This window comes from Barbus barbus (genome assembly GCF_936440315.1).
Source record: "Barbus barbus genome assembly, chromosome: 28".
In the NCBI taxonomy this organism is placed as follows: Eukaryota; Metazoa; Chordata; class Actinopteri; order Cypriniformes; family Cyprinidae; genus Barbus; species Barbus barbus.
This window is the reverse complement of record NC_136756.1, coordinates 12,935,776-13,079,954: the sequence shown is the minus strand read 5'-3', so window position 1 is coordinate 13,079,954 and position 144,179 is coordinate 12,935,776. Positions and strand designations below refer to the sequence as shown.

At 36.8% G+C, this 144,179-nt stretch overlaps 2 protein-coding genes across 3 annotated transcripts; both read left to right on the top strand.

Moving 5' to 3' along the window:
* Positions 1–40,277: 40,277 nt before the first annotated feature.
* Positions 40,278–78,568, top strand: LOC306847922 (RIMS-binding protein 2-like; the record flags this gene model as incomplete). Its single annotated transcript, XM_079382167.1, has 25 exons — positions 40,278–40,382; positions 41,711–41,761; positions 42,260–42,280; positions 44,006–44,047; positions 44,310–44,520; positions 46,000–46,169; positions 48,592–48,671; positions 50,431–50,540; positions 50,828–51,733; positions 51,859–51,915; positions 56,697–56,848; positions 58,080–58,679; positions 58,759–58,908; positions 62,283–62,438; positions 64,612–65,373; positions 67,071–67,185; positions 67,660–67,785; positions 71,567–71,733; positions 73,207–73,375; positions 73,715–73,777; positions 74,330–74,433; positions 75,626–75,658; positions 77,235–77,306; positions 77,492–77,626; positions 78,542–78,568. The coding sequence occupies exons 1-25, from the start codon at positions 40,281–40,283 to the stop codon at positions 78,566–78,568; spliced, it is 4,581 nt and encodes a 1,526-aa protein (XP_079238293.1). The 5' UTR covers positions 40,278–40,280.
* Positions 78,569–84,248: 5,680 nt separating this feature from the next.
* On the top strand, positions 84,249–139,360 carry LOC306848150 (adhesion G-protein coupled receptor D1-like). Of its 2 annotated transcripts, none has more exons than XM_079382521.1 (25): positions 84,249–84,594; positions 84,688–84,721; positions 85,911–86,003; positions 89,031–89,153; positions 89,911–90,087; positions 91,395–91,652; positions 98,427–98,500; positions 100,749–100,910; positions 101,674–101,733; positions 102,013–102,139; positions 103,621–103,728; positions 107,204–107,279; positions 110,240–110,381; positions 125,529–125,602; positions 127,004–127,127; positions 130,234–130,337; positions 130,462–130,573; positions 132,334–132,487; positions 134,189–134,255; positions 134,353–134,419; positions 134,509–134,600; positions 134,681–134,807; positions 135,052–135,093; positions 135,297–135,389; positions 135,662–139,360. In XM_079382521.1, exons 1-25 carry the CDS (start codon positions 84,538–84,540, stop codon positions 135,755–135,757), a joined length of 2,643 nt encoding a protein of 880 aa, XP_079238647.1. In that variant the 5' UTR covers positions 84,249–84,537; the 3' UTR covers positions 135,758–139,360. The 2 variants fall into 2 exon arrangements, with proteins under 2 accessions (XP_079238647.1, XP_079238646.1); XM_079382520.1 differs by having other exon boundaries at positions 85,911–86,027.
* The last annotated feature ends 4,819 nt before the right edge of the window (positions 139,361–144,179 follow it).

The following is a 144,179-nucleotide window of genomic DNA, read 5'->3' as shown; positions in this document are numbered from 1 at the left end:
CAGTGAGCTCTTGTTTTGTCAGTCTCGCCGTGATTTTGAAATCTTGTGATCGCAAGAATTAATGCTAATTTTATATACTGTATACACACATAGATATTTATGTAAATTAATCCTATAGGCCTCCTAATGCCTGAATGCCTAATTTCTACAGATTTAAATAAGCAGCCTATTATTTTACAGGATGTAAATAATTGCAAAAACAATATTACAACAAAAGAGAATAAAAATTGATTTCAGTAATTAAGCACAACACATTTAAATGTTACTACTCAAATAATGCTGCAAACATCACCGAAGCGTTTGAGAAAAGCCATAGAAAATTCACTCATTTTGAACCACAAAAATAAAAAATAAAAAAATCCAGCTAAACTCTTATTTTATGGTAAAAGCTGTGTTTTTAAGAAATTATCATTCTGTGTTCCACTAAAAAACTAACATCCATACAGGTCTGGAACAAGAAGAGGAAAAAATGAGTAAATAATGACAATTTTACATTAATAAATTAGCTTGATAGCTGAATGCTAATGCTTACAGTACATTAGTAGAGCTTGCAAAATTAGCCTTTTTACAAATTCATAAGTTTGGACTTTCTCACCACCAGTCAAGTATGGTTGGAGAAGAATGCAAATTGAGATTCCCATGATTGTTGTTTTATATTTATTATAACCAACCACAGATTAATGGTGAAGTTTTATTTTAAGTAGAAATGATCCGATATTAGCAGTGAAGAAGGAGGATGTGTGTGTGTGTGTGTGTGTGGAATGAAGGAGAGGCTGTTTTGAACTGTGCAGCGCCTGCAGTCCAATCTGTGTGCATACCAGAAAATAAAACAATTTGTTATCCACCAAGTCTCTGCAGGGGTGCCTCCTCAGCACTTTTCTTACTCACTGTGTGCGTTAGAGAGAAAGAGAGAGAGAGAGAGAGAGACCGAGACCGACCGTGTTTGTAATTTCAGTTGTGATGTGCTGTGTGTATGTTCCACTACATTACCTTAATTGTGCGGGTTTGTCTTTGTGTTCCTCAGTTAAACTCAAAGCAAAGCTCAAGCCCCTCTGAGTCACTAACATGCTCAAATCTCAGCCCGCGCTCCTTTAATCTATATAATCCCAGAGGTAAGACTGGTTGTTTGTTAGAGATACAAAATTGAGTTTCAAATTGTCACATAGATGCCACTCATTTTTGCTGTTAATGTGCTGTTTGGGTAGCAGTGCTTTGTGAAGGTACCTGCTAATGCTGCAAAGTTTTACTCCCACACTCAAATTGTTCAAATAGATCAAAATCCAGACATTTTCCAAGGTGGCATTATTTCATAAATTAGTCTGCTTGATATTTTAACCCATTAAGGCCAAAAACAAACATTTAGTTTGGCTTTTCGATGAAAAAGATCAAGTGGATGTTAGACAGAGCTCGTTAAGTGTGTGTGTGTGAATATGTTAGGCCTGTTCAGATGAGATCAAGAGCTTTTTAGATCCCTGGGAGAAGCACCTGTCTTCATTTAGAATCAGGACTTGAGATCAGAGAGGTTGTGTCTGAAACCAAAGACTGCTAGCATGCTGCTCATTGCTGAGTCAGTCAGCAGCAGGAAGTGAGGTATCCCCTAAATTGGCTTCTAAAGTGACAAAGTAACAAATTCAAGTGAACTTTAGAGAATATTTAATAACTCCAGTGCTTATTTCTTTGTAGAGATATAAATGCAAAATAGCTCATTCAACTGTACTATCAAATGACATTTTTGTTTCAACCAACTCCTAAAGTCATTTGTGCCAAAATAAAAAAATAAAAAAAACTGACCAAGTGTACAAATCTTAGTATGCAAGATGTGATGTGAACATTGGATACTAATGAGCACCGAAGGTATGCTTGCACCTTTGCAGATTGTAAGTTAAATTATACATTTTGAGTGTGTCTTTTTGTCATTAAAGCATTTTAAAAAGCTGACATTTGACAGTTTTTGTTATATTGATAAGTGCATTGAAGCTGGACAGATTTTATTTATGTTTTTGAACTCATCATCGTTTAATTAGATAATATTAGGCATTTTTTTTAAAAACGCCTTTTTCCCCAAGATCATAATTATATGATCTGGTATTATATTTTTGAACCAGAAGACAGATAATAAAAAGGCTTTTTTTAAATAACATACTGGCTCTAATGAAGATAAACCAAATTAATTGCAGTTTCTGTCTTTGCTGTGTGTGTGTATGCATGACATCATTTCTTTATAAAGAACCGCTGATTTAAATGAGGACATGTTTTTAATATAAAGCTAATTATTATCACATTAACATTTACATTTAATCATTTAGCAGACACTTTTATCCAAAGCAAAAGAGCAATAATAGGGGGCTGTTGTGGCCTAATGGTTAGAGAGTCGGACTTGTAACCCAAAGGTTGGCAAGGCTTGGCGGGGGGTGAAAGTGCTCTCTTTCACCCACAATACCATGACTAATGTGAGACCCTTGAGCAAGGCACCGAACCCCCAACTGCTCCCTGGGCGCTGCAGCAATATGGCTGCTCCAGGTGTGTATTCACGGTGTATGTATGTGTGTTCACTACTGTGTGTGTGCACTTAGATGGGTTAAACGCAGAGCACAAATTCCGAATGTGGGTCACCATACTAGGCCACATGTCACTTCACTTTTTTTTTAATATGTAAGTGTTGTGAAAAGTCTCAGTTAGCCTAACGCAGTATGCAAGTTTTTTTTAATATAATAAATAAAAAGAAAACAAGTAGATATAATAGAAAGAAGAGGAATAGGGGAATGCTAGTGTTAGAGGATATTTTTTCAAATAAAAATAAAACAGTCAGAAGAATACAAAAAGAATAGAGAATGAAATGACCCTCTCACCTTAGTTAGAGGGTCATTTTTATAATAAATAAAAAGAAAACAAGTAGTTAGGATAGAAATAGAATAGAGAGTGCAAGTGTTAGGGGCAAGTGTTGTTGTTTTTTGCTGTTTTGTTTAGTTTTTTTAATAAAAAGAAAACAGTTAGATAAGACAGTGTTAGAATAGAGAGTGTTGAAGTTGGAGGGTCGAATGAAGATGGAAGAGATGTGTTTTTTGCCCTTTCTTGAAGATGGACTTAGCTGCTTGGATTGAGTTAGGCAAGTTCCACCAGGAGGGAACAGTCAATGTAAAAGTCTGGGAAAATGATTTTGAGTCTCTTCGGGATGGCACTACAATGCACCGTTCACTTGCAGAACGCAAGCTTCTAGAGGGCACATAAGTCTGAAGTAGTGAATTTAACTAAAGGGGTCCAGAACCAGTGGCAGTTTTGTAGGCAAACATCAATGCCTTGAATTCTATGCAAGCAGCTATTGGTAGCCAGTGCAAATTGATGAACAGAGGTGTGACAAGCATTTCTTGTGACAGCCGCATTCTGGATTAATTGTAGAGATTTGATTGAACTGGCTGGAAGACCTGCCAAGAGAGCATTGCAATAGTCCAGCTTGGACAAAACAAGAGCTTGAACAAGGAGTTGTGAAGCATGTTCCAAAAGAAAGGGCCTGATCTTCCTAATGTTGTATAAAGCAAATCTGCAGGACCGGGCTGTTTTAGCAATGTGGTCTGAGAAATTCAGCTGATCATCAATCACAACTCCAAGGTTTCTGGCTGTCTTTGAAGAAGTTAGGATTGATGTGCCTAGTTGGATGGTGAAATTGTAATAAAGTGAGGGGTTTTGTTGAAATCACAAGCAGTTCTGTCTTGGCAAGGTTGAGTTGAAGGTGATGGTCCTTCATACAGCAAGAACTGTCTGTTAGACACATGGAGATGCGAGCAGCTATCGTCGGATCATCAGGATGGAATGAGAAGTAGAGTTGAGTGTCATCAGCATAGCAGTGGTATGAAAAGCCATGCTTCTGAATGACAGAACCTAGTGATGCCATGTAGACAGAGAAGAGAAGTTGTCCAAGAACTGAGCCCTGAGGCACTCCAGTAGCTAGATGTTGCGACTTGGACACCTCACCCTTCCAGGATACCTTGAAGAACCTATCTGAGACTCAAACCACAGGAGTGCGGTTCCTGAGAGGTCCTTTGCCAATAGAGTTGACAGTAGGATTTGGTGGTTAACTGTGTCAAAAGCAGTGGACAGATCCAGTGAGAGAAGTAATGAAGATTTGGAAGCCGCTTCTGCCAGTCTTAGGGCTTCAACAACCGAGAACAAGGCAGTCTAGGTTAGATGTTCACTTCTGAAGCTAGACTGATTGCTGTCCAGGAGATTTTTCTGTGTGAGAAAGGCAGAGACTTGATTAAACACAACTAGTTCAAGTGTTTTTTCAGTGAAAGGAAAAATGAAGGGATACTGGTTTATAGTTTTCTAAAAGAGTTGGGTTTAGAGTGGGTTTCTTAAGTAGTGGGGTTTCACAAGCCTGTTTAAATGTTGAGGGAAAAACACCATTGTGGATGTGTCAGTGATGTGAGTGATGTAGATTAATAAAATCATTTAACTCCATGACAATTTTTTTTAATTAATATACATTTTTCTAGTTATGCCTGGCTTGTTTTATCATGTACAAATTGTTAAAAAGTTTTTAAGAAAAATAGTTAATAGTTAGTAACGCATAACCCAGTAGTAACCCAAAAATGAAAAATTGCTATTTGTTTCATAATGAGAACACATTTAAAGCACTGTAGCATTACATCACTTGCTCACCAATTGATTATTTTAGGTGAACAATGGACAATGGGGGGCCTTGGGGTCAAACAGTTTGAGAACCACTGTTATGACTAACACTCATTCTGCCCTAAAAAGGAAGCTTTTGTGTTTTATAAAAAAAAAAAAAAAAAAAAAAAATTGCATTTGCCTTATGAATTGATTTTTTATTTGAGGATGTGTCCGATTGTCCCCAAAGGGAAGTGTTGCCAGATTTAGCACTCTTTGATGCACAATTTTGTCCACAGCATACCCTTCTTACTGGCTCTTTTGTGTGATCTTATAAATGGTCTTTGTGAATGCATCTATAAGACAAACATGCTTTTATTTCATCAGTATAGTACATGTTTGCCCTCCCTGTAATGAGTCAGACTGTGTCTAGCATTGAGTGAAGCACTGACGTTATGTAATTCAGTCAGCCTTTTCCAATGATCTGTGATCGGTAGCAGCTGAGAGGAGGATTAGAGTGTGTCTGGACAAAGAGCTTCATGACAAAACTTTGCATTTAATTTGTGGAATGACTAAAAAAATTTTTTTGCAGCATAAAAATATCTAAACATTTTAAAACACCAAATCTTACCAAATTTGACTGAGTTTTATGCTTAAAACACTAGAAAAAAGCCTTCAGAAGGATAAGACACAATTTTGCTTTTAAATTTCTTTGTTTCAATATGAAGGTGAACAACTGTGCAAATTTGGATCTAAGTGGTAAATTTTCTTTCTCCATCCATATGTTCATAAATACCAAATGCACTGGATGTGTCATGGAAATTTAGCTGTGAGTCAGTTCACTTCACTCTAAATGATCAAATCAAGGCTCTCCTGTCGATTTACAACAATATGAAGATGTTTAAACAGCTAATATCTAATAACGAGACACAGAGAATTAGATTGTATTGATTACTGGGGGGAAAAATCAATGCATCACTATAAGATTAGCATTTTCTAGTAACAGTTGCTGCACTATGTTATTTGGGCAGAACTGTTGTGATTCATATTTTATAATCATTTAAGTGAGTGAAGCAGTCTGTTTTCAGAGCTTTTCACCCTTGAGATTGTTAACCAAAAGTCATTGTTAACCGTGGACTGTTTTGTTGTATCTTTGTTGTTTCACACTGCACTGTACCTTATCAAGGTTTAGTACATAATTATGGGTAGTCAGTCTAGAGAAAAAATACTATATATTGTTTTTTATAAATAACTGTATTGAATGTGCACTTGTAATGTACTTCAAATCTTTAAAGAATAAAAATATATATATTTAAAAAACAATTAACACAAGTATACTGTTAAAAATTGCACTTTATAATAATGGTGAATTAAAAGTTTTACTCTAAATCATGTAATAATAATGTAATAATTATTCATAATTAATTATTCATAATTAATAATTTGTAATTACAAATTTAAACGCATATAGAAATGACATTAAGGTATATTTTATATTTTTTGGTTATAAGTGCTGTCAGTGTGTTCAGCAGTACACTTTAAACATATTTTAATATAAAATTTTATATGAAAGGAGAGCATATTTTACATGAAATTAAAAGTTTAAAAACATTACATTTAGTTCACAGTTAAGTATATTATTTTAAAGTATGTTATTTTCATTACAGAATTTCATGCTGTATATTTGCAAACCTGGGTTAATCTTCTTATTTACATATTTATGAGGGTATGATTGGACAAGAACTGTATGCAGCAACCTTTCAACTGTTTGTCCATCAGTGGAAATTCCATCATGTAGATCTGCTCTAGTTGTCTTATGTGCTTTTTCATAAGGGGTCAAAAATGGAGTTGTACCTGGGGTACCAATTAACGCTAGTTTCCAGATGGTTGCACAGCTTTGAACAGTGTTACACAGCATGAGAAGATGATACGGATAAAGCATCAGAGTAAAGGCATTATATAAAAGGCTGATTAGGCCTGATAGATCGCTGTACTGCATGGGTTTCTCCCTCCATCCATTTAATCTCAGCGTGTGCTGTATCGATGTATCGTGTCGGCCGAGCCGGGCTGAACGCGAGGCTGCAGGGTTTTAAATGAATATCAGTCCTGTGCTTTAAGACAAATGACTGCTGATGAAATGTTAAATATTCATACTAACACTTACCGCCATGTCGGAGACAAGTTACCCACTGCTCTACAACAGCCATTAAACACCGGCACGCCCCAGATCTATGCTGCCAATCTATATTACCTAACTCGGTGCTCCGCTAAACAAGAGCTTGCAGTGGCAAACTGCAGAATGATACAGCCATTACTCTCTGGCATATCATAGACCCACAGTGCCAAGTCATGTTATGTAACTGCACAAACACACACTAAACACACTGACACTACAACATACTCCAGAAGCACAGGCTATGAAATCTGTAACTCATTAATATATTGCGCTGGACAGTGGGAATGTTACTTCCCTGTGATTGTGTTTTAGGTTGAGGTGAATAAGGGCATGGGTTCAAATTCATTCATGTTTTTTCACACACACACACACACACATACTGTATATTCAATGATAAAATATAATACATACGTCATATGACATGGCACAATAATAGCCAATCAGAACATATTTGATGTTAGATGCACACTGCTTTGAGAATGTTTGTGGTCAGTGAGATATATATTTTGAATTTTATTCCACAAGGATGCATTAAATTGATCAAATGTGACAGAAAAGACATTTAATAATTTATTTTTATTTTCTTAACTATAATGTTACTACTTTAACTTTTAAGACTCTTGAAAAAAAAAATTTAGGGTTTACACAAAAATGCAACTGTTTTCAACACTGATAATACCATAGTAAGAAATGTTTCTTGAGCACCAAATCAGCATATTAGAATGGTTTCTGAAGGATCAAGTGACACTGATGGGGAAAAAAAGTGTTTCTTTCCAACAAAAAAAGGACCAGTTATGAGTTACGGAGGCCATCTGCAAATTGCTTTTTGCTAGGGCTGCAGTGATGTGTAATCTGAATGTAAGGAGATGACCTGAACCTCTGGCCAATAGAAAATAATGATGTACACGTCCCATGAATCATTTTAGTCTGTTTCTAACAGAAGCGATTATATTTGGAAAGATGGATGTCTTCAGCCCACATTGTCCGTTTGCAGTTTCTGCAATGAATGAGGATTCAGAAAATATCATTCATAATGCTGCTCTGCATTATGATATAAGCGGCTAGAAATGAACAGGTGCTCCTAAATACTGCTTGGCAATATTTTATTAAAGTTACAGTCTGTAAAAATGAACATAGAACATTAATGGCAATCAAATAATGAGGCTTTTTTAAGTTTTATGCCAAATATTTTGATAGCCTTTACAGATTAATGGAGTAAAATTCTAACCTTTTCATGGTAAGCTGATTTGCAATGAATACAGATAAGTTCATTTTATTATGTATATTGTTTATAAATGTTTTTTCATCTATGTGTGGGTTGAATAGCTAGTATCTTTCTAACACAGGCTTTTCCATCCATTAATCCATGCATCCATCCTCATGGATGTTCGTTTATTATTAAAATTGGGTCTTCTATCTCCCCATCCAAGGTGTCACTCAGAAGGATGGATGTTGCCATTCACTAATACCTGGTGCGCACAGACACTCACTCACGCACAGCTTATGTCAGCCTCTCTTGAGACTGATATACCCATTATGAGGATGACCATCTGTAGCCTACACACGTATACCTACACAATCCCACATACAGCCTGGCCCACAGCACACCTGCTTCCCTACAGACCAATAAAGTCATTTAGCCATTGGCAGATACAGTGTGTTATGAGACAATGTGCTGGAAATTTACTTGTACTTTACCTATGATCCCATAATGCGTGTTTGTGTATGTGTGTGCATCACAGTGGGATTTAATTAGGGAATGCCATCGCAAGTGGATCCTCATCAGTCATGTAAATATGTAACACTGAGGTCTGAACAACTCCACTGACATGACAACAAAACATTGTCTTCTTCAGCTGTACTTACAGTGAAGAGAGAGAGAGAAATGCTGTGTTTTACTCATCATCATTTACTCATTATCTCATCAGCACACTTAAACCTACTATTTAAAGGTAAAGTAGTGTAATTTCTGATGCAGTAGGGTGCTATTACGCCAGATTGTTACTGAATGTATCTTAATTGGTATATATGGAATATGAATATAATAAACAAATTACCAGACCAAATGTTTTCAACACCGAATTGTTACAAAAATATTTAAATGGTAAATATTTATACATTACTTTAAATATTTACCATTTAGATCATTTTGATTTGGTCTGGTTATACTTTTAATAATTATTAGAAAGAAAATTATTAGAAAGTTATTTATTTTGGTTATTCATGTTATAATAATTTGAAAGAATATTATTAAAGGTATAACCAGATATTATTTATAAATCAGACCAAATTCTATTTTGAAATTATAAATATTTAATCTTATATTTAAATATAAAATAATAAATGAATAATCACCAGACCAAATCGTATGTATGTGGCAACAAATTGTGTTACACAAATATTTATTCAATATAATATATCCTTTTAATAAATAAAAGAATAACCAGACTTAATTATATTATTTGTTTGTAATATCAAATTGTTACAAAAATATTTATTTAAAAAAGTACATTTTGTTTGTACAGAAAGAAAATCAGAAACGGACAAAATTGTTTTATACATACATTTATATATATATATATGTGTGTGTGTGTGTGTGTGTGTGTGTGTATATATATATCAGGACTCGCAAAATACCTTAAATACAGGGCTCCCACGCAGTGTTCCCTCTAAGCTGCGGCCGCGCAGAAGAAATAATGTGCCTCGCGCACACAAAAATGATTTGGGAAGCCATTTGATTGAATGCCGCAGTAAAAGGGAAAGAATAGCAATGCTCGGGCAAACCGCTATTGAGCTGATGTCACGACAGAGTTAGAGCCGGTTTCATAGAAAGAGAATGATATGCACCAAATGAGTCGCTGTAGAAACTGAATACTTCAATGGTTGCGGTGCGCTCAACACGAGAGACAACGCAAACGCAATGACATGCAGTGTTGGGGAAAGTTACTTTTAAAAGTAATACATTACAATATTGCGTTACTCCCTAAAAAGTAACTAATTACGTTACTTAGCTACTTTTTATGGAAAGTAATGCGTTACGTTACTTTTGCGTTACTTTTGCGTTAATTTTTAAATATGAGCAGGGCTTGATTGCTTTTAATACAAGAAATTACATTAATACAAATGTAAAAGCCCTGTATCTTGTGAAGGAAAAGTAAATTCACGTCTGTAAAGTAAAACTCAGGATAAGAAGGTTTAACACTCTTCGGCAATAAAAAAACAATGAAGTACAATTGTTAGTTTATCTAAAGTCATTTTTGCTTATTAGTATGGTTGAACTGGATCATCAAAGGTCAGCAGCAAAGACATTGGTTAATAAAATGGGATTAGATACATTTGTGTTGTTTAACATATTTAATTATTGCAGGTTTGCGTCATATTCTGAGTTTGCATTTCACTGTTTTAATTCATTTTGATGAATACTAAATCTGTTTTTTGCGAGTGGGATGAATTCATGCACATTCACATTTAGATCTATAGTAACAGCATGCTCACAGAGCGCACTGCAGTCAATAAATGGGCAAAAAGTAACGGAGTGTCTATTTACACTAAGTGCAAATAGCCCATCTTGTTGGCAAAGGCTATTTACACTAACTCTGCCCACTAACGTGTGATTGGGTTAGTCAACAATAAAAAAAGAAGTTAGTTCAACATCAGTTTCAGTGGCGTAGATGGTAAGGCGTATGCTTTTTGACGCGATCAACCCGAGTTCGAGCCACCTTTTGCCAAACATTTTTTTCTCCCTTTTCAAATCTCATATCGCATCAGAAAGGCATTTATTTTCAATAAAAATTAAGGAAATAATCAAAAAGTTGAAAATAAAGTATTGGGTAGGGTTAGGGTAGGTGTAGGGAGGGCTTTATTGTCCCAATAAGGTGGCATCCATTTAATAAATTTGAATTAAAATTATAATTTACACTCAGTACGTTATTAATGTACTACAATACTGAGGTGCAGATAATTGCCACTATTTGCAATAAGTAGTATAAATAGCAGAAAATCTTGCTATTTTAACATAGTGTAAATAGAATCCATCGCTATTTGCACTTAGTGTAAATAGCATCTGTCACTAAAAAAATATGCTGTTTGCACTTGGTGTAAATAGCGTCTATCGGTTTAAATAGTTTGTTTTGAAAATATATTATGTTAGGGCTATATTATAAACCTGATAAATAATTGACCTTGTTTTTGAGTCTTTGACTTTGAGTTTCTTGCTCATCAAGGCAGTATTAATTTCAAAAATACAGAAAAACAGTGATATAGTGAAATATTATTGCAATTTCTAATATCGGTTTCCTATTTTAATACCTATACTATAAAATAGCATTTATTCCTGTGATCAAAGCTGTATTTTCAGCATCATTACTCCAGTCTTCAGTGTCCCATGATCCTTCAGAAATCATTCTATTATGCTGATTTATTATCAGCGTTGAAACTGTTGTGCTGCTTAATATTTTTCTGGAACCTGTGTTACTTTTTTCTTTGATTCTTTGATTAATAAAAAGTTTAAAAGAACAGCATTTATTCAAAATAGAAATATTTTCTAACAATAGAAGTCTTTACTATCAATTTTATCCATTTAACACATCCTTGCTGAATAAATTTAATTTAACTTTCTTTAAACTTTTTTAAAGAAAAAAAATTCTGACCCCAAACTTTTGAATAGTTTATATTGTAACAAAATCTCTATTTTGACTAAACACTGTTCTTTTTAACTTTTTAAAAAAATATCACAGGTCCCAAAAAATACAGTATAAAAAAATAAAGCAGTACAACTGTTTCCAACATTGATTAAAAATCAATTAGAATGATTTCTAAAGGATCATGTGACTCTGAAAATACTGCTTTGCTTCACAGGAATTAATTACATTTTAAAGTATATTAAAATAGAAAAATTTTATTTTAAATTGTAATAATATTTCACAATATTATTTTGTGAAATAATATTCAGTATTTTTTATCAAATAGATACAGCCTTGATGAGCATAAGAAACTTCTTTAAAAAACTTTATTGATCCAAACTTTTGAACTGCAGTGTATTGTACAGTAAAAATGTTTTCTCAGGTAACCTAAAATGTACATCATTTAGTTAAATCATAGGTCAAATCAAATAGAAATAGCACATTAAAGTTAAACGTTACACACTTTTTTGTGTGCGTGCTGTACAGGTCTGGTATAAGGAATGCTTTTGCTCAGGTGCCCGAAATGTCTGACTGATAGAGAAAAGTTTTATTCAGCAAGAAGAAAAATTCGAGGGAACATTGCTCCCACGGGTCCTTAAATTTGATACAACTAAACTGAAGAGTTTTTAAGCCCTTAGACAGTTTTAAATGTTAAATGGTATAAGAAATAATTTTTCAAATTGCCTTCAATAGATTTTTAAGAATTTTGCAGATACCTTGTAAATAGTCAAATAAAACTCTTTCCTTGATGTTCATTGATATTTGTGTATTGAAAATGTTTTTGATTGACATTTATGGTCTTTATTTTATTTGGGCTAGTTAAATTATTTTCGGGCTACCAAAATCTGAAGAGTACCTGCCCGAAGGGCTACCAGGGATTTAGAAATTTTGCAAGCCCTGTGTATATATATATATATATATATATATATAATGTGCTTCCATTTGGCTGTTTGACTTTTTGCCAGTTGCTTACTTATTTCTAGTGCTGTCAAACGATTAAATAAAAGTTTTTGTTTGCATAATATATGTGTGTGTTCTGTGTATATTTATTATGTATATATAAATAAACACACATGCATGTATATATTTTGAAAATATTTACATGTTTATATTTATATTCATAAAATTTATATTATAAATAAATATATTTAATATATAAACATAACATATTTTTCTGAACTATATACTTGCATGTGTGTGTATGTAATAATAAAAATGGCATACATACATATGTTATGTAAACAAAAACTTTTTTTCGCAATTAATCGTTTGACAGCACTACTTATTTCATTTTTTTTCTCTCCATATTTCTTGTTTTTGAATTAATTAATGTTTTATAATGTAAATGGTTTTGGAGCTTTTATATACACATATGAACCTGATTTTTACTTGGAATGTGTGCATTATTCATGACTATATATGTGTGTCCATTAGAACTGTGTGTGCATTTGTTTTTCTTTTAGTGGATTTGTATTTATAGTGACTTTTAGACATGAATTTCGCTGGTGGCATTGCAACATTGAATGTTGCAATGCCACCATTGTGCTATAGAGAACATTGCTATTTATAGGTAGATGATGTATACGGGTGCCCACTGGCTCTGAAATGTGCTACTATTTCCTACACGGGCACGAGCTCATGTACACATGCATACATACACAGATTCTGTATTATGCCGCATCAGCCTCCCTGAAGAGAGGCGGTTGCATTAGGCCACATCTACTCTAACAGCAAATTGAATCCATCTATCCATCTAACAGTATTTATTTTATTTTCTCCCTCAGGAGACTGAGATCAGTAGGAAGAGAAAGGAGTGTGAAGTCCTTGAGGAGGAGGTGAAGAAAAAGAGCCAGTCATGTCAAACTCTGGTGAGAGCCTTTACAAGTTCACATCTTATGAGAGACATTTAGTGGTTAGTCTTTCACCATATGGCGCTTTTGTAGTTGTGATTCATACAAGGCTTTAGCTAATAGGCTCAAATGATTTTAGGGGCCTACAGGTACCCACATTAATGGTTACAGTAAAACTTTGCATTTGGTATACTGTGGCCACACAAGCACATTTATGTATGAAAGGTAAAATTAAGAAACTGTTATAAGTAATTATATGCAAGCTAGACTACGTGCTTTATGCTTGTATTTTTTTTTTATTTTTTTTTTATATCAAAGCATGGTGCAAAAATATTTAAAATATAAATATTTAATATAATATATAAATATAATAAAAATAAAAATAACAAGACAAATAGATTTATTTATGTATTTACCTAATACCAATTTGTGTTACCAAAATATTTAAATGTTAAATATTTAATGTAATATATAAATATAATAATAAATAAAAGTTGAACCAGACCATATAGATTGATGTGTATGTATATGTGTGTGTGTGTGTGTGTATGCTTTTTATGGCTCCTTTAACTGTGACCAGAGCACATGTATGATACATTGCTCAAATTCACAATATTTGGTACTGTAGGTGGTGCAGGATTGTACAAGGGATCAAACAGCCTTGTGGGAAGTGGCCCACTTCTGCCAACCCACCCTTGAGAACTGTGTGCTTTAGTATCATAATTAGACTGGATTTTGATTGGCACGATACATTTTGATCCAGTGCGACAGTTTTGGGGACAAAACAGCTGCTGATCAAGGTGTTTGCCTGACCGAAGCACATGAACGTTGGAAATGCTTTAGTTTCACACACATACATACGCAATACTCTCAAGGGCGTTTGCTCTCTTTCCCACTCTCTCTCGGTCTTTCTCGCTGTTCCCACATAGCAGACATGGAGAGCTGACTCCAAGGTCCACTGTCAGGGGAAACAAAGTGAGCAGAAGGACAAAAAAGCAAGCACAAGAGAGGGGGAAAGAGAGTACTAGGAAGATGAGGGAGAGTGAGAGAGATAAAGAGTGCGGGTTTATGTACAGAGACTAATCGGCCCTGACTGCCAGGGAAGCTCTTTTAAACAGCCTCTCTCTTCTTCTGTATTCCTCTCACCTCAGCATTCGGGAAAGACTTTTCATCCATTAGACATGAGAGAGGCTTTGCTGGGGCTTTTTAGAGCTGAGGAAGACCTTTTAAGTGGGTTTTTGGTCTTTCAAGGAATTAATTGAATATGAGTTCTTGTATCATATGCTGTGAATTCAAGGGTACAAGCTGTTTAAGTAGTAATACTCTCAATTCTGGTGTATAGATACTCTGATAAAAATATTGATTCTAACTGTTTTAGATAATACTGTAATTATATTTATATTTTAAATAATAAATGTATGTTTTTATTTAATGTAGATCTAGGCAGTTGTTATCATTGAAGAAACACTACAGGGTAATTAGGAACTCTTGTATCATTATCTTGGGACACATTATCACTGGAATAAAATATAAATATATTTTAGAGCAGTGTAATATTATAGTTTATTTATTTGGCATTATTTAGTATTATAAGCTTTGAGGTAGAAAAAAAGTGATAATTTACACTTTTGTTTATTGTAATATATTGTTGTTAAATTTTCATAATTACCTGTTTAATCCTCATTACAAAAAAAAAAAAACTCTAACCATCACAATAGAGCAATATACATAGTCACTTAATTGTTTTAAAAGTCTCTTGTCTTATGCTTACCAAGGCTTCATGTATTTATACATGATTTAAAATGGTTTTAAATGCTGTTCTCTTTTTGAATATATTTTAAAATGTCATGTATTTCTGCCATGCAAAGCTGAATTTTCAACAATGAGAACTAGTCTTCAGTGTCATGATCCTTCAGAAATCATTCTAATATTTGCTGCTAGAAACATTTTTTTATAATTATCATTAATGTTGAAAAAAGGTGCACTGTTTAATATTTTTGTGTAAAATTGTGATACTTTTTACAGGACTCTTTGATTAATAGAAAGTTCAAAAGGACAGCATGTATTAGTCAACATTTATATGAAGTAGAAATCTTTTGTAACAAAATGAAAGTGTTTACTGGCACTTTTGATCAATTTTGTGCATCCTTGTTGAATAGAAGTGTTCATTTGGAAAATTTGAAAATGCTAAATATTTTCTTTTTTGGGTGGTTTGTAATGATTTTAATTTATTTTTTGAAAACAAAATAAGTCATCTACATTTAAATAGCTAGGTAAATATGCATGTGTGTCTCAGGATGCGCATCTCTCAGTGTTTGAGAATCCGCAGTATAAATGTTTCTCTCCACAGGGGCTCTCTCTATACCACAGGAGGCTCCATTTTCACAGTAACGACTGCAAAAATACACAGAGCTTAGTCTCCTGACAGGTCTATACACATAAACATTGGCAAAGCCTGATAGAAGTCTTTTTCTTTCTTTATTAAACATTGTTTGTTGTGGATTGGCAGAACATTCATTCAAACCCCTATATCTGCCAACCCACGTCCTCTAATGAGTGAACTGTACCTGAAACCCGTTCCAGATGGAAGATCCTGAGATGTTATGGAACACAAACAGTTCAGTGTTTTCCTCTTTCTCCGAGCACTAAAGTGTAATGGAGTCAGTTTTTGTGTGACACCACTGTGTTTTACAGTGGTGTGAAAAAGTTTTTGCCCCCTTTTTATTTTTTGCATATTGACACTTGAATGATTCAGATCATCAAACAAATTTTAATATTACACAAAGATAACCCAAGTAAATAGAAAATGCAGTTTTGAAATAATTATTTAATTTATTAAGGGGAAAAAGCTGTTCAAACCTGCTTGGCACTTCTGGTTGTGCCACCCTTTGCAGCAACAACTGCAATCAAGCATTTGCGATAACTGGCAATGAGTCTTTAAGACTGTTTATTACACGGCTCTCTGGAATGCTTGATTCTGATTGGTCAGTTGAGACATTTGCAGGTTCGTTCTTTTCAAATAATAACCGCTCCAAAGTAATAACGCATAGCCGGTACTACTTGTATGTTTAAAATCCCTCCGCGCCAACAAAGATTACCGTTTGGCGCCATCTTGTGACAAACAGAATGTTAGTCACGTGGTACTATATCGTTTCGCGGAAGGATAAAAATGTTAATTTAAAACAAATATGCCAATAAAATGTTTCAAATTCATATTCATGTCCAGTTTTTTTTTCCTTATGTGGCAAGTAGCCGTGTAATAAGCGGGATAATGTACAGGCAGCCTGTAGTTATCGCGAAATAAGCCCCTTCAGTGTGATACAAGACCCTCCGCTTCGCATCGGGTCCTGATCACACTGTCGGGGCTTATTTCGCGATAACTACCGGCTGCCTGTACATTATCCCTTACTTAAGGTCATGCCACAGCATCTCAATCGGATTTAAATCCGGACTTTGATTTGGCCACTCCAAAACCTTAATTCTGTTTTTCTTGAGCCATTCAGAGGTGTACTTGCTGGTGTGTCTGAGATTATTGTCCTGCTGCATAACCCAAGTGCGCTTGACCTTGAGGTCACAAACTGATGGCTGGATATTCTCCTTCAGGATTTTTTGATAGAGTGCAGAATTCATGGTTCCATCAATTATGGCAAGTCGTCCATGTCCTGAAGCTGCAAAGCAGCCCCAGACCATCACACTACCACCACCTTGGTTGACTGTTGGTATGATGTTCTTTTTTTGAAATGCTGTGTTGGTTTTACGCCAGATGTAACGGGACACACACCTTCCAAAATGTTCAACTTTTGTAGCATCAGTCCACAGAATATTTGCCCAAAAGTCTTGGTGAGACGAGCCTTTGTGTTCTTTTTGGTCAGCGATGGCCTTAGCCTTGGAAATCTCCCATAGATGCTATTTTTGCCCAGTCTCTTTCTTATTGTTGAATCATGAACACTGACCTTAAGTGAGGCAAGTGAGGCCTGCAGTTCTTTAGATGTTGTTCTGGGTTCTTTTATGGCGTCCTGGATGAGTCATCGTTGTGCTCTTGGAGTAATTTTGGTCGGCCGGCAACTCCTGGGAAGGTTCACCACTGTTCCAATTTTTCTCCATTTGTGGATAATGTCTCTGACCGTGGTTCACTGGAGTCCCAAAGCCTTAGAAATGGCTTTACAACCCTTTCCAGACTGATACATGTCAACTATTTTGTTTCTCATCTTTTCTTGAATTTCTTTAGATCGCAGCATGATGTGTTGCTCTTTAAGACAGGACAGGTTCTATTTAAGTGATTTCTTGATTCAACAGGTCTGGCAGTAATCATGCTTGGGTGTGGCTAGTGAAATTTAACTCAGGTTTCTAAAATAATATGGTTAATCACAGTTCTTTCAAAATTTAACAGGAGGGGGGCAATCAGTTTTTCACATAGGGCCAGGCTTTTTTCCCTTAATAAATGAAATCATCATTTAAAAAGTGCATTTTGTATTTACTTGCATTATCTCTGTGTAATATTAAAATGTATTTGTTTGATCTGAATCGTTTAAATGTGACAACTATGCAAAAAATAAAAAAAACCTTTTCACGGCACTCTAAATATAGGACAATAAAAAAGGCATTAAATTCACGTCAAATAAGGTTAGCACAAAATTACTAAAATTATTTTTTTACCTTTATAATATAGGGCCAGATTTACTAAACAGGGCAAATTAGCATGAGAGGGCTATTTTAAAGACAGTTTGGGCTGGTGCAAGCTGTTAGTAAATCTGACCCTTAGTGACCTAAAAACACTCATGGTTAAAAATGTGTGATGTAACATATGTGTGATTTAACATAAACCCTAATGTATGTACCTTAAGAGGGGAAAGAAAAATCAGTTGTTTCAATCAAAAAAGGAGAGCTGTTGCACTGTTGTTGTAGGAAGTAGAGTGTTCTTTTCACTTACTTACCAATATCTGTAAATTGAACAGTATTTTACTGTAAAATTACATGAAATGCCCCATTATTACAGTGCTTCACTACATAGAGTAAGGTAACTTACTGGAACAACTTTTTAGAGTGTTTTACAGATATAAATCCAATTATTTGGATAAACGGTGTAATGGTGTTGTTTTGAGTAAACCTGATATCAAGAGAACTTTTCTAAGCCTATAACGAAGACTGAGTTGCTGGAAAATTCCATCAGTCTCCGCGAGAGGATCCGTCTGAAAGCAGGCTAAAGGTCTCCACAGTGCATTACGCTGAAAGGATGCTATTACGGGATGTTTAAATAAAGTTTTTACTAGTGAAAGTCTCTAAAATGCTATCCGAGTGCGTATTTTTATCTCCCGTGACCTCTTTGCGTAAATGCAATCAGTCTCGGAATGTTCCCAGCGTACAACTTCACTAGCACACTATGTTAAAAGATGGAGTGCAGAGCTGCAAGGGCCAAACTCAATTACCTAAAAGCTGTGTCTGCCGGCCTTTGGACTGTCTATGAGGTGCCCTGGGTTGTTTGTGTAGTGTGTATGCTGGGTTTTTTTTTGTTTTGTTTTTTTTGAGTATACATATACTTGCATGTTTTTGTGTGTCCTATAGTGGCAGAGCGAGCTGTTGGCCCCCTCGGCTCCAGCGGTTGCTTTTGTGCTTATTTTTTGCCCTACTGAAAGGCTAATAGGAATTAATGGAAAAAATGCAAAAAGAGACATGCTGTCCTTACATGACGTGAAAAGCAATTCTAGGAAAGAAGCACTTCCGAATTCAATTTCACACTTTCGTCATGTACCTCGACCACCATTGTGCACTCCTGTTATCCTGAGCTGCTGTTGTTTTGTATGAGAACAGCAGCCTGAAATGTAAAGCTGTGGCTGGGGGTGTTGTATTGTGTCTTGGAAGGTGGGATTTGGGATGGTTTCTCTGAGGGGACCATCTACCTCGCTTCTTAATCTCTCATCGCATTTACATCTGATAGTTCCAGCCAGCCAAGTGGAACATAACAGTCCACATGCACACATATGCTGCTACATGCACATCCAAGAATGATTCCCAAACTGTTGATTTTAGATGTGTCTGTGACACATTTCAAATAGAGCTGGGTGATATTTGCATTACTGACATTTTAATGCACTTTTTATTGGGCCATTAAGTTTCTTAAAGACCTTGTCATACTACTTTTGCAATCCTTGTCTTGTGAGTCAGATCTATGACAGCTTTAAGAGCGATGTTTAAGAGTGTCTCTGATTTATCAAAATCAGCGTAAGAGTTGAGTTTGATTCACCGTTGGACTTTTATTCATTTCTGTGTATTCTTTCAACTGCTCTTTCGGTCATTATGTTGTATCATTTAAAAATATTCCCTGCTTGGAAAGTTTCATATATTTTTTTAGTAAAAATAAATATGATAATATTGCCATATATGTATTTTGGTTCATAAAATGTGTAATTTACTCATGTAATATAATAATTTTCTTCCTTGTGTTCATTTTGTAAAGAACAGTAGGAAAAAACATTCCCTGATTATTTTTATTATTTATTTATTACATTTTTATTGTATTTTATAGCTGTATACACTAATGTTTAAAAGTTTGGGGATGGTAAGATTTTTTTAATGATTTTTAAAGAAGTTGTTTATGATCAACAAAGTTGCATTCATTCGATCACAGGATACAGTAAAAACAGCAAGATGACAGCTGAATTTTCAGCTACTATTACTCCAGTCTTCAGTGTCACATGATCCTTTAGAAATCATTCTCTTATGCTGATTTAATGACTTTTCAAGATTTGACAAATAGAAAGCTCAAAAGAACAACATTTGTTTGAAATAGACATTTTAAAACATTCTAAATGTCTTTACTGTCACTTTTTAATCAATGCATCCTTGCTGAATAAAAATGTTAATTTATTTTTAAAAAGTGTCTAAATGAGTATGATTTAAAAACAAAAATACAAAGAGATACAGTATTCCTAGCTTGTCCCTATTTGTCACATTGTGTCTGAGTGGAAAGCACAGGCTTTCTTGGAGCCAGAAATGCCAGTGGTTAATTTGGAGTAGGACCATCACCTAAAGCGTTAGATCAGAGATTATTCATGTGAGAATCAAACAAGCTGATTTTCCTATGGCAAATATTCAATAAAGCATATGCAAATTGTATGTGTTTAGTATTTGCCTCTTAATTGGGTCAAAGATTATTAGTGCTGTGGCTATACCATTGTTAATTCATGTCACTGTTCTGTTTTTGTGTAAACATACAGACGGGGCAGTGCCTCTGGTATAACTTTTAGCATGTAGATGTGCGTTACTGAAGTGGCTGGCTTGACTTTGCCACCGGGGACTTGTTCGATTTTAAGGTCATGCTTCTGTTGAGTGGTCATCACAGAGAAGAAGGGAAACAGATTTAAAACTCAAACAGATTTAGCAACGTTCTAAAAAAACAAATCAGCAGTCGCATAGCAACGGCCCGGCAACCACTTTAATGATATGTGATGAATTTTGCATTGGAACCCACCACTCACATTTTCTTTATAAAATTAAAAACCCCTTTATGACCTTAGTCATAAACTCGTAATCTCAGTATTACCATATTTCAGGTTCATTGTAGCATGTGTCAATGGGAATATGCTAGCTATGTCTTGAACGGAGCGCTTGCAAAGAGAGAGGGGTGTTTGGTGAGCAAGCAGAACAGATTGTGTCGTCTCAAAGGTCGGTGCCGCTTATTTCCTGGAAGGGCCTGACATCCATTACCCTCTCTTTGACTGGACATCTTCCACAAAGCAGGATGTCTGGCTACAACACCATCCAAAAATAAAATAAAAGCTTTAGTAAGTACTGAATACTAGCACTTGATTAGTCCATATACACTGTGTGCCTATCTGTCTGTCATTCCATGTGTGCATATATATATAGAGAGAGAGTATTTAATAGATAATATGAGATATTTGAAATTAAAATATATTTAAATCTGGGTACAGATGTGTGTGTGAGAGAAGTACAATAAATAAATACATATATATATATATATACAGTACATTTTATATAACTATACATATGTACATTTATACTGTATACACTACCTATACCTATGTAATAATATTAGATTTTTAATGTACATATATTTTAAACTAAAACTATGTTTCTGATTCTGTGCCCTTTTTTGAAATCATAACACACTCTGTCTTAAACCTATGAACAATTCTAATTGTAGCAGGTTATTGTTCATAATTATTCTTCTTTTATTTTCTTTGGAGATATGCCCAACTGCATAGTTTTCCTTTGTATTTTTTAGGCAGTTCTTATTGTTCTTTATGCAATACAAAGTTCAATACAGCAGAAATGTAAATATTACATTATTACCAGTAGCATGTTGTTCTGAACATAATCAAAACATGTTCTGATGCAGAGAGCAGAGGGTTCCAGATACAAAATGTGTGTGTGTGTGTGTGTGTAATTAGTGTATGCTTCACTTCTAATACATTATTAGCAGGCTCTTCCAGCAGAATGAATAGAATGTTTTTGTAACGACCTCCCTCATGGCATCCCTCCCTTTTTTTTACCATTTGTTTTTTTTCATCATTTGCTTGTGCAAATGATGGTGCTGCAGAAACAGCGCTGAGTCTCCTGGGCTGCTTCATGCAATTTGTTAGTGTTACACATTCGATGTGAATCAAGTTTATATGTGTCTAATCTGTAATCATTAGCTCTCTCGCTCTCTCTCCTCTACACCGGGTCAATCGAGGCTTAGTCTATCATCTGTTCAGAGTTTTTTGGATCGATGTTCAGAGAGTGGGCTGCCAATGCAATCATGTGCAGCTCAGGAGAGATTGGAAGTGACTGCAGCGAATTGACGCTAGTTGAAATGACAATGGCCTTTCGATGAGAGTGAATGGAGAGAAATGGAGGTGATCTTACCTAGGCCAGAGTATATGTGTGCTTGTATGAAGGAAAGTTGGTAACGTTTGAACCTATTTATTTATTTATTTTGCTCTACCTTACATTTACAATTACATTACTTTTTATTGAGCTTTATTGGAGTAAAATGACAATTTTTTGTTTTGTTTTATAGATTTAACAAAGCAAAATACGTATACTTTCTCTTCTGGGCTATGTGGTTGGGACTCTCCACCAAGAGCGATACATTTTTCTTCTATAGAGAATAAACCAGGAAGTCAATATTTTTATGCTCCGACATATCTGAGGCCACACACACACAGAGATGCACACGTGAACACAGAATACTCACATTTGTGGCGCTTGCCTGAAGATAACTTGAGTAAGTGATGCTAACGTCAGACCACGTGGATGTTGGTGGAGTGTAATTAAGATTTTCTCTTGCAGTGAGGGGAGAAAGCTGTGTAGGATGGGGGTTTGGTTAGGGGGCGTATGCAAATTTTCTGCAGCATTCAAGATTAACCAATAATTTGAGAAGTTAACCTAATTATACAAAGCTATTTAAAGGTGTACAGATTATTCAATCGTAAAAGCAGCATGCTGTCTGATGTGCTGTGTGCTTCTCTCCTCTCTTGGGTAGTGCCTCATCAGCATTACTTTCTTGTACTTCTCAATCTTGCTTCCTCTCTCTGTCTGTCTCTCTCAATTATGTTTTGATTTCAGTTTAGTGTGCTTCATTGGTATGACAATACAATGCAAAATCTGTGAAATAATAGTAAAAAAATTATAATGGGAAGAATATAAAAAACAAATCTAAATTAAATTAATTTGCAGTAATATAAATTAAATTAAATTCCAAATGTCTGTATTTTATTTATTTTTTATTCAGTATTTTTATTGATCAATAAAACATTAACAAAAGTAGTTTTTGAGGAGGGGCCCAAACTACACTCAGTGTCCAAGTGATGTTGACATAGTTATGGCCCATGATATTGGTACAGATTCTGTGTAATGAACAATTCTTTGTGACTGTATATTTCAAGTTGGAAAAAAACATTTTGTTCTCACTTTAAGTGGACCTTAGTTCCTAGGTCATCTACAAGATGGATTAAAATGATGATAGTCAAGAAAAGATGAGACATAACAGTATGATTGAAATGTAAAAAAAAACAAAAAAAAAGATAATAAAATAAATAAAACACATTTATTCTGTTAGTAAGTTTTTTTCTTACAGGAGCCAATGGCTCCTTACTCTATTTTTTTTGTCTGGAGCCCTGCTATGTAGACTGTTCTAGACGTGTTGTGTGGAGACGGCATGATTTCAGTTGGCTACTGATGTCTGTAGTTCAAACCCTCAGTGTCAGTCTTTCTAAGACAGATGGGCTGCAGCTCTCTCTCTTGCTGTCTTCACTCACTCTCTCCCTGTCTCGCTCTCCTCAAAATGAATAATGCATTGACTAACACTAGCTGTGTTGGAAACTCTCTGTTCTTACCAGGAATACACCCTGCCGTCTAAACGTGTGTTTATCAATGTGTGCCTGTGAGTATTTCTTCTAGACACAAGCGCGTTTGAAAATGTGTACCACAAAACTGAGAATCTGACCTTTCTGTGTGTATGTGTGTGTCCGTGTGTGTGTTGTCAGGAGAGTGAGCTTCAGCATGTTCTGCAGGAGAAAGCACGTCTGAATCTCCGCTTGTTCAACGATACCCAGAAGGCAGCAAAGTATGAGCAGGTAAGCAGTCCATCTCATTGTGGCTTACGGCTAGATAGTAAACCCTCGCCATCTACTCACTCACACATGCACAATGGCATTGTAATCCACTCGCGCTATCATTTGTTCCCTGGTGGAGAGCACTAATGGTGTTTTTGCCACTTGAGTGGAAGTGGAGGATTGTTCCTCATAAAGCTGGAGGCCTTGAGCCGCCCGGCACACATTTCAGCATCCTCTAACTCAATCCGCCGAGTCCCTCTGCCCTGCTGGAGCACGACAGTGACCACCCACTCACTCGTGAGATTGATGAGTTAATCTCTGAATGGCTGTATAAATGCACACTGTATGAATATGGAAGATTTGTGCCGAGATATAAATGTCATGCTGATTTTGGTTTATGCTAAAGAGGAAGGAAGGATAAGGTTTGACTTGAGTGTAAATAAATCACTGTTACACATACATCTGTAAAGTTGATTTTAGAAATATGCACAGAAAACATTTATTAATTTCTTTTAGCACTGTCAAAATTAGCATGGTAACGTTTTTTTTTTTAGTTTAACGTGTTTAAAATATTTAACGCAGTTAATGCAGGGGCGGGGCTAGGGTTGGCCACCCTATTTACAACTGCTGCTTCTGTCTCTTTTTGCGTTTTATTTAGTCGCAGAATGTCTTTATGACCACATCAAACGGAAGACATTTCAGATGCGCACTCCAACTTCACCTCAGCGCCAGGCGCGAGTCAAACGAGCGCAGAAACGGTACTGTACGGTACAGGCACCGTCAGGCACTATAGCTTTTATCATATCAAAGTGCAAAATAAACTACGTGCATGCAATGTCGTGATCAGTCATGAAGTTAACAAAAAGGCAATTAAAGCTGCCTTAAATCTGTGCATACATGTAATATGTTTTATATGAGTCATATATAAGAACATAATTATTTCTTTAATTAAGAAAAACAAAAAGAGGAAATCAATAACTTTTATAGCTTTAAGGATTCAACTATATTCAATACACAGTTTAGTGTTTGATAACTTTATTCAATTTCTGTATATTTCTGCTGAAGGGTACAGGTAAATATGAAATTTTTGCAATATTAAAGTATATCTAAAAACTTTGTTAGGTGGGATTAATCGTGATTAATTTAAGAAAAAAATGTGATTAGTTAATTTTTTTAACCGATTGACGGTACTAATTTATTTGTTTGTTTATTTATTTATTGCCATCCAAAAAATATATTTATGCTCTACCATTCAAATGTTTGTGGTCAGTAAGATTTTTTGTTGTTGTGAAAGAAATTAATACCTTTCTAAATTAATAATGATTAATTAAAAATCATCAAGGATATTGCTCAAAAGTGACAATAAAGACATTTAGAATGTTACAAAAGATTTCTGTTTCAGATAATGATGTTCTTTTGAACTTTCTTTTCATCAAATGATCCTGAAAAAATGTGTTATATTTCTGCAAAAATATTATGCAACACAACCGCTTTCAGCTGATTATAATAGTAAATGTTTCTTGAGCAACAAATCAGCTTATTAGAATGATTTCTGAAGGATTATGTGACACTGAAGAAATGGCTTCTGAAAATTCAGCTTTGACATCACAGGAATAAAAAATATTTTTAAATATTTTCTGTTTTAAAATATAATAATATTTCACATTGTTACTGTTTTTACTGTATTTTTGATTAAATAAATGTAGCCTTGGTGAGCGTTATATTCTTTCAAAAAAAATGAAAAGGTCTTACGTATTCCAAACTTTGAATGGTAATGACAGGGGAAATGTTGTTGTTGTTTTTTTCCTATCAAAAAGAAAAAAAGAAAAATGCAAAGTACACTTTCTTGACCGGCAATAATAATTGGTAGCCAGTACATTTTCTGAATTGACTCTCCATTGGCCATAAGCTCACTGTGGATACTAAATATCTGTCAGCAGTAAGAAGGTTGTGCAGATAGTACTTTAATATATGACATTTCTTAAATTATTTTATTTTTATTACCGTTTATTTTGCTGCTACAGTAGTAATAATATTTGAGTTTTTGGTAACGATAATGACCCTGTTTCAAGTCTTTCAGCGTTTTTTTTTTTTCATCTAAAATAGTGCAGTTTTCAGATACACAGTATTTAAGCTTTGGTTTATAATAGCGTGCCAGAAAGCACTGGAGCTTTCCTGAATCAAAGGGCACATTTCGACTTTCTTTTATCTCTTGGTATTATTATATTTTTGGGGTTTTCTAATCCACCATTTGTATGTATCTGCTCTGTATAGTCTATGTGTCTGTGTGTTGGTCCTTAAGGGATAAAAATGTAATTTCCTGGATAGTGAAGTTGATGTCGCTTGTGATGTTGATCTTGAGGTGAGGGTCTTTTGTGTGTAGTCATGGAAAAACAATTTCTTGAAGGACCGGTTTCTGACAGCGTCAAGAAACATTGTTGAACAAGACATTGTAAGTCAGTTTGTGGTGTGTATGTTTGTGTGTAGCACAGCATATGTATTGAAGACTTTTCTTTGAGGGTCTGTCGCATCTGAAGAGTGGATATGAAGAAGTGCTGCTCTCTGGAACTGGCAGATATTATATTCTTGCAATAGCTGAATTTTATAAAAACATGATTGGATTCATGCTTGAGCAGCAGCGTGTTTACAAGTGCTGATTTGTCACGGCACTGATGGACCATAGCTACCATCAAACAGACATATATTACTCACATAAACAGCACAACATATCACTTATGTTCTTGTTACCAAACACTGCAGTCTTTCAACCAAAAGCATAAATGTCATTCCTCATTAATATACTTTAGTGCAAGATAACATCTGACCTGTAAATATAAAATGTTTTGCTCATAGTTTTTGAGTGGGGGTGGGGGGGTGTTCAGTTATTGTCAGTTATTATTGATATTCAATCAACAATGGTTCTTATTATTGAGAACACAGCTTAATTTTTTTTTTTTTGTGGAAATGGTGATACTTTTTTCATTATTCTTTGATGAATAGAAAATTTAAAATATCAGCATTTATTTGCAATAGAAACATTTTATAACATGCTCTTATTGTCACTTTTGATTAATTTCATATACCCTGTTTTTTTGTTTTTTTTTTGTGGTAGTGTATCATGGTTTCCATAAAAATATTAAGCAGCAAAACTATTTTGAACATTGATAATAATAAGAAAATAAATGTTTTATGAACAGCAAATCAGCATATGAGAATAATTTCATATATATATATATATATATATATATATATATATATATATATTATACACATATATATGTGTGTGTGTGTGTGTGTGTGTGTGTGTGTGTGTGTGTGTGTGTGTGTATGTGTATATATATATATATATATATATATATATATATATGTCACTGATCTGCTAGGCTCTGTCACTAGCCAATCACAACGCACGCCCTTACCCGAATACTGATCACACGCACCTGCACATCATCATGCCACTCATCACCACTACCATAAAGACACACACCGCCAAGCACTCAGTGTCCGGTCTCGTTTTTCAAAGAGGACTGCTATTGCTGTCTCAGCTATAGTCTTTTTACTTACCTCCGTGTTACTTACCTGCAGAGCTACCTTCCCGAGTGTGTACTCCTACGATCTCCAGTCTGTCAGCTCCTGTGTTCCTCCCGAGTCAGCTCCCAGTGTGCGGTGTGTGTCTCCTCCAGTTCACCTCTCTGCTGAAAGAAGAAACGCAAGTTAACCTTCCAGCTTATCCGTGAAGACCTCCAAGTTTGCTACTTACCTGATACCTCTCTCTATCGCTCACCTGTTGACAATAAATATCCATTCATTAACCCATCTCTCTGTCTACTTCCTACTTCTGTAACAGAAGACCGGACCACCACAGACTGTCAACAGCATGAGCACTCCCGATCCCTTCCAGGAGCTCTTTGATATCCTCAGACGAGCTCTCACTCCGGCACCATCGCCTGCTCCCACCATCCCTTCCGTCATCAGCTCCACCAGTGCTTCTACCACCATGATTTCCAGTCCCATGGCCAGGCCAGCGCCCTACTCTGGCGCGGCGGAGGAGTGCAACGGCTTTCTGCTGCAGTGCTCGCTAGCTCTCGAGATGCAACCTCAACAGTATCCCAATGAAAGGGTGAAGATCGCCTTTATCATCTACCTTCTCCAAGGCAAGGCTTTGCAATGGGCAGAGACTATTTGGGCACAAGAAGGTACCGTAACTCAATCACTACAAAACTTCATTCTTCACTTTCGTGAAGTATTTGGTAAACCAGCCCATGACACTTCTGTTAGTGATCAACTATATCATTTACGACAAAAATCTCTGCCCATTAAAGAATATGCTCTTCAGTTCCGCACCCTTGCCGCAGCCAGCGGTTGGAATGAGCGTGCCCTCCTCACTGCCTATCGTCAAGGGTTGGAACCTCGACTCCGTTTGCAGCTGGCAGCCTTCGAAGATTCTCTTGGACTGGAAAGCCTCATATAGCATTCCATTCGATGTTCTACACGAATGAGCTCTTGTCTAGCCGAACTCACTTCGGATTCCAGTTGCTATTCACTCCTCCGCCGCCAAACCGATCAGCACCCTCCAGAACCAGTGAATGAGCCCATGCAGGTCGACAACTCACGTCTGTCGAATCAGGAACGACAAAGAAGATTTTCGCTTGGTCTGTGTCTGTACTGTGGAGAGAAGGGGCATCTGCGAGCGACATGCCCCGTGAGACCCCCTCGCCTCTTGGTGAGTACCATTCATCCAGTCGTTCATAACCTGAAACCGCTGGCGATAGAGGTTCAGCTTACTGCCCCCGAATTCTCTCTTCCAGTCTTTGCCCTCCTTGACTCTGGGTCAGCCGGGAACTTAATCTCGGGAAGCCTCTGTCGTCAGCTCAACCTCCCTACCACAGCCACTCAAAAGAATTACCAGATCCAATCGGTAACCGGTACATCCATCAGTCGTAGATGTGTTAATCAATGTGCTGGGCCGGTGCATCTTAAGATTGGATTGCTGCACGAAGAGGAAATCCAGTTACTGGTTCTGGAGGGTTCAACGGCCGATATCATCCTGGGACGGCCCTGGTTAGTACAACACGAACCCATAATCTCCTGGCATACTGGGGAGGTCCTGAAATGGGGTAACCAATGCTTCACCGATTGCTTTCCCAATGCTCCCAAGCCTGTTTCTCCTTCCATCAATTCCGTTGCCCTGAATGCCACATCCATCGAAAGCCCTCCAGAGAAGTTATCCGTAGGCATTCCCTCATGTTACTCCCATTTCAGTGATGTGTTCTGTCCCCAGAAAGCCTCCCAGCTGCCTCCACACCGGTCATGGGACTGCGCAATCGACCTTTTACCAGGTGTGCCAGTGCCCCGTGGTAAGATCTATCCACTCTCCATACCTGAGCAGAAGGACATGGAGGAGTATATTGAGGAGACCCTCAAACAAGGTTATATCCGCCCCTCAACGTCCCCTGCTTCGTCAAGCTTCTTCTTCGTGGCCAAGAAGGACAGTGGATTAAGACCTTGTATCGATTATCGAGCTCTCAACAAGATAACGGTCAAGTTCCGTTATCCTCTTCCCCTCGTCCCAGCGTCTTTGGAACATCTTCGCGGAGCCACCGTCTTCACCAAGTTGGACCTCCGCAGCGCCTACAACCTCATCAGAATATGTGAGGGGGACGAGTGGAAGACAGCCTTTGTGACCCCTACCGGCCACTACGAATATTTGGTTATGCCCTGTGGCCTTGTCAACGCCCCCTCCGTATTCCAAGACTTCATGCATGAGGTGCTCCGGGAGTATCTCCACAAGTTTGTATTGGTCTATATTGATGACATCCTCATCTACTCGCGGAGTATGGCCGAACATCGCTGCCACGTTGCGGAGGTCCTGCAACGCCTGAGAGACTTCCATCTGTTCCTCAAGGCTGAGAAGTGCTCTTTCCATCGTCCCTCAGATGGTAACACATGCATCCTAGTTGTGGTCGATCGATTCTCCAAGTTTTGTCGTCTGCTCCCTCGCAAGGGTTTACCCATGGCTATTATACCCATTACGCCCAGAATTCACTGCGCCAACCAGCTACCGGTATGACTCCGTTCCAGTGCGTACTCTGTTACCAGCCACCCATGTTCCCCTGGTCAGGGGAACCGGCGGATGTACCATCGGTGGATTACTGGTTCCGAGAGAGCGAGAGGGTCTGGGACGCTGCTCACCACCATCTTCAGCGAGCAGTGCGTAAGCGCAAGATGACAGCAGACCTTCGAAGATCCGAAGCTCCCATATACCAACCTGGACAGAAGGTCTGACTGTCAACCAGAGACATCCGGATGCGCCTACCCTGCAGGAAGTTGAGTCCCAGATTTGTTGGCCCCTTCACTATAGTAAGACAAGTCAACCCGGTTACGTACCAGCTTCAGCTTCCCCCACAGTACAGGATCCATCCCACGTTTCACTGTTAAAACCTCATCACTCTCCTGTTTCTCCCCCCACAGAGCCTGGCCCCACAGAGGATCCCCCTCTCCCATTGATCCTGGAAGACGGCGCCATCTACCAAGTCAAGGAGATACTGGACTCCCGGCGCCATGGCGGTCAGCTAGAATACCTTGTAGACTGGGAAGGCTACGGCCCAGAAGAGAGATCATGGGTACCCTGGGATGATGTTCTTGATCCAACCCTGCTCAAGGAATTCCATGCCAGCCATCCGGAGCGACTAGCACCCAGAGGAAGGGGTAGACCGCCATGACGTCTGGGTCCTCGGCCCTCGGGAGCGGGCCGTGGAGAGGGGGGTAATGTCACAGATCTGCCAGGCTCTGTCACTAGACAATCACAACGCACGCCCTCACCCGAATACTGATCACACGTACCTGCACATCATCATGCCACTCATCACCACTACCATAAAGACACACACCGCCAAGCATTCAGTGTCTGGTCTCGTTTTTCGAAGAGGACTGCTATTGCTGTCTCAGCTATAGTCTTGTTACTTACCTCCGTGTTACTTACCTGCAGAGCTACCTTCCCGAGTGTGTACTCCTACGATCTCCAGTCTGTCAGCTCCTGTGTTCCACCCGAGTCAGCTCCCAGTGTGCGGTGTGTGTCTCCTCCAGTTCACCTCTCTGCTGAAAAGAAGAAACTCAAGTTAACCTTCCAGCTTATCCGTGAAGACCTCCAAGTTTGCTACTTACCTGATACCTCTCTCTATCGGTCACCTGTTGACAATAAATATCCATTCATTAACCCATCTCTCTGTCTACGTCCTACTTCTGTAACAATATATATACAATATATATATTCATATATATTCAAATACAGTATAAAACAGTTATTATGAATTGTCAGATATAAGGGACTTCTTTCAACAACAGTAAGTAATGTTTAATTATTCCAGACTTTTTTATTCTGATCTATATTTATTTATAACTTTTCTGTTAAATAATCTGCTATAATCATATAATACAGCAGCATGTATTCATTGGGCTCCATTGCTTATGTCTTCCGATGATGCGCCTGTGAAATATAATCATCTAGTTTGGTCTTGGATGTGCATTTTTCTGATCTCCCCTAGTTCTGTCTCACACCTGCAAGTGTGATCTGTTATCTCAGATTTATGCCTGCTAGCATCAGCACCCCTATAGCCTGCTTATAGTTAATCTTTTAGTCATGTCTGTGTCAGTGTTTAGTTGGAGGCACATCTTGGCATCCCATCCTGGCAGAGCAGTGTCCTCCTGCTGAGCTGTTCGAAGGTAGGCCGTGTCCGAAACGTCCGAGTAGGTGTGCTGTCAAATGCTGTTGCAAATCAGGATCCCTATTCCCTCATTAGTCATTTATGAATGCAGTACCTTTGAGGCCGATAGCAATACAGAGGAAGGAAAAAGGCAGAGAAAGAAAAGACAGCATAAGTAAAGGTACCCCAGTAATTCAAAATCATCAGGAGTTCTATTTCATTAGTTTCATTTCAGGAGTGATATTCATAAGTAATAAAGTATAACACTTTCCATAGTTTATGGTTTGAGTTCCAGTAACATACTTTATGCATTTGTCTTGCTTAAAGTGATATTTCACCCAAAATGGAAAATTCTGTCACTAATTACTCGCCTTCATGTCATTCCAAACCCGTAAGACCTTATATCTTCGGAACACAAATTAAGATATTTTGGATGAAATCCGAGAGCTTTCTGACCCTGCATAGACAGCAACACAACTGGCATGTTCAAGGCCCAGAAAGGTAGTAAGGGTATCGTTAAAATAGTCCATCTGACATCAGTGGTTCAACCTTAATTTTATGAAGCTATGATAACACCTTTTTGTGCCCAAAGAAAACAAAAGTAATGACTTCATTCAACGATTTCTTCTCTTTCGTCTCAGTCTTCGACGCACGTTCACAAGTGTACCACAATGCATAACATTACGGTTGAACCACTGATGTCACATGGACAATGACGGTAGCCACTGACTTAATAGAATATAATAGAAAACAATACTATGGAAGCCATTGGCTACCGTCTACTGTTTGGTTACCATCATTCTTCAAAATATCTTCCTTGGTGCTTAACAGAAGTAAGAAACTCATACAGGAGTATAACTCATTATAGGAGAACTTGGGAGGAAATGACAGTAAATCCCCACAGCTGTGTTTCAACGTCTAGCGGAAAACCTTCCCAGAAGAGTGGAAGCAGGGAGGCCAAATTTTTCTTTCCTGTCTATTAATTTAAAACACATTAAAAATGCAGTTCATACATAGTGACTTTAATATACATCTTCTAATCAAATTCAACTTCTGCATTAAACTTCATTTTGATATTGTTTGGGAGGTGTAAAATAAAAAAATCCAGGCTGATACTGAAAATAAATAAATGAAAAGAAAATTCTTAGTAGTTTGGCATATTTTAATTATTATTTTGTAGCTTATCCGCTCTGCTGCAATATAATATACTTAGCTGAAAAATATTCACAATCAAATGACATGACCAGCAAAAATTAAGATTACGATTGTCAGAATTTATTTTAATGTAGATTTTCAAAAGATTTTAACAGATACTGTAGTGTATCTACAGCCTGCAGAGTTTCAGTAAGGCTTTATATATTGGCCTACATTGGGACTATAGCACAAACAGCTCCTTATGTTACGATGCTAAACTGAGAGCTGTAATGGTGTGACGTCTCTGAGTCATGTGAGCCTGCTCTTGCTTGAAAAGAATGGTCCTTCATGCATCACTTATTTTGTGAGTTTACCCCCCACTCCTCCCGCCCCTCCATCTCAAATAGCTGTTTCATAGTGAGACATCATTGAATCTACAGATCTGTCCCAGCACTCAGCATGGCAGTCATCAAGATGGCAGCTGCTCCATCTACACAACATGTGTCTATCCAGTCTGTTTGTGTCTCAGCATTACTGGATAGCGGAGGAGGACCATTATAGATGAGTGTTAAATGTTTTTTAGAGCAAAGACCCTTTGGCAGGCGGAGAGTTTGCCAGAGAATTAACCGTTGTATTTCACGCCAGGCATATAATAACATGCATACTTGTATTATTAACATTTTTTGGTATAAAGCTTACACTGCAAAGCCATTAAAAGTTGGAATGAGTTGGAATGAGCTTCCTAACCTTGTCCAGACAGCCGAGTCCCTGACAGTATTCCAGAAACAGCTGAAAACTCATCTCTTCCATGAGCACTTAACTGCATACCGACTCTTTTATAAAATCAAATCAATTCAAATAATAAAATAAAATAAATTAAAGTGGGAAAAGAGTACTCTCCCTATTTCTCAATACCTACCTATTCTATCCTGTAATATTTATTGCAAAAATAATGGTGATCAAATAGTAATGGTTCCCTGATAAAGACCACTGATTTAGTTATAAGTTATAGTTATATAGTTATAGTTTTTTTTTAAGAAAAAATATTTCTTAAATAAGAAAGATCACTGATTTAAAACATTTGCATTTAAAATGTATTTTATTTCTTTTAAAATAATAAAAAAAACAGACAAATAAAAACAACTAATGAAATTGACAAAACACCATTATGAAATTATTAAAACTATTTATTAATATTCTTAAAAATTTAAATTAAAACAAAACATAAAAAACTACTTCAAAATATTAATAAAAACTATAATAGTATCTCAGTGATTCTAAAATAACACCGTTCCTAAGTGCACATACTGTACAGTAAGACCTTGCCGTCGACTGAATTACTGAGTAAATTGGTTTTCTCCATTAAAATATTTTTCATTTAGGACTAGGCTTAATGTGTCTCCGTAGTTTTCCCTTACACTTTAAAATGAATGTTCCCCTTAAAGTATACACATTTTGGCGATGTGAATTAGACTGCCTTTTAAACAGGGTGCATATTGCCTTAAACACATGAAGCAGCATTCACTGCATGTTATGTAAAGCTGAAAATAATAAAGCAGGACTAGATATAGTTCAATCATGAAATGATGAAATTCTTTTTTTTTACCTGCCAACATGGCCTTGGTAATGGCAGAAGTTGTCTCAAAGGTGGAAAAATGTATTGAAATTTCAAATACAATTATAAAAACAGTTTTTATTCCAACATCATATGATGTCACATAAAAATATATATATATATATATATATATATGTGTGTATATATATGTATATATGTGTATATATTAAAAGGAAGTATGGTCAATTTTGATGAAACGTTCTCTTTAATTTGTACATGAAGGTCGTTTTCTCAACACCACCATCACTATCCAACAACATGCTGCTGAATGTCATAAGAATCAACAATACAAGTGTAATAGGTCAAACATATTTCCTCTAGAACAAGCGTATTCAGCTGTAATTGCTGTTGCAGTGGGTGTTCACTTCAGGTCAGGTTGCAGATAAGAGATGAGTGTCAGATTGGATAGGCGTGGAGTGTGAGTACCGCCTCTGTCTCTGACAGCTCAGCTTTTTATCATGACTGACGCTGCGATCGATACAGGACGTCAACCCCTCTGCTCTCGCTCTTTAAAAACACGACTCTCACCCCCAGAGCTCAGTGCTGACTACACATACTCCGTATATCACATATCAGTGGATAAAGACAAACAGAATATGTCATTTTCAATTGATCAGAGTATTTAATAGCATAATTGAATCATTTGGGGAAACCCAAAGGATAGGTAACAGTAGAGCAGATGTGCCTGGAGGTTTCCTGGTCGGGACATGAGCATCTAGAACTGCCCTCTCAGACCCTACTGTTTATGAAAGCATGCTTATAGTTTCACTTGTTAGGCTTGTGGCCACGTGGTTCCAGATGGTCTGATTTCATACAGATCCAAAGACAACCAACACAGACAGTTTGACACTCATAACTACTGGTTTAAACTCATCTCAATAGTTGGTATGAAGTAAATAAAGAAAACGTGTTCTGTTTTATCCTTGTGACATTAATGAAATAAAATCACACTTCATTTAAAAAAAAAAAAAAAAAAGTGACCTAAAGAGACAGAGAACAGGAAATGATGGGGGAGCGGGACTTTGAAATGTGTCATTTGCATGAGTACCAGCGTGTCAAACGTGGGCAAACCTTTAGGCCACGGTTCTGATGTGTGTTTTTTGGGAGGATAGAATGACCTTTCACCTTTCTAACAGAGGTCAGACAGCAAACTGTGTAAGCCTGAAGACATTCTCGATTAATCTCTGCCTCTCTCTCTCTATCAGGTGAAAAGTGAGTATGAACAGCTGCAGGAGGCTCTGTACACTGTGACAGTGGAGAGAGATTGCGCTCTGTTGGAGAGGACTGAGCTCCAAGGCAAACTGGAGAACCTAGAGCAGGTGCTGAAGGTGAGAACCCACCAGACGCGTCAGTGTAAAACACATAATCAAAAGAAAAATGATAAGTAATGGAAAAAGAAAATGAAGCCTATGTTTGGACATTTTCTTCTATTGTTCTTCAGTTTGCATTGTAAGATTATTTTCATTACAGTTACATAAAGTATTACAGTAACATCTATCTATCTACAGTGCCCTCCACTAATATTGGCACCCTTGGCAAAATCAAATGGCTGTAAATCTAAATCTATCTATAAAAATAAATCTATATTGTTTATCCTTTTGATCTTTCATTCAAAAAAAAAAAAATAATTCTAACCTATCATTGAAGTAAAACAATTGAAAGTGGGGAGAAAAGCTTGTTGTGAAATAAATGCCTTCTCTAGTTCGCATTGACTACATTTATTGGCACCCAATTATTGGAACATCCTTTTCACCAAGATAACAGCTCTGAGTTTTCTCCTATAATGCCTGAAGAGTTTGGAGAACTCCCGATAAGAGATAAGAGACCATTCCTTCATCCAGAATCTCTCTAGATCCTTCAGATTCACAGCTCCGTGTTGGTGCTTCTTCTATTTGGTTCACCCCACTCATTTTCTATAGGGTTCAGGTCAGAGGATTGGGATGGCATGTGGTACTTTTTATCCCTGTTTGTTCTAAACCCATCTGGTGGGTTTGCTGCCAAAAAGCTTTTTTTTTTTTTCATCTGACCACATAAGCCAGTGCCATTTGAAGCTCCAGTCATGTCTTACAACTGAAAATGCTGGAGTCTGGACAACATGTGGTGATGTAGGGGCTGTTTGATTTTTTTTTTTTAGGCCCAAGACTCAACTAATCTCTACAGTTCTCCAGCTGTGATCCTTGGAGAGTCTTTGGCCACTCAAACTCTCCTTCTCATCATGCATTAGGATGATATAGGCATACATTTGTAACATCTTTAGTTGATCGGAGGCTCTTAATTATTGCCCTGATGGTGGAAATGCTTTAGCTATTTTCTTACAGCCTGTTTTGTGAAGCTCAACACAATCTTGTTCTACACAACAGAACTATATTATTTGGTTTTACTCCTTGTGATGGACGATTAAAGGAATGTGGCCTTTGTGTTCCTCATATTTATAATCCCGTGGAACAGGAAGTCATGGCTGGACAATTTCATGCTCCTAGTCACCCTGGTGTGCTAAATATGTAAATATGAATGGGAATATACTTCAGAGATATTTTACTCATAACAATTTCTATGGATGCCAATAATTGTGGCCAACATGCAGAAAAACATTTATTTCATCATGAGATTTTCTCCCCACTTTCAATTGTTTTACTTCAGTGAAAGGTTAGAATTTTTGTGAATGTTTTGAATGAAAGATCAAATTTTTGCTCATATTTACCAAGGGTGCCAATATTAGTGGAGGGACTCTATGAATATAACTTGCAGCTTTACAACAAATACTTTTATACCGTGATGTGTAAATATTTCCTTAATAATACAACAAAATTAATTACTGTAATAAGAATTTAATCTGTGCAATAGTCATAATAATGTCACAACTCTTTATGTAAAATGTATTTTATGGCCATAAAATAGGCTTCATTTTCATTATGGAAAATAAAATAATATTTTTTTTTTCTTTATACTCTTGGGTGATATGTTATATTTCGTGAGATTCATCATATCAAATCATTCCAACCTAAAATCAAAAGTTTTTTGTTCAATTTGGAGTAAAAAATAAAGTAGAAATTACGATCTGGACCTTTTCTAGACTTTCTTGGTTGCCTGATTAGGTTTCAAGTATGTTGACCGAGTCAAGATGTGTGGTGGCAAAGTGAAAATGTTATAGTCCTTTATCTTAGTGTGAACTGTGTCAGTATCCAGGCTCATGACAGATGTTTCAGGAAATCCGGCTGGCAATGTATAACGGTTTATATCATGACCTCCACTTTCATCTGTGTTTTCACCTCTTTTACTCCCCTTGTACTCTTTTATGGTTTTAGAGCTGTCGTACATCCTCAAAGTGTGGATCTGTGATCGACTAGGAGTCCTGGAGCGCCCTACCCCTCCCCTAACGTCTAACCCTCTCCTGCCCCTCCCCTCTCCCTGCCTCCCTCCATATTTTTCATTCATCAGGTATCTCTAAAGACTTTACAGAAGCCAGCACTAACTGAATGTGAACCTTTTGACTGAGTACTAACAGCTGATCTGGATGCTGTATGTGATCTGAATGGTCGGCCGGCTGAGGCACTGCTGAATGCGTTTGTGCATGACACAACAGTTATGCACAATTACACCCTCCCCTCACAAAATAAATAAACTAACTCAGCTCCTCTTTTGAATGTGAGATATACATGCTGTTAATATTCTTAAAAATATGCAGATTTTTTTTTCAGTTATGAGGTGCCAGTTTTGCTGAATGTACAAAATGTGAAATATGTTTAAACTCAGTCTTGATTTTTTTTAAATTAAGTAAACTGATGGTATCACATTATTTTAGTGGTTTTAGATGATTCATTTTTATTCTGTGGTCATATTGTCTAGTTTGTATGCAGATGCCTTATTATTGCAAAATAAACTGCAGCAGCTTGATCATTATATGATCTTGAAGGGGTTTATTTTGCAGTTATGACTGGACGACCAAACATTTTCCATTAAATATTTAACTTAAAACAATATTAAGGCATCTTTGTTAAAAAAAAAAAAAAGGTTTAGAACAGCTGTTCAGTAAAAATAAAAAATTTAAATAAATAAAAAATACATAAATGGTCATGAATGAATGAGTAAATAAATAAATTTACAAAATATTTATGTTAAAATGATTAAGCTCTTTAATAAATAAGTACTTGAGTAAACAAGTACTAAGTAGATCAGATAACCATAACATATTTCACACACAGTACAGTTTATTTGTCCTCTGAAGGTTAGATTCTAACCTTCCTTTTCCCTGCACTCGTCTTTCATAGCAGCATGGAAAATCCCTCCTTTCCCTTCATCCCCTGTAACCTCACCTGTCACAAATGGAAAGAAAATTGCTAGGTTTTTGTCACTGTGTACTTTTAACAGGTCAGAAGCGCTTCTGGGGATGTTGTTGGGCAGCAATCTGCGCTGATTGAACATGCTGTGTTGTTTGCACACACCCTTTCATGTACAGAACTGTGACCCTTAAGCCCTTTATTGATCATGCGAAGCTCTGTGGCTGTGCTTAGTCTGGCTGATTGACATGATGCTTCACTTCTGTTTTTGCTTTATCTGAAGGGCTAAATGACACAAACTTGATTTACAACATTTTGCTGTTGTTTTCAGTGCTTAAATGGATAGTTCACCCACAAATTAAGATTCTGTCATTATTTACTCACCTTTATGTCATTTCAAAACCATATGCTGAAGTGCAGCTTAGAACCATGCAACAACACTCTGTAGTGACTACGTTTATATTACAAGTCTCCTAAAGTCATGCGATAACTTTGTTTGATAAACAGGGATAGACTTGCAGTCTTTACAATGGCCGTATAAATACTGTATAAAGGTAAAAATGTTCAAATCTCACAACTTTAAAAACTATTCTATAGAGTTTTTGTCTACTTCATGTTTTTTTTGTCTGCTGCACAGTCGATATTTTGTTAAACAATCCATTGAACGCATTGTACCATCCCTTACAGCCTAAATTTGATTCCTTTTAAAATTGAAAAATACTGCTACCCTGACTCAGTTCAGTTCACTGAAAATCAATTAAAGAATCAGCATGTGGGTTTCAAATGAGTTTATAGAATCATTTTTGGATGTACTGTCCCTTAACAAAAACATTTTAGCTCATTAGAGGACAAATAAGTGTCCGTATTCTGAAGGTGTTAGTTAACACAGTAAGGAGCCGTTCACACAGAATGCGATTTTACTTATAAAAATGTGAGACGGGGGCAGGGGAATTAAAAAAAAAGAGACACGTTTTAAACAGTTCTTTAAAAACTTATTTTAGGTTTTAAACGGCTGTGTCATCACACATAAACACAGTGGTCAATGCATGTTTACATAGAAAAACAATGAAAAAGCAGTGCAGTGCAATTCGTTCCATGTGAACGGACCCTAATTCTGAGTCAATTTGGTCAGGTAAGAAAGAAATCTTAGCGTTTACATCAGATATTCCAGGATTAGAAGGGATTTTTGTCTCTGGTGCTGCTGGAGCTGATAAGCTGTCTATAGATCACTGCAGGGACTTCAACCGCAGCTAAAAGTGTTTCAGTGTGACCTAAAAAGATTTTAAAGGAATTCTTTCACCTAAAAACAAATCTTTTGTTATAATTTACTCGCCCTGTTCCAAACACATATTTTCACATTCTTGCGTGCAACACAGAAGTAGTTATCTAATATCATGTTCAAGCTGCTGTTTTACAATGAAAGTCAGTGGTTACCGCAGCTGTTCCTGATCCCCATACGCTTTAATTGTATGTAAAAAAAGCAGCTTGGACATTCTTCTAAATATCTCCTTTTGTGTTCCTCTCAAGAAAGTAAGTCATCATGAGGGTGAGTAAATGACAACTGAGTTTTCTATTTTGGATGAACTATCCCTGATTGATGGTTGCTCTCATTCTGTCTGTGTTAATCCTTTGCTGAGTTTCCTCTCACCTCCTGCTCTCTCTTCTCTCTTTCCCAGCATATGCGAGAGGCTGCAGAGAGGAGGCAGCAGCTAGAATTAGAGCATGAACAAGCCTTGGCCGTCCTCAGTGCCAAGCAGCAGGAGATTGACCTTCTGCAGAAGGTGAGAGATCAGGGTTTCCAACCACACCAAACCTTAGGATGGAGCTCATGCACAGGTCAGAGTGTAGAAGACCTTGTTTCATACTTAAGGCTTTTGGTCTATTTAAACAAACCAGATTCTGATTAAGACCAGATTCTGGTGATAGATGGTTTTACAAGGTTTCAGGTTGGTACAAGCTGGTCTAGATGATTATTCAGCTGGTGGGTGTTTTGTCAGGTGATTTTGGACTGGTCATATGTATTTATTTAACTAGGGGCTATGTGGGCTTTAATCTGTTTATTTATTTTTTATCATTTTAAACATTTGCATTAGCATGACTGTTAAAATGATTCCTCTATTTTGCTAAGGCTGATTTCATAGCATCATATGTATGCTAAATAAATACAATTAAAGAATATTTTCCAACTTTATGCATCATTTGACAAAACCTTATTAGGGCCAAAATTGTTGTTTGTGTGGAACAGTTGAATAAAAAAAATCACATAAAAATTGAAATTACACTCTTAGTTTAAATTATATATTAAAAATGTAATTATTATGTTTTCATAATTTAAGATAGAAAGTCTAGCTTTAGGACAATAAAAAAATTTAAGTAGAAGTTTTTATAAAAAAAAAAAAAAAAACCTCTTACATAAAAATGCTTGAAATTGAACACCCAATAATAAAATCCAGCTGTCAAAGTGCTCCTAATGAAGAGAGATGTTTAATGAAAAACTGTTTCAGCAATTATAGGTAACTCTCTGAAATGTTCCTCTCATTTCTCGTTTGAGTGAAGAGAAAAGTGTCGCTGTCTCACCACTCAGAGTAAATTACTCTCTAATGAAACAGCAGAGCAGGTGATCAAATCTGATATTTTCTCCAGAACGCATGAACATTGTCACCTGCTGAAACGTTTGAGTTATTGTCTGTCTTTATTGAATGGAGCACTGTTATTACAGAGGAGAATAAACAGAAGAAATGACACACACACGCTCATCAGAAGAAGTCAAGACATTAAGAACCCAGTTTTGTTGTTCTGAAGGTGAATCTCCATGCATATTTCTGAAATGTTCCCTCATGTTGCGATGCTGCAGAGGCTGACACTCAAACAGATGTTCCTCTATTCATGTGGAACTGAATGCTGTTTTCCACAGCTGCTGAGAGTTACAATGAATGACCCTACAATGCACTGCAGTCCTTGTTGCCTAAAACTTATTCAACCAAACTTGGGTATAGAACACTTATACACAAGGAATGTGTAAGAATATTTTTTGCTGTGGCTTTTATTAAGTATGCCATGACTGACTTGGTATTAATGGTGTTATGTATTATTTTTGTGTTGTTTATAGGCTCAGGTTGAGGCTAAGAAGGAACATGAAGGTGCCGTCCATCTGTTAGAGGTGAGTAACAATGTCTACTCATGAATATCAGTGCATGTGTATGTGAGTGTGTATATAAGCATGCATTTTCAATCGTATCTTGGCTGACTGTGATAGTACAGCACATTCCACATTTGTCATCGTATATTTTCTCATATTAGCCAAAAATCTGGCTACCATATGAGTCACATCTTAGCTTACACCATTTTGACATTTTGAGTTATTCAGTCAAATTTAATAAATAAACAAATACAAGTTATTGTGTACATATCCTTGCTGACCATTATTGAGCGTTTTAAACTAATGTACATATATTTTATGATTTATTTACCATATTTTACTTTTCATTCTATTTTCATTCATTGCTGGCATTAATGGGCAATTAAGGGAAAATGGGGGGGGACTGTACTCATGTTGGGTCACAATGCTGATGTGTGCAACTGTGATTTGTTTGGTTCCTTACATCTCTTGTCACTATGTTACTGGTCTTTTTTTTTTTTTTTTTTTTTGCATATACAGAATCACTTGGACAGCATGCAGGTATTTTCGAGTTACTTCTCCTCAAAGTTCTGCCTCTCCTCCCCGTGTGATTCATTGGGGGTAGTTCCTGTCTCCTCGTTTAGCTGTCCTGTCAATTATTGTACCGCTCATCCATGATTGATCTGTAAACATTTGATCAATAGCTTTGATCTATATCGCCATAGATCAAATTATTGAACCTTTTTAGTACAAACCATCAGTCTTCATAGTCATGTTATACGTGCCTGACAAAAGGTATTTGTGTTTTATAAATGTTCACGGTAAAACAGGTCACGTTTTGCTTGTCTTTAAATCCAAACAACTGCTTTTTATTGTGTTTCTATTTTATTATTATTATTTTTTGATAATGTTACAACATCATGAACATTATCAAAAAACATTTCATTGTAAATAAATGATTGATAATGCATAAATTGTATTAAATTAAAAGTAAATGGAAAATTATTTATATTAGTCTATAAATTAAATTACAAGTAAATTGCTTTTAACAGTAGATGCATAAAATAATGCATATCAATATCTATCTATGAATGAATGAACATTATCAAAAATCATTTTGTTTTAATTTAATTATTAATAACAAGTTATACATTTTATTAAATTAAAACAAAATTGATAATTAGTATTTGGAAGGATAATTTAATTTTTATTTAATTTATAGACTAATATAAATAATGATATTAATCTATAAATTAAATTAAAACTAAATAAATGCATTAAAATGCATACAACTAGTAAATATAAAATTATTATTATATTTAAATATTACAATTAATTGTTTGTTACTATCATTTCAACTGTATTAGAATCAGAATCAGAATCAGAATGAGCTTTATTGGCCAAGTATGTTTACACATACGAGGAATTTGTTTTAGGGACAGATTTTAGCATGTTGCCATCCCAGTAGATATTTATCTAATGAAAAACAAAGACAAAAGTTGTCAGTGAAAAGTTGACCTCTACCTTCAGTAAACAAAGAGTAAAATGTCTTCAACTGTTATTTTATTTTATTACTTTAGTTTATTTTAATTTGTTTGAAAGCGTTCTGTTGTCTCCTTATTCCTCTTGGGAGGCATTTTTTTGATAGTAAAGGACCTAATCACAGGAGATAAAGATGAGGGCAGCCTCTGTAGTTGAGGGCATGTTTATACAAAGTACAAATGAAAGTGCTGTCTCTTAACTCAGTGGTAAAATTTTCTCATTCACTGCCTGATCTTTTCTGCTCCTCCTGTGTTGCGATGCATGGGTGCTGCCTTGTGCTAAATCCTGTTAGAGCCTTATGGATATGTGCGTTTGCAGATCAGATCAGCAACAACAAACATGACTGATGGATTGCAGAACGTGACATGTCTCCCTTGCACCACCCTCCTTTCATTTCCTTGCCCAAAAAGCCATATTCAGCAATTTATGTGAACTTGTAACCGTGCCTAAACATGTTACACAAGACATCAGTATAACAGGTCAAGTTACAGTTTTGTGTTGACTTGTTAAAATGCAAACTCGCATGATCCTCTAATGTGGTTTATAGTATTGCTGTACTAATATACATGTGAGTTTCGTCAAATGATCATCAGCTTTTACTGTTATTTTGGCATGCCTGGTAACCTCCTCCATTTAATAGTACTTCCCATCGCTAACATCATGATCAAAACAGAGATTTGATGTACAATAACAGCTGAATATAGATTGACTCCTGTCTTTGTTTGATTCTGTTGGTGTCTGAAGCTGAGAAGTTTCCTTCGCACTAAGAACACAATGCGATTTTTGGTAGGAAAAACCTCCTTTTAGATGTAGGCATTTTTTGTAGTATTGTAGGTTGTTTACAACATTCACAGTTGGTAGAGTTGGCAGGCTCTATTCATTAGCATTCATCGGTTAGTTAATGTGAAGTGTAGATGTTAAAAAAGCTGTTACCAGATTTAAATGTCAATGCATTTATCACAGACCAACCACATTGGTCTGTATTTGTTTTTAATGCTAGCCTTTCTCCTTTCTTTTTCTTTCTCTCCTTCCCTATTTTTCTTTCTAGGCTAAAGTGAGAGAACTGGAGGAAAAATGCCGGACGCAGAGTGAGCAGTTTAACCTGCTGTCAAAAGAGTTGGAGAAGTTCAGATTGCAGGCTGGGAAGTTAGACATCCTGAGCAGCAGTCAGCTGACAGGGGGCGACTCGCCCGGCTCACCCACCAAACCCCTCACCCTCTCCCAGCTCCTCAACGGCCTCACTGCCCCCTCTGGGAAAGGTATAGCATGCATATTGAAGAAGGTCATGTGTTGACACTTCCTTAAATATTTAACTGAGTTACATTTCAACATGGTATGGTTTCTTTTCATTAGGTGGTGGTGAAAATCCATATTTGACATTTTACCATTTTATTCATTCTAATTAAGTTACTAGGTTACCCCTAGCTAGGTAACTAGTTATGATAAAGCTGAGGACTACTTTCAGGCGCTGTGTAATATCATTGCGGCTGCTGCACCCATGGTACGGCAGCAAAGTTCCTTGATTATTACGCCAGAATGAGAGTACAGTTCCAAGCCATATCGGTCTAGAAAATCGCAACTTTTCATTTTCCATTGGTCTTAGTACACGATGTAACTACAGGAGAGTCAAGCTTTAAATAGGAAAAATATTGAAACTCTTTGGCCATTTTTGAGCGTGATACTAATGGTCTAATCCGATTTAATTATCTATGCTAAGTTAAGCTAAAAGTGCTACTGCCAGACCCGGAGATCGGCTGAATGCATTCAAAAACAGTAAAACTCAACTGTTTAACTCTTTGGGAGTTGTAAAATGAGCCTATTTCCAAAAAAAGTGGAGTGGTCCTTTAACTAGGGTATATTTTATAAATATAAAAACTAAGTTACATTTTTACCGCAGTATGTCTGTAGGCTATATAAAATTCAACCCACCAAAGTAGCTAGTGAGAGTGACCAAATTTCCCACCACTGCATAAATCTACCCAGGTGTTAATGTCAAGCCCTGTATTTATTGCTTTATTTTGTTTTGTCATTTTGTTAATGCAAATACATAAATTACAGTTTAAACTTTTTTTTAAAGAAATTAATACTTTTTATTTAGCAAGGATGCATTAAATTGATCAGTACAGAACATTGACAAAAAATAGCTAAAAAGTGTTTTTTTCTGAACTCTCTATTTATGAAAAAAATTATTTCCACCAAAAATTGATAATAAGAAATATTTATTGAGCAGCAAATCAGCATATTAGAATTATCTCTGAAGGATCATGTGACACTGAAGATGGGAGTAATGACAATTCAGCTGTCATCACAGGAATAAATTAGATTTTACAATATATTAAAATAGAAAACTATTATTTTAAATCACAATATTTCACAATTGCTGTTTTTATTTTTGATTAAATAAATACAGCCTCTGTGAGACTTTTTTCAAAAACAAGAAAATCTTACTGACCCCAAACTTTTGAACAGTAGTGTATATTTCCTGTCCAAATCCCTTTGTAAGGTCTTGATTGAGTATAGTTCACTCATAACTCATTAGTATATTCGCTCACCTTTAGTTTACCATCCTTCATCCTTTACCCTTCTCATAAAGCAATATGAAACAATGTCTAATGCTGAAAAATCTGAAGACTGATAAGATCAACAGCAGTGCTGAGATGGTGGGAGGAGTATGGGACCGTACACAGTAATGAAGTAATCAGTCACCTTTGTGTGTGTGTGTGTGTGTGTGTGTAAAGGTAATGAGGATTCCATGAGTAAGATCTCAGAGCTCATTCGGCCTCTGCAGATGACTGAGGGGGAGAAGGTAGAGCTCCTGTCTGTCAAACCCACCTTCCTGTCACGCAGCACAACCTCCAGCCCACGGCGGGCCTTCCTCTCAGAGGTGCGGCCCGTCATTGCCACTGCTGTAAGTATGACAAACAAACCAGTCAATCAGTGTTAGTTCGTTTTACCTTTAAAGGGGTCATGAACTGCCCTTTTTTATTATTTCGTACTGTTCTCTGAGGTCCACTTATAATTTAATTAAGATTTGTACATCAAAAAACATCATAATTTAGAAGTAATAGGCTCTGTTTGAATAGTCGTGGCAGATTGTAGACGCGGAAGTAAACACCTATGGTACTGCTATGATTGGCTAATAGTTGTGTATGTTTGACAGCCTTCACAGATGGATGCTGATGTGATTTTGGTTAAAAACGCATAAATACTTAGTACATATCAAACGATCTTTAGTAACAAATAATCAATAGTGACCATGTAATAAAAACAGTTATTCAAACTTGTGTGGTGTGACATTACTGTCGGATCTAAAATAGTCGGCAAAGCATCATCTTTTAGTTTAAATCTTTTTGAAAATCTGTGTCAAATTGTGCCTTGTTTGTAAACGAATCCTAGGTAAAATTAAGTGAACAAAGCCCCAATACTTACTGACACAGTTTGTAACCCTAACCCTAAGCCATATTTATCGTTTGGCTTCTGCGTAGACCTGTGTTTGCTTCTCTCGTTGTTTACACTACATGTGCGAATTGGAGGGCGGGGTTAAACAGGCAGTGATGTAGAAGCAGGCGTTGATCTTCTTCTGCAGAGGCGGTGTTTAGCCACACGATTACATCATAGAGTACAACATCCCACAAAGTCGTTTTGGCAGATTGGCTTCAATATAAGATGTTTTTTGGACTAACAAGAAGGTTTTGAGTTCTGAAACTTAAAAAAAATATGTTTTTATAGTAAAATGTCCTCTTATATGTCAAGAAATTAGGGGAGTTTTGATTTCTCAGTTCATGACCCCTTTAATGTTAAATATTTACAGTTTCATTTTAGTCTTTTGGTTTAATATTTTGAACCAAAAGTTAAATACATAAAAAGAATTGAGATTCTACAGAATAAAACTGATTATATTTGCATTATCTGAAGGAAATGCCAGGGCTTGCAAGCCAGCACAAGAATGTTAATGTGTTAATGGACTTTGGTTTTGGTTTTATGTGCATTTAACAAACTTTAATGTACCAATACATACATTTTTGGTTTTAAAATTTTTATTGTGTGGTAACCATTTCAAAGACTGTGATACATTTCCAGAGTTATTAACACCGTAAATCTAGTACAGTTTTTAATATTTTCTCTTTTTTATCTAAATGTAATGTATGCAAGCAAAAAGGTACTAGAGGCGTGCTGTATTGTGAATAAGTCACAGCTGAAGAGTTTACAGGCACTCCGCTTTGCGTCATGCCTAACAACGCCCTTCAGGCATGACTTAAGAAAAAATGTAAATATTAAAAACTGTACTAGATTTACAATGTTAATAATAACTCTGGAAATGTATCACAGTGTGTGAAAAGAGTCCATTGAAAAATGTTAACTTAAATTTATTTTTAAGTATTTAATTAATTTTTGAACTTAAATGTAGTATAAAGTTTAAAGATTATTTAAAAAAAAACGGTGAGACTAAACTATCAAACTAAAAGGTTTGTAAATAGTCGAATAGAATAGATTATTTTTCTAACCAATATATTCTAGATTCTAAGAGAGCGAAGTATGTTCTAATAGTGTGTCATGTACCACAGTGATTTGGCCATTATGAGAATAATTACAGTATACATTGACAGGCTGTGTGTGTGTGTGTGTGTGTGTGTGTGAGAGCGAGAGAGTGTGTGTGGGTGTGAATAGTCCAATCTGTCTGCTCAGACTGTGCTCTGCTGGTGTTATTGGCTTAATCGCCCACATTATCAGATTGCACACTGGACTTTGCTTTCAGTTATTTCAGACTTTTTTGCCCAAACATTTATCAAAAACCAAAATTTGAAAAACATTCATTGTTTTATAACCCACTGATTTGTAATTGATTCTCTTAGGCATTGTTCATACTGCACATAAATCCAATTTGGTTTTCAAATCCAATCTTTAGTTCTGAGTGTGCACAGTGTCACTTTGCCGTTTGATTAAAAATTATCCACTTCAGGAAGTGTCACCGATATCTAGTTTATCTACATCAGCACAATGTCAAAAGACACATCCTGAATTATGAAAAATGGCTATTTTGAAATCCGATCTGACCAATTAGACTAGAAAATCAGATGTAATTGGTTTTCAAACTACATATGAATGTGGTTTGGATCAGGTTTGTAAACATTGGATTTCATGTGGTTTGTTTGCGGTTCATACAACAAAAAACTAAACAGATTTGAGTCAGCTATGCCAAAAAATCTGTCTGCACAAAGCATTAAACTCTCTGCGCTGGTGAGGCTTAGCATGCTGCTTCACAACAACAATACTGGAAGCTAGTAAAGCTGACCATTAACTCATTTATCCGATTTTCCTCTCTCCTTTAGATGGACAAAGAGCTCGGCTCGTCCCCCAGGTCTAAATCCAGATACACAGGCAAAGTGCGACTGTGTGTTGCCCGCTACAAGTGAGTGGATCCACTACAGCTGTTGTAACACGTTACAATATGTTACAATAGGATGTTTGCTGTAATAATAGGTTATAGCATGTTATTAGCTATAAAGATTTGTTATATCATGCCATTAGCTGTAATGATTAGGTATAGAATAGCATTAGTCACAGTATCAGGTCTGCCTTTAAGAAATACTCTGGGTTAAGTACAAGTTTAGTATATCAACAACATCTGTGCACAGTCTGCACACTGTCAATTACCACAGACAAGAATTTTCATTCATCTACCAAGCACAGCAGATAAACATTTAAAATGTGCTTTCACACTGTTCTGATAGAATCATAGCACTTAGGATAACATCGAACAGTAGGCCTATGTGTTCGCATGAGATGGTTTGATGCAAAATTACAAAATGATATCCAGTCTATTCAAATTATTGTAAAATCATGTAAACTTGATAAAACGGGTGCAGTATCCATTTAAAAATACTATAAAGGGTTGTGATGTAAGCATCTGCAAAATATGGTTTCAGGACACATACATACAGTAATTTTAACAGTTTAAATATCAAACTGAAGCATTCCCATAAAATGTTCACCAAAAATCTGAGCTTCACATTCTGCTTTTAGACCCTGCAGTCAACTTTCCCTATCCTTCCAAGATTGTATCCCAAAAATAATGAAAAACGATGTATCAAATGGGTTTCACCCCATTATATCAGGCTGGTTGGGATGTTCGAACAAACCAAGTACAGAGCTACAGTGTTTAACTTTTCATTTAAAAAAAAAATCACCCTGCAAATGGCCTAGCAATGTCAGCATTTTGTGCTAAAACTATTTTGACATTTAAGAAATTTAAACTTCTCCTTTAGTTTTTTTATTTAAAGGGGTCATCGGATGCAAAATTCACTTTTCAAGTTGTTCGAACATAAATGTGTTTTGGAAGTGTGTGTACACATCCATCCTATAATGATAAAAATCCACCCTATGTTTTTTTTTTCTAAATCCCTATTTTAAAATCCCCTTTCTCAAATCAGGCTGTTCTGAGGTTCCTGTCAGAATGACATAGTTCTGTACAGGCCCCTCCCACGATAGTTGATTGACAAGGCCGCCTTACCTTAGACCCGCCCTGAGTGAGCTGAGAGCTGTCCGCCTCCGGTGCAGGGGAAGACAAGATGTCTCCAATTAAGCGATTGAGGCGTTTTGTTGTTGGATGTAATAATGAATATAGCAGTCATCGTTTACTCCTGACATCTAAGCCGCTGAAGACGCAGAGGATTAATGTTACTTTCGCTTTGAAGTGAATGCTATGATCCCCAATCTGCCTAAATGTGTGAATCATTCGTGATCCAGCTTCATCTACAGAAGAAGTGAGTATAACGTTTTTTTATGAATCTTTGCATATCGCCTTTCCTAATATGTGCTAGTTAGCCAGTTTCGTGGCTAAAGTAAACAGTACTGCTCGTCACCCCATGGAAGAGAGGGGCGGGGCGAGCAGAGCTCAAGAGCATTTAAAGGGACATGGACTAAAAAAAACGGCTTCATGAAAACAGAGCTGACTTTGACAGGGTAATGAAAGTGTTTTTTACACTACCATTGAGGAATTTTAACCAAAGTATGTTATAGACTTTTCATTAAGACTCTAAAGTATCATATCAGTTTGTGGAAAATGGGCATCCGATGACCCCTTTAATCCAGAATATACCTTTTAATGTATGGTTTAATAGTAATAATATTGAAGTTCATGAATTGAATTCAGCATGTCCTCCCTGCAGTTATAACCCGTACGATGGCCCCAATGAGCATCCTGAAGCAGAGCTCCCCCTGGTGGCTGGGAAGTACCTGTATGTTTATGGGACTATGGATGAGGACGGCTTCTATGAGGGTATGTCACATTATAGGACTACTTTACAGCTTCAAAAGTTTGGCATTAGTCAGATTTTTTTTTTTTTATTACAATTTTTGACAGTAGTCTCTTGTGCTCAACAAGGCAAAATTTATATAATTAAAAATACAGTAAAACTGTAATATTGTGAAATATATTTAATAATAATAAATATATTATAAATAATATATTTTAAAATGTAGTTTTCTTTTGATGGCAAAGCTGAACTTTCAGCAGCCATTGTTCATGCTCTTGTTCATCACTCGGTACCCTTTTCTGTTCTCCAGGTGAGTTGTTGGACGGACAGCAGGGTCTCGTTCCCTCCAACTTTGTGGACTTTGTTCAGGATGAGGAGCTCCCGTCGGTTCCTGTCTTGGACCGCATCAAGGAACCGTCCTACCTCAACCACAGCCCAGCCTCCATGCCCAGCAGTGCCGTAAGTACACTCAGCACACTGCTCTCAGAGAAACTGGATGCCCTGGGCTCGGGCACCGGAACGGGCACCAGCAGCAGCAGTGGGGTGAGCAGCTTGGGCATGAGCATGGGGCTAGGCATGGACTTTCTGGGACCCTGCAGCAATGGCACAGGCACGCTGGACGTGAACATCGACGAGATCGGAGAAGACATCGTGCCTTACCCCCGCCGCATTACCTTGATCAAGCAGCTGGCCAAGAGTGTTATCATAAGCTGGGACCCTCCAGTGGTGCTGCCCGGGTGGACGTCCATCAGCGGCTACAACGTGCTGGTGGATCAGGAGGTACGCATGAGTGTGCCCTTCGGCGGCCGCACCAAGTCTTTGATCGAGAAGCTGAATCTGGCCTCCTGTACGCACCGCATCTCCATCCAGAGCATGACGGAGCGGGGGCTCTCCGATCCGCTGCGCTGCACACTGCTGGTGGGGAAAGATGTGGTGGTGGCACCCTATTACCTTCGTGTGGAGAACATCACGCAAGTATCGGCTGAGCTCACCTGGATGCCGAGCAACAGTAATTACAACCACATGATCTTCCTGAATGACGTGGAGTATGATGTTGTGAAGCCTGGAGGGTACAAATACCACTTCTACAACCTGAAGCCCATGACAGTGTATAAGATACGGGTGGTGGCCCGGCCCCATCAGATGCCCTGGCAGCTTCCCCTTGAGCAGAGAGAGAAGAAGGAGGTCTCAGTGGAGTTCTGCACACAGCCAGCCGGTGGGTCAACACTGAACGCAATCTCATCTCAATTTCTTATTGATTTGAGATCTGGTTATCTGTAGGGCTGTCAGTCAATTCAAAATTCAATCTGATTAATTGTATAATATTTTGTTGTGTCATAGCTCATCATGCGTTCTTGCAAAAACAAGATGGTACTTCAAGACTGAATTGCTCCAGTGGTAGGAATATTTCTTATTACAGAATTTACAAATCAAGGGTCATGATACTAATTATCATATATATATATATATATATATATAATTAAATATAATAATTATTTCTTAAGACATTTATTTAATTAAATTAATTAAAATGATCAAAAGTGACAATAAAAACGTTTGTAATGTTGTAATGTATTTGTTTCAGATCAGTGCTGTTCTTTTGAGCATTCATCAGGAATCCAGAAAAAAATGTAGCACAGTTTACAGAAAAATATTAAGCAGCACAATTGTTTTCAATATTTATAATAATAATAAGAAGTAGAAGAAATGTTTATTGATCACCAAGCATATTAGAATTATTTAGATATATATAACCCTAACACATACATATAGCCTTGTAGAGCATATGATTTTAACAACCTATAACTTTTCATTTTAAATTATCCCACTAAATTGTTCAATTGTCAGCACTAGTTATCACTCCTTGACTACTATTACTAAGCCATTTTAAGAACTGTGCAAAACATGTCACCACCATGCCAGGATGTTGTGTGTGGTTGGTAGGCCGTTGCTATGTGGTTGCAAAAATGTTCTGCTTCTAAATGGTTGGTAGCATAATGTATTGTGGTTGCTAGGGTTTTCTGAATATTTTTTGCTAGGAGTTTTCTGGCTGCTCTGTATTTAATCTATGGGCTAGTTTCTTGCAGATTTTAAAATATTTTTTAGCCCCATAATTATTTCCAAGCCAAAAAAATGTTGTACCACACAACTAAAATATTAATCTCACATTTTGATCATGATGGACTAAAACTGACAGAAAGTCTAATAAGGCTTATGATTTAAGATTAAAACACATGTATTGGTATTCTTTTTATAAGCCCCCAATACCACCCACATCAAGAAATGTTTCACTTTTTTAACTTTTAAGGGCCAATTATGAATATATCTCTACCCAGAGGAGAATCTGAAAAAAGTATACTTCAAGGGAACAAGTCTGCCTTTGTATATACCAACTCCTAAGAGACCAGCAATCATAATTCTTGTCCAATTATAATTCTCATCCAAATATTTTGAAGACGTGCTTCCTCAGAGAAAACGTCCTTGCTACTGTATATCATACAAGTTGTCGGTTTTTTGTGGGAGTTCCTAGTGCCAGATAAAAGTTAATATTAAGCATGTAGCCTTGATGTTTGCTATACAGTTCCAATTAATCAATTCGCCCTGCTAAAGGAGGAGACTGGAAGTTTAGTATTCCATAATGAGCTTCCTACCCTAGAGAGACTGTAGACAAGCACAAGCTGCCTTCATTAAAAGAAGCCTATGGCATGTTAGCGTATAAACGAAGAGCTGCCAGCTCTGGTTTTCACATAACACCTATTACGCAGACGTCTACCTGAGATGTTGATCAACCGAGTTGCGTTTTGCTTTTCTTCATCTCTCAACGCTGTTCCCAGCGGACCCTGAAGATGCCTTGCTTTGGAGTACAGACGAATGAGAGCGGAGGAAATGAATGAATGCGTGATGAATGGAAATGGGACGTTTGCCGCAGTAGGGAAGTGGAGTGCCTGAAGATGAAAAGAGGAAAAATCAGAGGATGTGAGAAAGGGAGGGCGGAGGGGGATGCCCGGTATTCTGCTTCTGAGGGAGTCCTCGCTTGATTGTTTTTTACTGTCTCCCACATTATTTCACACCGGCACACATACACTCATAGACGTATAGGCTCTCATTGTAATGCCAAGAAGCAGAGCAGACGTGCGTATGACAATTCTTTCAGTGCCAGCTCATTCTTCCCTCCTGTCCTGAGTGAGAGCTATTGTCCAGGGAGGAAATGAAAGGCCGTCAGCATTCGTACGGCTGTCTCCTGCCGTGCCGTGGCTCTCAGCAGAGCCTGTGATCATTAAGAGTTGCAGTTTTTATTGCTACAGAATGCTAATTAACCCTAATCTTCTGTTTGGTGTGTGGAGAGACCCGAAGATGCTTTTAATATCTCAAAAATCAAACTTCATACATCATTAGTTTGATACTTAATGAAGTGTTCATACTTCAAAAGTTTATAAATGTCTGTCACTTTTGATCAATTTAATGCATCCTCGATGACTAAAAATATTAATTTACTACTAATAACAATAGTACTGACCCCAAACTTTTAAATGGTACTGTATCTTCATTAAATAAGCATGACAGCAATACGTAAGATGCTTTCCATCATTCTTATGGTGAATACCAAAAGAGTCTTCAGCAGTATTTGTGCAAAAGCACTACATCTACCTTGTAAAGCTAATCAATTTTATAATTGCGCAGTTTAATAAAAAACAGTGTGACCAGAGTAATCGGCAGTCATGAGCAAATAAATCTTGTGAAACAGTTCTTTTTAGCAAATTAAAAACATACAATACAGAGTAACTGGAGTAGCCAAATTCATAAGCAAGTTATTCGCATGAGTCAGTTATTTTTAACGAATCAAAAATGTACCGCACAAACAAAGAAGCCAGAGTCGCAAGAAAATTATTCTTATGAGTCATCTGACTCATTCTTTTTGTTGAATCAAATCAACAGTCAGTCAATAGTCTGATTTACCTTATAAAGTTAATACATGTTATAATTGTATCATTTAATTTTATAAATTGTCATTTTACAACAACTTAAAGTAATATGTGAAAAACAATTCAACCCAGTTTAGCTGGAAAGCGATATATCAGATGCCACATCCTTGGCTTTGTGCACCCAACTTGCTTTTTAAAAAAATGAAAGTCATGCTTTTAAAGTGTTAACAGGAATGTTTTTTTCTCCCACAATGCCTTTGGCTGATCTATTTTTTTTTATTGATACTTTTAATTGATATAGGACGTTAATTAAGGAAAGGCCACTCCTGATGGAACGGTCCTGCTCGCAAATTATCGAATTTCCAGCACAGTGGAGTGCATGCCTCAGGACATCTTGACATCTTGAGATAAATGAACCCTCGGTCTAGTCTAGCTCACATTGTGTTCCCCTCCTACAGACTGTGTTATATGTACAGAGCAATGTAAACCCATCAGCGGGCTTCCCTGCGGACTAACAGTGCAGGCTTTTATTACGTGACACCCATCTGCAGGCGTTTAGCCATGCAGTGCCGGCCTCAAATGAAGGCCTGATCAGATAAAGACAGCTTTTGAGCTGTTTTCAATTACAGAGCATTGATCCGGTTCCTCTGGATCAACTTCACAAATTACATGATCCACTTTTAGCTCCACTGTCTTTCCACAGGCACTCAGTCATGCCCCTGACATCTCTGGACCGATCAGCACCCACGAGTGGCCCTTGGGCTCTGATCAGTGAGGGGTGGCCATTGATTAAGCGCTCCCCCCGATGATCTGTCATGTGGTGAGCAGAGAAGTGATCAGTGTGGATTAGTGTGATCCATCGAAGAGTTCAAACCTGTGACAGGACTACCTGCCTTCTGACATCAGGATGGCTTGTCTTAATTGATTGTTGGACTGAGCGCTTGTCACTCAGAAACATTTTAATTTTAATTAGTGCTTTAGTATATAAGACATATGATGGCATCTCTCAAACACAATTAAATGCTGTTAAAAAGTTGCTAAAATATATTTTTTTTAAATAAATGCTTTGCGAAGAGAGTCAAAGCTGGCCATAGGGTCTCTGCTCAGGACATGTCTGGTTCTCATGGTCTTCGCAAAGACCTGTCCCAGGCTGCATGCACAAACAAGATACAAATGATTTTTATGAACCAGTACTGTTTAGCAAATCAAAAACTTAATGTATATTGCAACCAGAGTACCTGAAATAAATGACTCTTATGATCCAATACATTTTAGTGAATCAAAAACTTACAGTACGACCAGAGTAGCCAGATTCATGAGCAAATGACTTTGATTCTTTTTAGTGAATCAAAAACAAGCATTGACCACTGTAGCTAAATTCACACGTAAGTGTTTCTTATAAGCCAGTTCTTTTTAGCAAATCAGAAAGTACGGCCAGAGTAGTCAGACTGACAAGCAATTGACTCTGATGATCTAATTCTTTTTAGTGAATCAGAAACATGCAGTGTTTACCCTGATTCCCAAAATGAATGACTCTTATGAGTCGTTTTGTTTTGACAAGTTACTGATTTGAATAAGTCTGAAACACTGCTCTGTGTAATTTATTGCATTAGCAAAGAGAACATTTCTTTCTGTATGGAAGAATATGTAAACAAAATGGACATTGTAACTGAAATCTCTGCAAATTAATTGGAATTGAATCAAAATTAGAATCAGATCGAAACAAATTGAGAGTGAATCAGAATCAAATCAAAATTTGTATCGATACCCAGTCCTAACAAACGCCATCTGGTAACTGGTTACAACACATTTAAAGGTTTTGAATTAAAACCAAGCGAGAGATGAGGTGAATGATGCCTCGGTACTATTATGCTAAACAGCCGAAATGATAACAGAGCATTGTGTGTTTTAGGTTCTGAGGTGGTGCGGTCCATTGCTGGCAGCCACATAACACTCAGTATGATTAAGACGAATCAGCCCACATAAATTCAGAGTGCTGACATAAGCAAATACACTGTGATAGTCTATGACCAGCTGGCGTCCCTTGCGGCTGTAAAGCGCACACACGCTCACCCACACGCACATTTACATGCCCATTACACATGCATCATATTTTCATGCACAAGCATGCACGTGTTTCTGAAAACAGAATACATGTCACAGCCCTCCTACAAACACAACAACAGACCTACACGGATTTGCTTGAATCATGATACAGTTTAACAAAGTCACAAAGCAACTCTTTTTTTGTTTCAGGCCCTCCTTTACCTCCTCAGGATGTGCAGGTTCAGATGGGACAGACACCCGGAGTCTTGCAGATCCGGTGGAAGCCTCCTCCCCTCACTTCTACTGGCACTTCCAATGGAGCCAATGTAATTGGATACATAGTCTGCACTAAAGGTCAAAAGGTGAAGTGATGTTGCCGATTCTTACTATCATCATGCCGTTTGTGCATAACAGCTACTGATTTACAATAAGCAGTGGTCCCTGCTAATGAAGCCAATGAAAGGTCTAAGATCACCTTGGAGGTTGAACATGTTATGCTAGTTCACATTTTGAAGTGCAGGTTTCATTCTGCTCACTGGCGCCATCAGGTGATTGCTTTGGTCATTGCATGGCCAATGCTTTCCCTGTGTTATATAATGCAGGGGTTTATGCAAGTCATTTTGGATAATCTGACAAAAAATATATTTGGAAATAATATTGACCTCCTTTCGTGAGACAAAAGAAAAACAGTACAGTTATTTATGTATCATATATACAAATGTATTTCATTTCTGAGATGTTTTTCATGTACCAGGAGGTTTAAAAGAGGCACATCTTAACAATAAGGATGTCTAGATGATCCAGGACCAGTGTGAGGAATTTTTGGGCTTGTTGACAGAAATGTCGCTATGCAATTTTGTCACCTTGTTTTACATTCATAAAATGTTATGTTTTTGTGCCTGGCAAGCTTAAACATTTGGTGTTCAATGATGCATTAAGCGTCTAACATTTGTCAAAAATATGAGAATTACTTGTTATATTCTTACAAATATCATCTGTAATAGTAGCTTAAAATGATAAACAAATCACCATATGCTGCTGTTTTCTAACAAAAGTGTGTTTATGAATTTATTTCTGTCAGAGAATTAAACTATAGCTGTGTAATTTCCAGCTGTTATTGCAAATAAAATTCTATTAATTATTACATGTGTGTATTTGGAAATTATTTTAAAATAAATTTTAAATAAAAAATAAAACATTGAACAAACAAAATTAAATATGTACTAAAACATGTTATTTCATTAAGTAGATTATTTTATATTTATTTTACATTTATGTATGTATTATATATTATAATTATTTTTAAAGTTAAAAGTATATAATGTATTTATTTGTAACATTTAAAATGATCAATTAAGTACTTGATATTTTTATTTTAATTAAACATTTATTGAATGTATTTAGTTTTAACACAAAATATATTGCTAAATCATTTTTATGATGGGGCTAGTGAAAATATCAAATAAAATAAAAATAACAGGTCAAGTTCAAATCTGAATACCTGCCTGACTATATCAGCAGAAAACACTCATTGTTTATCCTTGCTAAGGCACATTTGTTTATCCCGTATTTCTTTTGTTTGTTTGTTTTCAGATAGCAGAGATAATGTACCCCACAGCAGATTTCGTTACGGTGGAACTGAACCGTATCCAGTGTCTGGAAGCGCGGGAGGTCGTCGTGAGGACAATATCAGCACAAGGAGAGTCGCAGGACTCTCCCGTGGCCGCCATTCCGCACAACCTCTTGGCGCCTCATCCCCACGGACACCTCCAATCTCACCCCCAGACTCACCCGCCTCCCTACCCACAAGCCTACCCCCCAAGCCATCCACAACCGCACGTCCAGTCCCACTCCGTGCCTCATCCAGGACCCTCGCACCCCCACGTCCACCCCTCGTCCTCCTCGTACCCCATGTCTAAACCCAAACTCCTACCAAGTGCCAGAGACCCCCATGCCAAAGAGCCAGAGATGGGCAGGCGAATGGGGCAGCCCTGGGAGCCGCATCCCCGGGCTCCGTCACCCCTACCGCCCCCTTCGCACCCGGGACACACACTGGAGCCCCCTCACGTAGAGGGCCGGCGCTCACCCTCCCCTCAGAGGATCTTGCCTCAACCTCAGGGAGTGCCCATTCCCAACACAGTGGCTCGTGCTATGGCCCGCCAGGCGGCGCAGAGGAGCGCCCCGAACAGCAGGGTGAGTCCACTGGTTTGTTGAGTTAAATGAGGAAGTTGATGATCAAGATAGTTGCTGGAATGCACTTGCTCTGTTCCAGGTGGAGAGGAGGAACATCTTTAGCGAGAGAGGTAATGCTCAGAATTCATTAAACTCAGACGAGGAGGAGGACGGGTATGATTCCCCTCACACCAGGCGAAGAGGAGCTTCTGTGGACGAGTTTCTCAGAGGTTCTGAGCTGGGCAGACACGTGAGTCTAAGGAAAAGCAATCGTTTTGTACTGCACAAGAAACCGTTTTAGGGAGTTTTGGGTCAGCTGTCAGAACACAAAAGAACACATGTGTTGTGTAACTTTTCCAACACAAGTAATGGACATTTCTGTTTATTTATGCTTTACAAATCATTACAAAATGTGCATTCAAAGCGTGACATTATATTATATAGAATTAATTCATTAACACTGGTGAAATGCCAGGCCAATAACTCTGTCCTAAAAAGTGGAAAAAAATACATACTTAATGGGGTGTGCTAATTTTTTTAATTTTCTTATATACAGGTGCGTCAAAAAAATAGAATATTGTGAAAAAGTTTTTTTTTTTTTTACTTATTTCAACAAGTGGAACTTTCATATATTCTTGATTCATTACATGTAAAGTAAAACATTTCAAACTTTTGTTTTAATTTTGATGATTAGAGCTTACAGCTCATGAAAGTAAAAAATCCAGTATATCAAAATATTAGAATATTTACATTTGAGTTTCATGAAATGACCATCCCTACCGTATAAATTGTGGGTATCTATTTTTCTTTGAAACCACATTAATGAGGAAGACTGCTGATTTGGCAATGATCCTGAAGACGAACATTGCCTCCACGTAGAGGGTAAAGGTCATTGCATACTGAGTCCAACATTTTTGCTTGCGTTTTTTTGTATTCCCCATCCTTTCCTATCAAAATGCATGCTACGGATGCGAAAACGCAAAAAATTTAACCTGATCCGAATTTTCTTTGACGGACGAAAGTTTCGGAGGCAGTGTACAAACGTGATTGACACAACGTGAGGTCATATTTATTTTTTAACGTGCGAAAATTTCGAACTCAGTGTGCCGAGACCTTAAGTCACAGGAGGTCATTACTGAAAGGGGTGCTGTATCAAAGCATATCAATTGCAAAGTTGACTGGAAGGAATAAATTGAGTAGGAAAAGGTGCACAAGCAACAGGGATGACCGCAAGCTTGAGAATACTGTCAAGCAAAGCCGATTCAAACGCTTGGGAGAGCTTCACAAGGAGTGGACTGAAGCTGAAGTCAGTGCATCAAGAGTCACCACGCTCAGACGTCTTCAGGAAAAGGGCCACCAAGCCACTTTTGAAACAGAAACAACGTCAGAAGCTATTAACTGGGCAAAGAAGAAAAAGAACTGGACTGTTGCTCAGTGGTCCAAAGTCGTTTTTTCAGATAAAAGTAAATTTTGCATTTCATTTGGAAATCAAGGTCTGGAATCTGGAGGAAGAAAGTTGGGCTCCTCGCAGGAAGACTGGAGAGGCACAGAATCCAAGCTGCTTGAAGTCAGAGATGATTTGGGGTGCCGTGACGTAGGGGTGGGCGATATATACAGTATAGTCTGCGATAATATCGTAATTGTTGTTTTAACGATGTGCAATTTGACAATATGGAGTATTTTGCAAAAACCAAACAAAACACCTACTGAGTGCACGCATACATTAGCCTACGAACAGTGCACGTGTGCATTTAGAGTGTGTTCTTTCACTGCATGATTCAATCTATTAAAATGCGTTAAGAATGATCGCAAAATTCAAGATATGGGAACAGAAAATGTGTATATTTACGTTTCATGTAGTTAAAATCACACGAAGAAGTGCCGTTGTTTCTTCAAAAATAAGCATGATTACAAATGTGATACTAATTTTATAAACCAGTTCATTAAACATTAATATTAAGAGACTTACGTTTTAGACACCATATTTCCTGTTTTTGCTCCATTTCGCCGACAAAAATTAATTCACTTATAGTGACTTTCTGCCACCTACTGGCGGTTTTAATTTCACAGTTAAAGTCTATTTTCATTTTAAATATCAGTATTCAATGTTTTATGTTTAAAATGTCAAAACATTATGCATTTGTAACTGGTTAAAGCACTCCATGGCCCTCTGAGCAGCATTAAATAGTGTGTAAATACATCTAAATGCCACTTCAGATGCAACTTCTGCAAAGATTCATTTTGATTTTTTTATTTTGATTTGGTAACAGCCTAAATGTGTATTATCTTAATTAAATATAACAATTTGACTCAAAAGATGTACACTTTTAGGAAAAAAAAATGCTTTATTAAAGGTAAAAATCAATTTAAACTTAAATGAAAATATTAATTTCTATCACTGATGTGAACTGACCACACAGAATATGAAGAATATCAAAAATTGCAGCTGTCTACGGTAGTCAGATATCAGCACAATAACACGTTCTGCAAAATATAGTCTAATTATCGTTATCAAAAAAATATCAAGATATAATTTTTTTTCAATATCGCACACCCCTACCATGACGTCCATTGTGTGTTATCAAGTCCAAAGTCAATGCAGCCGTCTACCAGGAGCTTTTGGAGCACTTTATGCTTCCATCTGCTGACAAGCTTTATAGAGATGCTGAAGGCTCAATAGTTCCTCAGCAGAGCCACAGGCTGATCGCTTCCATGCCACACCTCACTGATGCTAGAGTTTGCTAAAGGAGTCCCGACCAAGTATTGAGTGCAGAAATGAACATACTTTTAAGCATAACTTTACATAACTTGAACTTTTCTCTTTTGCACATCCTTTTTTGATTGATCTTAGGAAATATTCTAATATTTTGAGATACTGGATTTTTGACTTTCATGAGATGTAACCTCTAATCATCAAAATTAAAACAAAAAAACTTTTGAAATGTTTTACTTTACACGTAATGAATTTAGAATATATAAAAGTTGCACTTTTTGAAATAAGTTACAAAAAAAAGAACTTTTTCACGATATTCAAATTTTTTTTAGATGCACCTGTATATCAAATTGTTGGTTATAACTATGCTTTGTAACTTTGAAATAATGCTTTATGTGTGTGTGTGTGTGTGTGTGTGTGTGAGAGAGAGAGAGAGAGAGAGAGAGAGAGAGAGAGAGTATTTATATATAATTACTAATCTAGCAAATAAAAATATTGGCAGGGCAAGTATAAAATATGAGCTAAAATGTAGCATTCATTAATTTTTACATGTGGGCCAAATAGACCTCCAAATATGGGCCTAAATTATTCTTGGGGCCTCCTTATGATTATTATTATTATTTTACTTTTATCATCCAGTGTTTTTTTAATAATAATAAAGCAAGAATATGCAAATTAATATATATATAAATTCAAAATCCATAGAAAACAAGCAATGCATCCAAACTATACAAATAACAAAACAAAGACAGATTTGCAAAAACCAATTAAGAGTGAAGTACTGATGAGCAAAATTAGGAACCAGAAACATTAGAAAACCAGAGTGTAACTAGAAGTAAAATTTCAGTTGAATTTCGAAGATTTCTTTCTGGAGTGTTAAATCATGAAGATTTCCGTTTCTGTTCCTCCAGCATCCTCACTATAGCCACAGTGAGGAGTACTACACCGAGAGCAGTCGGGGCTCCGATCTGTCTGACATCATGGAAGAGGATGAGGAGGAGCTGTATTCGGAGATGCAGCTGGAAGAAGGGCGCCGCCGCAGCATCAACTCACACAACACATTAAAGGTATGGAACAGACACCCTTCCGGCCGCCGTCTGTCTTGGGCGTGGGCCACAGGGCCGCAGGCTAGAGGCTGGGACAGACGAAGGGGGATGGAGTATGCCGTGTTCTCTAGGGCTCCTCCCAAGGGGTGGTACTAGATGATTGGCACTTCAACCTTATAGAATAGGCTTGAAAGGCCAACTGCAGTTCAGTTAAGGTGGTCTTTAGAGGTAAGGAGTATTTTTTGTTATAAAGTAACTCAGTGGATTTGTCCTGAATGTGACTAGCGCTGGGTATTTTGTGTTTTTGTGATGGTGAACTTAAAACGGGGGGTGTTAGACCTCTGATGTTGTACACAAAGCTTGAGCGGCAGGATCTTAACAGGTCACCCCATCCTCAGTCTCTCCTGGGTCCTAAAAGCGGGTTTCTTTGCATTTCCGAACTTCGACATCATCCAGTCATTTAGCCAGCTTTGTATAAGCCTGTCCAGTCATACAAAGCTCGATACATCTGAATGGCTTAATCTGAGGCTGCACACGCAATGCATGAGAAAACGATCTGAATATGCTTTACGCTCTCCAGATGTTGCAAACTCTGTTGTTCAGTTTTAAGTATTTCATCACTGTGCATCTGTATCTGGTAGAAATCGATCTGGATTACTCTATATAGTAGAAGAGGCTCTTGTTACTTGAAATTGACAGAATTATTTAGCAGATTCTTAGATTTATTACATATGACAAATATATACAGTGTGTATTTGTTTGCTATGCCTGAAGTGTTTACCTCATGGAATATAACGCCATGGTTTTATGTGTTTGTGATTATTATTAAATAAAGACAGGGTTTTTTGTGTGCTCTGTGTATAAGTATTACATAAATTGAATCTGTTTAAAGTGTCAAATTAGCTCCTACTTGATCTGGTGAAAATGCGCATATCATTCCAAGGGCATTTTGGGAATCTCATTTAAGTAAAGTCTGCTTAAATGAAACCGTTATTCACTTTTGATTATGTTTGTCTCATGGTTACACTTCTGTTAAGTTTTACTTTTCTCAGTGTAATTTTACAATTTTGTGGATATCTGTCTCTTCATGAAAAATGTTTAATACTGTTAAGATTTCTTTCAAAATATATTTATGAACGAGTATTATACAGAAAGGGTTACAAAAAATACATGATGTATTGAATATATGAAGCAATAAATGGTATATTATATTTCAGTTTTTGTCATTTTTGTTTTGAGTTATCTTTTTGGAGACCTGAGCAGCCATTGGGATTGTGGTATGAAAACTAACACCTTATATAGGCTACCGTATATTCTACTGGTTTTTTTTTTTTTATATATGATTTGCCTCCAACTCCTGACATCTGTGCTACAATTTGGTATGATACAGAAAACTATGTTTGTAGTAGTGTCGAGCTTAAATATAAAAACAAAATGACAGTATTTTTAAAAAATATGCTGTTATAGCTATCACCTCTTAATCTAAAAATATCTGCTACGTGTATCACGATGTAGAAATTTAAAACCAACAATTAAAGTTTTCATACATAATTTGAAATAATTAGAAAAGATTTGTCTTTTTATTAATATTTTTGAAATTTCCATTCCAGGTTACTGGTCTACTTTTGAACACAATTCACTTGTTGCTTGGCAGATGAATCTCCATTTTTTTTTGTTTTTTGTTTGTTTGTTTTTTTCATGTATAGTCCTTAGATTCTTTAGTCTTGATCCTTTGATTGCCTGTTAATAATTTCTCACTGTTCTGTGTTCTGAATTCTCATCTGTAGTTTTTGTTGTTGTTGTTGTTGTTGCCGTTGAACTGTGCTTTGTTAGTGAATTGTCTCAATGAGCCCTGCATATGTGATACTTTCCAGTTCTCATTTTCTCTACGGTTTGCATTTCCTGATGTTTTCCTTCTACAGATTCCCTCCCGTCGCATGTCATGTCCATCATGGAATGAGACTGCATGCCCTACATTCGACCATGACCTCCGATAACTAATTCTGTCTTTATTTTGTCTTTCTTTTCCCATTTTGTTCTCTATTTGCACACTGTTTTATCTTCTCTGCCTGTTCTAACACCATCAAACAAAACCTGACAAAAACAATCCCGATTTTAACCAATTGAAAAACACCCAAATCTAACTGAAACTTTGGCTCCTTCTTCGTCCATCACCCTCTCCGGCTTCTAAAAGGCATATTACAGGAGACAAGACCTAGCGGTGGACCGAGACAGTTGGGACCTGCAGCGGGAGGTGGTACGACAGCGCTCCTTGCGCTCCCACAAGCGGCTCCACAGCATCCCAGAAGTTGCCGAGGAGGAACCGGACACCGGGGTAGAGGTCATGGGCCAGCGGCTGCGTTTCGAGGAGGCTCGTCCGGGCACTCCTTGCAGGAGCCCGCGGCCCTACCACCAGGACTCACGGCAGCCAAACCACCTCTCCCCGAGCAAGAGCATCCGCAGGTTGCAGAGGCAGCGCTCCTCTCCACGCTACAGCTCCATAGAGGAGCGGCCACCATGCTGGAGCAGCAGCAGTAGCAGGCAGACCACTAAGAGCCCGGACAGTGGACTAGACTGCGGGAGCGAGGAGGAGGGCTCGCTTGGCTACTGTGGAAGCTACCACTCGTACATGGGGGGCAGCCCGCTCCGGGTGGGTTCTGGCCCCAACACGCGGGTGATCCACAGCGAGGGACCTGTGGAGAGACGTGCTCTGGCTGCCGGCAGGAAAAGGACACTGACCCGGCAGTGCAGCATGGAGGAGGACTTCCTGGATGCCATTCCGGAGACGAGGAGCATGCGGGAGTCGTACCACCATTACCACTATCATCCGCACCATCACCATCCCCAACGCAGGTTCCGGAGCGAGGGCAGGCTGAGCGAGGTTGGCAGGACCTATCACAGGGACATTAGGGCCTACTCTGTGGCCAGACTCAACAGAGCAATGGATGAACCCCTGGTGTGTGTCTCCTACCCCTCCTCTCACCCTTCCGCTCTCTCCTCATCTACCAACTGCTTTGTGTTCTCATCGACAAGCGATTAAACCATTCTTCTGTTCATGGTGTTCCACCCAGTCTGTCATCGGTTTATTTGGTTTTGTTGTTCTTGTTTTGCTTATTTGTTTGGTCTATTTTGCTAGACGTTGCTTAACTTTTTTATGTTTTGTTTAATTTCACCTTTTGATATTATTCTTGTTTTGGGGGGATTTTAGCTTGTATGATCTTTCTTGACTTTCTTGATTTGGTTTAGATCTCATGTGACTTTGTTTGATTCCTAGAGTGTCGAGTGAAATTTTTTGGATGTGTAGATTTGTTTTGATTACCTAAAGGCCATTTCTGAGTGTTTCTTGTTTCTGTTGTAAGAAGAGTCACAAATCAAATGACAATGTTTCCACAGTCCTCCAACCTATAAGTTCCTAGCAGGTGTTCAACCCTGCTCCTGGAGAACCACTATTTTTCAAAGTTTAACTCCAACCCTAATCATCTGAACCAGTTAGTCTGGGTTCTCAAGATCACTTGAAAACTTACAGGCAGGTGTGGAAATAAACTTTGCAGGATAGTGGGTCTCCAATAGCAAGGTTGAAGACCTCTGGTTTAGAGCAGTGTTTCCAAACCCTGTTCCTGGAGGCACACCGTAAGTACACATTTTGGATGTCTCCCTTATCTAACCCATCCAGTTCAGGACTTGGAGATCTCTACTAGGTCTCTTTTTAAGTCTCTACTAATGAATTGATGAGTTGATTTAGATGTGTTTGATTGGGAAGAGTTCAAAAATATGAAGTGTTGGGGTGTCTCCAGGAACAGGGTTGGGAAACTGATTTAGAGTTGTTTATGGGAAGCCGGAAACACCAAAGGAATGACGAATCTGCACATTTAACAGTGCAGTATGGACTGAAGTTATTCAAGCCAATGAACAATGTGGTGCCACTGATTGGAACGGTCAAAGCTTGTTTATTTGGGCTTGAACAGATAACTCACCTCACTTATCTGGATTGAGCAGCACAGATGTATACTTTTTTGGTGTGTTTTGCTTCCCATTGTTGTTTTCTTCTAATACCTGCTCATACATCAACAAGGTTTTTGCACTACTGACCTAATAGTACTAAATATTCAAGGGGGACCAAATAAAAATGTCAAGAATCAGAGATTGGAAAACTATCCATTATTCTGAAAATTCCAGGGAAATCTCCCAGGATTTCTGTGGTGGTTAAGGTCCAGATATACAGATTTTCAGCATGCTATATACCTGTACTGAAAGTTTTATAAACTCAACACATTACATTAAATGTAGGCAGACCATGATCTAGAATGATATGAATCAGAAAGCTCATATCACAAACTACATTCAAAACTTTCCCATACGAACTGAAGAGGAGCAGAACAAAAACCAAAATGGTCTTTAGCTAAGCATCTGATTTCTGCCAAAACCCTGCTCATGTTGTTGTCAGAGTTTGTTTCAATTGTTTATGTTAAATGTTTTGGCGGGTTCATCCTCCCTGTTTTGATTTCACTTGGGACTAGAATCTTGTTCTCTAAAGAAATCACTTGATTTATTTTTTTTCATTTTGGGGTTGATGGGAATCTTTTTTTTTTAATAGGATATCTATTTTTAAGGCACCGCAGGTTTTGATTAACATATTGATGTTTGCTTTTGAAGATTTTAGGGAACTCTCCCTCAACGGGACGCTCAGATCGACTGGACCATTCCGGCCGTAGGACGAGTCAATGCTGTCCACCCGCTCAGAGAAGGCCAATGACAGTCCCTTCCATTGGTTAGTGTGGTCACATGATGTTTGGACTTTCCCTCCCTTCCTTTAGTGTCTTTCGTAGAGAAACCTATTGTGTGTTCCTCTGTATTCCTTACATGTCATGATGACAGTTCTGGTGTTCTGTAAGCCCTGGGAGTCACTTTTGGTTGACCTTTGCCATTTATTCTCTTTCAGATTCACTAATAATTTTTGAACTGCTTTATTCTAGTGTACAATTGGTACTCCTAACAGGCCACACATTGTCGCTTAGAAAACCATCATCATGTTGAACATTGCTGTTTTACTACGGAGCAACTCATGTCAGCTGGCTGTCAATACTGTTTTAAGATCAGAATGCCATTTCTGATGCTTTAATGCTATAGAATTTCATTTTCGATCCTAAAACACACCTTGAGAGCCTTAAAAATGTCATAATCCACAACTCACTGGCTGAGTAGAGGGGCTGTGGCTGTAATTCTCTGATTGGTGTTTCCGTAGAGATCACCGTGGAGAATAACAGTGAGGGGAGTGAGGGGGACCTCTCACCTATCAAGGACGATGTTTACTATACCAATGTAGCCCACCGCAGGAAATGGCCCCCACAGCGAACAGAGCACCGATATGGTATGTGGCGTAAAAAAGAAAACGAAAATCTAACAAAAATTATCGGAACAAATTTGAACTAATATATCACATTATTACCAACAGTATCTTGTTTAAAAACCCTTATGAAATCAAAGTAAGAGTTTTGTGGCTTTGAGTCCATGTCTGTTAGCTTTGAGTGGCCTGTAAAAAGCTTACTAAGGTTACCCAGGTACGTTTGAGCTTAGTTTGAGCAAATGCTTATTTTTCAGGTTTAAGAATATAGATTGTTTTTTAGTGGTGTACACTGTCACAGCAAAAGCGATTTAGACACTAAATTTGCCTGGCTTTTTCTGTTAATTATATTTATTTTATATGAATTATATATAATATCCTTATTGTTTTACCATTACGCATGAGCAATTATTTAGCAATTCTAAAAAATAATAATAATAATAATTTTTGTATATATATGTAAACTTACCTTTCTTTAAAGCTCTTTGTTATATTTTTTTTAACTCTAAACCTACTCTGAAACTCAAACTAGCTTTGTGTAACAGGCCAGAGGTCATCTGTCTTCTAGTCTACTCCTAAATGCTGACAAAATAAACTGTTAGCATACTTTTATCCCACCTAAACTCCCTTTTTCAGTAGGAAAAACATCAATTCAGAAAAGCAGAGTACATTTTTCAGGTGATTTCATGGGGTCTTTAAATTATTATTTCTTAACGTAATGCAAGTTAAGTTCTACTGACTGCTTCTGTGACATGCTGATCATCACAGATGAAAATTTAGGGTCTTCAGTTTCTAAAAAAAATAACAGTGTCTCACAGCAGTTCTACCTGAATAAATAGAAAAAAAAAAAAAAAAACTTTTCAAAATAAAGTCATGCCCAATCTTTCAGTTCCTGTCATGTCCATGCTAAACCATTAGACCTTAAAGTTTCACAGATAGGCTAATTATAGGGACACAAACATGTACTGTACAGTGAGGGAAAAAATAATTTGATCCCTGCTGATTTTGTACGTTTGCCCACTGACAAAGAAATGATCAGTGTATAATTTTAATGGTAGGTTTATTTGAACAGTGAGAGACAGAATAACACCAAAAAAATCCAGAAAAACACATTTCAAAAAAGTTATAAATTGATTTGCATTTTAATGAATGAAATAAGTATTTGACCCCTTCGCAAAACATGACTTAGTACTTGGTGGCAAAACCCTTGTTGGCAATCACAGAGGTCAGACGTTTCTTGTAGTTGGCCACCAGGTTTGCACACATCTCAGGAGGGATTTTGTCCCACACCCCTTTGCAAATCCTCTCCAAGTCATTAAGGTTTCAAGGCTGACGTTTGGCAACTCGAACCTTCAGATCCCTCCACAGATTTTCTATGGGATTAAGGTCTGGAGACTGGCTAGGACCTTAATGTGCTTCTTTTTGAGCCACTCCTTTGTTGCCTTGGCCTGTGTTTTGGGTCATTGTCATGCTGGAATACCCATCCACGACCCATTTTCAATGCCCTGGCCCTAACGGTCCATTGTCCCTTTGATGCGGTGCAGTTGTCCTGTCCCCTTAGCAGGAAAAACACCCCCAAAGCATAATGTTTCCACTTCCATGTTTGATGGTGGGGATGGTGTTCTTGGGGTCATAGGCAGCATTCCTCCTCCTCCAAACACGGCGAGTTGAGTTGATGCCAAAGAGCTCAATTTTGGTCTCATCTGTCCACAACACTTTCACCCAGTTCTCCTCTTAATCATTCAGATGTTCATTGGCAAACTTCAGACAGACCTGTACATGTGCTTTCTTGAGCAGGGGGACCTTGCGGGCGCTGCAGGATTTCAGTCCTTCATGGCGTAGTGTCTTACCAGTTGTTTTCTTGGTGACTATGGTCCCATCTGCCTTGAGATCATTGACAAGATCTTCCCGTGTAGTTCTGGGCTGATTCCTCACCGTTCTCATGATCATTGAAACTCTATGAGGTGAGATCTTGCATGGAGCCCCAGTCCGAGGGAGATTGACAGTTATTTTGTGTTTCTTCCATTTGTGAATAATCGCACCAACTGTTGTCACCTTCTCACCAAGCTGCTTGGCGATGGTCTTGTAGCCCATTCCAGCCTTTTGTAGGTCTACAATCTTGTCCTTGACATCCTTGGACAGCTCTTTGGTCTTGGCCATGGTGGAGAGTTTGGAATCTGATTGATTGCTTCTGTGGACTGGTGTCTTTTATACAGGTAACAAACTGAAATTATGAGCACCTCCTTTAAGAGAGTACTCATAATCTCAGCTCCTTACCTGTATAAAAGACACCTGGGAGCCAGAAATCTTGATTGATAGGGGATCAAATACTTATTTCACTCATCAGTTTATAACTTTCTTTGAAATGTGTTTTTCTGGATTTTTTGTTATTATTCTGTCTCTCACTGTTCAAATAAACCTACCATTAAAATTACAGAATGATAATTTCTTTGTCAGTGGGCAAACGTACAAAATCAGCAGGGGATCAAATTATTTTTCCCTCACTGTAACTAGACAGAAGTTCAGCGGTAGTCTTAGCATTAAAATATGGGACAGTTGTACAGCTAAAACAGCACATATATTTAGACAAAATTACAAGCTTCACGTGTCTTTTAACCTACAGATTTAAATTGTATATGTAGTACTGTAAACAAACATAAATCGTAAGCATATCTCAGATACAGTTAATAGAGCTTTATTTGGATTGCTAACCTTAAACAGAACAGAAGCTGCCTTTACCTTAGAAGAATAGACATGCAGGAGCCTCTCATTAACCTAAGAAAGACAAAGATGGATGGGGTACATTTATTGAGCTATTTTTTCGATTCATTTACCTTTTATATGTATATTTAGGTTTTAATCAAGAGGTAATTTTATTTATGTACATTTTACCTTTATCTTCCCCCCATGTTAATTTGTCTTTATTTTAGTTACAGATAACTAGGATTAGGTTAGGGTTTCAGTCTGTAAGGGTGATTTGCTCCTTTCTTTGTGCTCATTGTGCACACCAGACAGTGTTTGTGAACCCCTCTTCTCCTCCTCTTTGCTCCCCTTGTTGCATTTTTCCTCATCATCCATCTTTTACTGAGCTTCCTGTGAGATCATTGATTGTTTAATTTGCATGAATATCTTTCTTCTGTTGGGTGTTGTAAGACTGCACACCATAAGAGCATAGATGCCAGCTTCCATGGAGAACTATGAAAATTACTGTGATTTTAAATGCCGCTTGTGAATGTTCTACATATCCTTAATAGTAACAGGGTGCATGATTCACTTCTATCAGCTCCATATACACTTTTAATTAACTGGCATGGTCTACTATTTACTCCTCTCTAAAACTTTGGTATAAGATAAGAGAAAAAAGTTTTAGATTGGTAGTGGATCATTTCAGTAAAGCATTGGTAATTAGTTGTTGCATGTCTGTCCAAGAATGTTCTGCAGATTTTTACAGTAAAACAGCAATGTTTTTATCCTTTCCTTGTTCTTTTAATATGCATGGCAGTAACATGTTCTTCCTGCATTCTTCTGTTTTCAGCATGCTTGTGTATTATCCCACTGATAATTTTACTGTATAGAGAACATGCATATGTATCAAGTGTGGTTAGCATTTTTATCAGTTTATGATTTTAATATGAAGGAATGGTACATAATATAGTCATATAGCAGCATACTGTATATCATTTTCTTAATATTGTTTAATATGTCTCTGAGGATATAGATTAGGTTAAGTGTGCTACGGTCTCTTTTGGGCTTTAGATGTCCTTTGGTTTCTGTGAGTAGCAGAAGCTTGCCCTCTCCTATGTTTCAGATGGTTATGGAGGACGGGACCGGCGGTTACCAGACTACTATGAGTCAGAGCCAGAGGACTTGTCCCGAATCTTTGTGGCCATGTTTGACTATGACCCCCTGTCAATGTCTCCTAACCCTGATGCTGCTGTAGAGGAGCTTCCCTTCAAGGAGGGCCAGATCATAAAGGTTTGATCTAAACTGACTGATGTCAAGCAATTCTCAACTGACATTTAATTCCATAGCTTGTTTTTCATTTTCACCTTTTAAAACTTAATTATAGATAATTGATAATTATGTTTATACAATAATGTACAAATTTAATTGCCAGTAGTAAAAGTACTGATTATTAAATTATATAGTATAATGTTAAATTATGAATACACATATTTAATATAAATGTTATATTACACTGTTTTTATTAATTATGTATGTAAGTGTGTGTGACACACTTACATACACATAACCACACATAAATTTAGCAATATATTATAGGTATATAATCAATATAGTTTTTTTTTTACAATGATTGTATGTATATACATATTTATATGGAATTATAATTAATTTTTTTTTTTTTTTAATACATTGATTAATTAATTCATAATTTTATACATAACTAATTGTATTAAATTATTTTATTAAATTATATTGCTCTGTTCTTTGCACTAATAGCGAATTTCGACTGATAAATATAGTTGATAATTATATATTTATGTACCAGTATAGTTGCCAATGCCAAAATGACATAATACCTATTATTAAATTACTTTTATTGTTTCTTTACTGTATTTTATATGCATGCATGCATATGTATATGGCTTTATAATTATTTATTTTATATAAATAATACTTTGTGCATTGCTAATTATATAAGTTCTGTTCTCTCCCCTTTTATTTTAGTCAGTCCATTTCCATATATATTTATATATGTATATACACACACACACACACACACACACATATATATACACTGCCCTCCAAAAGTTTGGAAACACCCAACCTTCCTAAACCTTCCAACAAGACAATGACCCCAAGCACACTTCCAAGCTGTGCAAATCCTATTTGGAGAGGAAACAGTCAGCTGGCATCATGTCTGTCACGGAATGGCCTCCCCATAAACCCCACCTCAACCCAATTGAGCTACTATGGGAGGAACTGGACTGTGATGTACATATACAGTATCAAGTCAATGTTTGAATAAACTGACAGCTCGGATGCCCAGGTTATGCAGAGCTGTAATAGCTGCTAATGGTGGATATTTTGATGAATCGAAAATTTAAGTTTTTTCTATGTATAAACTGTTTATGTAATAAAATATGTTTTTGTAGTTTGTTGTCCCTTATCAGTGTAAAATTATCACAAATGAAAAAGGATTCATGCCAATATTGTCCAAAACCCCACTTTTCTAGGGCGTTTCCAAACTTTTGAAGGACAGTGTATATATATATATATATATATATATATATATATATATATATATATATACTGTATAGTATATATAATAATAATACAATATAATAATAAATAATACAAGATAGAAAACATTAGAAGTAGTGCTGCCGTACAAAATTGAGTAGAGCAGTAGTGCAGGACATTAGAGAGAGTGTAATTAAAAATGCAATGAAACGAGTTCAGTTATGGCCCTGCTGTGTTGTCCAGGTGCTTGGAGAGAAGGACACAGATGGATTCTATAGGGCAGAGATCTGTGGCCGCAGGGGGCTCATCCCCTGTAACATGGTCTCAGAGATCCAGACAGATGATGATGAAATGATGGACCAGCTGCTCAAACAGGGGTTTCTTCCTCTCAATACGCCCATTGAGAAAATAGGTATGAAATAACAGGTAGTTTGTACTGAGCCCCTGCCCATCTTACCCCTCTGTGCTTAATTTTCTGACTATTCTCTTTCTTTCTGAATTATGTTAGACTAACATGGTGCTAGTCTGACAGTCCTCTACCTTTTCCATACTATTCTTTATATAACTCTTAAATTCTATCATCACTCATGCCGTTCCAAACCTATATGACTTTCTTTCATCTGAGGAAAACAAAAGGAATCATAGCAAAATGTCACAGACGGATTATTCCTTTAAATCCTGTGCCTTCCTTACCTTCATTCTTTCATCTCTCACTTCCATTTCTTTCTTGCTTTCCTCTTTTCTCTTCAAGTAAACTGTAATAGGTTCAAAGATGGCCGTTCAGTTAATCGCAGGTCCAGGAAATCCAAGAGAGGTTTGTGCCCACACAATTTCTTCACCAGTTTTCTCATTCAAACCTTTCTTTACTTTTTCACTTAAGTGCCTTTTCACAGCTCACCTCCAAGTTTCCTTTTAACACTTGAATGTCACACAAGCATGACTTCTTTCTGTTCCCACTGACACCTCATACAGGAAATAAATTGTTTAAATGGTTCTATTTTGTATTTTTGGACATTTGGATTCGATATTAATAACTTGTCTACTGAATGTGCCTTTTATTGTTGTTAAAAAATGATGATAATATTAAATGCTGTTGGTTGTGTCAGTGTTGCTGTTTTGGCTTAGACAGTAGAAAGTAATGTGCTATTCTAAATTTATCCATTAGAGGGCAAAAAATGAGATGAATAACATCTAAAGGAGTTTGTTTTGATGTCATTATTACAACTAGGCCTGCTGTCATTCATAAATCATGCTCTTTTTTCACATATTTGTTTAATTTTAATTGTCAACATTCTAATTATCAGAGCGTACCTTGGATTACTTATTTATTTGTTTTGCTCATTTATTCTTAACCTCTTTTTTTCAGAGAGGAACAAAAGGAGTGGAAGGCAGCACCCGGTTTCGACGCGGAGGATGGTGGCCCTGTATGACTATGACCCCAGAGAGAGCTCTCCTAACGTGGATGTGGAGGTACTAATGGAGTTCATTTTGTCTGGGCTTTTTCTTGCACTTACGGTCTCATCCCATAAGCTTTTGATTTTACACTGGCTTGCCTGGATGTCTGCCTCTGTAATAGCCACCAAATTCATTTTCACCTTATTTTCCTTGCTTTTGCGGCTACAGTGTGGTTTGTATTTTTTATGTTACTGTTCATTCAGATGGCACATGGCAGTTCTGGTTAAAAAGAAGTTTAAAGTTCTGTCATTAATTACACACTGTTATGTCATTCTAGTCCTTTATGACTTTCTTCTATGAACTTATTATTGTAAAGCTGAAGTGTGTAATTTCTGTGCCAAATAACAGGTTTCCCAAAATCTCCCCCTTTCTGCCAGTGTTATTTTAATATGTTATCTATACATTATTCTAGTATTCATGATATTTTAAATGATTTTTTAATATTTTCAGATTTTTTTATTTTATTATAATTTGGGTTTCAGTCATTTTTTCATGTGCTTCTGTCATTTTGTTTAGTTTTTTATATATATTTGTATTTAGCTTTATTTTTCTAGCTATATTTTTGTAATTTCAGTACTGATATTGAAGTATAATATTTCTAATTTTAATGTATATTTTCAAAGTTTAGGTTTTTCATGTAATATAAATATATGCAGTATTTTAGATTCATTTCAGTTGCTGAAAACTATTTTAATAATTTTAGTTCTAGATAACAGTAACAACACTGGTCCATCAATGTTTGGAAAACAAATAGTCCCACCCAACAAACTTCACTTTTAAAGTTGGTAATAAGCACTTCTGAATGTATCCATCAGAGGGCATCAAAATAGAATAACATCAAACTGAATGATTCATATTTCCATCCTGACAACCAAGCCTGCTGTCATTCATAAATCATGTTGTGCTTCTTTTTTTTTACATATTTACTTGTGTTTTAAGTGTAATCGTACTTCATATAACATTCTAATAAAAACATCAACAAAACGATTTAGCAATGTTAAAAAAAATAATCCATTTAAAATATTTAATTGTTTGAAATGTGTCTTTAGTTGTAACACCCATCAAATTTGTCCAATTCAATTCCAAAAAAACTCACAGAACAATCAAGTTTAGATCAGCTAATAACTATATATTATAATTAGTATTTCCAAGTCTTTTACACCCCGTTGTCACTTACTGTCACCTTTGCATTGCCGCTGGCGCACAGGCCCGCTATGGGGGCAGCTTGCAGAGTGAGGAGGTGAGTGTGGAAGAAAGTAGTGAGCCTACACTCACTGAGCCTGTGCCAAATGACACTCTATTTCCTGCTGAGGGAGCTCACTGCACTGCATCAGCACCTGTACTGTGTGTGAACATCGCACTTATGGGTCCCAAACATCATAATGCATGTGTAATACATTTGCATTTCATACTGAATGTGTTTTAAAGCCTTCATAATTTGCTTGATAAATGATTCTCAAAGGAAATAAGCGTAACAGGACGCTTTATATTCCATGATGGTCGTGTTAGTGTCATGCTTTAGTGAACCAGATAAGTATTTAAATGAATTCCAATGTGTATGCATGCATTTATCGGATATTATGAATCATTATAATGCATTTATGAAGGCTTTGTGACAGGCTGTTGAGAAATCTGCTCTGCTGTAAGTGAGTGAGTTCCTATGAAAGGAAAAGGGAATGGTTATTTGTGACACTGAGATCTCTGTGTGTGGTTTTTGCTGTCGTTGGACTGGAGATAAAGGGTTACATAATCACTGTGGTTTGTGAACACAGCTCCCAGTCTGACAGTGAGGACCTGCCTTGCCCAGTGTTGGTTGATCTGTGTTTGTATTTCACAAGTTTGGTGGATGTTGTTTTGGACCTGAAGAATGTTGCTATAAATTATTGCTATAGAGATTATTTTAGATATCTGACATTACGTAGGTTTGGTTTTATGAATATACAGTTAGGCCTAAACCTTGTGTAGGTTGAATATGTAGGTTTTAATTCTGTCAAAAGTTATAGTGTACAAGGGTCCAAAAGTGAAAAAAGTGGCCATAGACAGACAGACAGGACGGATAGATAGATAGATAGATAGATAGATAGATAGATAGATAGATAGATAGATAGATAGATAGATAGATAGATAGATAGATAGATAGATAGATAGATAGATAGATAGATAGATAGATAGATAGATAGATAGATAGATAGATATTCAGACATAGATAGACGGATATTCAGACATAGACAGACGGATATTCAGACATAGACAGACGGATATTCAGACATATAGACAGATAGATATACAGACATATAAATAGATGGATGGATGGATGGATGGATGGATGGATGGATGGATGGATGGATGGATGGATGGATGGATGGATGGATGGATGGATGGATGGATAGATAGATAGATAGATAGATAGATAGATAGATAGATAGATAGATAGATAGATAGATAGATAGATAGATAGATAGATAGATAGATAGACGGATATACAGACATATAGATAGACGGACATGGATGGATGGACAGATAGATAGATGGACGATAGATAGATGGATGGATGGATATACAGACAGACAGAGATATATGAACGTATAGACGGATGGATGCATATACAGATGGATGGATGGATGGAAGCACAGATGGAGAGATAGATTGATATAAAGATAGAGACAGACAGGCTCAGACAGATTTATGATTGATTGATCCTTTAAAGTGATTAATACATCTACATTGTGGTTGTAACTGTTGCATATTTAATTAGCTCTGTGACAGTTATGAACGATGACTGAAATCTAACATGTTTTACTTTTTCTGTCCTTCAGGCTGAGCTGACGTTTTGTGCTGGCGATGTGATCACAGTGTTTGGAGAGATCGATGAGGATGGCTTTTATTACGTGAGTAGATTATTTTCATTCATCTACTACACCACGTTTGTGGTTCAGACACCATACTATTCTGCAAAACACCTAATGCTGTTCTTTCATGTTTGAGGTTATTCCTGCTTTCAGCCCTGAACACAGGAGAGCCGCCACACTGGCATTTAGCCTTAGATGCATGATGTCCTCTGTTTTTCATTCAGGGGGAGCTCAATGGACACAAGGGTCTGGTCCCCTCCAACTTTCTTGAAGAAGTGCCTGATGATGTGGAGGTTTACCTCACCAACACCCCGGGCCGTCACCCCCAAGACCACCCGTCCCGGACAAAGAACAAAAGGGTACATCCTGTTTCACACTAGCCCTCTGTCATCCATTCGCTCTTTTTTTAATCTCCTTCCTGCTCCGCTGTTTTTTCCTCTTCTCCGTCTATGTTTGTGTTGTGTGACAGCCGGTTGCTTTTTTGATGGATCATTGAAGGAAAACAGAAAACAAAAGAGAGACAGCTTACTAAACAAAGAGACATACCGTAAAATACAAGACTGAGGAACCTTATTTTTATGTCAGATGTTCTGCGGAGGAGAAATGTGAACTGTTAATGAAATTGCATATTCATAAAGCATTGTTTGGAAAAGAAGAATTCACACAAAGAGACGTGCCAGATTATTAGTTGTTTATTGTTATTATTTCTGGTAAAAGAAGCACTAAAAGACTATTATTTTTTACCTAATTCACAAGTGAGGCATTGTAATAGATGCTTAATGAATGTAACTGTGTTTAAAAGTGAAATCAATTTCTAATAGAGAAGATAGTTTTGATGTACAGAGAACTGATTCCATGTAGAACTGCATGCTTTTTCTTTCAGAATGCTTCGACACCACCGTGAATTTTTTTTTAGGTGCTTTAACAGATTGACCAGTTAAAAAAAGAAAACAACCTTAAACCCTTTTGTATATGTTTTTTGTATATTGCTGATATACAAGACTATCAACTTAAAGAAAGACACAAAACAAATGTTGCAAGTAGAGAGAGTTATCAAGAATGATTTTATCTGTAGATGTAGATATTGTACAATGGTCTGTATAAAAAAAAAAGAAAATATAATTGCTGATGGATGTTCTGCTCAATCATCAGGACCCATCAAGGTTTTTCTGTACTGAAAGTTTTGTGATTCTTTTCTCATATTCATTGTGCAGACAATTGAGATGCATTACATCATGGCATTGTTTTTTTTCCTCACTTGCTTGGCAAAACAGAAGAAGAGTGTTCATTTCACTCCGTAATGGCTCAGTATCTGTCACGTAAGTGAGCAACAGAGGATACCACAAATAACGCTGTCCTCGTCTAATGCACACGACGCGGGTCCTTATTATTATTGCTCCTGGTATGCACAAAACACACACGGATGTCACATTCACACCAACCATATACATGAACGATCCATTAAAATTGGTCACAGACTCACAAAAACATTACGTTGATGCTTAAAGTTTGATTTTCTGAAATTCCCATTTCATAATTTACATGAACTAAAAGACTAATTGCATTTTTATTTTAATAAATATTGTATTAATGTTAAATGTTTCATTAATATGTACTGATTAATATGTTTATTATTTACTAATGTTTATATTTTTGTTCATATTTATAATTTATATCATATATTAATATATAATTATGTAACTTTTAATGTTTGTAATTTAAATTAAATTTTATTAAAGATCTAAATTGATTACAAATATTTTTATTAAAACTATGTTTATTTAAAAAAAAAAACATTGGTAACACTTTATTTCGATAGTCCACGTTAGACATTCTACTAACAGTAAGTAACTTTGCAACTACATGTCAACTAGCAGTCATTAGAGTATTAGTAGACTGTCTGCTTAATATCTTCTAACAATTTATTTTGATGGGTCCACAACATACTGACTATTAGAAACTTTGCAAGTATATGTCAACTTATTCTACTAACCCTAAACCTACCCTACTGAGAGTTAGTAGACATGTAGTTGCAAATGAATGAGAATTAGTTGACATATACCAACCCTTAAATGATCTGAGATGACCGAACACCTGAGAAAAGATGATGCCAACACCTCAGAGGACCTCAGAGGATGCCAACGCTCAGACAACATACAGAATTAACTAATTTTAAATTAGTTAAATATATTAAGGTTCTGCAATATATAAATATATTGTGGAAACTTAATTTCCTGTAGAGCTGCTTTGCAACAATTTGTATCGTAAAAAGCGCTATACAAATAAACTTGAACTTGAAACTTGAACATGTAGTTGACATGTAGTTATAAAGTTACTTATAGTTAGTAGAATGTCTAAAGTGGACTATCGAAATAAAGTGTAACCAAAACATTAAAACTGACAGTATGCCCACAAATTCCATACAGATACATGCACTGACCAAGTTACTCATCAAAACACCCTTATAATTCTTATGACCTAATGGAATTCACATTTTTGTGCATCAGTTAACAGTTCTAGAAGTACGGCTGCTCAGAGAGCTGTGATTGGTCCACTGCTGTCAGTGCATTAGACAGGTACAGCTGGTATCTTCAGTTGTTTCTCTGGGTGTTGTCCATTATAATGTTCGTCTTTCATTGACTCCTACTGTAAGTCATAAGAAGCTATAAGGCCATTGTTGCACGGTCAGAATTGGACCCCTGACCCCCTTACCCCCACCCCTTCTCTTCTCTAATGTGTGCAGTTTAGTAGATTCCTAATGTACGCCCTGGGACAAACCCTCTCCTCTCCTGTAGCCGTGCACCCTATCATACCACACTGAGCACGAATTCACACGAAACGCTTTTGAAATGGATATTGGACACTGGCAAGGTCAGCCAGATCATAAAGGTGTATGTGTGATTAGGGTGCACTCTTTCCATTAACTCTAGGAATGATCAAACATGTCCAGCAAGCATAAGTATCATTACCTATATCTATCTAAAGAGTAGATTTTAGTTATATACTGTTTCCTAAACTTGATTGAATTGATTTATAAGTTTATGCATTCTTGCAGCCACTTTTGTAAATGAAGCTTTTTTAAAGCAGGTTTGATTTGGCTCCAACACCCTTGGTGAAGTTACCATGCTGAAAGGTGATAGATTACTTCAAAAGACTGGTAAATTAAATACTTATCTTCTCTTTTCATTACCATTATAGAGTATGTTGCTGTTAGCATAAATATTCATTTAAATTTTGTTATGCAACTATACAACTGATATTAAGGGCAAATTGTGGCATGTAAAAGATGTTTTTGCTGTTAAAGGAATAGTTCACTCAAAATGGAATTTGCTGATAATGTACTCACCCTTTGGTCATCCAATATGTAGATGAGTTTGTTTCTCATCAGAGCAGATCTGGTTAAATTTAGCATTACAACACTTGCTCAGTGAATGGGTGCCGTCAGAATGAGAGTCCAAATATTGTTTTCTCCAGTGAAAATGTTTTCTAGTCAGATTGTGATGTTTGTATCAGCTATTTGGACTCTCATTCTGATGGCACCCATTCACGCCATTGGTGAGCAAGTGATGTAATGCTAAATTTCGTTCTTTTTGATCAAGAAGCAAGCTCATCTACATCTTAGAAGGCCTGAGGATGAGTACATTTTCATCAAATGCTCATCTCTGGTTATCTCTGGTTGAGCTTTACCTTTAAGGAATTCCTAATTAGTTGATTGTCACTAAAAATTAGATTACTGTCATGTCACTGTGTATAAATAGTACATTTCTTATATTTTGTTGCACTTGCAGTCTGAACAGGTTTATTAATGTTTTAATGAGAGTTTAGCTAGAATCTTAAGTGAAGTGCACTCGATTTTCCGGGTTTCACCACATATCATTCACAGATTACTGTTTAGAACACCGCCCCTTACTGTCTGGGTGTATTATTCATGATGCAAAATGTACTATTGATTGATAATTGACTGTATTGTGGCCCTGCTGGGACAGAAAGGACTGTGAGAGGAGATGGAGTGTCTGTTGTACAGTAATGACATTGAAATGCTTTAAAAGGCAAAGAAACACCTTCTTTTCTTATTTAAACATCCGGCCCTGAACTATCCCTTGCGGGTCTTCCATTAGGTTCCCGTGGAAAAAGCGGGTCCTCCCAGAAGAAGTGCCACCCCCACAGTGCGCCCACACATCCTGGGGTCCGGCCCCGCAGCCCAGGGGCCCGGCAGTCCCATCCGGCGCCCCCGAGCTGACTCTAAGAAAACAGGACTACTCTCCAAAGGAAAGAATCTATTGAAAAGGCTTGGTGCTGTCAAATAGTTTCACATAACTCTCTTCACAGCAGGGGGGTTAAGGAGGTTGGAATTGCAGAGAATTTACCTTAGAAGGTGGGAAAAAGAACATTTCTCCCGTCTTCTGTTTCTGTAATCACATGGATTGGCCATGGAAAAGAGAAAGGGAAATGGTGGAAACTAGGGCTTTCATGACCACAACTTCAGCTTTATGCCTTTGAAACTGTAATAAGTTCTGTTTGCCCATGTTTGATTCTCAAAAGCACAGAAATGCTCACTAATGTGAGTTACTAAGATGTCTTGTTATAAATATACAACAGAAGGGATGTTCTTGGATAATAAAATAAAATCTATATTTATTACATTTAATTGTTTCATTTTAGTGGATATTCAATTTATTATTAGTAGTATTATTTAATAAAGTTGTTCAATATTTAATAATAAATGTTATAATAAATTGAATAGCTCTTAATTCAAGAAAATGCAATGTTTTAATTTAACAGATATACTATTATTATTATTAAACTATATTTTTGGCACATTTTTCATCTAGATCTGCTGTTCTCAGAGAATAACCTAATAACCTAGCACAAAGTTTTAGGAGTTTAGCACAAATATGAAATGTAGGTTTTGCAGTGACTAGACACGGCTTGTATTTTTACAAATACCATGAGGGAAAACAGTGTGTTCTGCCACTTTTGAGTGGACTTTTCCTTTTTTCTTTTTTTAAGCACTGACAGGTCATGAAACTCCTAGTGGAAGTGAGCCTCCTCGTATTTGCCTTATTCAGTGCACAATGGTTTGTGTTGTGTCCAGTTCGTTGGGTGAGATTTGTCTGTGTCGTGTGCAGTCATGTCGATGCTTTCCTTCTCATCGCAGTGTATTTCGAATCTGTGTGACCAAGTGTTGTTGTTTTCTTGCAATGGGTGTCAAAAGTAGGGAAGGAGGGATTCTAACCTTGTTTCAACACTTTGGAAGGAACAAATGGTTCAAAAACCCATTAATATTAGCCCATTAAACCCATAAATTGTGCAGCTGAATGCAACAATTTGCATAAGAATGTTTTTATTTACGATTATCACACAGACGTTTTGTATGTTTTTGCAAAGAAGGCCCTTGATTTCCAGTTATTTAGCACAACTTATTCAGAGTTTTACATAAATCAGTTTGGTTATTGCCTCACTGATGCCTCTCCCAGCATTCAAATCATTCCAATAACATGATGCACATATTCCGTACTTGATAAGGATGAAGGAAATGAGCAATTGTGAATGTATGGCCAAGGAAAACCTTCCAATCTCCGTGATCTGTTTCATCCAGTCTGTACTGTATTTCTTTTCCATACATTGTTCATTTTATTTGTTTGTCATTTCACCCCTTCATTTTGTCCTGAACCAAGATACTAAAAGTAGGTTTGCAAGTATGGACCGAGACTGCCAAAAAAACATTCTGTATATCTTGTACAATTTTCAGCCAAAATTCCAGGTGTTTTAATTCATCAGAATAACTGTATTTTTTTTTCTTCTTTTTTTTTTGCTGAATCATAAATCATAAGATGTTACAGAGCATCGCTTCTATATGTTTGAGTGACTGCTGCTCTTTTTGTACTTTTTGCCCATTTGTACATTCTTTTTAAATGTTTATACTTGCTTTTCAGACTGCCTTTTTTGTACATTAAACTTTATAATCTGACTGTGCAAGCTTTCCTCATGGTGTCTACAAACCATAATGTTTTAAAGTCTGCAACTGTGTGCTAGCTTTATGAAAAAGAATTATAAGCCTATATTGATGGTTATAAAATATTGTGTGAGTGTGCATGTGCAGTTTTATATCATAATAAATTTGATATTTTATACACACCGTTGTATGTGTTTATTTTATTAACTCAAGTCAAGTTTGTGCAGTTTTACAGGTGAGTGAATGAGCTATTTTGATGTTATAGGGTTGATAAAATACTGTATAATCACATACTTCCAAAAGATGGCGCCCAAAGTCCATAATTGCCTGGCGATGTAGCGATGTAGCTGTTCTTTAATATCACCTACCACATTGTAAAGTCGTAAAATCAAAGATCAGCTCTTTTCCGTTCCGTCCTGCACAAACTTTTTTGCAGAATAACTAACCACATTTTCATGCACTCTGTTTGTTTTTAGCTCTGCAGCTCCACCTTATCGGTTTTTTTTTATCTAAAAAATGACATCATTAGGCCTACAGAATTCCCACGTGCAGATGCTCAATCATCACTGGAGCAGAAAAAGTGGAATGGCACTGAGGATCTCGAATTGGCCCTTTTTTTTAAATAGTTTGCTGTGTAGTTGAATTGTAATACACTGATGCGATTGTGTAAATTCAGAAGCACCATAAAGGTGGCGTTGTCACTGGATACCTGTTACTAATCTCAACGCTACTCTGGATAAGCCAATAACTGTTGCTTGAGATTACTGTGTAAGGTTATAGAGACTGACGAAACGGAATTCCTTTCAGATGTCAGGTATAATATTTTTTTGTACTGGACAGATTTCGTTACACCATAACTCTAATCTACACTAAGTCAAAGATGCGAATCAATGGGGGATTCGGCTTTCTTGAGCCTCCATACGCCCCCTGCAGGAAAACAACTTCGTGTCCCATAAAACAGTGTAGTAACGTTTACCGCCCAAAGGGCTCAACCCACTGATGAGAGCGCGCGCGCGCGTGCGCGTGTTCTTCATCTTCATCAGAGCGCGAGCGCAGCGCGCGACACTCACAGACTCTAAAGACGATGGATTATAACTGAATTTAGCTGCCAACTACAAGTGATCTTCATACCTGCTGCTGGTCATTTTGAACATCATATTCTGACGCACTCATATTTTTTTTCCTTACAAATATACCTTAACAATATCTTTACATTGTAAGCGCAATGATTTTGTTCGTTTACCATTAACGGCGCAATATAGGTTTTAAGTTTGTACGTTAACTTTTTTATTGCTAAAAACTCCTTTGAAAACAATGGACTTAATAAACTTTAAAGTACTAACGTTACTTATGACTCTCCTGACTGTTCAGGTAAGATCATTTGTTTTATGGACAGAAGAAACATTTTTAATGTGAGTTTTAATGCAAAGTCGCTTGATAAGTTGAATGTTTTATTTCTTTCAGGTTCGTAGTGACATATCACCGTCAAAACATCCAGGTAATCAGTTCAAATTACCAAATGCATGTTTTACTTCAAAACTCGAAGAAATGTGTCATAAAAACCTAATTTCGTTGTTTTATTTAGACAATAAAATTTTATACACTAATAAAACCGTAAGAGATTAATCTAAAATTAAACCAAGGATGACTTTTTTTCCTCACTTATGTTCAATGAAAAAGGTTAATTTAATTTAGCACAATCTTTTTATTATGTAGGCCTACTTGGTAGGCTATAATAAATATAAATGATTGTTTGTAGGCCTAACGTACTGGCGATTTAAAGACACGATTGAAACTGAATTTTAAATGTCCATTTTTTTTTAAAGTTCCCTTATTTGTCGTAAAACTCTCAATACGTCATCGTAATCACAGTAATAATATCACGGATGGACATTTAACACTGATATTTCCGTTAACTATACATAGAAACCAACATCCTCATTCACAATAACACTTTCTGCTCAACTTTTGCTCTAAATTTGATCGAGTTTAATAAAAATTATACGTTTGACTAAGGAAAATTGATTCAGCACTGAGATCATCTTTTGGCAGTTGTGAAATGTTATGACATATGTTATGAAACTCAGAAAATGAGGCAGTGCATATAGAAAATGAATTAGGAAAGAAACTAAGTATATATAGAGAGAGCGATAAAGTATGTAGCTTTTCTGAAAATAATTAAAAACTAATGAAACTTATCATTTTGTCTCTTTGGAAGTTAAAGGAATTTTGAATTTTATTATTGGAATATGTAAATTATTTACAACTAAATAGCTGTCTTTGAATATGGATAGAAAATTCCAGATTTGGTTGATTCTCAAAAGGCAGGAGTAGTTATTAGTCTTAAGAGATCTTACCTTACAGTCCAGGTTAAGCACGATTAATAGGCTCTTGTGGATGTTTGGTTCTCTACACACAGAATATTGCAGCCAAATTAAATATTTAATCCAAATTGACCAGCAGAGACAAGTCTGAAACAATGACAACCAACATGCAATAAAACTGTCTCAAGATCATTTCCGTGAACCCCTCTGTCAGTGTCAACAATAATAAGAATAAACAGAAAACAGTCAAGCTCAAGAATATTTAAATGATGCTGGATTGACTACAAACTGTCACTGTAATGTTTTTACATGTGTGTGTATATTTGTGTGTATACTGTATGGACGTGTGTGTGTTTTGATCAGGCCTGCAGGTGCTGGCCACAGCTTCACACTACTGGCCTCTGGATTCAGTGGAAGGGATCCACAGCCTCTCAGACCAGATTGGGAACAGAACAGGTCATGTTAATGGGACTAATATAAGTATGTCACACCTGCTTTGTCTGTCTGTCTTTCTTTCTTTCTTTCTTTCTTTCTTTCTTTCTGTCACAGCTGTTTAACATTCCTCCATGGTCACGTCTTAGTTGCAGAAATCTCTGTGGCTTTGCAGCTGTCTTCAGTTCTTAAAACAAAATGATTTCCTCATTTGATTCGAAACGTTGAGGACTTACATGATTACCTCAGTTGTGATGAAGACAAACGACTATGACATTTAAGGGTGTCAGAAGTATGTACAGTTTTTCTCAGTGACTTACTGGTCCACTTGGATTTTTAGCTGTCCAAACTCACCAACATACATCACTATAGTCAGATAGCTCTGCAATGCCCTCAACAGATCTGCTGAAAAATTGTGCATGTTAGACAAACAACCGCACGTCATTCCATAGCTGCAGTATATTCCCAGTATAAGTACAGTATGGCAGTTGTTCTGTGCTGGCTAATTCAGAACAAATGGAGGGCTGAGAGGAATTCTCTAGGCCTCTCAGACTTGTCAATACAATGTATCACATGTGCAGATCTAAAAGATATCTTAAAATCTGACTGCTGCTTTGAATGTTACACTGAGACACTAGTCATCTTATCTATCCACCATGTCTGCCTGAGTGTCTCACAATGTCCCTTTTTTCTGTTTCATGTCTCTGTGCTCATTTGTACATGTGTCTGTTGCTGAATCACTTGTTTTTTTTTTCATCTCACTTTCTTTGTTGTTTCCACGTTCTCTCCATCACAGCTGTCAGAATCCACAACCACACTGTCCTGACTACCCATAATTCTTCCTCTGTGTATACCAATGACTCTGCCTACACTAACATTTCCGCCACTGTAGGTGAGGCTCTTACACATGTTCACTTACTAGTTCAAAGCTATGAGTCTTGGGGAATAGTGTTAGGGCCTATACATTCATGTAACCTTGTATATCAGCAGGACGTCATTAGGAGAGGGTAAACTAAAAAACTCTGATATATGACCATTTACATTAGGGTAATTGAAGCATGCATTGTTTAGTGCTGTTTAATCTGGCATTCTTCACTGAAATCAAACCTTTCATACGCTTTACGACTGATTTTATTGGATCCAGTGTGTTTGTGAAACTGCGTTTGAAAACCTTGTCCCATTTCGGAAATCTGCTGTATGTGGTGTGATTTCTTATGTCAGTTCATTTAAAACAAATGTCCCAGTCAAAATTGTCCAGTCGTTTGTATCTAATTGATAAAGTAGCATTGCAAGAGTGCTGATATTTAGTATAACAGTGTTCCACTGTTTGAATCCTTTCACTTGTCTTTGTTTGCTACATTAATTCTGATTTCATTGGCAAAGAAAAAAAAAAAAAAGTCAAGACTGACACTTTATATGGTCAGTAATGTAAATGTATATTGCTGACCATAAGTGTATATTACTTAATGTAAGCGTATATTACTTATGGTCAATAAGATTTTTTTTAAACGTGTATGCATTTATCTGATCAAAAATATAGTTAATAAACAGTAACATTTTTACAATAAAATAACTGTTTTCTATTTTAATATATTTTAAAATGTAATTTATTCCTGTGATGGCAAAGCTGAATTTTCAGCAGCTGTTACTGCAGTCTTCAGAACTCCTGTATCCTTTAGAAATCATTCTAATATGCTGATTTTGTGCTCAAAAACATTTCTTATTAAGTTGAAAATAGTTGTGCTGCTTAATATTTCTGTGGAAAACATGATACTTCTTTGTTTTTTTTTGGATAAAAATTCAAAAGCACTTTGTGACACTGTTTTTACTATAAATTTGTATCAATTTAATGCATCCTTGCTGAATAAAAATATAATTTTTTGAATTTCCTTTCACAAAAGAAAAAATCCTACTGACCCCAAACTTTATATATAGTGTAGTATGTCTGAAATTGCAACAGCTAAACAAGCTTTTTATTTAAAAATGTAAAAAAGTAATAAAAAAATTAAAATGATAATAATAATAAAAACCCTGAGCAGTTTAAAAAATAAACAATCCTAAAAATAGTGTTCCTTTCAAACAGTCCACCATTTTGAAATGTTACTGAAGTATTCAAGTAAAAACTTCCAGTGCAACTTATACAGTATTTATTATAATTCTGATAGCATATAAAGACAGCATTAATTTCAGCATGGCTTGCTTACAGTATGTGATTTTGTAATTCAGATCTCTTTTGTGTACATTATTTTTCCTGTAGGAAACCTTTTATTGATATTTCAGTTGCCTCAAAATTTCATTCAAAAAAGCCACATATAAGGTACTTCTGCACAATACTTCCCAAAGGCATGCCGATACCCTGGATCTCACTGCATAGATGGATGTTCGGTCCTCTGTCCTCTTTATCTCTCTGCCCTCACAGTACAACTGTTGTTCACTCACTCCATACTTTAGTCTGTCTCCTCTATGTCTTCTGCCATCCACTGTGTCTTTACTGAGCACTCTTTTCCATGATCATCTCTTCTCTCAACTCATCCATTCATGAGGTGCGATGGTGCTGCGGCTCCCACTGTGATCCACAGATCCTGGCTTTATCGGTCTAATAAAGGAGGATTTATTGAACAAAGTCACTGCATTCAAAGAACAACTTACCATTGACAAAAAAACAGACAACCGTGGATCATCTGCAGTTCAGTTGTTCAGATGGGGGCTTTTTAATTCCCCCGATCCTCATAATTCAGTACATCTGTTCTTGTTTTAGAGTACTCTATTTATTTACTATTTTTACTATATGGGTGAAAGGTTAGGATTTCCTCATAAAGTCTCTAGTCAATACATCACATGAACAAATGACTTTGTTGAACATAAAACAGCTCTCTTTCCTGTTAGACTATCAATCATTATTCACCTAAAACGTTCAGGTTTTAATCTGTGTTAGATAAAAAAGGAAAGAATGATGAAGTAGGTTTGTGCAAGAGATGATTATGAACTGTCATGTCTTCTGAAATTAATTGCAAGTGTTATAATCTTGTTGGTTGCTCTCTCATCATGTAGACATTGTAGAAGGAATGGTGAATAAGGGTATCTATCTGAACGGTGATAATGGAGCCACTTTCCTTCACTTTGGCAACTATAAAGACTCCTGCATAAGTGATCCTGATCTGTGTGGACCTGCCGGTGAGTTTTTATTGTCCTTCTTCACTCTTTTCTATTGTTATAGAAGTGCATGAACATCTTTATATGGTCATAGATGTATGACAGTTGAGTAATGTGTTGTTCAGGTTATACATGACGTAATAAAGGCTAATGGTTCAAAATTAAGATTATATTTCTCAAGAGCAAATATATCAGCTTACATCAAGCGCTTTGTGCGTGAAAGCTGATATCATCTGTTATTCATCTTCTCACATCAGCGCACATTCCTTTGCTTTCAAAAACAGAGAATATATTGTATTTATATTTATTTTCCAAGGCTTGACCAAAGTAAGCCTTTGCGATATTGTTTGTGAAGAAGCGGCCTGGATCTAATAAAGAAGCTTTTGTTTAAAGTTAGATATCCGAACGTATTGGAAAAAGAGCTTGGTTTTTGGTTGTAGCCAGAGGATTATGAAAATCAGACTTAAAAGCTTAAATGTATTAATACGTCACTCTTTGTTATTCATTTATTATTTTAAAAATTTACTAATTTACATCAAATTACAATATATTTGTAATATATTGTATGTTAAATATGAATATTAAAACATTGTTCAAATAAAGGGATTTTGAATGAATAAATGCAATTATTTGGGCAACAAATCACAGCCTAAATACTGTAACGTACTGTAAGCTGTATTATGTAGTAGTATTCTTCTCAAAGTTTCTTTGTGTCAATGTGCCCAAGACTACCTTGTGCTCAACACTAATACTTTGTTTAACTCTTACTCCTGGACAGGGATAACCTTCTCCTTCTTCTGGAAAAATAATGAAGTAGATTCACGTTTTGCGATTGCATCCGGAGGTAAAAGCACCTCAAGTGGTTTCTCTGTCTACTCCAACCCTTATGGCGGATACGTGGAGTTCTACACGAGAGGAGATTCCAAGACATGGAAAGCACATATTCAATTTCCAGGTAGTTATTATTTGAGAGTGTGGGGGGAATTTTAGTTCAGGATGTGGAAAGTGCTTAAATCGTTTTGGGGAACCATAGTATTTAGCCTTATCTTTAAAGCCAAAAAATATTTCCCATGATCTCAAATACATTCTGGTTTGGAATTACATTTGCAGTCTAACCATAAATATTTTGAATATGTAGTTTTGTGCATAATTATATTGATTACATCCAGATGTCCAAAAGTACTCGAGTCGATAGGCTGCAGAAGAAATTTTCTCTGTTAGACTTGACAGAGTGATTTAAATTTGTGTGAAAAGAAATGGAAGTGTGAGTGAAAAAGTAGCTCAAGTCAAATCATTCAGCTCCCCCAGAAAATAATTTATTTTCTTTCATCTAAAATTTTCCAGTCATTTGGGGATTTGTGTCATTTCCAGAATATATATTTAGTATCTGGCGGTGATTGTACACTACAGTTTAAAAGTTTGGGGTCAATAATATATATTTTTAAATACATCTGTGACATTTATAATGTAATTAACATTTCTATTTTGAATAATTGACGTTTTTTTAACTTTCTGCTCATCAGAGAATCCTGAAAATATGTATCAGAATTTCCACAAAAATATTGGTGCACCACAACTGTTTAAAACATTGATAATAATAAGAAATATTTCTTGAGCACCAAGTCATTTTAGAATGATTTCTGAAGGATCATGTGACACTGAAGACTTGGAGTAATGGCTGCTGGAAATGCAGCTTTGCAATCACAGGAATACATTTTAAAATGTATTCAAATAGAAAACAGTTATTTTAAATTGTAATAGTATTTCACAGTATTACTGTTTTTACTGTATTTTGATCAAATAAATGCACCCTCTAGGATAAAGTCAGAAAATTAACAAGATCCCCAAGAATCGTCTCTAAGACTAAAAATGGGTATTACCAAAGCATAAACCAATTCTTCGAAAAGAGAGACATTAAAACATTACGTACCGAGTGGGATGATGTGATGATACATGCTCCATGTGCTATTTTATCCCTGGACAGATGAAATGAGCCATTGACAGTTCAGCTCAGAGTTTATGTATACCATGTCTTATTGGCTTCATTATAAGCTGATGAAGTCCATTCTACATGCTGTCTTCAGCTCTAAGTTTCCGTTCATTTTAAACTTGTGTTTTATGGACCCAGACACTATGAGTAGATCTGGAAATAATATTACTATTATCTTTATTTCCAAACAGTCAAAACATGAAATCTGTGTATTCTTGTTTGAAATTTAATTTGCTGGCTTCCTCTCTCCTGTCATCTCTGTCTTTATCTAGGGCCCTACTGGACACATGTGCTCTTTACATGGACCCAAATGGAGGGGTTAAAGGTCTACATTAATGGGACATTCAGTGTCGGAGACCCCACAGGAAATGTTTCTCTTAACTACGGCGATCCCTATGCTGACTTGGTCATTGGCACAGGAAACACTGGGAATTACAACCACTATGCCACAGGGTCCTTCGATGAGTTTGTGATTTGGGAGAGGGCCTTGTCCCCTCAGGATATCTGGATGTACTACAAAGCAGCCATTGGTAAGTTATTATGGAGCTCATTGTGATTCAAATCTGCTGTCATTAACATTTTATTTATCTATCGGTTTATTTTCTCTGTGGCAGCCTTCACTTGTCCCAACCATGTGCTTCTCTGCAGTTGTCAGCCATTGCCGTTGTTGTCAGGACTTCCCAAATTAGCTGCACTTGATCTTTGGTGTCTCTGGCTTGTCCCAACTTGCCTTTTAGCAGATGGTAGCACCCCATGCTTTTCAATATATTAAATACTCCTGGTTAATTCTGTCTGTCTTTTGAAGTACAATATCAATTTAAGCCAGGCTCACACTGTGCGATTTTTAATAATCTTTTGCGATTGCTGCTTGTCACACTGTACGAACATGATCCCCATGTCAGACTGTAGGATCTCAGTTGTCTTAATGTCAGACTGTAGGACAGTCAAGACGCGATAAAAACGGACGTACTCAAGAAGACTTGTCCGGAGTTTTACGTCATCAATACGTGACCCGCGTTCTCTCGCTATAATGGTAGCTAGCAAACAACAGCAACGTGTAGCGTTAGTTTTATTAATTACATGCCTTTATGTTAAAAAAAAAAACAAAAAACGAAAAAGACGACGTGTGTGGAGCAAGTCATGGGCAAAAGAGGACTTTATGGACTTCCAGTTCTACAGAGCGAACTTGAGGTAATTTTGTTATTCGAGTTTAAACATCCTGCCCCTTAATAAATACACTTTAAGTAAACTTTACGTTGTACATATATTGTTTTTTACAAATAATGAATGGTTTGAAGTTGTCGCGCTAATTGCGTCATCAAGTTCAGTGCTCCTATTGGTTCTTGGTTTGACGGTCGTCGTAGGAGATGTCACACTGCAGGAAACTTGAGGAAAGTGTCTGAAATCTTCTGACACTGCCAGAATTTAATCGGAGGAAAAAATTGATCGCAACGGCCATTAATCGGCTGTCTGTGAACATGTCAAACCAGCGATCTAGACAACCGATTTTAGCCTAGGATTATAGGAATCTTTTAGGATGTTAGGATTTTCAAAATTTGTCTCAGACGAACAAATCGTGGCCAAAATCGCACAGTGTGAGCCGGGCTTAAGACACTGAACAATTGATCATTTAAGCAATGCTTAAATGTATGATTGCATTGAATATAGAAATGATTAAACGTAGCATTAAAAGTAGCATCTGCACACAAAACTGGTTTTTGAAGTATAAATCTTTAAAATAAAATAAATGCCACTTGAGTTGATATTTTGTAATCTAATAACATTTTCAAGTGTGGCTTAGGTCTGCTAATATTTTTTTGGAGCAACAAATAATTTTGAATATTTTTGTGTTCATAGGTTCGGGGTCAGTAAGATTTTTTTAATCAGCAAGGATGCATTAAATTAATCAAAAGTAACAGTGAACATACATTACTTATAATCTTACAAAAGATTTTTATTTCAGATATATGCTTTCCATTCATTAAAGAATCTTTAAAAAAAAAAAAAAACGACCCAGGTTACGTATGTAACCCAGGTTCCCTGAAGGGAACGAGAGCTGCATCGGAAGACGCTATGGGAACGCCATCAGCGTAACCGACGCTCTGAATATCGTCTACACCTAGTCCGATAGAAGGGCGAGGCGTCACGGGCGGGGTGACGTCACGACCAGGAGGCATATAAGCACGTGAGGCAGAGCCCGCGTCAGCTTCATGTCATGAAGCAAGCGCTGGCAGGGATGCCGGAAGTATGGCTGCGAGACGCAGCTCTCGTTCCCTTCAGGGAACCTGGGTTACATACGTAACCTGGGTCGTTCCCTTCCAGGAACGTCGAGCTGCGTCGGAAGACGCTATGGGAACGCTATACCAACGCCGCCAGACTGACAAGTCCCTGCCTGATGTCAGGCCAAGAGGACAGAAGAGCCTGTAGTGGCTCGGATGTCGAGGTCGTAACCTGGCGAAGTCAGGGGCGTGGACTACCCAGCAGCGTCGCAGATGCCCTGATCGGTACATCTGTCCAAAAAAAAGGCCATACCTCTGGTTGAGTGCTCTCTGACTCCCAACGGATGGGCAAGCCCAGAGGCCTCGTAGGCAAGATTGACAGCATCCATCATCCACCTACCACAGGGCAGCTCTGTGGATGTACGTGCCCAGTGCTCACACTGGACACATACAGTTGTGCCTCTCCTGGCCGGGCTCCCCGAAGGGAGGAGGACAGAGGCCTGGAGTACGACTGGCTGTGGTATGACCGTTGGAACCTTCGGTACGTACCCCGCACAGGGGTAGAGAAAGACTTTCGCCGAACCGGGCACACAGTCAACATCGAAGGGGCCGCAGACAGGGCCTGAAGGCCACACACCCTCCTCAGAGAAGTGATGGCCAGAAAGAAGACGATCTTGATGGTGAGGAGTCCATCGGTTATCTCCTCGATAGGCTCAAGGTGCTCTGCACCGAACCTCAGAACCGCAGCCAGGTCCCACGTGGGGACGTGATCGTACAGGAGGCCTCAGCCTCAACGCACCGGAGGAAACGTGTAACTAGGGGGTGTCTGCCCACTGGCTGGCCACCGATAAGGGCGTGGTACGAAGAGATAGCTGCCACGTAGACCTTAACAGTGGAGTGGGTTAACCCTGCGGAGAAACGGGCCTGCAGGAACTCCAGAACTGCGCGAATCGGGCAGTTGACTGGGTCGAGCTGGCGGTCCCCGCACCAGGAAGTGAAAGAGTTTCCACTTCAAGGCGTACAGTTTCCTCGTAGAGGGAGCTCTGGATTGAAGGAGGGTCTCGACAACCTCGGTTGACAGACCGGAAGCTATGAGTTGCGCCCCTTCAGAGGCCATACCCACAGCTTCCATAGCTCCAGGCGGGGGTGCACGATAGTGCCCCCGGCCTGTGAGAGGAGATCTCTCCTGATCGGTACCTGCCACGGGGTGCCGTCGAGGAGAGAAATCAGGTCCGAGAACCATACTCGGCCCGGCCAGAACGGCGCTACCAACGGTAGACTGACCTCATCCCGGCGCACTCTCGCCAGAACTCCCGGGAGCAGAGCGATCGGGGGGAAGGCGTACAGACGGAGCCTCGGCCATGTCTGTACCATAGCGTCCAGTCCCGGAGGAGCTGGAGGAACCAGAGGGGACATTGCGCTGACTCTCGAGTGGCGAAGAGGTCCACCTGTGCCTGGCCAAAACCTTCCACGTCTGCTTCACCCCTCGGGGTGAAGCATCCATACCCGGGCCTCGGCCCCTGTCTCGACAGGACGCCTGCTCCCACATAAAGATGCCCAGGAATGTGCACAGCTCTCAGTGATAGGAGCTTGCCCTGGGACTACACAAGGATCTGGTGTGCCAGCTTATACAAGGGGCGCGACCGCAGACCTCCTTGGTGGTTGATGTAAGAGACCACTGCCGTGCTGTCGGTGCTCGCACAGCATGTGGGGATCTCTTAGGTCTGGGAGGAAGTGCTTGAGCGCACGGAACACAGCTAGGATCTCTAGCTGGTTGATATGCCACGTCAGGTGGCGACCATTCCACAGACCGCCCTGGGACCAAGGATTCCTCCACATGTCTAAGGCACGGACAGCGGCGTGACACTTTGACAGTGCGGAGCGAGTTTCCCCTCAGGGAGACCCCCTTGGTCTTGAGCCACCACTGTAGGGGCCTCATGTACAGCAGGCCAGAGGGAATCACACTGGACGCAGCTGCCATGAACCCAAGCAGTCTATTAATATTTAATATTAAGAGAAGAAAAGTAGAAAAAATAAAATAAAAGAATAAAATAAAAAGATAAGATAAAAAATATAAATATAAATGTGCAGGTCAGTATGTTGTTGACTTAAATAGTACTAAGAGGAATGTGCAAAATAATGTGCAAAAAAGTTGTACAGGGTATATAATAGCAGCAATATGAGGTAGAGAAAAATTATGAATAGCTTATTGATATGGTGATATTTACATGGAGTCAAGTGATGTTATGACACAGAGTTAGAGTTTAGGAGCCTGATTTGAGAGGCAGCGAAACCTCGTCAACGCTCGTCACGTCAACCTCCTCGGAGGAAGAAAGACGAAGCGTTGAGCCCTCGTCTCGGGGGGGAAGAGACCGCTTCCGAACCGCGAGACGGGCCGCCAGATCTGACGGATACGGGAGGAGATAGGGACCTGCCCATCTAACTCTCGCCGGCCAGATCAGCCTGTGAGTCCCACGAGTGTAGCCGCCGCTCTACCTAGGCAAAAGCGGGGCCGGCACCACGCGGGGAGCTCACAAAGGCTCCCTTCTCGAAGAGAGCCCTCCGAGTGCGGAGTGTGCGCAGCGAGAGCCGCTCACAATGCGGGCAGTCAGCTCCCTCGAGAGCCGCTGCCTCGCGCTCCACACTCAGGTAGACCACGCACAGATCATGTGTGTCCCCACTCGTAATGTAACGCAGACAGTGGACTAACACATAATCTGAAACGCGATCTAGGATCGCCCCCTGCTTTGGTCTTAGCTTTAGGGATGTCTACTTTCTTTTCTCAGGACATACAACACTAAATAAGACTCACAAAACAGATATGGACTGACAACACACAGAGCGCTTGCTGAATGACAAAAAGCTGACGCGGGCTCTGCCTCACGTGCTTATATGCCTCCTGGTCGTGACGTCTCGCCCTTCTATCGGACTAGGTGTAGACGATATTCAGAGCGTCGGTTACGCTGATGGCGTTCCCATAGCGTCTTCCGACACAGCTCGACGTTCCTGGAAGGGAACTTGTTTACATCATGTTTTCCAGTTGCAGCACAACTGTTTTCAATACTGATAAAAATAAGACGTTTTGTAAGCTCCAAATCAGCAATATTAGAATGATTTCTGAAGGATAGTGTAACACTGAAGACTGAAGTAATGCATTGCCATTATGGGATTAAATTACATTTTAAAATATGTTCAAATGGAAAGCATTTTTTTATTGTAATAATGATATTCCCCAATATTATTGTTTTACTCTATTTTTGATCAAATAAATTCAAATGCAAGTAAAGTCTTGGTCAACATAAAAAAAAAAAAAAAAAAAAACTTTCCAATCCCAAACTTTTGAATGGTAAATCATCTAGATTAATACAAAGAGAAAAGTGTACTTTGAAGTGCCATTGGTGGAGATCATGGCATTTGGATTTCAGAATGTTTTTTTGACTATGGATAAAAAACATCTGCAATGCTGCTGCTTTGCTTTTTTTGCCATTATTGGAGTTATTGCCCTGCATCCAGGTTATTATAGAAAGGAAGAAACATTTGAAGACAATTTCCTTCAGAGACACTAGTCCACATTCCACCAGTCCTCAAACAAACCACATTGAAACGCACTGTTGAAATAACATTATATGTTTGTATGTGTCCTTGAAGGCAGTTTTGTTGGCTTTGGTCATAACTGCGCATATCTTTACCTTATATGTAGGTGGCGGCGGGACGAGTTTTATATCAGGGTTTTGTTTTCTTTTAAACTGCAAGTGTTTGGAGCCTCATTTGGGCAGCTGGTTGAAGTTTCTTGCAGGCAAGATGTTCAGTGTGGCAGAGACTAATTTAAGCTCCAATAAGTGTACAAATGGTTTCCATCTTCATCGGTATCAGAGAGCAGACCAATGAGGTCTTCAACACCTGGAGAAAACTATCCGTTAGCATTCCCATTCATCTCAATGCCATTTGGCAAATGCCTACCATAATGGTGTAGTTACAGAATCTGCCAGCAAGGGCTAACAGGGCCATGCTAATTAGACAAACCTTGACCTTTTAGACAGACAGCACAAAAAGCTTGAAGTCATGCCTTTTCCATTACCATATGAAGAACTAAAGAAAATTACATTAAGTACAATAGTGGACTGGTCACCTGGAAGGCCAAACCTGGCGTGATGCATTTTCAGTATTTTTGTCTGTTTTCCAGTAAATACATATTTAAACATCCTTAAAACAAGACACGTTTACTGGAAAAGTAATTGGCTAATCGTTTTATTGTTATCAACAGTATTATCCATAAAATAAATACTTTGGATCTGCATGAATGTGAAATGTAAAATCTTGCTAAAATTCAATACCCTGTCTCCAATACCTTAATTTTAAAATACATTTATATCTCAACTATTTTGTTTCTCAAGTAAATTATTAAAACTTTTATGGTGCAGCTTTACAATTTACTTCCATAAAACATCCATACTGGCACTTTAAAAAATATGGATCCATGGCTCTTTTAAAGAGGGATAATAGTGATTATGTAGGTCGATGTTGGCACTCTGGAGGAGGTGTTGGCCACCACTTTAGAAACTGTGAAATATATCCTCTCACGGCGCTGATTGTTAACCCCTGTTAGGGATAAAGACCTTTTGTTAATGATAAAAAAACATGTTGTTGAAGAAGAGAAAATCTACTGTTGTTTTGCACATGTCCAGCTGAAATAGGCTCTAATGAGGGGCATAGTACAGAGTCATTAGCGAGCTGCTTTGCCAGGGGCCCTATAAACCAGCTTCACTGCAACCGACATGTGCTTTCGGGGAAAGGTATCACATGTGCCTTTCCAGCAGGTGTGAACTGTTTGTTCCGTGAGATGAAGAGGACTTGTTCAGAGCTCTTTAGGTCTTGGCTTCTGTGCATAGCTTTGATGTCATATTATTACAGCATTCAATTTTTCAATTATCCTATTATTCATTTTTTTTTTATCCTATACCTATTTAATTATTCTTATTAAAAATATATTAGAAATATAAAAAATATATATACATACATTTAATTGTATTTATTATTTGTGTCTGTTTTCTTTGTACAGTATTTCATTTATTTTTGTCACCGCAGGTGAGCATGTGATGTCCACCTTACCAACCGAAGCATCTATCAATGTCACTGCTGCAACAGATACTCAGTTAAAGGTAAATTCTTCTGACCTGAGGTCACTCGTTGCTCTTTCTGAATCTGTTTCTGTGAGTCAGGACTGTAGTCTCCCAGACCAGAGGAGTGTAGAAAGATAACCACAGAAATACAACTTCATCACATATTACTCCAAATTCCAGGATTATCTAAGAGATTTCACATGGCTGGAGCACTCATTGGAATATTCCCAAAAAACACTGAATCTTTGAAGGGCAGTCATTTTGTTTGACTAATGTACCTAAATGCAAACACATCTGTAATGACAGTAGGCACTAACCTGTCTAGCTTCTCTCTCAGCGAAAGTAAGAAATAAGTACTTGCAGTGAATTCACCAGTATCTAATTACGAAACATGTTTGCCTTTGGTTTCTGTTAGTTTGATTAATTGAGTTCACTGAAACGACCACAAGTACAAGGTGGGATTTCTCACTCATCAGCCTTAATCAAAACCGTCCCAGCCTGGCTAGATTAACTGCAATGAAGTCTGTTTTTGGAATTTAAGATTCATGGGTTTATTTAAGCAAAATAACAACTAAAAATCCCCCATAACCCTTGAAGGTTACATATGTGATTTATTTATGTCACCACTTTCTGCTAATTGCAAAAAAAAGTCCTGTTATTTTAGTATCATTTATATGCTTTTATAGTTTTTGCTAATATTTTGAATTAGATTATATTTGTATTATTTATTTTTCATTTTAATTTGAAAGTTTTGGTAATTTTGTGTTTTATCCTGTTTACAATTGTTTTTCTAATATGTCTGTATAGTTTTGTCTGTGTTAAATTTTAGTTTTTAATTTAGTTAGTTTTACTTTAATTTAAACTACACAAAAATTTGAAATGTTTTCTTGGCAACTAGCTGAAATAAATTTCATTTGTTTATATTGTATTTTATTTCAGTTATGATAACCTTCTCTCAAACCATCGCCCAGTCTGCCATTGGTCAACCAAACAGAGTTAGTCCCGCTTCAAACTCACACCATTGCTTGACCCAGTGTTGTTAGCTGAGCTGTTCAAACAAACACTTTTCAAGACAATCAACAATTTTCTTAGATGCCATTCATACAGAATGTTTTTTTACATTTAAAAACTTGTAAGTCAGTGGATAAAAAAAAAACATATTCTAAGTCTATGTTTTCTAAAAGTTGAACTTAAACTTGAACTTAAAGTTGAATAGTGTGTCGTGAGACGTCGGAAAAGATGTGAAGCGCAGAAAATAAAAACAGTGGAGTAAAGTATAAATACGCGTTCTGTGTATACAGCCCCTTACAGTTGTTTCTGCATATTGAGCTGGGATATGGGAAAATATTTAACTTACATTTCTTGAAATAATTACACACCTTTAAGATCTGCGGTTTAAATGTGAGCATATGGAGAACAGCAGTCACCGAGAGCAGTACACTCATTCTGTTGACTTCATTTGAATGCTTGTAATTTAAGTTGGCCATTCAAGACACTGACATATTCTCTAAAGGCTCTCAGCAGTGTTTGACACACCTCCTTTTACAGGCCCTCAATCTGTCTGCTCAGATTCTTCTCTGCGCAGTAATTAAATGGAGTGGACAAATGCAGACAAACACACACACACACACACACAACAGGGCCTCCCAGACTACAACTCACACACCCTTGGATGATTAGGTGTTGTGAAGCCGATGCAGACGTAGCTCTGGGACCGGCCGTGTGCGTATAGGCGCACACACCCTTGGCAGACGTACAAGAGCACAGCAGGAAATGAGGTGGAGGCGAAGCTGTAAATACAAACAAATTCAGCTCTTTTGGAACTATTGTTTCCCCCCAGACTCTGAGGAAATGGAAAGAAATCAGAGATTGAGCATTCGCGCAAATGACAACACTGGCCGTTATTGAGTAAGGAGGTCAAGTGGAAGAGAAGATTTTCCGTAATGGCCTCTTATAGCATATGGATGAAAAATAAGACTTTAAACAACTAGTTTGGAGGTTATTTCTTTGGAAAGTTCAAGTAAGACCGGCATTCCTCTTTGCTGTTGACATTGACATTCACAAATCCCATGAGAATGAGATTTAATGAAATCATTTCAACTGTACTGTAAGCGCCAGCTATTCTGATGCTTGTTGTTGAAATGATTCTATTAAATTATGGGAAACCAAAAGAACGCCTTAATATTTTGAATGTCAAGTCCAAGCCACACAGAGCCATTACATGTGATTGTGAGTAATTTTATGGAGTGCTGTTGACACATAATCCGCTTTTTTATGTGTGTTACAGAGAACCACAGAGATGCCCCGACCTGCCTCCACAAACCTGACAGAGGAAGTTCAGAGACTTCAGGACCCCATGCGGTTACAAACGCTAGACCTCCTTCAGTCTCTATCATTTAACCTTCCAAACAAGACTATACATCAGGAAACAGCCAACAATCTTACACAGGTAAATATAGGAAATTTAAGGGTTTTGGAAATCATAAAGAAACACTGAGGTATAAGAAAATGAATATTTCAGAATCTGCACTGTTTTTAGGTCACTAATAGGTGAAATAAGTACCTATGTGACATTCATTGTATGATTATTTTTTACAGATAGTCATGCTTCTATTGAAGTACAAAATGCTCTTTGGAACATCTTCAATTTAATTTAATGTTAGCTTTTCAATCCATATTTCAATCAAATAATTATGCTTTTATCATTTGTCTATCATTTGTCATGGAAATATTGTGTTAACTTATAAAAATACACAACTATTTAAAATTTAATGAATTGAATGATGCATTTATATTTGATGATGATTAAAAAAAAGTTTCTTGAGCAGCAAATCATCATATTAGAATGATTTCTGAAGGATCATGTGACACTAAAAGGTGAATTAATGGCTGCTGAAAATTCAGTTTTGCATCATAAAAATAAATTAAATTTTAATGTATGTTACAGCAGAAAACATTTTAAATTGTAATAATATTTTGTAATATTACTGTTTTTACTATATTTTTTATCAAATAATGTGAATGCAGCCTTGGTGAGCATAACATACTTCATAATAAAAATCTTACTAAGCCCAAACTTTTGAACAGTATTGTAACACATTGTAATTACAGTGGGTAAAAAAAAGAAAAATAGAAGCATATTTCCTGTTTCTTTTAGACTTAAGACACACACACGTTTTTAACTATGCTTTATTCTGCCCTGCGTGTTGTAGTCTCTACTTAAGAGCGTGGATGAGGTCATAACTGCCAGCGAATGGAGAGAAAATGATGAGGTACGTTTAATGGATAGATTGATGATTGGAAAGATATAAAGATTCTATCAGTCCATTCATAAGTAGGTCCAGATGATTGTGCAGACTTTTTCCGCATTTCATCGGTTCCTTTGAGAGAAAATGTCTAGAACTGAAAGAATTCAAACATGGTAAAATGTGTTAAATGGAGCTGAAGGTACTACACACTTATTAGTAGCTGAAATAATCATCTGGTCCTTATTTGTGTAACCTCAATGAGCCGTAATATACTTTGGGCTTGTCTTTTGTCATGGTAAACAGTGGAGTCCAGTGGTCAATGGGTTGGTGGAAACGGTGGATAAAGTGATGGTGCATATGGCCTCCAAGCTTCGGTCCAACCCAGACACAGAGGCTCCTCTGGCCATAGGGGGCAAGAGCTCTGTAGCAGGTCAGTACACACTCCAAAACACTTCTTCAAACTTCCATTTCCAGAATATCTGTTCTTAGAAATTCACACTTCCTCCCCTTTCTCTACATACATGACTGACTTGAAGTATGTGGAGTATGTCCAAGTATGCTCACAGGGGGACGTGTACTTAATCCACATGCATGAATGCAGCATACAGGGTGTGCGTCACAATGTACAATTAGGCCAGAGTTAAGGAATTTGAGGTTTGAGACATGAAACATGACTTGAAAAAGCTAAACAGCCATATGTTGCAGCTGCTTTTTCTTGTTTCATTACTACATGTCCTGTTTTTTATACAGTCTAACATATATGAGAAACAGTTGGTACAAATGAAATTTTTAATGATTTTAAATAGTCAGAAGTGCCCCTAAGTTACGAATCACACACAAATCTGCATGTCTATCATGTCTTGTGGAAAAAACGTAACATGAAATGAATTAGATATGGGTCGTAACATCTCTTGATCTGCTCTGTTCAGATTCAAAATGATAAGTCTCACTGAAGTCTCAATTCTGAATCAGGCCCTCTGAGATTCCACTCTTTAGAGTCAACTCTGTCTCTGATCCTCCTTTTTGCCTGATAAGACTGTGTGTGAGAAGCAGAGGTTGCTTGAGAAAACTTTTTGGGTTGCGTGAGCTATTATTGAACTTCAGTGTTACAGTCAGTGAATGAAGCATAAATAAACACAAGATCACAGATAAAAAAAAGAATGAGAGATGATGTTAAGAAAAGACTTCCCTTAATATTATTTGGATGGCGCCCTGCAATAGCTTTGGCAAGATACCAACTTTTAATAGCATTTGCTGTACCAGTAGTTTACAGATAATTTCACAATTCTCTGTCAGTTTTAATATCACTAGAAAAGTTAACTACGTTAAACTGTTCACGTCTTTTTGTTTGGTTAAAAATACAATAAAAATATTGTGAAATATATTGGGAAAAAAACAGTTGTGCTTAGTATTTTTTTTGGAAACCATGATACATTATTTCAGGATTATTTGATCATTTGATGCATTTATTTCAATATTATATGTTTTTGCTGTTATTTTTGATAACCAATGCAATGTAGCTTTCAAGTATTTTTTTTTGATTAAGTAAAAATTGCTTAAAGTTAAACAGACAATTATTCAAGACATGTAAACGTTCTGTAATAAAAATAAGTTACAAATTACAAACAGCAGAGCTAATATACAGTTGAAGTATACAGTGTTGACTGTATTTACTTTAAAACCTCACAAATAATTGCACCAAAATGTGGACACCTGTAGAGTAATGTATGTGAGATTTTGTAACAAGCTTCATTTCAAATGCTGCACAGTTTCCAAATACATTCAGTACTTAGTACCACCAACTTGGTACCAAAATGCCGGTCCTTTTGACTTTCTAGGAAGTGATGCAGTATTAAAGCAACAGTATACTTGCTTTGAACAGTTACCCATCTTTTTTTAAAATGTGTCTAGATTACTCTCTGATGAAGATCCCTCAGAACTACAATCTGCAAAGCTACCGGTTCCCCACACAAGGGAAGAGTTACATCTCAGTACCAGGAGAGGCCCTCACAATGCAGTGTGAGTAACCCTAAAATCAGGCGTTGATCCATGTCCTCGGGTCTCATTTATAAAACTCTCCGTTGATTTCATCCTAAAAGTGTACGTATGCTCAAAAGCTAGATTTTGCATACGCACAAACGTTTTCAGGCCAGAACCTGCGCAAAAATCCCTTTATAAATCCCAGCCAGGGGAAGATTGTGCGTACGTGCATCTCCACCCCATCTCCTCCCTGAAATAACCATATATGGAGCTTGCAATGCCTAGTTTTACTATGCATAACCTCATCTGCATATAATTTGTCATGCAAATTCCCATGCACGTGACACCATGTTTAACACTGAGACTTTAAGGAAATATGAGATACAGACTGTAATGCTATTTGTGTCATAAACATTCATTTTTATTGCGAAAAATTATCCAGTATCCTTGTTATGTTTTATAATAAATATACAAAAATATCCATAAAAACAAAACGGCTGAAAATACTTCTCAGATATACTTTAGAATAGAGTTGATCTCATTCTTTTACACTGGCCAAATAGTATTTCAATTGTTTTAAACAATTCAAATCAAATTAAATGTATGCAGTTTTGCTGATAAGGTGAACATTTTTAGTGGAAACAGATAGGCCTATATTTATTGCTGTGTAAATACAAATGTATGACTCGGCGCATGACAGTATTTTAAAAAGAAATGTGCAAATCTTACAGTTTTCTTCCAATTGTATCCTTCAAATACAGTGGTATTTTTCATAATGTTGTGGAGATGCCTTCACATGACATCAACACCTCCGTGCAGATGCGTTTGTACAGTAAACTATTATCATTGGTCCTATTCAAACCAGAGACCGTTCGACCACCGACTCCATCAGTGTTCGCCATAATATATCGAAGTAAGTGCGCATTATTGATCATTGTTCTCGCTAAAAAATATTTTCTCGTATCACGAGATATGTAGTTTAGTTTAAATAAGAATTATTGTGCACCTACAGTATAGCACTCCTCGCTGACATTAAAACAGGAAAACTGATCGAGTTCACATATGTCTAAATTCATATATTTTTCATATATTCTGCAGAATGACTTTTTGTAATTTCAATGCTTATCTCCATTAATGAGAGTGGAATATTTAATGCAAATACATATCGAAATGAAAACAGAGTTTAAAATTGTTTACTTCATTACTTTTCTCACTCCAAAAGAGTTTGTAGTCATGGTCTAGATTCTAGAATGTCCGTACGGTCTGTAAATATTTACACCAAGTTTATTTTTTTATAATGCAAATGCATGGAAAATTGCTTACTCCTATCTATATAGCCATTTTGTGCATACGCAACGTTTATAAATGAGACCTCAGATCCTGCAGTTTTATGCAGTTTTGTACAGTGATTTCACTGTACCAGAGTGAAGGTTGTCCTGTGCCGCCCTGGAGAACAGTGGCTGTCTATGTCGCCTATGCCATCCGCTACCAGCTAATGGGATAAATCATGCTGAAAGTAGCAAACTTTAATGCTTTTCCACTCTCTTAACCACAATTTAGCCATAATGTGCATAATGGAACAACCAAAACCTGTACTTGAGCATATAAATATGAAATGGGATGAATTGCTAAACAAACTGCCAATCATATTTTCTTTTTTGAATAGAAGGTTGTTGTTCTGAATCATTCCTACCCATTTCAAACCATGATTATGAGTAAAGGTGTGCGCACACACTTCTCATTGCTTTTGGACACCTCAGGCTGGGGTGAAAGAACACATTGTTTTCATAAGAGGAGGATGAGGGACATTTATTTGTTGTCTGTTTATTTGTTGTTTATGGCTGAAGAGGACAATGCAATCAACTCTGATGACTTCCTGCTGCTCTCTGACGAAAACTGCCAATCACACAATCCCCTCAAGGAGAGTTTCATTAAAAACAGAGAAAGTGTGTGCGTTTGCCTTCTTTTTTATGTGTAAATGCGAGCAATAGTTGAAGAGTGAGTGTTGCAATGTTTCCCATGTGGTGGCGGTAATTATGAGGGCATTAAACGTTTTGTTTGTTTGACACTGTTTTGGGGTCAGCTCCCCTCAGCTCCTCTGGCACAGTGTTGAACCTGAGCCCCGCTCTGTTCATTATAAACAGTTTTAATAATCTATTAAAGCTCTATTATCAGAAATGGCACATAAACGCTAGCGCTGGCATTAATGTGCCACTGAACCACTTCTCCTGTGCAGCCGGACATATGGTACACTTCATTAACAGAACCTAGCAGAGCTTTTATGCACCAATTAAAGACCGCAAGAGAAGGAGCTCATTGAAACACTCTGTATTTCCGCTGGGCCAAGTTTCTTTTAGTCTTAATAAAAACATTTGTAAAGAGATTTTGCCCATTGGTTTGTGAGGTTATTGGCCCAGAGCTCATCTGAAGCCCAACTCAGAGGAGTTAGTTGGGAAACAGTGATATTGCATATTCGGTCCATTAACACCTGTAAAAACACTAATAAGTTGCAACAGTTCTCAGCATGTTTCACAATAACCAAAACTGCAAACAAGCATCACTATGGGTGTTTTTCTCACAAGCAGACTGTAATTAAAATCAACCAAAAATCATGATAATTGATTATTCTTTTGTTTTTATATTGTTATGGTTAACTTAAACTAAAACTATTAAAAACTGATTTTGGTTCAAATGAAGCTGAAACAAAATATAAATATTAGATGAAAAACTTTAAAAAGTAACAAAAATGGTTTATTCTGAAGTATTGATGTATGTTGAAGTAAAATGACTAAAACTAAAACTGAAATAAAAAACTAGATGAAGAAAAACATAGATAAATAGAAATAAAAAAGAATAAAAATGAGAAAAGCACATAATACAATTATTGAAACTAAAATTTAAATGAAAATATAAAATACATTTTTAATTATGTTTATTTAAATAATAATTAAAATTAAAAATGTAATAATTTATTTGTGTGGGGCCACTGCTTGCTCTTTTTTTTTTTTTTTTTTATACTAAAAATGATACTTTGATCCCAATCATAATGTAAGTTATTTATACTATTAAATTGTGCGGCTCTAATTCAGACCCTGATGAAATGATATTGCCATATCCAATGGTCCACAACAGTTATTTTACTGTTATTAAGGTTATTTACACAAATTCTTCGGTCAAATTATGATAATAATGATTGTGTTTTCATGTGAATACTGGAGTTGAGCTCAAAGGGAAATGGCCCTGCGTGTTTATCATTTAATGGTTGAAAAAAAATTGAATTAGAGTGCAACATATTTCTACCTCACACACGTGGTGGTCCCTCATCGCACTCTACTTGCGTGTGTGTGTGAACACACATCTTTCCCATTAGAGCTGCAGTGAGAGGAGTGTATGCAGTGACTGTGATAATGAGTCTATCCTCTCTGTGCATTTCAGCAGCAACCCAACACATTCTTCGACACACACATGCATCTGTGTGATCAAATGTTAATACTTTTGTATGTTTCCCCTGCAGCTCAGACCACGATCGTGGGACTTTTCTACCACAAAATGCACAACTACTACAAAAAAATCAGCCCTCTACAAACAAGGTAAAGTGTGTGTGTGTGTGTGTGTGTGTTTCCTGTTGTACATCATGTTCTTACGAGCATATCTTTATCACTGTGGTTCTCTCTCATCTGGGCCTCTGCGTCTGATACTCCCAGCCATTAAGTCGGCTGATAACACTCTCTTTCCATCTTAACACAGCCATGATCAGTACATATCTCATTAAATTTTTTTTTAGCACAGCACTGGAACTCAGCTAGCCTTTTTTATGTAACTGAAATGGTCACCAGAGCTGAGATGATGCAGGGTAAATTTAAATTACATTTAAACATTAATGGGAACCCAAAATTCAGTCAATACAAATGTAATATGTGCTATCAACTATATAGTGTCCCAGACAGGCTGTCATTTTGTGCATTTTTGGTGTGTTACATCCTTACACCAGTAGGTGTTGACAAGAGACTTAAGTCAGTGAATCATTCATTCATCTGATTTGTTCAAAAACACTGCTTCATTTAGCAAGGAAACAAGTGAGTGAATGCATCTGAAATTGCATAATTCCCCTAAATATAGGTGAAAAACATTATGTGGAAAGAGTATTACTGCTGCTTAGTAGGGATGGGCGATATCTTATCGTTTGCGATATACCGTTGAAAATTCTCCTCACGATAAAAATTTGTCTCCTCACGATAATAACGATAAGTCTAGTTGATGACGTAGTTTTGTGCGCGCCCGATTCACTGTTCACGTGCGGAGTGAAAACAAGCATGGCGGAAGGCGGACGTGAGGCTGACAGTGCGTTCACACCGGACGCTATGGCGTTAAAATCGCGCTATTCGCGCGTAGTTGGACGCGTGAACATTTTGGGTTTACTCGCTTCATTCGCGCGTGAAATTCACTGCACAACAGACGCGAATTCGCGTCATGGGCGGGGCTTCTGCCAGGCGCACATGTATGACTGTCATAGAATTTCGCTCTAAACGCTCAATTCGCGCTGCGTCATTCGCGCGAATTGCGCGGCAGGATGTCTATTCGCGTCTTTGCATTGACTTAACATGTAAATCACTCGCGCTTAACGCTTCATTCGCGTCTGGTGTGCTACCTCCACAATTTGCAACTGGTTTGGTTACAGAAAATCAGATGAGGAGCAAACTACCGTAATATGCAAAGTGTACAGAAAAATGGTGGTTACAAAGAGTGGAAACACGTCCAATTTGAATTTGACATAAAAGATGCCATACTTTTAATAAAGTTAGAAAAATGCCATTACAAAGGTAAAAAGAAAATTCCCTGTAAATCACTTTGAGTCAAATATCACCTCGTAATGGGAAGGTTCATTTTTGATCAGAATGGTTGATTATTGATTTGAAGGTGCTGCTAAATTTTTGACCGTGCTCCTAAATATTTTAAATTAGAAGCACAAGCGCTCCTAAAAAGAAAAGTAAGCGTAGAGCCCTGAGAAATATTTCTCATGTATGTGACAAGCCCCAATTTTAAGTTTTCTTTTTTTAATTATTATTATTTTAAGTTGTTTCATTATCAGGAAAAAATGCAAGTGATCCGCGCGAGCACCTCACTGTCATGCATGCGCATTCTTTTCCGCACAAACACTTGCATATGAATAATAGTCTAGACTCTAGAGCATAGCCTCATAAACTTGTTTTATCGCTTATGCATTAAATAAAGATACAAAACAGGTTGTTAAATATGCTGAATATATTGTTCAAATATTTATAAAATGTGAAACTGTAGCTAATCTTATTCGCAGTCTAGCGTTTTGCATCTGCATAACATAGTGAATTATTTTTAACATGCAATGATACAAAATAAAACCAAACAAGATTTGTAATGAGGAAAAAAAAAATGTAGACAAATAAGAATGTAGCCCACATCTCTTGAGCGTCTCACACAGCATGCGCGTGAACACGCAAAATCTTGCTCTCTGCATGAATGCAACGCAGATGGCGACATAAGTTTGTTTGAAACACATAAAAAGTTTAGATAAGATAATATTAACAATGAGCATTATATGACATTTAAAATAGTTTTGGCGATTTTTCCTTCAGTCCGCCTGTGCATTTCTGACCCAAACAGCAAAGCAGTCTACATCTCCGCGATGTTCTCGTTAAATATGCCATTTCTGAGATATTACAATGAATTAATTTCTAAAATGTTATGATATGGAAAGCCTGAAACAGATCACAGCAGTATTGCCATACACAGGCTTTCAGTCATCAGCAACGTGGTAAACGTGTGCCAGTAGCCTATGCATATGATTTAATATGAAGCGTCCGTAACGGTCACGTCCGTAACGTATTATTATGGTTGATAAGAGCAATTAATGGAGATGAGCTGTTGATCATAATTAGCATGGCCATAAGTTGGCTGTGTACAGAAAGTTTTAAGTTAATTGCATTAATAATACTATATGAAATAAACTTAATCTTTAAAACTTAATCTATTTTTATTTATATATATATATATTATCGTCATTTGTATCGTTATCGCAATAAATACCTGAAATTATCGTGATAAATTTTTTAGGCCATATCGCCCATCCCTACTGCTTAGAAACAATCTTTATTGTATAAAGCGCAATAAAAATAAAGGTGACTTGACATTCATTAAGGAAAAAAGTGAGTGAGTCACTGAGTCATTAGCTCAACCGATACATTTAGAAACATTTATTAATGCAGGAACAAAACAAACGCTACTACTGTTGGCTGAACAGTTGATTCTGCTGTGTTTGGAACTATTTTCATTCACAGACAGTGTAACTGAATTATGTAACTGCCAATAATTACCTTTTCTTTAATTAACTGTTTCATAAAAACAAAATCACAATCTTGCTGTATTTCTGTTTTGATATGATTAATGTTATCTTAATTCTACCCTTACTTTTTTCTTTGTGGATAGCTGTCATTAGCATAAGTTTCTTTGCTCATTATGTACAGTTTGTACAGTAGTTGAAGTGTGAACAATAACTGATTGTCTGTCTCTGCAGGATAAATGAGGCAGTGGATTTTAAAGATCATAAGATCCAGATGGCCAGTCATCTTATTTCTCTGAAGGTGGAACCGTCTCCTGCCCTGTCACTCAACCTGTCCACTGAGCCGCTTATCCGCATCGTCCTCACGCATCAGCTGGTAGGAGAACATCAATCCTTACCTCATTTTGTTGATTTTGGCATTCAGTCAGGAGTGCGGGTGCTTTTGTTTGTGTTTATTACAGGTATTTAGTACGTTTGGAAAATTATTATATTTAAAGTATTGGATTTTGCTTGACGAAGGTGCCAAGAAGAATTGTGCACAATGGCTTTAGGATCAAGCAGAAGATTCTATCAACCATTTCATTTAGCAGTGAGCTGAACAAACACACTCACACTCATCAACCAATATGTGGCCTTCAGCAAATCAGTTAGACCGAATGTAATTAACATAATAAATTCATATTTATGACCCAATCTGGCCTGGCAGATTCAGCACCAAGCCGGTCGCAGAAAGTAAATTTCCCGAGAAAACATGAACAACAGAAAAGAAGAAATGTTGTTTTTGACTTTTTATAGTCATACCTTGTGTAACCGGTGTGTTAAAACAAAAATGCAACAATAATAATAAATAAACAATCAAGGAAAGGCCCTAATGAATCTGTTTCAAGATATTTTTTAAAAGTGCATAATGATAACTTTTGAAAACATTTAATTCGGGTGCGAAAATAATTAATCTTCATATATATGTATGTATGTATATATACATATTTAGGCCTAATTTAAATGAAAATTCTGTTAGTAATTACTCACCTTCATGTCATTCCAAACCCGTAAGACCTTTGTTCATCTTCAGACCAAAAATTAAGATATTTTTGATGAAATCTGAGAGCTTTCTGACCCTGCATAGACAGCAATGCAACTAACACATTCAAGGCCCAGAAAGGTAGTAAGGGCATGATTAAAATAGTCCATGTGACATCAGTGGTCAACCGTAATTTTATGAAGCTACGAAAATATTTTTTGCACAAAGAAAATTAAAATAACAGCTTTGTTCGACTATTTATTCTCTTCTGAGTCAGTCTCCGCTGCGTGTTCATGAGAGTATCACAACACGCGTGTGGTGCTACTGACGTGGGAACCGGCTTTCTGACGTAGAATCTGGGTATGCTGCACCTTGGTTGCAAAGAAATGCACATGCATGCATGTTTTTTTTGTTTATTTTCTTTGCGCACAAAAATATTCTCATAGCTTCGTAAATTTAAAGTTGAACCACAGATGTCACATGAACTATTTTAACGATGTCCTTACTAGGGATGTCATGATACCAAAAATCTAGTGGTCTGTACCAATACCACTAAAAGTATTCAATACTCGATACCAAGTCAATACCGTGGGAAAAAAATAACAATAATACTTAAACATTAGTGGTACTTGGCTTTCAAATAACACACACACACACACCTATACTCTAGATGCAAGCAGTAGTTTAAATTCACTGACATACTGACAGGCACAAAATATTTTTTAAAACCATTAACATAAACAATTATTTAAACCAGTAGTATTAGCCAATAATGGTAATGAGGATAATCCGTGGACAGATCAGTGGTGGAGGTGACGAATTAAAAATAAATTAAATTATTTAATACACAAATTGTGAAATTCGTGTATTAAATAAATTCAATGCACACAGACTGAAGTAGTTTAAGTCTTTGGTTCTTTTAATTGTGATGATTTAGGCTCACATTTAACAAAAACCCACCAATTCACTATCTCAACAAATTAGAATACTTCATAAGACCAATAAAAAAAACATTTTTAGTAAATTGTTGGCCTTCTGGAATGTACTCAATACTTGGTAGAGGCTCCTTTTGCTTTAATTACTGCCTCAATTCAGCGTGGCATGGAGTTGATCAGTTTGTGGCACTGCTGAGGTGGTATGGAAGCCCAGGTTGCTTTGATAGCGGCCATCAGGTCATCTGCATTGTTGAGTCTGCAACATAGATTCTCTGTGGGGTTCAGGTCAGGCGAGTTTGCTGGCCAGTCAAGCACAGTAACACCATGGTCATTGAACCAGCTTTTGGTACCTTTGGCAGTGTGGGTAGGTGCCAAGTCCTGCTGGAAAATGAAATCAACATCTCCATAAAGCTTGTCAGCAGAAGGAAGCATTAAGTGCTCTAAAATTTCCTGGTAGATGGCTGCGTTGACTGTGGACTTCAGAAAACACAGTGGACCAACACCAGCAGATGACATGGCAGCCCAAATCATCACTGACTGTGGAAACTTCACACTGGACTTCAAGCGTTCAGACGTTGTCTCTGGTTCAGAAGTTGCTTGGTAGCCCTTTTCCTGAAGACGTCTGAGCGTGGTGACTCTTGATGCACTGACTCCAGCTTCAGTCCACTCCTTGTGCAGCTCTCCCAAGTGTTTGAATCAGCTTTGCTTGACAGTATTCTCAAGCTTGCAGTCATCCCTGTTGCTTGTGCACCTTTTCCTACCCAAATTTTTCCTTCCAGTCAACTTTGCATTTAATATGCTTTGATACAGCACTCTGTAAACAGCCACACCTTTCAGTAATGACCCTCTGTGACTTACCCTCTTTGTGGAGGGCGTCAATGTTCGTCTTCTTGCCAAGTCAGCAGTGTTCCCCATTATTGTGGTTTCAAAGAACAAGAGATACCCGGAATTTATACTGTAGGGATGGTCATTAATTGAAACTCAAATGTAAATATTCTAATATTTTGACATACTGATTTTTGACTTTCATGAGCTGTAAGCTCTAATCATCAAAATTAAAACAAAAAAAACTTTTGAAATGTTTTACTTTACATGCAATGAATCTAAAAATATATGAAAGTTTCACTTTTTGAAATAACTTACAAGAAAAAATTAACTTTTTCATGTGTAAATAAAACATTATAATTTATTGAGATATATATATATGAAGATTAATTATTTTCGCACCCGAATTAAATGTTGTCAAAAGTTATTATTATTCACTTTTTAAAAATATCTTGAAACAGATTTCTTCATTAGGGCCTTTCCTTGATTTTTTTTTATTTATTATTATTGTTGCATTTTTGTTTTAACACACCGGTTATTGTAGGCACCTTTGTTTTACTTTATATCTTTTATATATGTATTTTGTTCTTTTCTGTGAAATATTTTGACATTCAAAGAAGGATCTTTCATTTCTTTCCAGTTTAATAATATTTAGCAATGTTAATCAAATGTATATTTAAATTGGCTACAAATTAGGTGCTTGGATGATTTGTACATGTAAGTAACCTCTATCCAACTATGGTCGGTCAAACCCCTCGATTTATCTAAAAACAGCCCATGGCTCTAAAGACTTCATATAAAAGTCAATGTTATGTCATATTATGTTAGATATCTCAACTGAATTTAAAATCATTGCAATAAATTCTCAGTTGTTGGCAATAGTAAGCAACAATTCCTATCAAACAACATAAAATGCAAAAATAGTTGTAAACGATGATATCATAAAATACTAAATGCTCTGATAGAATCGCTGTTTGGACATTTATTGGGAGTTTTTTTATTTATCTTTTTTTTTTTTTTTTTTAATTCCAGTGTTTGTTTTCAGTTCTGCTTTTAGTTAGATTTTCTTTTCATGAAAACTCACTTCATATTAGCGACACATTCAATGGCACTCTCCTCTAAAACAGTGAATATACAGTTATAATATATAATATAAGTTATTATAATAACTTATATAATATAAGTTATTAATATATCGTCGCCATCTTCCACATCTAGTTCTTCTGTGTGCTTATTGTAGGCATTTTTTCTTCTTCTTTACCCTTTGAGGTCCGACTGAAACACTTCTAGGCGTAGTTCCAGAAGAACTGCAGCATCGCTAGTTGCTACCTTCGGTACTTACTCTACTGAAGTACAGGATTTTAACATTTTTATACCGGTTTGGTACCGTAGCATCGGTTCTCGTGACATCTCCTAGTCCTTACTACCTTTCTGGATTTTGAACATGTCAGTTGCATTGCTGTCTAGGCAGGGTCAGAAAGCTCTCTATTTTAATTTGTGTTCCAAAGATGAACAAAGGTCTTATGGGTTTTGAACAACTTGAGGGTAAGTAATTCATGACAATTTTCGTTTTTGGGTGAACTATCCCGTTTAAGTTATGATAAATATGCTAGAGTGCCTGATTGTTTTGGAAATACCATTTTTTAATTTTCAAATGTTATCTTGTGTTTCCATTGCAGCAGTCATTCAAAACAGTGTTGTGCGTGTGAAGAGAGAATGATGAGATTTCTAATTTATCCCCACACATTTCAGGCCATCTGTGACGGTGTATTCTGAACATTGAGGTTTGATTGATACATAGATTCTTCTGAGACTTCTGTCTAACCAGAATCATCCCTTTATATTTCTTAAATAGAACAGAAATGTTTCTTAATATGTTGGAGGAAAACTTTCAAAGATCACTTTTTTTTTTTTGCTGCTGTGTTTGTGGTTTTGTCTTTCGGTGAGCCGTGTTACACAAGAACCCCCAGAGTTCAGAACTGCCAGGACTAACCATGGAAATCCATTTTGCTTTGCATCATCCCTTTCACTCTGTTTTTTTTTTTTCAGCTCTGAAACATTGAGAGCTTTGCGCCAAAAGAAAAGTGGTTCTGAACGCTGGAACCATAAGCCTTGAAGTCTTTTGAGAAGGGAAAGATGATTTGGTTTAACAAGGAGCTTATTTGGCGTGTGTGCGCAGATGCTACAGCTCAGTCAAGAATGCATCTGTCTGCCAAATTTCCATGGGAAACCCATCAAAAATGGATACAGATGGCATGTAGACAAGTTAACCAATACAGCATGTTTTTGGAGAGTATTTGCTGTTAAAAAAACAGCAAGGAGTTCACCGTTGCATTGGATTTCACACCACGTTACACGCGTTATTCATCAGCTAACCCACATTTGACAGCTCACCATGCCCTTGACCATTACATAAAGATCTACTAACCTTTGAAGTCTGTCATAATAACCCTGCTAAACAAAGACTTTTTCATTAAATAAACAAGAAACTCATATACAGCCTCATTCCCTCAAAGAAAAAAATATTTAAATGAGCAGTCATTTCTTTTTTCATTGTTCTTTGTAAAGCATTTTTAGAGCCTTCCAAATCAAAACCATGCTGGCATGCATGTAACTATAGAGACTAACGTTTGTTTTGCTGGTTTTTTATGGTTTTCTGAGTGATGTTTATTTCGGTGATGTTTGTTGATGGAAATGTGTCTTTGTACAAAGACCATTATGCTAAATGAAAGGAGCTTGCTAAAAGAGTAAATCCAGAAACATGCTTAAAGGGGTAGTTCACCCAAAAATAAAAGTTGTCATCATTTACTCACCCTCTCCACTTGTTCCAAAACTTTTATGACTTTCTTTCCTCTGCTGAACACAAAAGAAGATATTTTGAAGAATTTTGGTAACCAAACTGTTGACAGTAGCCATTGACTTCCATTATTTATTGTATCTTTGCATGTCCCTGTTACATATTATTTTCATTTCCTTTGGACATAGTTTGAGTGATGGTCTAGTTAATCCTGGGACACAGGCTTCCTGTGTGTGGCACTGTCCAGAACAGAGGCATTAGTGTCACGCTAGTGTTTCATGAGTAATGTGTGTGAGCTGAATCACCAGATCAATAATCTGTCACTGCATCTGTGATGGAGGAAAGTGATAAGACTGTTTAAGATAATGGTCTCTGTGTTGTGTTTTAGCCAATGTCTTGTTAGGTAGAATGATTCAACAACGGTTAAACATTAGAGAATTAATTATAAGTTGTCTGTGAGGTTTTTTTGAGGGTGCCACCACTTCTCACGGTAAATTACCCCTGTGTTCAGAGCGATACTCGTGTTGGTTTGTTGCCTTTGAACTACACTGGAGAACTACACTACATATTTTCAACTGTTCAAGGAATAGTTTTGTCAACTATTTGGTCTTAAGGAAGCTCTTTATAATTAATTTAATTCTGGATCGTGTTCAGCAGACACCGTTCAGGTGCATTTCTTTGCAATAAACACTACCATGCAATTTTGGGGTCTGTAAATTTAATTTATTTGTTTATAATTTGTTTCTTTTTAAAAATCTTTCTCAAAAATGTTTCTTTGCTCACTATGGCTTCATTTATTTGATAAAAAAGATCACTTTTAAGTGTAGATTTGAACACAATACAGCCAAGTAAGAAGATTATTGATTTAATTGTAATTTATTGTTGAAGGCAGTGGATTTGCTACAAAACAGGTGCTTTAATGGCTATAGCTTTTTGTCTGGCAATGGATTTGCTTACTCTAATTGTTTAACAACCAACTTGTCAATTCGTAAATTTATAGAAGAATTTAGATGCAACTTCCCTCAAAATAGTGTCTCAATGTGTTTTATGCTTTAAAGCACTGCCACTAAAATATCAAAGCTATCCCAAAACTACAAAGTCAGCAACAATCAAGCAACTATAAGCAGCAATCACCTCATTACCTTATCTCATCTTTCCATCTCTCTTCTCCTTTTCTTCTCTCTCCACTCCTCACCTGTCTGGTCTCTCACTGCTGGATCACATGGCACGAAGTGAACAAATGGAAAGAGTGATTTCATGAGGAATGCTGGCGATGCTCAGTGTTGAAATCAAGAGGATTAAAAAAAGATTTCTGACAAGCTCTCGCTGCCTTTACAACCTAATAAAGCTTCAGCGGAGCGGACACGAAACAGAGATGCCACGCATACTGACTGTGAACTGTCTGTCGCGCTGTGTGTGAGCATGTACTTGCACTCATATGTTTACGCTAACCAAAGACGTTACTAGAGGCTGTTTATTAATTTTAATACAATGAACCTCTAAATCCATCGTGTATATGAATCAGCCTGGACTTGATTAATGTAATCATCCATTGTGCTGTGTTCATGTGAATGTGGTTTTCTGTCCAGTAAAGATGTTTATGGGTGAATTACAGAACCACAAGCAGCTTTTTGTCCAGAACATATTTCCGCTGTGGCTCAAATATAATCATAGATTCACACAGGCCTAATGGCATTACAACTTATAAAAAATCTCACCAAGTCTGACATATTTTGATTGATGACTGAGAACTTTTGTTGTCTACATAGTACAGTTGGGGTTTTTAAAGGTACAATAATGAGTAGTGCTCACCGCCAGACACTTTTTATAACTCGCACACCCACTTCCTGTCTGAACTCATTCACTTAAGCGCCTGCTCCCACACTCCCTCGCTCACACAATATTCAATACTAACTTAATGACTCTTTTCAGCCACTCAGCCATAGTTTTGATATCGATACGATACCTTGACTTCGATAGTGGTTCCTGAACGATACTTTTTCCGATACTAATTTTCTGAAAACCGTTTTACATGATTACATTACACATTACCTCAAAAAAACCTTGGTTTTGTTTAGAAATGCACCGATTGCTAATTTCTTGGCTGATTCCGATTTCCGAATGTTTTGTAAATGTGACCTGGCAATGCAGATTTTTGCTGATTCAGATTTTCTTTCTAAGAACTATAATTGATAGCATATATAAACAAAAATCTACTTTTTTCAATGCAAACAAAATATTTACATAATAAAATAAATTATTAAGCTTTCTAATTTCCCCCAGTCTGGATTAAGTTACAGATGTTCTCTCACGTAAACAACTCTCTAAATAAATTGCTCTGTGACTGGAAAGAGCTGGAAAAGAGTTGCTGTATATAACAGAACAGATGTCATTTTCCACTATGTTTATAAATAGCCATTTTTCCTTAACCTCATTAAATGTGTCATCTTTCTCATCAAATTCTTACATTTAAGGATGCACTGAAATGAAGATTATTGGCCGAAGCCGAACAAATTGATACACTGGGCCAAAAGGCCAAATACTGAATGCGGTTCAGTATTTTTTTTTGCCGTTGTTTTTTCCCCATGTATAGGCCTATTTTGCCATTTTTTTACTATTGCATAAATTAAATAGCCAAAATGTGCTTTTTACAGTTTTGTCCTGCTTTTCAAAAAAAAATAAAAATCAGTTACAAAACAACAATTTAAAAATATTTACTTAACACTGAACTTTTTTTTAACATTCTAGCAGACATTATACTTAAAATGAATAAGTTATAATATTATTAATTATTAATATTATTTGTCCTTTTTTGAGACACCCTTCTTGAATCAGGCATGTATTTTTTTTACTGTACGAATAAATGCTGAGCAGAAAAAACTTCTTTTAAAACATTAGAATATATTACAGATCCCAATTTGAACACTATGTGTGAATGTTATAATAAGTGTATTAATAGAGCTGTTGTAGGGTAATTGTCGTTATCATTATTATTGTCTTTTTATTTTATTTTACAGAACAACAGTAAAATTACAATACTAACATTTATGAATGTTGATGGAGTTGTTGCTTTTTCTCAGCATTTATTTTGGCAGAAACCTGCAGGAAGATCTCAGTAGCATACTTCTTTTTATTGACAACAGCAGATTTATCATTATTATTCTCATTATGAATTTGGGAAGATGTTTGTCACACATATCACATGCCTTTAAAAAAATAATAAAAATGTTACTGAGCAAATGACGAGTAACAGTGTTTCAGCACAGATTTTCCTCGTGCTTTGGAGTTTGAACCCTGGGGCCGCGAGTTTGTGCAGCACTAATTGAATACATGCAATTTGTCCATGTATTTGAAAACATAACATTCTGCAGTTTATTTACAAATCGTTTGAGGCCAGTTTGCAATTTCAATCATCACACAGTAACCAGCATCAACCACCTCTTCCTCTTCTCATCGGAGACATGAGATGCAGCACTAAGCAGTCTCTCGCTGTCGATGTTTCGTGCTTGTAATGATTTTTGCGTCTTTCTCTGACAGTCTTTAATACTTTCACACTGCAAACATGTTTACTGCATTAGTGCTCTCCTCTATTTGATCACGTCACGTTATTGTTCAGTACAATTTATTCTCTCTTTTCGTTTACTCGACCGAACACCGGAAAAGTTTTTTTTGCTATTTTCGGCCGAATAATTTCTGTTGCCGAACATTCGGTGCATCTCTACTTACATTGTTTCAATTAATTCGGTTAGCATAATAAGAAACTGTAGAGTTCAGAAATCCATATCATCAAACTCCATCTTTCCAATGTGAAGGAACAAGAAGCAGCATTAGATGTATTTATACAGACAGTTTGATGAAGATTAGAGGTGCTATAAATACATTTACACCGCAAAAATGTGGTGTATACATAAATAATGTGATAAGATTAATGTTTTATTATTGGACATACAAATAAGAAATGTTGGGGAAAAAAATTCAAATTTTAAATATGAAGCCAAACAACCAGTAGTAGACCGATTGATTCAACCGATTCATTCAAACTGCTGATTCATTCAGAAACGAGGCAAGTGACTTTTGATCTTTATGAATGGGTCACTGAATCATTGACAACTTGTTCATTCATTCTGATTTGTTTAAAAATGTGGAAAAAATAACTCATTGATTTACTCATTCACCCGCTGACTCATTCATTCAGTCTCACCTTTATTCACCTACTTAATCAATCCCTAATTGCTCAGCCACTCGTCTATTCAAACACTCACTCATGGATTCACTTTGTCGCTCAGCTACTCATTCATTGGCTCACTCACTCAGTCTTTCTTTGAATGTGTCTTTGAGTTGGTCTGACGTCCCCCTCTGTCTTTATTTCCCCTCCCTCTCTCATGCTTTCTCAGATGAATCGTTATAATCTATAGCAGATGGTCTGGCTCAAGCGATCCTGTTGTAGCCAACGGCTGCGGATTGTGTGGCCTACTCCTTTTCTTCCCCTCGTATCTCTCTCTTTCTTTCTTGTACTCTAAAATGCCTGCAAATTTAGTCTTTAAACTGTTAGTTCTGCCTTGCCTTGTTACTCTAACAGTTATATCTTTAGACTTCTCTCACAGTGACCAAATCCTCCAGCAAGCTTGTGTTTTCTTCAACGTTATGATAGAAATACCACTAAGCTCTTAAAACGTCCCCACATGATCACCTGAGCACGTTCCACTGCATATTTAGCCTTGACTGGATCCAGGTTTTAGGGCTCCACAGAGGCTTCAACCATTTCCTAGCTTTTTCCAGAGATCCGGAGGACGTCCGACAACTGGCTGACCCCCTGAGCACCTCTCTGGGTTTCTCCTCTGACCATGCACAGCTCCTAGGCAGATGTTATACAGCCTCAGTCTCACCAACGTCAGCTGAGTCTGACCGCATGAATGTAGGGATTTTTCATAAAGACACGCATGCATTTATTTTACTTTTAAAATGAGCTTGCTCTCTCAAAGTGTTTCTCATGCTAATAATTCTAATTCAAGACCCGCTACTTGAAATCTTGAGATTTTTACTCTTTAATTGACCTAAATCCATTGTGATTAAAGATTTTGTGGGGGAAATGATTGAAAAATAGGATAGATTGGTCAAAACAATGCTATTTTCATCAACGCAATTGTTTTTCTCTTTTCTATTGTTCTCTGTTTATGCACAATGTCACGGTTTGTGGACAGGAACTTTTCACATGGTTTTGCCGTGATCAAGAAAAGCCAGTATAAAGTGATCACAGTGGCATATATTGAAGCTAAATTTAGTTTTGTGACATGGGCCTGATTGTGATTTTGAGAGAATCAGATTTAAGTATATTTTTAGCACTCCTACACAGTCATCCAGGCTTACTTGGGTAACACTAGTTCAGATCTGGCTTGCGATATTTCCTGTTCCTGTCTCATTTCCAGGTTTTTGATGGAACAGGGTTCTACATTTTCATTGACTTTGCAAGTACATTATTCTTTGTCTACAGAAGCAGCTGCTCTAAATTACAGCCCAGCCTGTCCATAGACTATGTAATTACAGAGCCTGTGAATAGAACGGGAGAGACCGAAAACCTACATTTACTTTTCGCCATTTATCTTCTGTGTTAAGCTTGGACTACACTCCTCTGTGTTCTTAATTTTACCCCAGCCAGGCTTTATTTAGATTGAGCAGTTCTTTAAATATACCCATGTGCAGTCCCATTAACCAGCATACCTCAAGAAGCCAATGGCATCATGTTTCGTACGGTGTGTAACAGGGTTTGGTCTCAATCAGAGAGAATGTGTGAGGAGATGTTTAGCAGGCCATTCCCAACATGTGCTCTTGCGTATGTGTGTGAAAGAGAAAGAGAGACATTATTATTAGAAGTATTTAAAGGCACAGTCCATCAAACATGTTACGACAAACTTGAGTATTTACTTATTTATTTTACTTATATAAATCTTATTGATCCACAAGAATTGTTATATAACATTTGAGACATTTGAACAGATTTTTGGCTGTTTTTTGAGAGAACAGACCATTATTTAACTGCTCTTTTAACACTTGGGAAATTCTGTAGGCTTGTTCCTGTTGCATAAATGAAATATAGACTTCATTGTATTGCTAGCGTTCAGTTTTTCCTTCAGTTAGTCAGTGAGTTAGTCATAAAAGTCAGGCATCAAGGATAATGTCCCAAAAGTATAGACACAGTACTCCCACTTTTTTATCACACTGTCGGCCCTTCTGATACCCACTGCTATTGCCTTTTTAAGGTAAAGTTATACATTGTAATGATATGAATGCCTAAGTTAAAATATGTATCTAAGTTATATTTTAGAGCAGATGAGACCCCAAACCTCTTATATTTAAAGCTGAAATGTTATGAAAGTGGCAGATGTGGGAATGAAGTGGGAATCAAATTAATTCAATGAAATTCAGTAATATTTTACTTGAGTGCTTGAATAGGTCTGCAAGACTACTAGCTTTATTTGTTGTTTAAATAATTTTTTTTAAACATTTGAATATGATATATTATGTACTGCTAGAATATTTCTGATAATATTACATATTATACACCACAGTTTGGGGTCAGTAAGATTTTTAAAGAAGAAATTAATATTTTTATTCAGCGACAATGCATTAAATTAATTAAAGTGACCCCAAACACATTTATAATGTTTCGTAGTATTTCTAATTTGAAATATCAAAGAATCCTGAAAAAAACTCTATATACATAAAAAAAATTTTTTTTTTTATACATCTATATAAAAATATTAAGCAGCCATATTGTGTTGTTCTGTTTTTCACATTTATAGTAATAAATGTTCCTTGAGCAGAAATCATTGTAATGGTGTGTGCACATTAAAAGCGAAGCAAATATTTGCATCGCATTACTCACTCTATATTACTCACGGGATGTTTTTCGTATCACTCAAGGGAATAAAAATAATAAAAAAACATTTTCTGATGCAACCGGATGTGTCAAACCAGACATGTCAGTAAGCTCTTTGCTGATTGGCTTGCACGACTGTGTCATGTGAATTTTCTGCTGGAGTTTAAAGGTGCCATAGAATGCATTGATACAATATTTTAAATAGTTCTCTGATATCTACATAGAAGGTATGTGGCTTAGGTAACAGCAAAAATGGTTTTACATGTCCATTTACAACCCTAGGATTTCTCCCTAGAATGAAATGGTCTGTTATTGGCTTATTTGGAAGGATCATGAATAATAATGTTGAGCTCTGCTCTGATTGGCTGTTTCACAGTGGCCGCTCATTGCACTAGCTCACACAGCAGGAAGGAAACACTGGGAGGAAAATATATATTTCAATATGCTTTTTAGTTTAGCTTTCGAGATTCGCAATCGCACAAACTCTGTTTGTAATATGGAGCAGCAGTTCTTACCACACATTTTACAAGATCAAATGCTCAGGATCTGTAAATCATTCGCCATCATGCTCAGTCATCTCTCCTTACTCTGTTTATGTTGTAAGTGAAATCGTATGTAATGTAATGTAACAGGCTACCACTAGTAAGGAGCTAACTATGTCCCTTTAGTGGCTCGTGTTATTTTATTAGAACACGCTATTTGCTTTCTGTGCCTTTCTGAATACAGACACCAACCCATCCCTGCACTGCACAGCCTGGAACATTTTTTCTTCACAATACCTGCAGAACTTGTGATGATTCGTCTTGCCTAGAACATGGGCGGGTATATGCAAATTTGGGGGTGTAACTATTAGTCATTCCGACTGTTACGTCACAGTCGGTGTTATGTTCTGATTCGCCTATTGTTCAGTGGTCTTTTTTTATTCACGAGATTTACATAAGAAGGAGGAAACAAAGGTGTTTGAGGCTCATGGTATGTCATTACCATGTACAGAACTCTTATTATTCAACTATGCCAAGGTAAATACAGTTTACCATTCTATGGCACCTTTAAATTTTACAACTTGTGCAGAAGACGCGATTGAGGCAAACATCGCGTGTCCATGGCAAACGCATCGCCCAATTCACATTTTCACTTCGCCCGGCGCAAATTCACATCTGTTCATATCATTGCATTGACTTTGTATGTAATCAAATATTTAAATTCACTTTTGGTGTGCACACATATTTAAGCAGTTTGATGAAAATGCAGCTTTTTACTAGATGAATGAATTACATATTAAATTAGAAATTAGTCATTTAAAATACTATTTCACAATAATACTGTTTTTACTGTATTTTTTGATCAAATAAATGCAGCCTTGGTGAGCATAAAAAACTTAAAAATCTTACCAACCCTACACTTTTGAATGGTAGGGTTATTAATTATACACCTTTATGTTAAATTACATGTGCTCGTTATAAATAATATTCACGAGCTAAGGCTTTGCCATGTTGTGATGTTACAGCCAACACATATGTGTACCTCCCACCCTCAAATGGTCCCCAACAAACGGTGACGCAGATGGAGAGAGATCACTCACTCGGGTGTGAAGTGTGAGGAAGTTTGGCACCCACGTGAAGCTTTCAGGGGAACTTTGAAAAAGACCCAAATAGAGCAAAGCTCTGAGGTTGTTTTCTATTAACTTCTGGCACATTCTGGTGGAAGAAGTCTCATATTTTGACAAAAGAGATGAGAGGCGGGCTAAATGAGAAACTATTTTACTCAATTGTTGTGACTTTTGGTGATTTAGAAAAATTTCAACCATATTAAACCAAATCCACAGGGCACAACCTAGCTTACATGCCTTACAGTCCTCGATTGTTGTCCAAAACTGTCAGTTTCATCCAGAATGTTGATCAATATTCACATTATTGCAATTCGCCACATTCCTCTGAGCGATGATACAAAGGCTCGCATTCACTTGAAATTACACATCGTGCAATTAGGAGAGAAACTGTTGCACCAGTTGGCAAAGTTGACCGTGTAAACCATTCCATCAGCATGACAGGGATGAGTGTTTTCTGCTTAATTATGAACACGTCACTCAGGCTCTCTGAATAGACCTGATGTGTGATTACACAACCTGCTGCCATCTGATAGGTCGGTGAGAATGATGTCATAGCAGCTGCCAAATACCCCAAGCACCCCCCACGTAATAGAAGGTTACGTAACATCTAGCCAACGTTTAACCCCTGTGATGAGTACAATTCTCAGTGGCTATAAAAGTTATAACTCGAGGACTCCTTCCAAACCTGTACAAGCTTGTGGTTTATTTCTCATAAAAGCCTCTGCCTAATCACCTACCTGTGTTTTTGCATGTATTTTAAGTGTAATTTCACTCTCTGTATCTTTAGATAGGTTAGAAAGGGAGCTCCTCCAATACTGGGTGCTCTTTTGCAAGCCCTTTGTTGTTAATAAAGTGTTGGAGTGCTTTCACGCTTCTCTGGCAAGTGCAGAGCGCTGCGGGGCAGGGGAGAGCCGCAAACACCAAGCCAACCCCATCTTAAAGCTTGTCAGGGGTGGGGGGTTTGGGGTTGATCTCCACTTGTGGCTTTTAAAAATGAAAACCATAATAAACATTAATTCAATTTAAAATATTTAAAAAATTTAAATTACTGCAACTATATAGTTGTCAACAAAACAAGTCCTGAAGGTAGTTTCCAAGCTGTTTCCGAAACATAATTCATCTACTCTACCAGCTTGTTTCCATTCCTGTTTGGAATATGGGTCTGTTCTTTACTCCGTCCCGATATAGTCATGTCATAGATGTTCTGAGAGTCTGACTATTGAAAAGAGATGAAAAGCGTTCTTGTTTCTGAGTGTATATATTTACTTGAAAGGACTGTGTGTGTGTGTGTGTGTGTGTGTGTGTGTGTATGTATTGAAATATCACCTATTGATATATTTAGCAATTTTGCACCACTGATACTGCAACACTTATGAGTGAGTCTGAGAAGAACTTTACTGTGTTACGACATATTAGCTGTGACGTTTAATTCTTAACTGTGTTGTTCCCTTTCTTTCAGAGTAAAGAGCAGCAACTCCAGGCCTCAAACCAAAGTAATAAAGTGTTCCTGTACTGCGCCTTCCTGGACTACAGGTGGGTCCCACAGCTTCAAATATGTATTTATGCACACACGTTGATTTCATTTTTACAATTATGTGTTTGTAACTTGCAAGAATATAGCTAAAAATTTAATCTTGGCCTTCATTCACTGAAAGAAAAAATCCTTGTATGTTTTTTCTTACTTAATGTGATGTTAATATCCCAACTTTCTTGAACTATTATAATCTGTTTTGTACTTTAAAATATATACTGATAACCACCATAATAACAAAATAGCAATATTTAAATAAAATATCAAGCCAAATGTGATGGTGACTTAAGAGAATTACCTTTTACTGAAAATTATGAAGTTTTTTTTTTTTTTTTTTGTGAAAAAAAGAAACTTATGAAAACTCAATGCATCCTTTTAACAGTACTTTAATATAAAAGTCTTATCCAATTAACAGTTTTATGGTAGCTTTTTACATGCTGTTTCTGTTAAAACTTAAAATTACAGCGTGAGACTGTTTACATTTTTAGATATTTTTATGATATCTTTCACTTTATTTATGGTCTTTTATGTTTCTCTTAAGTGTTAACAGTGTTAACTTTCATCCTCAGTGTCACTTGTCAGAGATATTTATGCAGTCCTTCCTGTATATTCTCTCTCTCCCATCAATTCTCTCTCTATCTGTCATTTTAATCTCATTTTGTCTCATTTTCACATTTCCTGTTAAAGCTTGTCAGGAAGTGCTTTAATATATCAATGTGTGTGTCTTATATTTATGTCCCACTGTTATCCCATTACCTACGCAAGGGCCAGAAATAGGTTACATTTATAACATTTTGCACATATACAGTACATTGTGATATCCAGCAATTTAAGCATTTTGATTGTGACTATTTAAAGAATAGAATTTGCAGTCTTGAAATGTTTCTTGCAGTCCAATCCAATCTTTGTCTTCCAATTCATCATTCAACCATGTCATTTAGAAATGATGAAAGTCTGTTTTTAATAAAAAAGCTATTTTATACCATAATAGTTATACCCGAAAAATCACTTAAAGCCAATAAACGAAGCCAATTCATAGGATCATGTGAAAAATGTGAATAATTTGAAATGGAGCATGTTTGATTTGGATTGAGACTTTCTTGTGTTCTCTCTCTCTCTCTCTCTCGTTCTTTTTCATGCTCGTTCACTCTTTCTCCCATGTGGGCATTTAATAAATGACTGCATCTATAATGGAATGATGAAGCTGGAATATTTGCTCGCACTGAGATTAATGGGGTCTTGCGTTAGTTTTGATTTAGTTTAGATCTGATTTGATGAATAACTCACTGGTAATCCCATTAACGCTGGGCGAGGGTGTGAATGTGTATGGTTTCAATATAAACAATGAATAACTCCAGCAGCTGTAATGCTCAATTAAACCTGTATGTATGTGTGTCTTTCAGCTCCAAGGAGGGTGTGTGGTCCAATGAGGGGTGTGTGAGAGCTGATGGAAACCTGTCCTTCTCTATTTGCTTGTGTAACCATCTGACAAACTTCGCCATCCTTATGCAAGTGGTTCCCATGGAGGTGAGGCACCCTCAGGGTTGCTCTGTCTGGTGCTAGTTTTCTTTTGTGCCATAGATGAATTACCATTCGTCTTGCTTGCTTTGGCTAAATATTAAGTTGATACAAATAATTCAACTTTGAAGCTCATTGTGTATGGTTTTAGGTGTTACACAATTCTGTCTTCATCCTCCATGGAACACTAAATTGATTAGTGTGACAGTAAATACATTTATGTTACTATTTCAAATCAATGCTGTCCTGAGAATCCTGCAAAGAAAAATCTTATCGACCCCAAACCATTGAACAGTTTACTTTTACTTTTTATTTTCTTTCTTTCTTTTTTTACAGTTTTGCAAATTACATTGTTAGGTATAATCCATTTTACCGCTTTACTGTTCTATTTAGTCACTTTCATTGTTATTGGTTCTGCAAAGTTTCACCATGAGAGCCCCATTTTAAGATTTTATTTAAAGGAAAACATGCATTCAGCATTAAAAAACACGTTTTGAGACCTCTGTGATTTTCTCCATTCCATCTGTTATGAATGCAAGAATGCATTCAATCTAAATGGCCCATTTTAAATGAAAGCATGCAATTTATTTCTAATTTTGATGCAAATAGGAGAACTGAATCTTCCCACAGAGATATGCACTAGTAGACATTGACATCTCTGCATATTCATTGAACATTTCTTTGAAATAGAAACCTTTTGTAACCATAGTAATCACTGTCACTTTTCATCAGTTTAATGCATCCTTGTTGAATAAAAGTATGTAAATGTATTTCTTAAAAAAATCTTACTGACCCCGCACTTGAGCAGTAGTGTTAGTATTATGCTCAAAAAATATTTTAAAAATGTACCATGTTTCTTGTTTTTTTTTTGATGAGGCGAATTATCTTTATCTTCTGATGAGGCAAATTATTATCTACAAAGCCCCATATTGCAACATTATTCTAATCAAAAAACGACTTATTTACTCATTCGGTCTGACTAGCTAAGCTTATCTAAGCTGTATTTGTCAAGAAATATGCAGGGATAATACAAAACTGGCAACGGACCCTAACTTTAGTGGAATTTCTCAAGATTCCTTGATTGAGCATGTAGGTCATTTCCCAGCGGGGATTTCTAAAAACACCAAAACGCTGCGATGAAGGCAGTTTCTCGTCTTCAGTGAGCCAACAGCATGCAGGGCTTGAGGTTTTGATTGGCCAAGACTCTCAGTAAATCAGCAGCAGAGCTTTAAGCAAGAAGACAATTTGGACGTAGTTGAGACACTTCTCCAAGGGTGACGTGCTGGATTTTGTTTCAGGTTCATTCAAAACCCGTCGTTGTGTGTGAAAGCGTCTCGAGAGAGGCCGCTAGTCACAGGTCGAAGACTGTGAGCTCTTTTTGGGCGGACAGATGGATTGTCATTTGTCAGAGAAAGCTTGTAAATAACATCAGCCTTTAAAATACTGAACGACAGGCACAGCTTGATATTTTGGTAACCCTTGTCCTGTTGATTTATTTAAAGAAAGCTGAAGAGCGAATTTAACTCAGGCTAAAGACCCTGTCAGCAACAACTACTCGCAAAGTAGGGACATGTTTGTGAAGATGAGAGACATATTGCTTCACACGAAGGCAGATTGCCATTTCGAGATCCATGCTTGAGCCAAACCGAGGCACCCAGGTGCAGCTTGGCTCTTCTGCGTCTATCATCTGCATGTGTTTGTTGAGAAAATCTGTCCTCGCTCAGTCATGTAATCATCTCCTCTGGTGCTTTGATGCTAATGCCTGCCTCTGCCAGGGCCTCAGTTAGCGGCTCACCTCAATACTTCAAGCCTGGAGGAGATTGTGCTTTCTCCACCGCTGCGCAGATCCTCAATATTCTGGGCCCACGATAATCACAAGGCAGGAAACGGAGTTAATGTACGATCGAACCCACGCACGGAAATAGAATTATGGAGGAAAACAACTGCCGATGGGTCCAGCGTGCAGATGCAACACTGAGTACCAATTACTGGCACTGGGTCAGTGGAGCCATAACAATACAGCTTTATTTCCTGATGGATGTTTGGGAATAAATCTGTTCGCTCTTTACCAGCAGATGCTTAAGGTGTCGTAGCATGGAAATCTTTCCACCTGTAGTGTTAGTCCAAAAACAGTGATATTTTCTTTTTAATAACCATTTTACACTCTCTGTTTACTTACAAAATCAAGTTTTTTTTTGTCAAGTTTTGAAACATTTATGAAACAACCAGTACTTAAAAGCTCGTATCAAACTGTCCAAGCCATGAAGATTTAGTAGTCATTTTTTTGTTTGATTGTTCAGCAAGGCAGCATTTCTTTGATCAAAATACAGTAAAAGCAATAATATTGTGAAACAATGCAATTTAAAAGAACTGTTTTCTATTATAACTATTTTTTAATGTAATTTATTGGTATGATGCAAAGCTGAATTTTCAGCATCATTACTCCAGTCTTCAGTGTCACATGATCCTTTAGAAATCATTCCAGAATGCTGATTTGCTGCTCAAAACATTTTTAATTATCAGAATTTTTTTAATTAAAATGTAATCTTAAATGTCTTTACTGTCAATTTGTTTTTAGTTTAATGCATTGCTTCTGAATAAAAGTATTAATTTCCTTAAATGTTATTATTGACTCAAATTTTGAACAGTAATGTATAACAGGTTCCAGAAAAGAGAAATATTGAGGATTAAAGTGTATAGAGACTGAATTTGATATTTGTATGCATAAAGCAAGACTGGGGCCGTTACTGTTCATCTTTTTTAACCGTCAGTCTATCATGTCTGTGAATAGGTAGTGCTCTTTATGAAAAAAAAAACTTGTTTCAAGAAATGACTTGATTGATTGTCAGACTCATGCAGGTTTGTTTTGATGAAATGATCATGAAATTGCCAAGTCATTTTATATTATGCGAACATCAATCCCTGTGCAGCTGGTCATCAGTAACCTTTGACTTTACAATCAGTGGACTGTTAATGTGGTATGCAGTATTTCTTATTTGTAGTAACATCGGGGGTTTTCAACACCTTTAACCCCCATTCAGTGCTGTACACTAGACCAACTTCAGACATTTTCATCATCTCATTGCCTGTGCTGTCATGTTTGTCTCCACCTCAGCTTTCAAAGGCCCACAAGGTGGCGCTGTCCACCATTAGCTACATCGGCTGCTCTATCTCGATTTTCTGCCTGGCAATTACACTGGTCACCTTTGCCGTCCTGTCGTAAGTACCCCACAATGCTCTGTGAACATGCATGATTTTAATTTACAATTTAAACATGGTTAATCTACATATTTAAAATGTATAAAAATAAAAAATGTATAAAAAATGTTTTCTGTGCATACAGGTCGGTTAGCACCATCCGTAATCAGCGTTACCATATTCATGCAAACTTGGCATTTGCAATCTTAGTCGCTCAGATCCTTCTGCTCATCAGTTTCCGCTTCAATCCCAGCACGGTGAGTCCATCTAACACTCTGTCACAGGTTCATCTTAATTCAATGATTCTCAGCAATTTTGACTCGAAGGCCCTCCGTTGTCCAACACAATAACAGATAACATAATAAGAAGAGCTGTATATTCTTCAATTACAAATAATAGTTGTATTTGAATTGAGTTGAAATTTGATTTCATGTATTTATTTTTATTTTATTTATATCATTATATTAATCATTTATTAATTTAAATACTTTTAAGTCATCCTTGTCATATCATTAAGTCAAGTATTATTTTAATATTATTTATATAGTATTATATTTTTTGTTAATATATTGAATGGGCTTTTATTTATTTTTATATTTCATTTTAGTTAATTTTTTGTTAGTTTTGTTGTGCTTTTTTAATGTTACTCTTCAGGTTTAATTCAGTTTATTTTAGCTCAGTTTTAGTTTTTATTTATTTTATTTCCTGTTAGTAATTTTAGTGCTTCAACTTGGAAATGTTGCATTGGTAACTAACTGAAAAAGAGTAATTTTTCCATCTAACATTTGTATTTTATTTTATTTCAGCTTTATTTTAATCCTTGTTAAGAGTACAGTGGCCCAGTAGTGCACAACACAATAAAATCTCCACAGCACAACAAAATTAGCACAACACAATGGAAACAAGCCACAACACAACGAAATTAACACAAAACAAGCCACAACACAACAGAAAGGAATCATGACACAACAAAATTAGCACAAAACAATGGAAACAAGCCACAACACAACGAAATTAGCACAAAACAATGGAAACAAGCCTCAGCACAATGAAATTAACACAAAACAAGCCACAACACAACAGAAAGGAATCGTGACACAACAAAATTAGCACAAAACAATGGAAACAATTCGCTACACAACAAAATTAGCACAACACAATGAAATTAGCACAACACAATGGAAAAAAGCCGCAACATGTCAGAAACAAGCCACAACACAACAAAATTAACACAAAACAAGCCACAATGGAAAGAAATCGTGACACAACAAAATTAGCACAACACAATGGAAACAAGCCACAACACAACAAAATTAACACAAAACAAGCCACAACACAATGGAAAAACTCGCGACACAACAAAATTAGCACAACACAATGGAAACAAACCTGCAACACAACAGAAACAATTCACAACACAGCGGAAACAGACCACAACACAATGATATTAGCACAATCAGTGTTGTGGAGATTTAGTTGTGTTGTGGACTACTGGGCCACTGTAGAGTGCAGTTCTGCATAAAAAACAGCAACAGTGAAACAAAAACAAAAACAGTGAAAAAAAATGTATTGACTAAAATAAAAATGGGAAGAAACTTGCTTATGAAATGTTCGCATTAAATCGATATCTCATTTACAACATGTGATTGCCTTTAATTATCGTATCATCATCAGTATCAGAACCAGCATGTTGTCATTGCATAAAGAAATCTAATAAGGTGGAAAGAGCTGATGACTCCACTAATCTCCTAACATGTCTCCGGCATTACGGATAGATTCACTTGATACTCACTTAATTTGATTGTGCTTCCTCTGTCTGAGGACTTGGCTGAAATTGTGCTATGTTAATGTCAGTGTTGAGATCACTGAGCTCAAGCACTCATTTAAACACATTTAAACATGTGTTACATTAGCTAAGATGAACAAAATAAATCCGTTTTCGGTACAGTGCATTTTGTCTAGACTCTTGTCCTGATCCGAAAGGCAGCAGCAAATGAAACTGCCCTCTCTCTCCCAGCTCCCATGTAAGATCATGGCCGTATTGCTGCATTTCTTCTTCCTGTGTGCGTTCGCCTGGATGCTGGTGGAAGGGCTGCATCTATACAGCATGGTGATCAAGGTGTTCGGCTCAGAGGGCAGCAAGCACTTTTATTACTATGCCATTGGATGGGGTGAGTACAACATTTTGCAGACTGGTTCTGAGCGCTAGGAGGGGAGAGTGCAGCAGACCAACACAATCTGGCATACTTTATTGGCACTTTATGGCATCACTGATTCATGTGCATACGCATGACATTTTTTAGAGAATTTGTCCCTTGTATACACACACATTCATATAAACTACACACTTCATCACACACAGACATGCTTGAACTGACTTACAAATCATTACATGCTGAGAAGAAAACATCAGATCAGTTTCATTTGCCTTAAACAACCCAATTCAGCGTAATGCACAAACCCAAGAGAGTCAAATGAGGTTGTCCCAAGGCAGGCATTAGCGCTGAGAGAGATCAGACACCTCCCTCAACCATGACTGATAGGGCAGTGTCGTTGAAAAGAGGAGAAAAAGAAGGCATTTGTGCGCTACAGTCTATCTGAGATGTCAGTAGATTAAAGGACATTAAATCTTCGGTGGGTGCCGTCACTGCTATTAATTGACCTGATCTCAAATGTGCGTATGTGATAATAGACAACATGTGCTCTCTGGCTCTTTTGAGAACTGTTTATAATCAGCCTTTTTTCCTCACATAAAATGACATTGCCAGAGCTACAAGGGGCCTTGAAGTAAATCAATATACACTTTTATTAGTACATGCAAGGTTGGCATCAAGATAGCTGAAGGTGTTTTCCATTATTAGATATGATAAAGTGTTGAATAAATAGACATGTTTATTTGTATCCATAGTGACACGGGTGATTGGCTGAGTGTGGATGAAGAAAACAGGCTTTGTTAAACTTAAGTCATTACTTCAGACTGAAATTTATTCCCTTTCTAAAAGCCTTTGGCACAGCCAGGCTGCTCTTTATTTATGGTGGCACGAAACAACCGGCTACAGTCCAAAAGTTCTTATTTTAGTTCCTACGACATAATCTGAAAACTTCTACGCTGGGTTTTACAACAAGGTATTTTTAGCTCCAGTACCGTTCCAGGTTTTTTCCCACAAACATTTGTCTTTTAGCACGTCATTCATATATAACAAAAACATATGGTGAGAGGGAGAGAAGAAGCTATTAACTCTTTATACTATATAATATAGTAGATATTATGAATTATTATTACAATTTGTAATATATTTACAATTTGATGTTTTCTATTTTAATATATTTTAAAATGTAGTTTATTCCTGTGATGGTAAAGCTGAATTTTCAGCATCATTCCTCCAGTCCTCCGTGTCACATGATCCTTTAAAAATCATTCTAATATGCTGATTTGGTAAACATTTCTTATCATTATCAATGTTGGAAACCATTTAAAATAGAAATCTTGTGTAACAAAGTAAAAGCCTGTCGCTTTTGATCAATTTAATGCATCCTTGCAAGATGTGTAAATTAAGATTGTGAAATAGTATATTAAAAATGTACATTAACATTATTTAATAAATTATAAATCATATGTTACCATATTTATTAGTGTGTATATTTGTGTTTCTCACTATTTTTTAACCAAATGTTCTTTTTATAGATCATTAAAATTATCCTACAATTTGACAAATTAATTATTAAAAGTTTGTAAATAGTCTGTTTATAATAATTATACCTAAATATAGTTTGAAGTACTTTTCAATTAAGTATAAGATATCAGGGTACTACTATCACTGTTTGAAATTGTTATGAAACTTTCCTCTAAAACTGTTCCCGTCTATACTCAGGATGTCCTTTGGTCATATGTGTGGTGTCTATGACCTCGTCACTAAACAGCTATGGAGAGGCTGGCAAGTAAGTTACCATGGGTCATGGCAAAATCCAGTTTGAAGAGAAAAGATGACTGGTCTTACGTCATTTGTCCATCTTGTTTTGTCTTTCTCCATATTAGTTGCTGGCTGTCTCTGAAGAATGGGGCGATTTGGGCTTTTGTAGCCCCTGCTCTGTTTGTTATTATGGTAAGTAGCTGTTAATAAGGTGTGTTAAATGCACTACATTAGGTGAGCTTGACAGGAACACTTGTAATGTTGTAATCTCTGCCATCCAGGTGAACATTGGCATTTTGATAGCTGTGACACGGATCATATCCAGGATCAGTGCTGAAAACTACAAAGTTCACGGAGACGCCAACTCTGTTAAGTGAGTTTATCTGATATCATGATTGCAATATTGGCCATTGTGCGTTTGCTTTTTTGTCATATGCATGATTGTCTTTCCAGGCTTACGACTAAAGCGGTGGCAGTACTCTTGCCCATCCTGGGTATATCGTGGATCTTTGGTGTCCTGGCGGTGAATGACCACTCCCTGCTTTTCCAGTACCTCTTTGCAGTGTTTAACTCACTACAGGTCAGGCATCACTATGTGTAAAATAACAGTTTCACCAGCAAACTGATTGATTTTCACTCAGTTTACAGCCTCCAAAGTCAATAGCGCATTCGCCAAACAAAGACAGCTTTAAAAAAATATGGGACATAACAATGTTTGAAATGACTTTGGGCCTGGACTGACTTGTAAGAAGTTTTGCAAATGTGAATTGGAGCACTTTCACAACATTTAGTGTTATCTGATGTTTTTCTTTTATTCCTCAAAGGGGTTCTTCATATTCCTGTTTCACTGTCTGTTAAACTCTGAGGTAAGAGTGTGTCAGAAGTCTGTGGTGTATGTCAGCTGAAAATGTCTGAAAAAGTGTGATCGCCATCTAGTGTGAATTATGTGAATGCATTTACAGAGAAACACTTTTAAACTATTACAGTCTCGTTTCCATATTAAAACCAGAGCAAATGTGTCAATCATGCTGTTTGTTAAGAGGTTTCATGTCTTGTTACTGCTCTACAGGTGAGGGCTGCTTTCAAACACAAAACCAAAGTGTGGACTTTAACCAGCAGCTCAATCCGCAACATCAACGTCAAACCTTTCAACTCAGACATAGTGAGTAATTCCAGTTCTTTTCATTTTTACATTTGTATTGCTCATGACCAGTGAATTTAAACACACACTTGTGAAAATGAATCTCATGAATGTTTTTGGACAATTAATTGCATATTATGTACAATAAAACACATTTTAGTTTAAATTTATATTAAATGCAGTTGAAATTAAGAGTGCATTTTTGACCCACTGAAGTAGAACTTCTTTTTCACACTTCTTTTTCATGAGGGTATTAGAACACAAGCCTGTATTAATCAGGTTTTCTTTTGCAGATGAATGGCAACAAGGGTGGTGTGACTCCCACAAAGATGAATACATGGGACAAAAGCACCAATTCAGCCAACCGCATAGATTTGTCTGCAGTATAATGGCTTGTAAATCTGTGGTCCAAACAGAGCAAGAGGACAACAGCATAGCATTTCCTATAGAACATGTGCCCTTCTATATCACACTTTAAATGGACTTCAAATTATGAAATAGCTACAAACACTTGCAGCTAAATGTAGGATAGTTAACTCACAACACAAAGTGCTCTGATGTCATTTCCTCCTGCTGATGATCTCTCTAACACACACATAGGATGAAGACACACGGCCCGTTGTTGGGATGAAGGAGTTCATGGTTTGCTTATAATGTGGTGTGCTGAGGAAAACACACTAACTCTCACAGACAGGAGACTCTCCTGAGATACAGTACCTGTACTGTAACTGTTTCCTTGCTTTGATTTTTTTGGACAACACACTAGACCTGTGCTACATTTGGACCACTGTTTGGCCTTCCTTTAAACAGAGGAATCAACAAGTACAAAGTCTGGAGTGTCTCAACTTTAATGAGAACACTTTTGCAACCGACCTGAGTGAAGTAGCAGCTTCTATTAATCCATGTCCACCTGTCCATCGGCTATGGCTTAAAATTAGACCTGGAAGAGAAGTACAATACTGGGGAAATTCTCTGGAGATCTTACTCATTATTGTGATTTCTCTCTTTTTTTTAAAAAAAAACAATCTAGTATTGTAAATGGAACTTTTGTTTAACCAAATAGGCTTTTTTTTCAAAAAGAGGTCAGTGAATAGAAGGGATGAACCTCCACAATATGTTGATGGTCAGACTCAGAAGGTCATTTATAATATTGCACAACTTTATTGTGCGTGTGCGTGAATGTAGCTTTTTTTAAAGGGGGAAGAAATTGGATAACAGGGTTGCATGAGAACTATGAGATGCAGATAAATACTGTTTTTGGTAATTAAAATAAATAAATGAATTAATTATGTTAATGTGTGAATACTACTATTAATTATTAAAGTAATATGATATTAAACGAATACATTCAGTTTTATACTACAATGGATATGGCTTTGTTGTATCGTTTAAATAATTTGATGCTGTTGAGAAGGTCAAGACCTCTAAAGTTGGACAAGCCTTACAGATATTTGGTGTGTTTCATGCTAGATTAATTTCATGTTAGATAATACTTTATTTAATAATTCCTTAGAACAATAAACATGGGACTTGTGTCTCAGTAACTAAACACCTAATTGTACTCTATTCATGCACAGTGCCAAATAGTTTTCCCATGTCATGATATATATCAGTTTGCGTCATTTCAGAAAGGTGGACACTTTTGTTATGTATATAGCACAGACACACACAGCCATGCGTAATTGTCTGTAATTGTGCCGTCGTAGACGTATTTATTGGTACCAAAACAGGTCAGTGTATTAGTAATGTGTCACCATATACAGTATATCTTTAAATTATTGTCGTCGTCGTCATGTTCCAACAAGACTTTGATACTGCTTAAAAGATCTTCTTATTCAGTATCATAATATTTTTTTTCTCAACATTATTGCTTAATCAGCTACACACGTGGTCAGAGTTGTTGGTACCCTTGGTAAATATGATCAAAGAAGGCTATGGAAATAAATCCTTTTGATTGTTAATCCTTTTGATCTATTATTTAAAAAATCTAACCATGGGGGGAAAATCATGGGGTATTTTTTATCCCTGTGTTCATCAAACCCATCTCGAGTGTTTGCTGCTAAAAAGCTAGATTTTTAGTTACATCTGACCATAGAAGCCAGTCCCATTTGAAGTTCCAGTCGTGTCTGATAACTGAATATGCTGGAGATTGTTTTTTGGTGAAAGCATTTTCTTTACTTGATTTTGTTTTTCTTGAAACCCTCCCAAACAACATGTGGTGATGTAGGTGCTGTTTGATCATTTTTTTAAGGTTTTCTGACCCCGAAACTCAACCTTTTTCTGCATTTCTCCAGCTGTGATCTTTGAAGAGTCTTTGTCCACTCAAACTCTCCTTCTCACCGTGCATTAGGATGATATAAACACACGTCCTCTTCCAGGCAGTTTCCTAACATTTTCTGTCGATTAGAAATTCTTAATTATTACCCTGATGGTGGAAATGGGAATTTTCACTGCTCTAGCTCTTTTCTTAAAGTCACTTCACTAAGTTGTGAAGCTCGATTATCTTTTTCTGCACATCAGAAATATATTCTTTGTTTTTTCTCATTGTGATGGATGATTTGGCTTTGTTTTCCCTCCTATTTATATTTCTGTGAAACAGGAAGCCATGGCTGGATAATTTCATCTTCATAATCACCCTGGAGTGCTCAAAATTGTGAATATGAATGGGAATATACTTCAGAGATATTTTACTCATAAGAATTTCTAGGGGTACCAGTAGTTGTGTCCAACATGTATTTGAGGGAAAAAAAACATTTATTTCATAATGATATTTCCCCCCACTTTAAATTCTTATCCTCCAATGAAATCTTAGATTTTAGTGATTTTTTTTTCACAGTCTTCTCTGATCATATTTACCAAGGGTACCAACAATTCTGACCACGTGTGTATAGTTTGTATAGTTTTATGAGTGAATGTCTTAGTGTTCAAGCTCTCCGCCAAGAACAAATCGCAGAACTTTGTTTTAGTACCAAAATTTCAAGAGCGTTTCTCCCAAATGAACATTTAAAGGCCAAGTGCACTTCTTGTCTGATTGTTATTTAATATTTGAAAATAACTGTTTATGCAGTGTCTCTCAATCAAGGGACATTTACTATATCTGTGTGTCCCATTCATGTGATATTTTGCTTTTGAAAATGTTGACATTATTATCAGCAGGAACATCGTATAAGATTGGATTTCAGAAGTATGCTTCAGAAGTATTGAATAGTGCAGTTTGATCTGAGAACTCACACAAATGGCCATAGCAGTGTTTTGAAATGATGCTGTAAAATATAAAGTGACTTTAACAGAGAAACTGCCTTAGCTCTTCAAATTCCAGTAAAGAGTGTTGTTCAAAGTTTATAATGTGAGAAATATTTCTGTGAAGTTTTTATTTTTATTCCGTTTTCTTGATTTATTCTGTTCGGTTGCAAATTAATTTTTCACAGTTCTCTTTTATGCAAAATAAAACTTTTATTTAAGTCTGAAAACTGTACTGTGATATGACATGCGTTGTACATATTTGTAAGTCCTATATTCCTTAATAAGAGTGTCATTTATAAGAGATCTGATTATTATGACAAACCTTTTCTGTGTTTAATTTTGAGGGTAAATCTGCAGAATTGATTTCATATAACCAAAAAATTTACAAACTGCAGAAATCTGTCACTGTTCATGTCATTGATGTGATTTCCTAACAAACCCTTCCCATAATGCTGACTGTTCATTTACCAAGAGGATGAGGATATGTGATGGCTATTGATGAGCTTATTACATGTGTTTTCTGTGTTTATGTTGGACAGGACCCCCTCTGTGAGTCCTTCAATAGGGTTTACTGTGAAGAAGGATTTCCTAGGACAGTGAGGTATTGAAACCGTACACATGCTGATTGTCTTCACATGTAAAATAAAAACTGATGATATTTTCATTGTATTTGCCACATTATATTTTAATGAAAGTCATTATGTAATATGCCCTGTACAGCTGATTTGAATAAAACGGTCTCTTTAGACATTGCTGCATTTGAGTTTTAATTGACCATTTTATGTCTTAAAAACATTTCCTTATAATTAAGCTTTGAGAGTTCAACAGTACAAATTCAGATAGAAACGATTTCCAGGGTTTTTATATTTTATAAGTGTTTTATCTATTTTATGTCTAACAACCTGTCAGGAGGATGATGGTGGTCGTGAATGATTAAAGGTATCATTAAAACGCGTGGGACGAAATATTATTGCAATTTAGCCTACAATAATGCATTTTAAAATATTCCTGTGATGGCACTTAGCATCATTACTGCAGTGTCACGTGATCCTTCAGAAATCATTCTAAAATGATTATTTACTCCTCAATAAATATTTCTTATTATTATCATGTGCTGCTCAATATTTTTCAGACTAATACGTTATGAGCAGAGCACCCACAGAACTGGCAATGAGTGAAGAAAGAAACAGACCGCAGACAGTAGAATGAAAAACAAACAGACAGGACTGAACATTAGTTTCATAACGTTTTGCTGCTTTTTTTGCCAAGACAGGACTGGAGAGAATGACGCTTGTTCTGCATGTCAGAGTTTGTGATACACATTAAAAACCTCTTACTTGCTCAGAGATTTGGCAGATTACAGCGTGACCGGGTGGAGTACAGTTGCGATACAAAAGCAGATTCATTGATTTACGTTCATTGCAAATGACAGATGAAGCTCCCAGGCGGCTTTTTCAAATGAGTGCTGCTTATCAGCCACACGTGTGTCGAAGGGGAGCAGAATATGAATAATGATCCACCAGTATCATATATCACTAGGTTTAGGGTGGAGGTGTTTAATATGCCAAACGTTAAATTTAATATTATGAATGATATAATAACCCAGGCAGAGTGCTCACATAATGCTCTTATTCATTTAATGAATAGGGTGATGCAAACAGTATTTGACGTCCAAAAGAGAAGACAATGACCAGGATTTACTGAATACGACATGGAAAACGGTTCCTGATCCTGAAGTGGATCATTTGGGAATGCTGCCTCTTTTTAATCAACTCCTCATGGCAGTGGCGTAACTTTGCTTTGAAAAGTGGTGGGGACACCGCACAAAACGTTTTGCTATTTGTTTATTTAATAACCGAATTTACTTGGGGACTGATTTCAGAGTTGGAAATGCACTTAATTTCCACACATGCATCACATTCACAAATATGTCTATAAACATCCAAATAAGCAAAACATAACATTCACAATGTGGAACAACTTGCTAAAAGTAGGTGTGATCAATGCACGCGCTGAACGAAGAATCAACATTATGTCAAGAGTCAAGACAAGCCCACAAAATGTTTCCTCATCCAATCAAATAATTTAACCAATCCTGAACTACGCAAGACCTTGTGTAAAACATGAATGAGAGTTCATTTGTGTTTGAAATAGTTAAACTACCTTTATTAATTAAATAAATTAAATTGTTTTGACGAATCTTTTTTTTATGACGTTTTTATAAAAGCTCTATTTTTTCCTCCCCCACCCCACATGTAAAGGCTAGTTAACGGTAAATGTTGCTACCTATAGCATAAATGTTAAAACATCAACAAAATGTCCAAAAGAAAGTGTGGAAGTGATATAAGAAGCTTTTTAGTGAAGCAGCCAGGCACAGTAAAGGCCATTGCACACTGAGTCCGAATTTTTCGTCCGAAATTTTCGCACGTTGAAAAATAAATACGACCTCACGTTGTCAATCACGTTTGCACACTGCCTCCGAAATTGTCGTCCGTCAAAAAAAAATCGGATCGGGTTCGATTTTTTGCGTTTTTCGCATCCGTATAAAGCATTTTGAGATGCTTTGAGAAGGTGTTTTGACCATTCAGAGCCACCGTACAAGCGAAAGCCAAAATCCAAAATGGTGTCAGACAAATTAATACACTTCGTCTTGCAGCACAGAGCACTTTATGACAAACAAATTGCGGAATACAAAGATACAGAATATAAAGAACTGCTGTTGCCTATTTTTTTATGCCTGGCGCGCACCTTTCCGATGCCGCAGTTCGGGGGGTGTGTGTGTGTATCCATACCTCAGACAGTCTCTGTTCAGGATAAATTGGTTCACGGAAATTGGTGGTCTTCTTTTTAATATGTGGATTCAGTATCGCTAGCAAAGTATCAAACTGAGGCACTGACATCCTGAAATAAACTTTGAATCTCTCGGGATAATCCCGCAGCTCTTTAGGTGGAACTCTCCTTCCTCTCTGCGCAATCTAAGGATTGGATGGACCCAATATTTCCTTTTCTTTTTCTTTTTTTAAAAAGAGAGAGGCCAACAAAATCATCCTCACTGCTTGAAGACATTTTGTATAGTTTTGCGAATTCTTTCGCAACGGATTAATTAAAACGCATTGGACTCAGTGTGCAAGGTCTCTGTGCGTGACGAATTTTTAAGAATGCGAAAAAACTCAGTGTGCAGAGACCTTAAGACTAAAATACAGTATTAACATTGTAGACTACAAATAAATTTTAAAAGAGGTACAGGATCCGTAGACTAATTAATTATAGGGAAAGGAAACTACATATCCCATGACGCATATCGTGTATCTCGCGATAGTTTCACAACGAGACTTAATATTCATCTTTGAGGACGTTGAAAAGCTTCTGACCGGCGGAAAAAATTGTTAAATGAATGAATTAGATTATGAAGAGTGACGATTTGTAGTTGGTGCTTTTCCTTTAATACATACCTTACGCAATCTATTTTTCAGTTACTTTTTAAAAGTGGTGGGGACAATATCGAGCCTGGTAAAAAGTGGTGGGGACATGTCCCACCCGTCCCACCCGTAAATTACGCCTATGCCTCATGGAGTAAATTTCCTGTTACATGGATGCGGGAAAGATGCCATCAGTCTAATTCGTTCCAATTAAAAACTACATTTCTATATAGTCATATATCTCACAAACCTAGGATTGTCTAACCTGTCATTTAAATAGGCTGTAACAACACCGACATCTTAACAATAGGCTACACCTTTATATCTTAATACTAATAAATCACGATATCATACACCTTTTCGTTGTCTAGTACATGTTTATCTGTCAAAACTTAATGACCAGTCTGTGGCTTGCTTCCAGAGAGTTCGGCGCTGCACTGAAAGAGATTGAATTATATTAGTGTGCGCGAGTGTAATAATGCACTTTTACCACAAGAGAGCAATGTTGCTATGTCTAGACGATCAAGTGAAAGGAGGACAAGTGCATCTTTGCCTAGATGTTGCGCTTTTTATGTTATTATGCGATTTGGGTATCTGGTATCACTTGAGTGTTGATCATTTAGATTTATATGATCTTCTGACTTTATCTTACTCTGTGATGGTGTGATACTTTCTAATTGGCAGACAGACGATATAATTTAAATAAGTATGGTCACCTGGGCAGGTTATGGATACATTCACATGCATACAAACAAACTTACTACGTGAATAAATAAATATATAAATAAATAAGGATGGTTTATGGATTTGAATAGAATATAACAGGTTAATTATTCATTAACTTTACTGTTTTTGTCTGTAATTTATTCATTATGATAATGTACATCATGATAGGCTATATTACAACTAATGAATAATTGCTATTCAATTATTAGTATTATTATCATTATTATTATTAATAGTAGTATATTAACTACTACACTGCTGGTCAAAAGTTTTGAATAATAAAAAAGGTTTAATGTTTTTAAAAAAGTCTTATATGCTGACCAAGGCTTCATTTATTTTATTAAAACAGTTTAAAACAATAATATTGTGAAACAGTATTACCATTTAAAAGAACTGTTGTGTATTTTAAAATATTCTAAGAATATAATTTGTTCCTGTGATGCAAAGCTGAATTTTCAGCATCATTACTCCAGTCTTCAGTGTCACATGATCTTTCAGAAATCATTCTTATATGCTGATTTGCTGCTAATTACATATCTTATTATTATCAATGTTGAAAAAAAATTTTTTTTAATGTCTGTGTAAATAAGATTTTAAAATAGAGAGAAAAGAACTTAATACTTTTATTCAGCAAGTATGCATTAACTTGATATAAAGTGACAGTTAAACTAGGCCAGAATCTTGAGAAAGTCAATCAAAGAATCTTGAAAAATAAAGTATCAAAGTTTCTACCAAAATATTAAGCAGCAAAAGCTGTTTTCAACATTGATAATAACAAGAAATGTTTCTTGAGCACCAAATCATTATTAGATATTATGATCTAATATCAGCATATTAGAATGATTTCTGAAGGGTCATGTGACACTGAAGACTGGCTGCTCAATATTCAGCTTGGCATCACAGGAATAAATGACATCTTATAATATATTACAAAAGTAAAGGTTTAAAATATTAGGGTAGAGTGAGGGAAATTGTCCCCATGGGGTAAAACGCCATATAAATCCCGTAAAAAGTCTAGATTAATTTTTATTGTAACTATGGACTTCGTTGACAAGAGTAATGTAGATGTTTTTACTATGAAGTTGATGAAGTTGTTTTACTGTTTTTACTGTGATGTACCGGAGAGAGAAAACCGATTTCACAGTAAATGATCAAGTTTTCAGCAGTAAGGAAAAAAGTGTTTTAAAGCTTGATGTTCTGTAGAAGATCACAGTTATATATGATATGAGAACAGTAGGGCCTGTAGATAGAGACTATGTGTTATTTAATAAAAATATCATTATATTTTCAGAATGACATAATTATTAATAATTATAAAAAAAAAAATTCTCAAACATAGTGTGTGGGGTAAAACGCCCCCAGGGGGTAATTACTGTAGTTATTCTGTTCTGAACATCAAATCCTTAGTTTTTCCATCAAATGA

Coding starts and splice junctions, on each gene's coding strand:
- LOC306848150 (XM_079382520.1), top strand. CDS start 84,538: ATGGACTTAATAAACTTTAAAGTACTAACGTTACTTATGACTCTCCTG. Junction 107,280..110,239: donor ATCAGCCCTCTACAAACAAG/GTAAAGTGTGTG, acceptor CTGTCTCTGCAG/GATAAATGAGGCAGTGGATT. Junction 134,420..134,508: donor CTGCTCTGTTTGTTATTATG/GTAAGTAGCTGT, acceptor TCTGCCATCCAG/GTGAACATTGGCATTTTGAT.